The sequence below is a fragment of the Equus quagga genome, chromosome 12 (assembly GCF_021613505.1).
Source record: "Equus quagga isolate Etosha38 chromosome 12, UCLA_HA_Equagga_1.0, whole genome shotgun sequence".
NCBI lineage: Eukaryota > Metazoa > Chordata > Mammalia > Perissodactyla > Equidae > Equus > Equus quagga.
The window spans coordinates 89,101,035-89,242,425 of record NC_060278.1 but is presented as its reverse complement, the minus strand read 5'-3'; the positions used below and the strand labels follow the sequence as shown (position 1 = coordinate 89,242,425).

The 141,391-nt window shown below is 45.8% G+C and overlaps 4 protein-coding genes, 2 long non-coding RNA genes and 1 pseudogene across 14 annotated transcripts in view; 4 read left to right on the top strand and 3 right to left on the bottom strand.

Moving 5' to 3' along the window:
• The window catches only part of NDRG3 (NDRG family member 3), a 73,038-nt gene extending 25,886 nt beyond the window's left edge, over positions 1 to 47,152 (top strand). For 2 of the 5 annotated variants that reach the window (XM_046679458.1, XM_046679459.1), the window contains exons 3-16: positions 625 to 660; positions 10,367 to 10,472; positions 11,521 to 11,641; positions 13,429 to 13,491; positions 14,822 to 14,882; positions 15,952 to 16,038; positions 19,713 to 19,769; positions 33,283 to 33,386; positions 34,404 to 34,469; positions 34,588 to 34,639; positions 39,503 to 39,550; positions 43,046 to 43,081; positions 43,166 to 43,217; positions 45,565 to 47,152. In XM_046679458.1, coding sequence (XP_046535414.1) covers positions 625 to 660; positions 10,367 to 10,472; positions 11,521 to 11,641; positions 13,429 to 13,491; positions 14,822 to 14,882; positions 15,952 to 16,038; positions 19,713 to 19,769; positions 33,283 to 33,386; positions 34,404 to 34,469; positions 34,588 to 34,639; positions 39,503 to 39,550; positions 43,046 to 43,081; positions 43,166 to 43,217; positions 45,565 to 45,746 — 1,071 coding nt within the window. In that variant the 3' untranslated portion in view covers positions 45,747 to 47,152. The other 3 variants (XM_046679462.1, XM_046679460.1, XM_046679461.1) reach the window with 3 other exon arrangements.
• LOC124248881 (60S ribosomal protein L21-like) lies at positions 41,448 to 43,034 on the bottom strand (annotated as a pseudogene).
• A 3,470-nt stretch (positions 47,153 to 50,622) lies between the features above and the next one.
• SLA2 (Src like adaptor 2) lies at positions 50,623 to 72,949 on the top strand. Its single transcript, XM_046679212.1, has 8 exons — positions 50,623 to 50,954; positions 54,166 to 54,299; positions 58,867 to 58,966; positions 59,350 to 59,436; positions 61,457 to 61,560; positions 70,269 to 70,418; positions 71,209 to 71,341; positions 71,786 to 72,949. The coding sequence occupies exons 2-8, from the start codon at positions 54,209 to 54,211 to the stop codon at positions 71,949 to 71,951; spliced, it is 831 nt and encodes a 276-aa protein (XP_046535168.1). The 5' UTR covers positions 50,623 to 50,954; positions 54,166 to 54,208; the 3' UTR covers positions 71,952 to 72,949.
• A 137-nt stretch (positions 72,950 to 73,086) lies between these two features.
• RAB5IF (RAB5 interacting factor) lies at positions 73,087 to 82,625 on the bottom strand. The gene is made up of 4 exons (XM_046679217.1): positions 82,263 to 82,625; positions 80,329 to 80,432; positions 74,932 to 75,061; positions 73,087 to 73,468 (listed from the first exon to the last, which is right to left on the bottom strand). Exons 1-4 carry the CDS (start codon positions 82,374 to 82,376, stop codon positions 73,427 to 73,429), a joined length of 390 nt encoding a protein of 129 aa, XP_046535173.1. The 5' UTR covers positions 82,377 to 82,625; the 3' UTR covers positions 73,087 to 73,426.
• A 101-nt stretch (positions 82,626 to 82,726) lies between these two features.
• On the top strand, positions 82,727 to 113,083 carry LOC124248761 (uncharacterized). 2 transcript variants are annotated; one of them, XR_006891131.1, is made up of 3 exons: positions 82,727 to 82,822; positions 83,885 to 83,976; positions 112,918 to 113,083. It is a non-coding gene; the product is annotated as an uncharacterized LOC124248761 (long non-coding RNA). The 2 variants fall into 2 exon arrangements; XR_006891132.1 differs by having other exon boundaries at positions 82,766 to 82,826.
• On the bottom strand, positions 98,979 to 115,599 carry TGIF2 (TGFB induced factor homeobox 2). 3 transcript variants are annotated; one of them, XM_046679213.1, is made up of 3 exons: positions 115,441 to 115,599; positions 111,073 to 111,297; positions 98,979 to 101,711 (listed from the first exon to the last, which is right to left on the bottom strand). In XM_046679213.1, the coding sequence occupies exons 2-3, from the start codon at positions 111,262 to 111,264 to the stop codon at positions 101,190 to 101,192; spliced, it is 714 nt and encodes a 237-aa protein (XP_046535169.1). In that variant the 5' UTR covers positions 111,265 to 111,297; positions 115,441 to 115,599; the 3' UTR covers positions 98,979 to 101,189. The 3 variants fall into 3 exon arrangements, with proteins under 3 accessions (XP_046535169.1, XP_046535171.1, XP_046535170.1); XM_046679215.1 differs by lacking the exon at positions 115,441 to 115,599 and adding an exon at positions 114,594 to 115,354; XM_046679214.1 differs by lacking the exon at positions 115,441 to 115,599 and adding an exon at positions 114,234 to 114,562.
• Positions 115,600 to 118,006: 2,407 nt separating this feature from the next.
• On the top strand, positions 118,007 to 139,315 carry LOC124248763 (uncharacterized). 2 transcript variants are annotated; one of them, XR_006891134.1, is made up of 3 exons: positions 118,007 to 118,115; positions 118,277 to 118,349; positions 138,600 to 139,315. It is a non-coding gene; the product is annotated as an uncharacterized LOC124248763 (long non-coding RNA). The 2 variants fall into 2 exon arrangements; XR_006891133.1 differs by lacking the exon at positions 118,277 to 118,349.
• Positions 139,316 to 141,391: the final 2,076 nt, after the last annotated feature.

Here is a 141,391-nt window from a genome sequence, read left to right as displayed (position 1 = left end):
CCCTTAGACTCCGATCTGTGTCTCACCCTCTCCCACAGTTCTCACTGCTCTCCTTAGGGAGGCAAGAAGTTATAAGCTTTACTGGGAAACCAGGCTCCTCTCCTTTGTCTTCACAGGAAGCCCGCCAAAGTGTAATCTCACTTCTAAAGACTCACCTTTTACTATCATATGGTTAGGAACCCACCCTGCCTCAGAAGCCTTTCAATAAGAACCATTTTAGTTGTGGGGTTTTGGGGGGTTTTTTTTGGTGAGGAAGATTGGCCCTGAGCTAACTCGTGTTGTCAGTCTTCCTCTGTTCTTTTATTTTTTTTCTCCCCAAAGCTCCAGTACATAGTTGTATATCCTTTGTAAGTCCCTCTAGTCCTGCTCTGTGAGATGCCGCCACAGCATGGCTTGATGAGCAGCGTGTAGGTCCCCGCCCAGGATCTGAACCAGCGAACACCGGGCTGCTGAAGTGGAGCACACGAACTTAACCACTATACCACCGAGCTGGCTGGAGAACCACTTTAGTTTTACGGCAACTGAGAGGCTGCACATGGACTGCCTTCACTGTGAGCTGAGTTTGCTGCGTGTTTGGGGAAGCCACGTGGGAAACTGACTGTGTTTTCTGCCTTCTGTTGACAGAATGGTACACGAAACTTCCAGGACTTTGACTGTCAGGTAAGGACTGTACAGGCCCCGAGGAGGGCTGTGTAAGGGTCTCTGCAGTGCTTCCCTCCCTGTGCTGGTGGTCTTGTAGACGTGGGTCTCTCTTCACAGCTAATCATGACTCCTTCGTGTTCTTATGGTCGTTGGATCAAGTTTATTTAAAATGATTTGTTATCGTGCTTAAAACTGCATGCCAGGTGCCTGCTTTATGGTTGTAAGTTACTGGGTGGAGCTGTCTCTTTGTGATTAAGATCTCCTTTCCTCACATGATATTGGAAACCCCAATCACAGGTGTCAAGTGGAGGGTTGTCACCTCACTGCAGAGAAGGTGGGGGAGGGGCAGTTTGGAGGGGAGACTTATCGACAGCAAAATCTTTAAAAGAAAAAGATAAGTGTTATTAATACAAAATGCATATTTCACTTGGCTTTATGTTTGGAAATGCAAAATTCAGCCTGACTTATTAATATTTTCTTAAATGATACTCCTCCTAGTCTGCTTTTGCCTGTAGCTCTGTTGCCAACTTGAAAGTCAATAAAATGAACTGGGACCTCTCCATCTACCTACTTTATCTATTGACTGGCCCTGAAAGAAACCTGAGGAAGGAACGAGTACATGCAAGTGGGAACCTTGTAAGCCTGTTGCTGCCCAACTCTCCCACCTTGGGGATAGACATCATAGGAGTGGCTGGCAGGAGCAACATGAAGTAGACTCAGAGGGTATTGAGCAGGAAAGGAAGGTGCTGGGAAACCAACTTCCTCCCTTCCAGGATTCAACCAACCTGTATACCCACAGGCAAATAGTTGTTTTCAGATACGCATTTTATGTTAAGTGCAATGGAATCTCCCTATAACATTAGCATGAAAAGGAAGAACTGATGTCTATCTCATAGGCAAACCAGTTACGTCATAATAATTTATTGGATACCTACTATTTATCGTAAACGTGCATCATTTCAAGTCCTTGGAGCAATATCACAAGGGTGGTTTTTATTGTCCCTGTTTTACAGATGAGGAAATTAAGAATCAGGTTTCATAACTTGCCATTGGGTGGAATTAGGGCTGAAAAACCCCATCCTTCCTGAATCCATTGCCTCTTCTTTCCCACCTGGAAATGTCCAGAGCCGAGATGTTGAAAGGAATTGAATTGTACATAAAGCTGAGATTCTTCGACAGGACAGATGAGACTCCCTTTGGAAGGGGAAGGCTCATAGCATTGTTACAGGTTCCCTTTTTTTTTTTTTTAAAGATTGGCACCTGAGCTAACATCTGTTGCCAATCTTTCTTTTCTTTCTTTCTTCTTCTTCTCCCCAAAGCCCCCCAGTACGTAGTTGTATATTCTAGTTGTAGGTCCTTCTGGCTGTGCTATGTGGGATGCCACCTCAGCATGGCCTGATGAGTGGTGCCATGTCTGTGCCCAGGATCTGAACCAGTGAGACCCCAGGCCACCGAAGCAGAGTGCTTGAACTTAACCACTTGGCCACGGGGCTGGCCCCCGTTACACACTTCTGAATCCCAGTGTCAAACATCTCTTGGTGTGACTATTTGGTATTTTATATATATGACATTATCAGCCTAGTGCTGTTAGGGAGTCATTGGCGATCAGTCCTTTACTCAAAAACAAGAAGTTGTATTTTTTGATAAGTGGTGGCAGTCAAGTTTGGGTTTAGTTGTTTTTAATTTGATCTAACTTCAGTTATGGTTTGGATCCTAGGTTGAACCAGTTGAATTTGATTGCTGTTAATATTTGATATAATTTACCTAGAAGGAGATCATTTGAGAGAGGGTGACAGTAAAAGTCAAAGTGAGGAATTCCAGAAATAGTACATGTGTATTCCTGCCTAAAAGTGTGGAAACATTTATTTTCATCAAATTGAGTACCCCCTCCCCAAAAAAGAAAATTGGAATATAAAAAATTACATGTTCATTGTGAAATAGATAAGAAAAAAACAAAAAGTAAATAAACGCAAATCACCTGTTATTTCACCAGTATTAATATTTTGGTATATTTAGGATTTTTTTCACACATCAATAATCTTAGATATAAATGAAATTGAGTTTTAGAAATATAATTATGAATCACTTTTTAATATTAAGGCTTAGACATAGCCTGGCAAAAATTCTTGATACTTTGGGTGAAGCTTTAATATAGTAACATGTTCTGCCCTCATGAAATATAACTTGTAGTTCAGTTCAGATACAAATAGAATGATGGCAAGTGTTTGTCACTGTTTGTTATGTATGTCACTGGTTTTGAATATAAAAGTTCTTTGTGTTCTAAAGAAGAAAAAACCATAGGCCCTGTTTTTCCCCCCTTCCAGCACTCATCAATGCTCTTCTACCACCCTGTTCATCTGTCTCTTTGTTAAAGGCTTGTGTGATGCTCTGGAGACTGGGGGAGGCCAGTGACAGGCTGATAGAAGGCCTGGGACATAGGTACTGCGATGATGTGAGAGGTCTAGAACGGCCTGGTTGGCCTGAAAGCTTCCGAGAAACCATTGGGCTTTAGAGACAAAACAGAGCAAATCTAACACTGACACTGTCACTAAATGGAAAGACATTTAGCTGTGGCATTGGTGTTTTCCGTTAGCATAACTGTGGTGAGAGATTGACTGAAGCCATTTAATCAGGACTTCCTTCTGATCTCTACCTTGCCTCAGAAAAATCTTCAAGAAATCTTTGGTGATATCACAGGAAGTTATCTTAGCATCATCAACCAAGCTTACAACTTTAGTCTGAACAGCCTTTCCCCTCTCTGTATTCTTTACTAATCAACTGTGTGGGGTTTTTTCCCCCATTAATTGAAAGAGTAATTAAAAGGGTACCATTTCTCTTGGTTCCTTGATTGTCCTAAGTGATGTCATTGCTATTTAGTTCCTCTGAGGCAAACAGCGGTTATATTTGGATTTAAGAGTGACAGGGGAAGGTGTGAGTAGAGGTGACATCCTTAGAGTTGAGGAGAAAGGAGCCTATTGCCGGTTGAAACAGTGAATCAGCAAGCTTATTGTCCATTTATCTCCTTCAGTGCTGCTGAATTCTCCTCTCCTTGTGAGACTGTTTAAAAGTTTGGAATTAGAGCTGAGAGAGATGCTGTAGCTTCTCTGTGTATATGATATATTGCTTTTAAAAAATAACACTTATCTTGTGTATATTCAGAAGCAGATTTAGAAAATTCAGAAAAGTATAAAAATAAAGATTACCTATAATCCTGCTATTTAGAGATAACCGTATTTTATTCTATTTCTTTGCAGTTTTTACTTTTATATTCTGGTTATCAAAAGAGTACATGCTCATAGTTGAATATTTGGAAAGCACAGAGAATTATAAAATAGCTAGAGAAAAACTCGTAACCCTGTAACCCGGGGACAAACATGTTAATATGTTTAGTGTTGAGATGTGTGTGTGTGTGATTTTTATACAATAATTTTTTGATTTATATGGTTGGTCACACTGGGTATACAATTCTGTATCCCCTTTTCTGATTTAATATTAGAACACAATCTCATTTCCATGTCGTTTTAAAACTTTCATAAAAATAGTTTTTAGTGGCTGCCTGTTATTTCATTATGTAGCTATACTATAACTTAACTATTCCATTATTTTAGGAGATTAAATTGCCTATATGTTCAGTTCACTGAACATTTTTGTGCATAAATTTTATCTACACTTTGGATTGTTTCCTTAGATGGATTCTTGGAATGAGAGTATTTAAGGCTCTTGGCATATCTTGTCAAATTGTGTTCCACTTCCACCAGCGGAGTACTCAATAAATATTAATGGAGTGAAAAGCTGCTGTCTGCCAGGATATATCATTCCTATAGAAGAGGTTGATAATGGAGTGAACTCACTAGAATGGAGTTCTTGCTCCTAGGATAATCCAGGCATGGCCGAGGGATGAGTGGTTTCATTGCTGGCTGTTTAATGCAGTAGCTCTTTAGAGGACTAATTTATAGAACCATCTGTGAGGGCTGGTTTTTAGTACCACAATTCGAATGTATGTATGTGATTCCTTTTCTAAAGGAGTTTAAAGAGTTTTAAACTCTTGCAGATCACTTGATGAATGGACATTGTTACAAAATAAGAATTAAGTGAAATAAAGATGCTGAAAGTTCCTTTCACAGAAAAGAGGTTTTTGGGGAGAGCTGGGGTTCAGCCACCTGCTGCAGTCTGTGTTAGAGAGCTCGATCAGTTCCACAATCCTCCCCTAGCCTTGAGGAATGTAAATGTGCCTCCAGTCCACCTTTGAGCCTCTGCTTCCCTTTGTATACCCACCCACCCCCAGGAAGATGGAATTATATTGCTGACCGACCAGCACTTCTGCTTTGTGCTCTTCCTTTCTGATGGCTTTTGTTCACAGTTCCTCCCCTTGAGATGCCCCCCACCTTTTGGGTTGACTTTGTTGTTGTTTTGCAGAGGAGTGAAGGGGAGGTTGATATTAAGTTCTAAGGATACAGGTGACTTCATTCTCATTTAGGGGGAAAAATCTTATGGAAAAAGCTACAGTCCTTTTTATCACCACTCCCAATCTCAGTTCCCTTTTCCTTTGTCACTAGAGAGTTTATTTCTCAGACAAGCTCTGTCACATCGTAGGCATGATGGCTGCCAACTGCCCGAAACACGTCCTTCCAGCTTAGCAGCCTTACTGTTAAGAGAAGATCTTTACCTGTAACTCTAGGGAAAAGACCAGGAGAGGACTCTTGTTGGTTCAGCCTTGGTCACCTGTATGGTGGGGGCGGGGGGAGGGGGCTCACTTGCACGTCCCTGGACCACTCACTGTGGCTGGAGAGTGAGGTGTTTGAATTGGCCAGACCTGGACCCCTTCCTATCTGGACTTTCCTAGAGAGTGCATGTTCTGAAGGTGTTCTGGGCTGTTGCTTTGGGTTAGTCATTCACTTTTTCTCATTGTTAACTAAGGCTATATGAGGAAGATATTGGAGTTGGCTTTGAAGGAAGAAAAGATAGATTTTATGTTGACGTATTGCAAAAGAAGCTTTCAAATGAAGAGCATGATTTATGAGAAGGCTGAGAGTTGTGGGTGGTTGTAAAGTAAAAGTAGATGTCTGAAGGGGTGTGAACTAGTGAACTAGGATGACAGATGTAAGAGGTAAGAGGGGAGACAGCTGAGGCTAGAGTCAGGGAAAATGTATTAGAGAACTTTCAAAAGGGAACTGATCTACTGATAGGCAGAAGGCTGACTCATTGTGGAGGCAGATTCTTTTACTACAGGATTAAACGAGGTTATGCAAATGAACTTTTATACCACTACACAGAGGTAAGGTAGCAGGGGCATTACATCAAAAATTCCTGGGGTGCTGGCCCCATGGCTGAGTGGTTGAGTTCGCGCTCTCTGCTTCGGTGGCCTGGGATTTCGCTGGTTCGGATCCTGGGCGCGGAGATGGCACCGCTCATCAGGCCATGCTGAGGCAGTGCCCACATGCCACAACTAGAAGGACCCACAACTAAAAATATGCAACTACGTACCAGGGGCTTTGGGGGGAAAAAGGAAAAATACAATCTTTAAAAAAAAAATTCCTGTATAATAACAAAAACTATACCCAAGGCCTGTATGGTAGTCTGCTTAATTAGAATAAAATTTTATACTAATGCAAATGTTGGCATTTCCAAGAGTGTGTTGTCACAAAGTTTACCTATCTATTCCAGACTGGCCAGGGAAAGGAAGAAGTACTAGCAGGCATGAAGTGATCAAAATTTAACTGAGTTCAGAGACATGTGACAAGTCAGATTGTGCAATTCTGATGACAGCACATTTAGCTGAAGGAAGAAGACTCAGAAAAAAAAGGTGAAAGTTGATTATTATCAACTTAATATCCTAATCAACAAGTAATATCCTAAACTCTTAAATTCTTAAAAAGACTCTTAAAACTACATCTTTGATTAAGAGGGAGAGGCAATCCAGGATGGAGAAGAGTGTCGGGGATCAGTATGATTTCAGATTGTTTAATAAGCTTGGAGAGTAAAGGGATCGTGTTCAAGAAGTACATGGCCTTGGAGATGTTAAATAATCCAAGAGCAGTGGGAAGGATCTGTGACCAGAGCCTATTAGACACTACCTTGGGCTGTGCCCTCATTGTGTCATCACACCCTCTAGAATGCTGGGGTGAAGGGTGGATAACTGGAGAAGCAGGCTGTGAAGCAGATGGTAGTTGACTGAAGCAGAAGGGTGACCATAGCATCACCCCTGCAGTGGCCTGACCAGTGAGTCAGCTCCATAGCCAGGGTCTCTGCACACTCGTCTCCAGATAAAGATCTGTTCAAGCTATTCACACACAGGGTCACCAAGGATATATTTACGAGGCCACATGAAGGTGAGTGTCTCCTTTCTTTTCATATGCTGTACTCTGCTAAGAACATTTGCATTCACATACTTTGAAAATGAAGAGAAACTAGATGAGACACTGACAACCAAGAATTGCTCCAAATAGGGCAGAGGGATTGATGAATAGGGCCTGGGACTGTTGGCCCTTTGATACTTTGGCCATTACACAATTTGGGGGCATGTCATGGGGAAGTCAGGGCTGATTTCTCCCTGAAAAGTTGAAATTTTATGAGCCAATTTTAACTCTGAATTTCGTCCGGCTTATGAAGTGATGACATAGTAGTTACTTTGCCCTATTCTTTCATCTACTTGTACTGTATTCTCTTCTACACCATCTGTTATATCTCTCATTTCATCATCCTTCTCCTGAACTTCCCTCACAGCTCACTGTCCCCCCCCCAACTCCACCCCTCCACACACACACTGTCCCCACCAATTACCTGGCCTTGGGGTTCCTGCTAACCTTAGGGCAAGAGTGTAAACTGGTTTTTCCCTCAGTTCTCAGTAGCACAGCTGAGGCCAAGCTGGAATATTTAAGCAAGACTCTATCAAAGGTTTCGATATGACAAAAGGAAGGCTCCAGAAACTAGATTGTCAAGATGACAAATTATTGCACATTCTCTTCAGTTTGGGTTCTCTTGTAGTGTCACCCATCTGGCAGGGGCTGGCTTCTCCCTCTCTCCGTCTTTATTCTTTCTTTCTCTCAAGAAATAAAACATGAGAGACATCGAAGCCTCCTCAAGTTCCCTTTCTGAATCTGTCACTTCCTAGAAGGAAACAAATCCTCAAGTTAGTGTACCTTCCTTTTCCTCCATGTTGTTACACTTTATATGTGTGTAATGTACACAATCTATGTAGTGTTACTTTTTTACTACTAAAGTGATGAATGTATTATATACATATCCTTCTGCATTTCTACTCAGCGTTGTGTTCTCAAGATTTTCTCTGTGTATTAATGCTTATAGTTCTAGTTCATTTTTATCGGTATTTCATTATATGAACATCATAATTCACTTACCAGTTTATTGGTGAATATTTAAGCTATATCCAGTTTTTTTGACATTATAAATAAGGCTGCAGTGTACCTCTCTGTGCATAACTTTTTTGTGTGTGTGACCATGTTTGAGAATTTCTTTCGATTATACCTAAAAGTAAAATTGTGGAAGGATAGACACCTCTTAACTTTGCTAGAAGTTACCAGATTGTTCTCCAGAGTAGTAATTCCAGTTTGGATGTCTACCAACAGTGCGTGAAAGTTCTTATTTCTCTACATCTTGGCCAACACTGGTGTTATCTGACTTTAAAATTTTTGCCGTTCTAGTGTGTGTAAAGACACACCTCGTTGAATTTTCACATTCCTGACTGCTAATAGAGTTAATTCTTCTTCCTCAATTTTCTATCACAGCATCCTATTTATTTCTTTCATAGCACTTATTACAAGCTAATATTATAGGTTGGTCGATTGGTGTGTTTATTGTCTGCCTTCCTGTCTAGAACATAGTCTGTGTGAGAGCAGGGGTCACATCTCTCTTGTTCATTCTTTTATCCCCAGAGTTCAGTCGAGGGTCTGGTAGTAGGGGTTCGATAAATACTGTGGCGTTTAATGACTGAGCATGGTGGTGGTGGAGGGGGTTCCTCAATAAGTCAGACATTACTACAAGAGAAATGCTCACACAGTAACAGAAATTTGTGTCCTTGTATTCCTCCCACCCAAACCCTATGCTTTATTTCATAGCCGGTTCCCAGTACTTAATTCTCTCCTTCATTTCTTACTTTTTTTCAAGCCTTTGAATAGGCTTGAATAGGAGTTAGCACTAATAGAGAATAGCAGAGTTACTGAGTCACTTGTGGTTTGATTTGATAGAGATGTCTGCTCCAGCCTGGGGCCTATGATTTGAGATAACACTGGTGTTCAGTTAGCCTAAGATTGTTCTGTGTCCCAAATCAGAGAAGAAACCAAAGCTCTGATGAGGTTCATTATTAGATAGGAAATTAAGTTGGAAGCCCTTTGCTTTTGTTAGGGTTCTTTTTTTTTCTTTTAAAGATTGGCACCTGAGCTACAACTGTTGCCAATCTTCTTTTTTTTCTTTCTGCTTTTTCTCCCCAAATCCCCCCAGTACATAGTTCTATATTTTAGTTATGGGTCCTTCTAACTGTGGCACATGGGACGCTGCCTTAGCATGGCCTGACGAGCAGTGCCATGTCTGCACCCAGGATCCGAACTAGCGCGAACTTAACCACTCAGCCACGGCACTGGCCCCTGTTAGGGTTCTTATTGCTAAGAGTTAATCTTGTCTTATCTACTCTAAGGCTTTCTGAGGTAGGTGTGGACTTCGTCTGCAAAAATTCGCTGGGCTAAGCTTGATAATTTTTTATTTTTGAGAAATGTAGACATTGAAGAAGACTAGAATAAATCTGAATTAACTTTTCTACAGTCTCTTTTTTTTCTACCCAACCATTCTTATTGCTGGTCCCAGCAGCTCGAGTTGCATCCTGTTCCAGCTTTATTCAGTTCTTGAGCTCGGCTCTGGCTATAATTTAAAGCTTACTCATTGCCTTGGTTAGGATCCTTTGGGGTGCAGGGAACACACATGCTCAAACTGGTTTAAACCAGAGGCAATCCAGGGATATCTCACAACTTAAGAGCACACACAGCTAGAAGCAGGAATTAGAGCAGTGGAAATGCCTACTGTAAGCTTCCAAGTTTACTTCTCTTTTCAAGAGAGGAACCAAGCCGAGGATAGAATCTTAGTCCCAGTTACAAATTCTCAGGGAGGGCTGCTGACCCAGCATGGACCAGATGCCCACCTGACTCCAGCAAGCCCTGGCCATAAGGTCACAGTCTACAAACATGGCAGCCAAGAGCCGCCCCTGTGATGGATGGTTCACAGAGAAGGTCAGCTCCCAGGAGAGGGGAGAGATTTTAGGCAGATACACCCTTGGTCTACTGAATTTGTCAGTTGCTGAACGTGAGTTTAGAGGCTCCGAAGCCTCTGGCTTTTTACCCAGTAACTTCTTCATATCTTCTGCTTTCTTAACTTTTCTTTCCCCAGGTCTTACCCGGCTCCCTACTCAACTTGCTGATCTTTCCATAGCCGGTTGCAAACATATTCTCAACAGATCCCTGACTTTCCTTAGTTAGGAAAGTGAGCTTTGTGGATAAGAAGGTGTATTTTTCCTTCATTTATTTGTTTGCTTGTTTATCTGGAAGGAATTAGAAAGTAAGAATATTCTGTATAATAGAGCCTCTCTGGTATGCTTAGACTTCAGTGATGTGTTCTGCCCCAGATAGTGGGAAATAGCGGTAAATCAGGTACTATGAAACTTCTGCGACCTGGGAGGTCCATTGTGCCTTTGCTGAGACCTTACGTTCTCTTGTTACAGGAACATGACATAGAAACAACTCATGGTTTGATCCATGTCACTGTAAGAGGCCTACCAAAGGGAAACAGACCAGTTATTCTGACATATCATGACATTGGCCTCAATCGTATGTATTTGATTTTATACCTTCTCTTTTTATTATAATACTTAATATTTGTATGTTTAAAAAAACACCCACACAAGAAATCCTAGTATCTAATAGAGCATAGGTTTTCTCCTTGCCTTCACCTTCTCTCCTCATTGCTGCATATGTTAATGGCATGGTTCAAGTTCCCTGGAGAATGCGTTTTGGGGGGTGCTGGAATCATATCTTGCCTTTGTGTCATATCTGCTAAAGGACTGAAGATTATTTGATGAACTGGTTAGGAAAGTAGAACTGAAATCAGTTTTTTTTTTCAAGTCTACACTTCTTTGGTTTTTCCGTAGTTTAGGTTAGAAAATCCAGAGTTTGCACTTAATTTTGTTGTGAGCCCTTCAGTGAATTCTTGCTATAGCCTGTCATCGGTGACTTTAAGTGGACTTTTCTAGACAGACTTTCTAGATAAGATTCTGGCCCTAGCCACAGGCATACAGAGTCTGTCTACATGTGTTTTCTCCCATGCTCCCCTGGCTTTCAGAGATGGCCTGCATCTGAAGCTACAGACTAGTGCTGGGGCTTTTCTCACCTCCTTAGCATGAGGAGTGACTCATAAGTGGTTATACGAGCAGGGTAGAAAAGGAAGCAGCAGCCCCTCCCTGCACCCCAGCAATTTTGCCAAGAGACAGTCTTCCACGTGGTGAATGTAAGCAGCCCAAGATATTCACTCTAGCCAGGTTCTTGGGATATACTCAGAGTCTGTGTCAGATATGCTAACTAAGTGCGTGAGAAATGACAGCCTTGTGGATGTAAGGTGATTTTGTGCAATACTAGGATTGGTTTCCACTTTGTAGACATTGTGTAGAATTGACGATCGGTTATCATTTGCAAGTCATCGAGATGTCTGGTATTCAGCCTTTAGGGCAGCTTGAATAAGACAGGTTGTTCAGACACCTCCCTTTAGTGGAGCAGTGATTAAAAGGGAGTGAAAGAGGACAAGGATACGCAACTGGTTGAGTAGAGGAAAATTGGGGAGAAATAGAGAGCCTGTAACTTAGGAGTATTTTTACTCTTGCAGATAAATCCTGTTTCAATGCATTCTTTAACTTTGAGGATATGCAGGAGATCACCCAGCACTTTGCTGTCTGTCACGTGGATGCCCCAGGCCAGCAGGAAGGTGCACCCTCTTTCCCGACAGGGTAAGGCCACAAGCAGGATCTTCTGGAAGATATGCACTCAGAAGAGCTCCAGTGGGAGAAGTAGCCTGTGGTTCCCTTCCCACTTGGTTTCAGCACAGCCTACAGGTTATGCTTATCAACCGACCATCCTCGTGTTTTCTCTCCCTGCTATGAGAGGACTGTTAGGTACAGTCTGTTGAGGAAAACTGCATGTTTTCCCATTTCCAGGAATGGCTCTCCTTAGATGGGAGTCTGTTTCCCTGTAATTACAAGGCACATGCCTGGAACACACACTTCTTGCCTTTTCTCTGTCCCCTTCCTCATCTGTTTTAAATCTGTTGTTTTGTGCCCTTTCCTGCATCTCCCGACCACCTAGGTCCAAACTCAGATGCCCCTGAGCTTCCTGGGAGCACGGCCCATCCCTGCCTCCCAGTCTGGTGGCAGGGATTTGAATGTCTGTGTAACCATTTATTCTGAGAAGCTCCCCTGTCAGGTAGAGCTGCATTTTGACCGGACTTGGAGCTCTCGGCTTCATTCTGAGCCTGCTTCGCATGGCGGGTCCACAGTCTCCCTCACTCCTCCCTGGACAGAGTAATGATTGAGGGGACCGTGGGAGGAGGAGTGAAAGCACAAGCTGTGGGATGCTAATGCTTCCCCTGACCTTGACTCATCTCCAGAGGTGCCCTTGCCAGTGATTGCTGTGAAATAGACCTTTGCAGACGAATAATAGCTCACCCTTGTATAGTACTCAAACGGTATTCCAGATACTGCTTTAAATACTCTACATTTATTAACTCATGTAACCCTCACAACCCTATAAGATAGGTTCACTATTATTCCCTTTTTACAAATGAGGAAACTGAGGTCCAGAGATATTAAGTAACTTGGCCAAGGTTACATAACGATTAAGTAGCAGAGCTGAGATTTTAACCCAGACCGTCTAGCTCTAGAGTCCATGTCATTGACTATGTCTGAGCTGGTCTGTCTCTCAAACACAAATTGGCTATCGACCAGTTTATATTCAACAAGATTTAGATCCAGTTCCTTTTTTCTATTTTGTGCACAGATGACTTAAGAGTGCTCTATCGCTTAAAGTGTTTCAAGCAGAGGCAGGCTGACTTGCCTGTCAGATGTAGAACAGATCCTGCCTCATTTATGGGAGGTTGTCCGACGATCCCTTCCATCTTTGACTCTGTAATCTCTGTGGATGCTCCCTACTTTTCTTGGATTCCTAGTCTGAGTCTATTCCTGAGCTTGCTTGACCATCTTAGGAGCCAGAGGTTCATATCATAAACCAAATGCAAAAGCAATAAAGTAACCATGTTATCCTGTGCCTAAATGAAATAAGTCAGCATTCATGATGAGGAGCCTGGGATTTGTGACTCTGTGCTTAGGCCCTGGAAAGCTTTGTTCACTTTTGCATTTAGCTGTCTAAATAGAAGCAGCAGACCAAGAGCCACTTCCTGAGTTGACTCTTACTTCTGGAAGTTTACTGAGCCTGTTCCCCAATTGAAGTGATTGTTAGGAATTGGGAAATACCCTGAGAGCCATATTACCTGTTCTTTTCAAATGGCTTCCTCAATCCCAGAGACTGCTCTTTAGGATATAGAAATATATAGGTTCTTTTACTTTCTTCTTAGCATGGTGGTTGTAGAGAGTCACATAACATGCCACCATCATTTCCAGACACCTTTGAGTCTTTGGTAAAGGGAATGCGTTTGTCTAAGAAGCCTGTGCTTTTCTAGCTGGTCTAGTGATTGGGAAATGTGGGTGCATTCTCATTCAGGAGATATCCTTCTGGATTTCAGGTACCAGTATCCCACAATGGATGAGCTGGCTGAAATGCTGCCTCCTATTCTTACCCACTTAAGGTAGGTTCATTCTGCAGCTCTTTCACACAGTTTTTATTCACTTTCTACTGTGTGTCTGATCTAAGGGGTATGATGGTGAGCAAAACAGAATAGGCACTACCCTCATGGAGCTTACATCTTCTTGGGGGAAATAGTTGACAAGCAAACAAATCATCACAACTAAAGTGCTATAGAAGAAGTCAGCGGGGGTGTTGTGATAGAGAATAAGGCCAGGATCTACACAGATAAGGTTAGTTGGGAAATGCCTCTCTAAGAAGCTGTCGGCTGAGACTTGGATAATTAAAAGGAACTACCTAGACGGAGAGCCAGGGCAAGAGGGTTCCAGACAGAAGGAATAATGTGTCCAAAAGTCCTGGACCAAATGAGCAAGTGGGAGAAGGGCATGTGGTGAAATTAGAGAAATAGACAAAAACTAGGTTTCATAGATCTCACAGATCATGTTAGAATTTGAGATTTTATTCAAATGACAAAGAACAAACATTGAAAGGTTTTAAGCAGGGGAATAGTATTCATTTAGTCATTTACAGTGATCACTGGGGCCAGCCCAGTGGTGCAGCAGTTAAGTGCCCACGTTCCGCTTTGGCAGCTCGGGGTTCACCAGTTCAATCCTGGGTGTGGACATAGCACTGCTTGGCAAGCCATGCTGTGGTAGGCGTCCCACGTATAAAGTAGAGGAAGATGGGCATGGATGTTAGCTCAGGGCCAGTCTTCCTCAGCAAAAAGAGGAGGATTGGCAGCAGATGTTACCTCAGGGCTAATCTTCCTAAAAAAAAAAGTTAAAAATAATGATCACTGTAGCTATGTAAATTGAACATCAATAAAGCTGTTTAAATTTTTTTAAAAAGGATTACTTTAGCTGTGGAGAGAATAGGTTAGAGAGGAGTAAAAGAGGAAAGGCAGGGAGACCAGTTAAACTATGACAACAGGCCAGGCAAGAGATAATGATAGCTTGGTGCTGGGTGCTGTTGGGGGATGGAATGAAGTAGCTGGAGATAGATGGGAGTATTTTGGAAGTAGACTCTGTCAGACCTGCTGATGGGTTGGATGTGGAGGTGATAGGAGAGTGAGCTGTCAAGGACAACTCAGAGGTTTTAGTCATATTTCACTTAACTCTTAAAATCAACTTTTTGATTTTAGTCAAAAATGATAAGTGGTAATATCCTTGTTTTATAGATAGGGAACCAAGGCTCAGAAAGTTAAAGAAACTTGACCCAATTCTATATCCAGTAAGCATCAGAGCCATGATTTGAACCCAGTTGCATTCTTTCCGTTATGCCATGCTACCTCCACATGAGTTAATCCTGTCAGTGTTGGTGTGTCCCATTCACAGTCTGAAAAGCATCGTTGGAATTGGCGTTGGAGCTGGAGCTTACATCCTCAGCAAGTTTGCAGTAAGTACCTGGAGGATTAGTCTCGACACCCTGAGGCACTGCTTGGGTCACAGCTCTTATTGCTGTGTTAAGTGACCAGGTTTTCTTGCGGGTCTCATGTCAGTTTTCCTGTGAGTTCTGTCAGCTCTCTGCATATAGGTTTGTATAAAAGCCTTGCTTTGAATTTATAGTACCTGAAAAATCACAAATGAGGGCAGTACATCATCAGTAAAGAGTAATTGTTAGAGGACACTTATGATGGAATTTTGTACAGCCGTTAAAATTTTGTAAGAAGAGCTTGTAATGATATGCGATTCGCATATCCTATAACGTCAACAACAGAGTTAGAATACAGATTCATGTAGTTTGTCGTAGTGATAGGAAAGGACTGGAAGGAAATACACCAAAGTATTACCGGGGATTGATGTTGTGTGGTAAGATCATAGGAGATTTTACCTTCTGTTTTTTATCACTTCTCCGTTTCTTAGGTTTTCTACAGTGAGCATAATCAGTGTAATCACAGGGGGAAAAGTAAGTTAGAGAGTTTTGAGTTTACATAGAAATGTTCCTGTTGATTTTTCTTTAAGGAACTGTTTTTCAGATGCCTCTAGGTGATAGGATAGTCTTCTGGGGGTGGTATCACCTATTCATATGGTTTCAAAAAAGAACCTTCAGGAGCCCCTATTGGGAACAAAGGTCTATGAGTGTGAAGTAGCCAGTCTAAGCCTCAGCAGCTGCTGATGCCAGGTAGCTCCAAGGGCACCTCCGCAGCAGGGAAGACCCGCCATGAGCTTAACAACTACAGAGACACCAGGTGCCTTCCTCTGCTGTAGAAATGAAAAGCATGTCTCCCTCGTAGATCCTTGTAAGGCAAGATCATTTGATAGCAATTTAAGAAACTGGTTTTCCAGATGCTAAGTCAGATTTAAAGAGCTCTTTCTCCAGATATCCTCCCTAGCACCTCTCTGAAATCTTACTTGCAAATCTGAGGCATTGAGGCATAGTAAGAATTGATGAACCATGCTGCAACATTTTTAGAAGAATACCGGGAGTGGAACTTTCATACTGTTGTCTTTGTCTCGTATTTCAGCTCAATCATCCAGAGCTTGTGGAAGGCCTTGTACTCATTAACATTGACCCGTGTGCTAAAGGCTGGATTGACTGGGCAGCTTCCAAAGTAAGCACCAAATCGTGTCCATTGGCTCATCGCTTGGTCCCTTCTCAGAATGGCTTGTCTGTCTTATTTTTGTTTTTTTCATCAAGGTGTATACAGTTAAGGGCAAGAAGTTTTAAGTATACAGCTTGACGAATGTTTCTGTATGTAATCACCACCCAGTATACAGAATTCAGTATACAGAATATTTCCAGCTCTGAGGATTCCCTGGTGCCTTTCCCTTAATTAATACTTCCTCTCCTTCCGGAAATAATTGTCTGACTCTGACTTCTGTCACCATAGATTGGTTTAATCTATTCTTAAACTTCACATAAATGGAAGAATAGAATATATATTCTTTTGTGTCTAGCTTCTTTTCATTCATCGTCTGTGAGTCTCATTCATATTGTGTGTAGCAGTAGTTCTTTTTAACTGTTTTGTAGCCTATTGTGTGAGTACACACAATGAGTTGTTTGTTTTTCGACTATTATGAATAAAGCTCCTGTGCGCGTCCTTTTACACGTCTTTCAGTAGACACACACATTCGTTTCTCTTGGGCCGGGACCTAGGAGTGGAACTGCTGGGTCAGAGGGCAGTCGTGTGTTTAGCTTTGGTAGAGACCGCCAGTCCTCCGTAGCGCTTGGCCAGTTTGCACACCAGCACTGCATGAAAGTTCCAGTCGTTCCACATCCTCACCGACATTTGATAGTTAGTCCTTTTAATTTTGTAAAAGATGAATAGTTTTATTTGTAATATTAGTTTTTTATATGGAACCCATCACTTAAATAGCTTTAGTTATTAAAAAATGATTTTTAATTGTACTATCTTTTCAATTTTAATCTATGCTTATGGGTAAATAATGTTGGGGTTTAATTTGCATTTCCTTAAGGGCCCATGATGTCCAGCACTTTCTTTAAAACTGGCCATTTGAATATCTTTTTGGAAGTGACTGTTCATGTCTCTTGCCTCCCCCCCCCCCCCCCGCCTTTTTTTAAATTGTGTGTTGGTCTCTTTTTTTAATTGATGTATGAGAGTTCTTTACATGGTCTGCCTAGGAATCCTTTGCTGAGTACATGTAAATACCTTCTCCCAATCTGTGGTTTGCATTTGTACTCTTTTCATGAGTGAAATGAATGAATTAATCACTCTCTTCAGTGAACCCAAATAGTTTATTTGTGCTACTGCTCCCAAAGACACACAGATTATAGATGTTTGCTGTCTGAAAAATGAAGATATTTGCTATCTAGTTGGAACTTGCTATCCGGATGGAATGCTGTCTAAAATCTGTTCAAAGAGATAGGAAACTACAGGGGTGTGCTAATGACTTTACAAATATAAGTAATCCCAGCAACAACCAGAGTGAAAGAGGGAGTAAGGGGAAAAGCATTATATTATATTCTATTTGCATTGAACTCTCCCATGCTAAAAAGTAATTCACTGGGTTTTTTTGTTTGTTTGTTTGTTTTTTGAGGAAGATTAGCCCTGACCTAACTGCTGCCAATCCTCCTCTTTTTGCTGAGGAAGACTTGTCCTGAGCTAACATCCATGCTCATCTTCCTCTACTTTATACGTGGGACACCTGCCATAGCATGGCTTTTGCCAAGCGGTGCCATGTCCGCAGCCAGGATCTGAACCAGCGAACCCCAGGCCACTGAAGCAGAATGTGTGCACTTAACTGCTGCACCACTGGCTGGCCCCTAATTCACTGTTTAAAATTGGGATACAACCATAGAATGGAATACTATGCACCCAAAAAATTATTTGGTTATTTAAGGAAATGAGAAAATTGTCATGTTTAAAAAACAGACATAAAACTTTGTATGTCCCAGTATTGTTAAATACATATATGCGTGAGAAAAGAGAGAAAATAATTTGTTACCAGCAGTTACATCTTTGGCTGGTAGCATTACAAATTATTTTTATTTTCTTTTTCATATTCTGTGTTTTCCTAATTTTCTACAATAAGCATGTATTGCTTTTATGATTATTTTAAAATATTAAAATATTCCATCTACCAGCAGACCAAATTCTAAAAAATTTATTCATCCCTCCCCACATTTAAATTCTGGAGAAACGATGCGCAGGGGAGGAAGAACTTTCCTCTGCCTTCCAGGTCCTTCTGGCTGGTCTGAGAATCAATTGATGTGAGACAGAATAACAACTGAAAATGAAACAAGGTTTGATTTGTTTGTATAACGTGTATTCATGGGAGAAACCCAGGAAAACTGGGAAACTTACCAAAACGACCAAAGCCACCACCTTAAATACCATCTTCAGCTAAAGACAAAGGAGGATGTTTGGGGTCGTGGTCTGGGACTTCAAAGGGGAGGAAGGCAACTTACATGGAGATGAAAAAGCAAATGTTTGGTAAACAAATGTTTGCTGGGCCATCTATAGACAGTGTGACCAGAGAGAGAACTTTGATAAATGTTTAGGGCTTAGCAAGGCTCCTCCCAGCCTACCATACCCAGAGTTATCTATGGTGACGGCCTGTCCTGAAACAGACCTTCTATCTTGAATTCTTTTATTTAGGCAGGGGGCAGGTCAGAGTTTCTTTGGGAGTCTTTTGTTCTTAAAGATAATCAAGGCAAAGAGACACATTTTGGGGTGGGAGACATTCTGATCCCCCACAGTTTCATACCCTAGCTTTGGATGAACTGTGTTAACAATGCTGTTGCCAAATGCTGTGGAAATTCTTTTTTACAACCTGACTTATTTAAAATTTGTTCTAATTCCTATCTAGTATGATAGGAATTAAACCTTACCTGAACACTGTCAGTAACATGTAACAACTTAAAATTCTGATAAAATTTCAGAATGACCTTATGAGTATTAAACACTAAATGAGATTGGTTATTAAATTCTAATTATCTTTATAACTTGGGGATCACTGATAACCCATGTGGAGATTTCTGGACTTCTTTCTGATTAATCTTTCCGAGACTGTGTGATCCTCCTCCACCCCTATCCATGTCTGTCTCTCTCCTCTCCTCCATCCCCACCCCTGACTCAGCACTTCACTCTGTTCTGAGTCAGCAGTAGGAATTGAGCATAAAACCAAGGAAGAAGGCTTAAGGAGAATCAGCAGTGTAATTTGAGTTGGAAATTTTTCTGAAAATAGACGAACAGTCTACAGATCTGTGCAGATTGCTGCATTTATTAGACTGTGAGATGCATCATTTTGAAGTAGGAAAAATTAGGAGAAAAATGTTCAAAACACAAGAACATTCTGTAAACATAGCTATTTCCTCCCACTCCCTGAGCTGAAGATAGCAAAAACTGGAGGAAAGGAAAAAAAATTGTTTTTTTCTCTTAGGTGGCTTGGGAGTGGTTGTAAGTTGATCCTTATTAGCCGTAAATCCAGTGTAAATGCAGAAATACAGCCAGGAATGAAGTGGCTAATAGCCGTGAGTTCTAAGTCACCAGTTTTCAAAGAAGGAATGGCCAGCATTTCTTCCAGCTGCCTTTTTCAAAACAGGCTATATTAACCTGGAAGGGAGACTTTTTGTTTTTTTTCTGACTTGTTTCTTGTTCTCGTGTCTCTTGAAACCACCATCTCAAGAAAATGTGTGACACTGAGTTGTGTTTTTGTTTGTTGAAGGTCAACATATACAATAAAGTACATTAATCTTAAGTGGACAGCTTGATAAATTTTTGTATATGCTTACTCCCTTGACACAGAGTTTTTATCTTTTTAGCTCTCCGGCTTGACAACCAATGTTGTGGACATTATTTTGGCTCATCACTTTGGGCAGGTAAGTGCCTATTACACCTAGGAGAGCTGTGTTTATTGGCTTGCACTGAAAGCCTTGTTTACCTCAGGAAGGAAGAGGTGCCGTAGAATTCACCTGATCCTAGTGGTAACACTTCTAGTGCAGTGCGAGATGCATGTGGCTCAGCAAAGGCCGGTCTTAGGGGAGAGGCATTAACTCAGTGCCACATGGCTCTTAGCATTTGGAGAGATGAGAGGAGGCAGCGCTCAGCCCCCCCCAACCTGTTCCCTGTAAGCAGCATGCCATCTGTTAATGTTTGACAACATCACAAACCTCACCAAACATCTTTAGAGCCATAATGAGGTCTGGGAAAGGCTTCACAGAAACAGAAATTTCAGAGAAAAAAGAAACCATGAAATGTTAGTGCTGAAAGAACCATAGACATTATTTTGTTCAATCCTCATGATTTACTGGTGAGAAAACTGAAGTCTACAGAGGAAATGATGGTTATATGGATAATTATTGGGTGGGAGAGGGGAGCCCAGTTCTCTTTTCAGAGGGAAAAGTGAGTTGGATCATGTGTTTCTGGTGCCAATTACAATGTGTGTTTTTCCCCACACCACTAAGCAAGTCTCAGATACCAGCTGGGTGTCCTACAATTCACCTCAATTCTGACACTGTCTACCTGGTGATAGTGTCAGCTCCCACAGGTTAATGGCTCAGTCCTACAGGACTGACACCCACCCACCTCCCTCCGCCTTCAGATGCCAATCGCAAGTCCATGTTGTCACCCGTGCTTCTGGACTGACCAGCTGTAGATCGGAGGTTCCAACGACCCTCTCGTTAGGTTTGATTGATTTTGCTATAGCGGCTCACAGAACTCAGAGAAACATTTTACTTACTAGATTACCAGTTTGTTATGTATAAAAGGATATAACTCAGAAACAACCAGATGATAGAGATGCATAGGGCAAGGTATGTAGAAAGGGGCCCCGAGCTTCTGTGATCTCTTGGAGCTTGCCAGAACCTCCACGTGTTCACCAACCCGGAAGCTCTCCAAACCCTGTCCTTTTAGGTTTTTATGGAGGCTTCATTGCATAGCCATGGTTGATTAAATCGTTAACCATTGGTGACTGAGCTCAATCTCCAACCCCTCCCCACTCTCCCCAGGTGGGACTGGAAGTTCCAACCCTCTAATCACTTGGTTGGGTTAGGTCCTGACTTACTTAGGTGCTTTCCAAAAGTCCCCTCATTAACATAACAAGACACTTTAAAGGCTCTCATATCTTTGGAAATTCTAAGGGTTTTAGGAGCTCTGTGCCAGGAACTGGGACAAAGACCAAATATGTATTTCTTATTGTAAATCACAGTATCGCAGATGACCTATGAAGGGGTGAGGGAATAAATGAGCAATGAGGCTGTGGGGCTGTGAGGTGTCTGGAGTGGGAAGATGAAAACAATGTAAGTAGGAGTAATGCACATCCAACTTCAGTCTGTGTGATTAATTTTAAATATTATTGGAAGGAAAATGGTAGATGAGAAAACTAGCATTTATTGAGTACTCATGTGTAAAGCACTTTGATAAGTGCTTTAAGGGACAAACTCAGTTATTTTTCACATGGTTTTATTAAACTTATTTTAGGATGGAGAAACTGAGGACCAGAGACGTGCCACTGTTATCCAGAGAGCAAGTGATGGAGCTGACACTTTGTTACAGAACCAAAGTGGGTTAGCTTCCTGGCAAGTTAAAATCAGAGCCTCCGCCAGAAGTAGTTGTCACACAAAGTAGAGTTCATTTGTAGCAAATAGGAGACCACGCAGAATCATTTACAAAGTCATGGCTCTCCCTGAACAAAGGGAAGCAGGTGTCTTTTATTTTGGGTGGGGAGTGAATATTTAAAAGGGAAGTTTTGTCATCATGTGTAGAGACGGGTCTTGGCTGGCGCAGGTGCAGTCTGCAAATCTGTCCTCACGTGGTATTAGTATTAAGGTGGAGTAAAGGGCATCTTTTGGTCATCTCCCGGCCATCTGCGCAAGTGCTGCTCTTGCAGTGGGACTTGATCTGGTTCAGGCTGGTTGATGCTGGTATTTCTTCCCACTGAGGCTCTGAAAACAACCGTGAGGGAGTGCTAAGCACCTTTAAACTTCCTTCAAGCTGCTTAGGGAATGCACTGGTGACAGTTTGAATCCAGGTCAGCTAACTCCAAAGTTCATAGTCTTTCTTTTCTTTTATTTAGGTTATATTTTATCAGGGTTACAAATTCACATGTATTTAGAGTAGAGAAGTTCTGCAGGGCTTGTTACAAAGAATCTGCCACCCACCCATTTCCTGCTTCTTAAAGGTAACCTACTTTAATTCTTTTAGCCAATTCTTTTGGGTTTTGTTTCCATATTGCTCTCTCTTTAATTGGGGGTATAACTTACATAGAGTAAAGGACATCAATCATAAGTGCATCTCAGTGACTTCTTATATACATATACTCTCATATAACCACCACCAAATCAAGATAGAGAACACTGCCATCAAAAGGTTCCCTCCTACCCTTTCCTACTTCTAATCCCCCTCCCCAAACAAAGTATTCAGTGTTCTGTTAGCCCTATAGATTTGTTTGCCTGTCCTTGGCCTTCGTATAAATGCAGTCACACAGTGTCCACTCTTCTGAGTCTGGCTTCTTTTGCTCAACGTATTGTCTTTGAGATTCATCCATGTCATTCTGTGTATCAGTAGTTCATTCTTTTTTGTTACTGTGAGCAGTCCATTGTGTTAATGTACCACAGATTATTTATTCACCTAGGAACATTTGAGTTGTTTCTAGTTTGGGGTTTTTTTGTTTTTGTTTTTTTACTATTATGAATAAAGCTCCTATGAATATTCTCATACATGTCTTTTTGGATGTATGCAGTCAATTCTCTTTGCCTCCATCTCTCTAAATATGCATCTGTTTCCACCTGTTGATTTTTCGGTTGTAGGCATTATCTTTTGGCATTTCATTATGGAAGACGATTTCACTCACTGTCTCTCACACACATACCTGACTCCATGACACACATTTGTATTTTCTACCACTCCACTCCATCCTCCCAATACAGCATAATTTGGATTAGATCAATTTCCAGTTTACACTATCATGCTGTGTAAATGCCATTCAGAGCTGAGCCATGACTACTTTCTTTTTCTGTGTAGCATTTCACCTTTGCCAGCTGACAGTGTTAGAAATTGTAAATAAAGGACACTGGAGGGACACTGCAAGGTGACAGTGGCAGGAGGGCACTTTCTTTCCAGGTTCTGGCTTTTTTTTTTTTTTTAAATAGCACACATCTTAAGTTTTGTTTTATTTTTTTAAGATTGGCTCTGAGCTAACATCTGTTGCCAGTCTTTTTTCTTCTTCTTCTTCTCCCCAAAATCCCCCCCCAGTACATAGTTGTATATTCTAGTTGTAGGTCCTTCTAGTTCTGCCATGTGGGGCCCCGCCTGAGCATGGCTTGATGAGCAGCACTGGGGCCGCAGCAGCGAAACCCCAGGCTGCTGAAGTGGAGCTCACGAACTTAACCCCTCGGCCACAGGGCCGGCCCCTTTTTTTAATTTAGCACAGGAGTCGATCTGAATAGAGAAGACTTGGTGACACTCATCTCAGCAGCCTTCAGGTCACACTTTCTCTGTCCTGTGGGCTGTTTCTGCAGGGTTCAGCCTGGAGACAGAAACCACACAGTTTGAGCACAAAAAATTTAAAATAAAATGTTAACTAGTAAAAGGTACTTTACTTCTCAAAGGGATAAGAGAGGACTCTGAGGGGTCCTAAAGTAGCAGATGGAAAACAGTAGCTACTACTTCTAAGCTGAGGGAGTGTGGACACAAGGAACTAAGTTAAGCCCCCACCACCAAACCAAGAGTTGGCCTCTCTGAAGAAGTCACAGTTTCCACAGAAACAGAACCGGCCGGTAGTGAAGAAACTTGCCAGAGGGTGAGGGCCGGAACTGGCCCATAGAGCCAATCACCAGAGGGAGACATTTGTCTAAAGTAAGGTGTGAGCTGCTGCAGAAGCTGCAGTTGGGTGGGGAAGTGTGGGCCGAGGGTGCGACTGTGGCTTGTCTTCGAGGATTCCTGCACCTTGAGCCATTGGCTTCTGTGCTCAGTTTTTAAAAGGACTGGCAAAGGGACAATGTGTATGCAGTCTAGCTCCAGAATTACAAAGGATGGTGGATCTGAGGCTGAGAAACCAGAAATTGATACCTAGTGCAGGTGCTTTGCCCAAATGGCTGGGGATCCCTGGCTGTCTGTGCATGTGTAATAAGGGAGGATGGCTAAAAGGCCTGTGGGCACCAGGTGACGCTTATCACTGTGGGCCATTTCCTTGGAGAACCGCTGATGTCAACAACTTTAGGTCTTTTCTCTAAGACTAGTCAGATTCCCCAGATAAGCTTTGAGGTTACACACCAGACATGAATGTTAGTATTCTTGGAACCAAGTGCAGCAAAGGATGGAGGGCCTCAGCATTCAGACTTGAAATGCTCACTTAGCCCTCCTCTTTTCAGTATGGTGTATCTACTACCGTCTGGGCTTGTGGTCTCCCAGGTCAAAGACCTTCTATTTTTATCATTTCCAGAGTGTAAACCTTTGGAATTCGCCTGGGGTGGGAAAAGGGAAGTCCCCCAGAATGCAAGGGAGGGATCTGGAGCTCTGACTGCTTTTTGCTTTTTTCTCATTGGACCATAGGTGCAGATAATTCGAATTATCATAGTCCGTGGTTCATGATACACCCTCATCATTGGTTCATGCATAGCCTTCTTTTTTTTTTTTTTATAAGATTGGCACCTGAGCTAACAACTGTTGCCCATCTTCTCTTTTTTTCTTTCTGCTTTTTCTCCCCAAATCCCCCCAATACATAGTTGTATATTTTTAGTTGTGGCTCCTTCTAGATGTGGCACGTGGAACGCCGCCTCAGCGTGGCCTGATGAGTGGTGTCATGTCCGCGCCCAGGATCCGAACCAGCGAGACCCTGGGCTGCCGCAGTGGAGCGCGAGAACTTAACCACTCGGCCACGGGACCGGGCCCCATAGCCTTCTTTTATTTAGTTGGTTAGCTAGTTATTTTTAGTAATATAATAAGTACCCAAGAACCCTGAGAAAACCATCATCTTTTGTCAGTCCTTTGTTTTCCTTTATGACAATCTTACTGCATCTATATGTAGTCTTTAAAATTATATACATATTTATAATTATAAAAGCATTTTATGCTGAAGTAATTTGGGGGACTTTTTTCACTTAAAATTGCTAAGATTCATCCATATTATTGCTGGATGACCATAAACAGTTTTGTACGTGCCCTGTGTTGTACAAAAGTCTCTCTTGGGTCTACAATTAGGAGTGCAACTTCTGGGTCTGAACTGTTCATATATCATAAAATTCATGCTTTTAAAGGGTACAATTCAGTGGTTTTTAGTATATTTACAGAGTTATGCAGCCATCACACTAATGCCAGAACATTTTCATCACCCCAAAAGCAAACCCCATATCCATTAATGGTCACTACCTATTCTCTCCCTCCCCCGCACCTGGCAACCGCTAATGTACTTTCTGTCTCTATGGATTTGCTTATTCTGGACATTTCATATAAATGGAATCATATAATATGTGGCCTTTATGTCTATTTCTTTCTCTCAGCATGTTCTTGAGGTTCATCCGTGTTGTAGCATGTATCAATACTTCATTCCTTTTTATAACTGAATAATATTTCATTGTACGGATATACTACATTTTGTCTATCTGTTCATAAATTGATGGACATTTGGGTGTTTTTCACTTTTTGACTATTATGAAAAATTTGGCTATGAACATTCATATATGGGTTTTGTATGAACATGTGTTTTTAGTTTTCTTGAGTATATACCAAGTAGGACTGGAATTGCTGGGTCACATGGTACTGTTTAACATTTTGAGAAACTGCTGGACTGTTTTCCAAAGTGGCCGCACCATTTACAATAGTACCAGCAATGCGTGACAGTTCCAGTTTCTCCACATTGTTGCCAACATTTGATGTTGTCTGTCTGGATTATAGCCATCCTGGTGGGTGTAATGATGGTCTAGTGGTTAAGATTCCACTGCTGAGGCCCAGGTTTGTTTCTGGTCAGCGAACCACACCACCCGTCTGTCGGTTGTCATAGTGTTGTCAACATGTGTGTTGCTATGATGCTGAAAGCTATGCCATCAGTATTTCAAATACCAGCTGATGTAGCACCAGAAGGTGAGAGGATGGCGTACAAAGACCGGGCGGGGTTCAGCTCTACTGTACATGGGGTCGCTAGGGAGTCAGAGTTAACTTGACGGCACTAACAAGTAGTGGGCGTGAGGTGGTATCTCATTATGGTTTTGATTTGCATTTCCCTAATGACTAACGATGTTACGTATTGGCCATTTGTGTATCTTCTTTGGAGGAATGTCTGTTAAAATCTTTTGCCCACTTTTTAGTTGAGTTATTTATCTTTTTATTATCTAGTTTTTAGTATATTTTATATATATTATCAAGAGTTTTTTATGTATTCTCTTCTCACATATATGATATGCAAAGATTTTCTTCCATTCTGTGGGTTGTCTTTTCACTTTCTTGGTGGTGTCCTTTAAAGCACAAAAGTTTTAGCGGGGGATTTGGGGAAATAAAAGCAGAAAAATAAAAGATTGGCAACAGTTGTTAGTTCAGGTGCCAATCTTAAAAAAAAATAAAGCACAAAAGTTTTTAATTTTGATGAAGTCAAATTTATCTATTTTTTCTTTTGTTGCTTGTGTTTTTAGTGTCATATCTAAGAAACTATTGCTTAATCCAATGTCACGAAGATTTGCTCCTATCCTTTCCTTTCTTTTAAGAATTTTATAGTTTTGGCTCTTACATTTAGGTCTGTGATCCATTTTGAGTTAATTTGTTGTATGTATGTGGTATGAGGTTGGAATCTGATTTCATTCTTTTGCATGTGGAAATCCAGTTGTCCCAGTAGCATTTGTTAAAAAGACTCTTCTGTGCCCATTGAATTTTCTGGGCTCCCTTGTTGAAAATCAGTTGACCATAAATGTAAAGGTATATTTTGGAACACTTTTTTGTTTGGCACCTGAGCTAACAGCTGTTGCCAATCTTTTTTTTTTTCCTTCTCCCCAAAGCTCCCCAGTACTTAGTTGTATATTATAGTTGTAGATCCTTCTGGTTGTGCTATGTGGGATGCTGCCTCAGCATGGCCTGACGAGTGGTGCTAGGTCCGTGCCCAGGATCCAAACCGGCAAAACCCTGGGCCACCGAAGTGGGCACACAAACTTAACCGCTTGGCCACGGGACTGGCCTCTGGAATACTTATTTATATCCTATTGTTATTTGTCTAGCCTTATGCCAGTATCACACTGTCTTGATTACTATATCTTTGTAGTAAGATTCTTAATTGGGAAGTATGAGTCCTCCAACTCTGTTCTTCTTTTTCAAGATTGTTTTGGCTGTTCTAGATTCCTTGCACTTCCATATGAATTTGGATCCAGCTGTCCATATCTGCAAAGAGCTAACTGGGATTTTGATAGTAATTGTGTTGAATCTATAGATCAATTTGGGGAGCATTGCTATCTTAACAATATTATTTCAATCCATGAACATGGAGTGTCTATCCATTTATTTCTCCCTTTAAATTTCTTTCAACAATGTTTTGTAGTAAAGTCTTACTCTTCTTTTTTTATATTTATTCCTAAGTATTTTATTTTGGGGGTACTATTATAAATGGATTGCTTTGTTAATTTCATTTTTAAATTGTTTATTGCTAATGTGTAGAAATACAATTAATCTTTGTATATTGATCTTGTATTCTTCAACCTTACTGAACTAATTTATTAGCTCTAATTGTTTTGTGTGGATTCCTTAGGGTTTTCTGTATACAATGTCATATCACCTGCAAATAAACATAGTTTTACTTCTTCCTTTCCAATCTGAATACCTTTTATTTCTTTTTCCTGCCTAAATAGAACTTTCTAGGCCCTGGCTAGAACCTCTAGTAAGTGTTGAATAGAAGTGATGAGAGTGGATGTCCTTGTCTTGTTTCTGATCTTACTAGGAAGGCTTCAGTCTTTCACCATTGAGTGTGATGTCAGCTGTGGATTTTTCATAGATGCCCTTTATCAGGTCGAGGCAGTTCTCTCCTATTCCTGGTTTGTTGAGTGTTTTTATCATGAAAGCGTGTTGGATTCTGTCAAATGCTTTTTCTCTGTCTCTTGAAAGATATGTGTGACTTTCGTCCTTTATTCTTTTAATGTGGTATATTATATTTATTGATTTTTGTATGTTGAACCAACCTTGCATTCCTAGGATAAATCTCACTTACTCATGGTGTATAAGCCTTTTTATGTGTTGTAGCATTTGGTTTGCTAGTATTTTGTTAAGGATTTTTGTGTCTGTCGTCATAAGGGATATTGGTGTGTAATTTTCTTATGATGTTTTTGTCTGGTTTTGGGATTAAGGTAATATTTAGCCTCATGGAATGAGTTGAGACGTATTCTCTCTTTTATTTTTCATAAGAGTTTAAGAAGAATTACTATTGATTCTTCTTTAAATGTTGGGTAGAATTCACCGTGAAGCCATCTGGGCCAAAGCTTTACTTTGTGGGAAGTTCTTATATTACTAATTTAATCTCTTTACTTGTTATAGGTCTATTCAGGTTTCTCTGTTTCTTCTTGAGACAGTTTAAGTGGTTTGTGTCTTTCTAGGAATTTGTTCATTTCATTTAGGTTATCTAATTTGTTGACATACAATTATTCCTAATATTCCCTTATAATTCTTTTTATTTCTGTAAAGCTGATAGTAATGTCTCATCTTTCATTCCTGTCTTTAGCAATTTGAGTCTTATCTCTCTCTCTCTTTTTTTTTTCGTCAGTCTAGCTGATCAATTTTTGGTTTCATTGATTTTCTCTATTCTTTTTCTATTGTCTATTTCAATTCTAATTTTTATTATTTTTTCCTTCTGCCTGCTTTAAGTTTATTCTTCTTTTTCTAGTTTCTTAAAGTGGAAAGTTCGTATGGATTTGAGATCTTTCTTCTTTTTTTATACGGGCATTTATAGCTGTAAATTTCCAGCTAAACACAGCTGTAGCTACATCCTATAACTTTTGGTATTTTCATTCATCTCAAAGTATTTTCTAATTTCCTTGTGATTTTTTCTTTGACTCATTAGTTCTTTAGGATTATGTTGTTAATTTCCTAAATTTCCTTCTATTATTGATTTCTGATTTCCTTCCAGTATGGTCAGAGGATATTCTTAATATTTCATTCCTTTTCAAATTTATTGAGACTTGTTTTAAAGATTTTATTTTTTCCTTTTTCTCCCCAAAGCCCCCCGGTACATAGTTGTATATTCTTCGTTGTGGGTCCTTCTAGGTGTGGCATGTGGGACGCTGCCTCAGCGTGGTTTGATGAGCAGTGCCATGTCCGCGCCCAGGATTCGAACCAACGAAACACTGGTCCGCCTGCAGCAGAGGGCGTGAACTTAACCACTCGGCCATGGGGCCAGCCCCTGAGACTTGTTTTATATTCTAACATATGGTCTGTCCTAGAGAATGTTCCATGTACACGTGAGAAGAATATGTATTCATTCTGCTCCTAAATGGAGTGTTCTGTAGATATCTGTTAGGTCTGGTGGTTTATAGTGATATTCAGTTCTTTATTTCCTTGTGATCTTCTGCCTGGTTATTCTATCCATTATTGTAGGATTGTATTGAATGTAGGGTATTAAAGTGACCAACTATTATTATTGCACTGTCTACTTCTCCCTTCAATTCTCTTTGATTTGCTTTATGTATTTTAATTGTTACGTCTTCCTGATGTTAGACCTTTATTAGAAATGTCAAAAACCAAACTCTGCATGCTGAATAAAACAAAGCAGAAAGATGAGTTTATTGCAAGGCTTTCACCCTGCAAACCAGGAAACTCAAGGCTATGGGAGCAATGAGTTCCGAGTTGGTCACAGACTAAGGGATTATTATGGGGTAAATGCAGAGGTTATTTGGCTTTTTCAGCAGATTAGTTGCCTAGGGGTTTTCTTTCTTATTTGGATCAGGGTTGCAGAGTCATGGGGACAAGGAAGTCCACAGATAGCGTGAACAGACTTGGCGTTTGGGGATTGGCTGGTGTCCTCTGCAGATTTCTGAGAAGAGCTGTAAATTCCTGTAAGGTTAGGTTAAGTTTCCTTTATGTACCTGCATTGGCCGTTTCCATTTTGTCCCTGACATAAGAGACTCCATTTTAGTTTAGTTCTACAAACAACTTTCAACTGATTCTCATTTGTTAGCCCCATCTTTACTCTCTGCTTGTAGAGAGAACTGGTGCTGACCGACAATTCTTGAGCCTTTCAGGCTCCTTGGTACATGTTCACTGACTTCTTTCACTCTCCCCACTGCCAGCCTAGCAACCTTGTTGAGTCTGCTAAATGAGTGATTACAGTCTTGCTTCTGCATTCCCACTTTCAAAATGTTATTGCTGTTGTCACTTTTCCTGTTGTCTTTGTCCTTATGAGTTTATGACTTAATAAAGAAATATTTTTGCTGTTATTTTTATGATTTTTCTGGAAGGAATAAAGCTATGTTTTGATTCAGCTCTTTCAATTGGACGTCTCAAAGACCATGATCTTTCCACTACATAATGCCGGGTAGAGTGGATGCTTTCCTGAAGATACAGCATGCTTGGTTTGACCTTAAAAACCAGTTCACAAAATTCCATGCTTAGTGCTCTGGGAGAGACAAAGGTAGTAACATATGGCCCTTGTTCTCCAAGAGCTCGCTCTGTGGGGAGATGAGATATACAGACATACTATTATGGCACAGGTAAACAGGGATAAGTAATAAGAGCTACCTTTCATTGAACACCTACAAATTTCAGACAGACATTTTATATGCTTTAATTCAATCTGATATGGTACCTCATAATGGGAATTGTATGATTCCCACTTTACAGGTGAAGAATGAATTGGTTTACACAAGGTCCGCAGCTAGAGACATATGGAGGGAGGAGATTTGAAGCCAGATGTGCCGACCTCTGAAGCTTTCCTCTTTCTGCCTTAGGAGAGGCACCGTGAGGGGCCTGGAGGAATTCAAAGGCAGGAGAGGTTGTCTTCCAAGGTTCCCTTCAGGAAAGGCTTAAAGGTAGAGGAGGAATCCCAGCGGGGCCCTGAAGGTTAGATCAGCTTCCACATTGTAGGTTTGGGGAGGAAGGGGGTCACTCCAGGAAGGGGGAATAGTTTGCTCAAAAGCAAAGAGGAAGGAGTTATAAGGCATATTCATGGGTCTTAAGTGACCTGCGGGGGTCTTGGTGTAGGATGCCTGCAGGAGGGTGATTAGCCAAAGCAGTTACTTCTGCAGCCTTTTCCCAGGGCCTGACGTGGAGGAATGAGGCTTTGAGGTGTTTGCGTTTGAATATGTTAGAAACACTATTTCAAATAGGGGGAAGGTAAGACCAGAATTTTAATGGTTTCTGTAAAGCAAGGACATCCTCAATATACGCACAGTGTGTGTTTAATGAAAAATGTGTGAGGTCACAGACAATGGGTTGTCACAAGGCTGAGGAGTTCATTTAAAATTTAAGCAAGCAAATGCTTGTCTTGCTTTTATTGCCTTGAAATGGACACAAATAAGGTTTTTAAACATGAATCATCTCATCTTCACTGATTAGAGGGAAAAAACACAGTGATATCCTCTTTTTTAATCTATGAAATTATCAAAAATCAAAACAAGTGGCCATTTGTACTAGTAAGGGTGTGGAGAAGCAGGTGGTATAAATGAACGAGACGGCCTCATATGTCCTGATAAGCAGTGATCTCTACCTCTACCATGTCGAGCAGACTGCAATTTGTGTTTGGAAAAAAAGGTGGACGGGGGGTACAATTTATACATAACAGCTTTGCCCAAGATGTTCCATTGGCACTTAAGCCACTTTTACCCCCTTTTATACCAATATCATTTCTTCCCTTTTTTATCTCAAACTTTGCTGCTCAAGTTCCTCTCCAGACCTTCAAGGGGGAGCTGGCTAGATCATTTCATTTCTAATTACTGTGTGCTTCGTTTATCGTTTACTTTTCTTATTGCAGTATCTTTAGCATTTGCCGCGTTTCCTCAGAGTGATTGCAATGCCCTTTAGTTTCCTAGACTCTGATCCATTTGGTTAGTTTCCAACTGTGCTCTTGGCTCGCTTCACCCACGTGGTAGTGAGAATGCAAACAAATGTTTTCCTTGTCTCTGTCTCTCTACAAGGCTTGCGGTGATCTTCACACACTTCCCTGGATTAACTGACTCTCTCACTGTTCCTGATACGTTTCTTTCTTCCAAGGCAAACATTTTCCCTTCAGCTTAAAAGTGCTTACTAGGGTGGCGGGAGAGAGTGTGCGCATATGTACGTATATGCTTATGTACAGGAGAACCTGGCACCTGGTTCTGATGGCCTCTGAGAAGGCCAGCAAGAGAGGGACCATGGGACTGTGGATGCTGGGGAGGGAGACTCATTTTCCACTGTATAGACCATTTTGTTTCTCTTATCCTTTATACCTTTAATAGTATTGGTAATGAGATTAAATAAGTGATAAATTGACTTAATAAGATATCATAAATGGAATATTAATTCCAGAATGTATATTATTAAATGATAGTATATAAATATGTAATACACTGATTACATTGGTGAAGATACAGATAAGTTAATTATACAGATTTGTGGCTGTTAAGAGAAATGTTACTTTCCATTTATTTTATACTTTACAGCTCATATAACTTTTCTTATCTAATCTTTAAAATAGCTCTGTCAGGGAGCTATTCTCTTCATTTTACAGACACTATTCTATTTTTATGAGAAATGGCAGAACATGAAAAAAACGCAAATAAGGAACTAAGGTTCCAAATGGTTAGGTGACCTAAGTCCCACAGCTAGTACCTGAATCTAAGGCTAGTGCAGTTTCCACTGTGCCAAAGGTAAGCATATTCAGAGTGTACCCTGAGTTTTTGTGCTTGACCTGGAGTTGATTACTAGCTTTTTCCATCATGATTCATTTTTTTATGGCCCCCCCCTTTTGTTTTGGTGAAGAAGATTGGCCCTGAGCTAACATCTGTTGCCAATCTTCCTCCTTTTTTTTTTCTCCCCAAAGCCTCAGCACATAGTTGTATATCCTAGTTGTAGGTCATTTTAGTTCTTCTATGTGGGATGCCACCACAGCATAGCTTGATGAAAGGTGTGTAGGTCTGTGCTCAGGATCCGAACTGGCAAACCCTGGGCTGCCGAAGCGGAGCACGTGAACTTAACCACTCAGCCAGAGGGCTAGCCCCCATCATAGATTCTTTGATGCCCTCATCCAACACAGAATATGGCACTGAACCAGTCTGATGCAAATTAAAAAGATTTCGTCCCATCAGTCTACCCTTCCATCAGTAGGCCCCAGGCTGTCCCCTCATGTCCCATCATGGGCAGGGAGCTTTGGCTTTGGGCGTTGAGAATGCAAACCAATCAAAGTAGACTTGTCCTACAGCTCAGAAGTTTACCAGTGTCTTCTTTCAATTGTTCTAGGAAGAGCTGCAGGCCAACCTGGACCTGATTCAAACCTACAGGCTGCATATTGCACAAGATATCAACCAAGAAAACCTACAGCTCTTCCTGGGTTCCTATAATGGGTACAGTTGTTTCCTATTCATTCACTTAAATGCAGGCCAAGTCTAAAAAGATCATGGACATTTAAGGGAGATGGGAAGGGGAAATAAACTACTTCTTCCAGTGTTGTGTGATGTGATTGCTTTCATGCTATTTCACCACAGTAGAAGAGGAAAGGCTTTCACACAGATATTAAACAGCTTTCAAGAAGAATGAATGAATTGAAGGCCAATTTGGGTACCTAAAATATGTACACACACAAAACACACAAGTAATTTGAGGTGGCACAGAAAAATGCATGGAGGGGAGGCAAAGGGTAGAAGGCTCGGGCCTCGATTCACTTTCTCCTCACTGATATCTTGTCATCAGGCAGGAGTAACACATGGACACTAGTAAATTCTCTTTCGTTTGTGTATTCCTAAACCCACTGTCACATCTCCCCCAGTCTCTGAGAGAGCCTGATTCTTATCTTAGGATGAGAGGTAAAAATGTTAGCTCCTTCTAGCTTTCTGGGTCATGGGAAAAGATTGAGGAAATGAGTCAGCTGTAACTTAAGGCAGAGTTACACAGCCAGTAAGGAGCAAAGCCAGGTTTTGAACCTGGTCTCTCGAGTTCCTTCCTCTAAATAACAGAGCCTCCTTATTTTTAGTTGATATCAGAAAGGTTTATTACATACTGCACTAAACTATGTTAGTTACAAGGAAAAAGTTCCCCTTCTCTTAACGAGTTTATTCCTATAAATGAGTTGGCAAATTAAACACTTAGGACTTGAGGATTTCGATAGCGTGGCTGTTGAGTTTTGCAGTTTCTTCCTTTTGGCATTCACAGAGTCCCTCAGAGTTGAGCCTGGAGCCTTGTTCCTGCTCGGTACCACGCAGGAGGCCACTGAAATGGCTACTTGGGAACAAAGCACACAAGGGCCCCTTCCCTCATAAGAGAGTTTTCACATTCCTTGATACGTTGTGGTTTTCACGACCTGGAAATAACCTGTGTTGCCATGATTTTACCTGAAAAGAGCATTGCTTCCTTTGTGTTTCTAGACGCAGAGACCTGGACATTGAAAGACCCTTGCTGGGCCAAAATGATAACAAATCAAAGACATTAAAGTAAGTCCCTCAGTTTCCCCACTAAGTTGCTAAATATCTTTGCCTTTCATGGATGAACACAGTGTTCAGTGGCGTGTGTGCTGTTTGCGAATGTCATCTCTCACTTTGCCTTCCCCAGGTGTTCTGCTCTCTTGGTGGTAGGGGACAGTTCACCGGCAGTGGAAGCTGTGGTGAGTATGCCCTGATGTCACGAAGATGAACGAGATTACAGTCACTAAAATGTGTATGGCACACTGCTGACACGCTTAGAAAACACTTGGTAAACACTGATTATGCGTATCAAAATAATAAAAGGGTTTGCTCTTGGTTATCCAGTTTAGAAAATGAATTCCTCATTAATTGCTAGATTTCATCAGAAAGGATCAGTATTTCTTTGTGTGGTGTAGTTCACTTTGTGGCAAGTAATGCAGCCAGACACCATTGGCTTATTGTCAGGTTCCTGGTAGCCTCAGCCTTCTGCAGCCACCATAAATCTGGAACCATACATATCAGCAGGCGGAAAGGCCGCTGAGAGCCTGCCTGCCTTTCTCTACCTCCTTCTCAAGCACGTAGCACGTTGATAACAAGAATATATGCTGGGGGCTGGCCAGGTGGCACAGTGGTTAAGTTCACACGTTTTGCTTCTCAGCGGCCCGGGGTTCGCTGGTTTGGATCCCGGGTGTGAATATGGCACCACTTGGCAAACACCATGCTGTGGTAGGCGTCCCACATATAAAGTAGAGGAAGATTGGCATGGATGTTAGCTTAGGGCTAGTCTTCCTCAGCGAAAAGAGGAAGATTGGCAGTAGTGAGCTCAGGGCTAATCTTCCTCAAAAAAAAAAAAAAAAAGGGAATATATGCTCATTGTAGGAAGACTGAAAAAATTGGAAAATAGGACAGGAGGAAAAATCATGATCCAGAGACCCAAACTGTTATCTTTTTTTTTTTTAAACAGATTGGATTGTATTAAATATACAGGGTTTGGGGACCTGATTACTCAACACTATTGATAGCATTTTCCCATATTGTAAATCAATATGTCTGTATAGTATTAGTGTCGTAAGTGTACCTTTGTTTATTTTTACCTCATTCTCCTGATTAATTTTGCCCTGTTAATAATGTTGCTGTTGAACAAACATCCTTATAAAATCTTCGCCTGAATTTTTGGTCATTTCCCTGGGATAGATTTCCAGAAGTAGAATTAATGTGTCAAAAATCATAAACCTTTGTAAGATTTTTGATACATTCTGCCAGATTCCTTTCCAGAAAGGACATACGAGTGTGTCACCACCAGCGGTGAGTGAGAGAGAATACCTGTTTGACGACACCCTGTCCAGCATTGGATTTTAGATTCTATTAGCAGTTAATTTGCTGGGTTAAAAAATGGTGTTCCACTGTTTTAATTTGCACTTCTTTGATTACAAATGAGGTTGACATTTTTTGTATGTCTTTTAGCCTTTGTCTGTCTTTCCCAGAGCGTGTGTAACTTAACTAAGTATCTGTGAAATTATCTGGTTTTCTTTGGCAGCCTTAACTTCTGACCTATTTAGAGCAAAATGTTAGAGAGTAAGGCTTTTTGGAAAAGGAGTCTACAGTTCTGATGTGGGAGTTTTTTCCCCACCATTAAGCAGTTAATTCAATTCAGTTCACTTCTGGCACTAATTTACCTTGAGGTACCTTCAGGTCCCACAGGTTAAGGGCTTATCCCACAAGACTGCCCCGCCTTTCAGAACCTTAGTACAGATTGGAGTATCTGACAGCCCCCTCCTTGGATTCAGTTAATTTGCTAGGGGAGCTCCAAGAACTCAGGGAAACATTTTACTTACTAGATTACTGGTTTATTATAAAAGAATGTAACTCAGGAACAGCCAGATGAAAGAGATGCGTAGGGCAAGGCCTGAGGAAGGAGTGCAGGGCTCCCATGCCCTCTCCAGGTGTGCCACTCTCCCGCAATCCCCGTGTGTTCACCATCCCGGAAGCTCTCTGAACTGTGTTCTTTTGTGAGCCAGCCAGGCTCAGTGCCACCTTGCTGGAGTTACCTTTTCAGTTTTTATGAGGCTTTATTCCGTAGGCATGATTGATTAATGATTGACCATTGGTGATTGAACTCAGTCTCCAGCCTCTGCCCCCTCCCCCGAGGTCAGGGGGTGGGACTGAAAGGTCCAACCCTCTACTCACTTGGTTAGTTCTGACATCCAGCTCCCATCCTTAGATGACCAAGGGGCTTTCCAAAAGTCATCCCATTAGCATAACAAAAAGACACCTTTATGACTGCTTGCTTTGGAAATTCCAAGGATTTTAGGAGCTCTGTGCCAGGAACGGTGATGAAGACCAAATATATATTTTTCTTTTTTTTTTTTTTTTTAAAGATTGGCCCTGAGCTAACATCTGTTGCCAATCTTCCTCTTTTTTTCCCTTCTTCCCAAAGCCCCCCAGTACATAGTTGTATATATTCTAGTTGTAATATATAGGTCCTTCTAATTCTGCTATGTGGGACGCCGCCTCAGCATGGCTTGATGAGTGGTGCTAGGTCCGCACCCAGGATCTGAACCAGTGAAACCCTGGGTCACCAAAGCAGATCACTCGAACTTAACCATCCTGCCACGGGGCTGGCCCTATATTTCTTATTATAAATCACTATCACAAAGTCTAATACATAATCAGGTCGAGGCATAGGTGAGAAGGTTTGTGGGGCAGGAGGACTGTTTGTAGGGTGAGATAGGTGTCATACATAGAGTATATCTATATTCTGTCTATATGTCACAGATGGAATATATTCACACCTCCCTGAAGTGCCCTGTAAAACATGCTGTGTCTGGTGTAAAATACATGGCATGGCTTAAGCACAAAGGCAAATAACTTTCAAGTCCAAAAAAAAATCTCCAAAGGTAATCAAATTATAGTGATGATCCCAGTTCATCAAGGAGTTTTGTAAAGGTCAGTCTTTTCTGGCTAATAAGGTAGAGATACATGCTACACAAATATTTGTCAAAAACATTTTTTTTTTCATAAACTTGTGTACTTGAAACAGGAAAATAGTGTTGTTTTTAGAAAGTGCCCTTAATCAGAATTCTGTAGTAATGCTGAGTTGTCTTTTTTTAAATTGCATCGACTTAAAGCAAGATTTCCAGTTATTTTTCACAACTGAATAAGTTAGCCAGTACAGATAAGGCCTCTTTCTGTTTCTGTTTTCCACATCTTCAGCGTTTCTAGAGAAGAACTTCAGGAGGCATGTCTGTACCACGAATTAGATGCTCTTCTCGACACGTTCCAACCCAGCTCCCTGCCAGAGTATTGTACCCTCAAGTTGGTAGGGACTGGGGGCTGTCGTGCATGGAAGAGCAGGAAGAAGCCCCACGAGTTCTTGCTTACTTATCTGTTAAGCATCATTTTTTGAGCATCTCCTGTCTGCTCGATGCTATGGAGAATACAAAAATGAATGAGATGGCGTCTCTGCATTTGTGGAGCTGAGAGAGTAGACATGTCAAAAACCAACCATTGTGAGGCAGGCCCCATGGCTTAGTGGCTAAGTTCGTGCGGTCCACTTCGGCAGTCCGGGTTTCATGGGTTCAGATCCCAGGCGTGGGCCTACATACACTGCTCATCAAGCCACGCTGTGGCAGTGTCCCACATAAAAAATAGAGGAAGACTGGCAGAGATGTTAGCTCAGGGCCAGTCTTCCTCACCAAAACAAACAAACAAACAAAAACCCAACCATTGTGCTTGGCCTACCAGGTATTGAAACTTCTTATAAAGTTATAGAAATTGCAAAGTAGTGAACCAAGGAAAGCATGATTTATTATAAACCCAGACTTGGGAGTTATTCTTCCAGAAAATATTTATTGCGTATTTACTGTCTTCTGAGCACTGTGCCTGGCAGTTAGGAATGCAGTTTTTAAATTCTCCCCTTTAGACTTATTGCATATTAATGTAAAACGGATACGTTTGTTTATCACTGCCTGCATTGTTATTGTATAAAGCAAAAGCTGTGGTTTGGTGATCCTGGCTTTTAGATCATCCCCTGATTGTAGAAGAGTTTCATGTAACCGCCATCAGCAGTCCCCAGAGCAAAGTTCATCTGGATTACTGGTTCTCGACTTGGTAATTTTAATAACTTCCCCAGCTGGCTTGCTGCCTCTGCAATCTGTCGTACAGGCCACTGCTGGTTAGTCTCCTGAAACAACTCAAATCCTGTCACCTCGGAACCCTTCTTCCCTTTCTGTACCTCTAGAAATCCTACTCATCCTTCTGTACTCGGCTCAAGTGTGAAATTTTGAGGTGATCTCATTCTGCCTTATACCATATGTTTTACCCCTCTAGTTTCCACACTCTTAGCACAGAATTTTGTAGGTGTGTGCTTTGCAAGCGTGTGTAAAGGGAGAGATCCAGGTGATCAATTTAGTCATGAAACATCGCTGAACCTAGAGACTACCTCCCCCAAACATTTTCTTGAAGGTCCCTGCCTTCGTGGATACGAGAGTACAAGAGACCAAACATGTAAATCCACAAGGATGTAAATTCTGAATTCTGATGACTGCTGTGTGAGAAGAACCACAGAGGAACTAACTGTAGACGTGGTAGTCAACGACCTTGAGGCAGGAAAGAGTCACGCAAACCCACTACACTCGGGGCACGGGAAAGGGGGGCGAAATGGGCCGGGTTAGTATGCAGGGTCAGGCATTTGGGCCATTTGTGCTAGGAAGCCCTCAGGACCCCAGCAGGAGAGGGCCTGGTCCAGTTCACTTATTAAAGAAGGAGATAACTTGCCCCCATCAGTTGGGAGAATTAGATTCAACACGTAAGTTTTTTAAAGACTCTACTTGTAACAGATTCAGAAAATGAAATTAGCCAGATTTTTAGATCTACTCAGAAACATCAGATATAAAGTGCATCATATAAATATATTTCCTGCTTTGTATTTTTCTACTTTTTTTGGCTCATTCAGTCACCTCCAAACTGAGTTGTTGATCTGGGAAGATCATTCTCATGCCAAGCTATTTTTTATTTTTCTAGCAGTTCATAAAATTTTTTTCTCCTTTTTTCTTTTTTTGAAGGTTGAATGCAATTCTCGCCTGAATCCTATAAATACAACTTTGCTCAAGGTAACGTGTCTTCTTTCCTTATTACCATTTGTGAGTAAGTTGTACATGGTTCAAGTTACTCTGTTTCTGGAATAGTTACCCAGAAAGAAGGAAAGGTTCTCTCTCCCTCTCTCTCTCTCTGATTCTCTCATTCTTTTTTAAAAATATTTTTTCCTGGGGCTGGCCCTGTGGCCGAGTGGTTAAGTTCGCGCGCTCTGCTGCAGGCAGCCGAGTGTTTCGTTGGTTCAAATCCTGGGCGCGGACATGGCACTGCTCATCAAACCACGCTGAGGTGGCGACCCACATGCCACAGCTAGAAGGACCCACAACAAAGAATATACAACTATGTACCAGGGGCTTTGGGGAGAAAAAGGAAAAAATAAAAAATCTTTAAAAAAAAATATTTTTTCCCAAATATGTTCTCAGTTTATAAAATTGGAAAATAAAGGATATAAATATAGAAAGAATAAAATAAATAAAAATTACTCATAATCCTACAACCCAAAGATAACCTTTGGTAAAAATATTGGTGTTTTTTTCCTATATATTTTTATGTTGTTAAGATCATAGGCTATTTATAGCCCTGTATCTGTTTTCCTCAACTTTTTGACATAAGCATCTTCCCATGTCATTAAAAACTTAAGCTTTTTTTTTTTTTTTGTGAGGAAGATTAACCCTGAGCTAACATCTGCTGCCAATCCTCCTCTTTTTGTTGAGGAAGACTGGCCCTGAGCTAAAATCCGTGCCCATCTTCCTCCACTTTATACGTGGGACGCCTGCCACAGCATGGTGTGCCAAGCGGTGCCATGTCCACACCTGGGATCCCAACCGGCGAACCCCGGGCTACCAAAGCAGAATGTGCAAACTTAACCTCTGCGCCACCAGGCCGGCCCTTAAGCATTATTTAATGTTGTGAGAATTAAGATAATGAGTGGAAATTCTTTACATGCTAAATCACATATTGGTAAGGAAGCTTCCAGTAACGCTCTAATGATGAGAAGGGTGCATTTTCTTTCTTTTAGGGCAAATAGAGAGCAGCTCTTGTACTAAAGTTCTAGGGTTAGCATCAGGTATCTCCCCCTTTTAATTGCACCCTAGGCAAGTGTCTCAAGCTCGCTTTTTCTGGAGCCTCTAGTAGAACGTTCAGGGACCTGCCCTCCTGGTTAGATCGATATACTATAGGTTTAAGTGTTGATCTTATGTTGCTTGCTGCTTCTTTCTTACCTTTCTCTTTGAAATGTGCTTGAAAGGAAAGTGCTGTCGCCAGAAGCGGCCCATACTTCCTGGAAATAGAACATGAGGTTAATGCTCTGACGTGACAAAACTCAGTGTTCTGGGGTCCAGGAGATTGATGAACTAGTCTAAAATATGAATGTTTTTTTAAAAGTATGTGGTTTCAAATTAGTTTTTCACTGCAGATTTGAATCAATATTCCAAAAGCACAAAACTGAACTCTACAGTAGCTGTAGACGTGGTTATTTCTGGGCAGAAATGCCCATCCACAATAGCATGATGGAACTGATTCTCCACCTATGTGATAGGTATCAAGCTTGGAAATAGTCTCTCTCTGCGTAAGAGAACTGTTTTAGGATTCTAATCAGATTTTGGTTCCCCAAACTTGATGAAAATACAGGCTGTGCCAGTTAGGTCTATTTTATACTTAAATCAGGTTAAATGTTTTTCCTGATCTTATGCTTAGTATTTTCAGGGGACTGTTCCTCCTTTTTTTTTTTTTAAGATTTTATTTTTCCTTTTTTCTCCCAAAGTCCCCCGGTACAAAGTTGTGTATTTTTAGTTGTGTGTCCTTCTAGTTGTGGCATGTGGGATGCCGCCTCAGCATGGCTTGATGAGTGGTGCCGTGTCCGCGCCCAGGATTTGAACCGGTGAAACCCTGGGCCGTTGAAGCAGAGCGCTCGAACTTAACCACTCAGCCACGCAGCTGGCCCTGGACTGTTCCTTCTTAACCTCAAATTCCTGTGCCTTCTGTAGCATTGTTATCTTCTAAATCACAGTCCTCCCTCAATGAAAGTTTTGTTGTTTTTTTTTTTTTTTTACAGTCCAGAGGTCTTTTATTTTTTTTCACCTATCATGCCATGAATTCGTAGGGAGTGGGTTCCAGCAGCTGAGGCTTCTTTCCATTGGTTCTCACAAAGTGTGCTTCTCTGGGCGGAGCAGGCTGGCACTTCAATTGAACCCAAGTACCTTTCTCTTTGGCTTCCTTCTTTTTCTCATCATTTTCCCTCACACGGTTCAAGGAAGCTATCTCGGCTCTTAGAGTGCTTAATATGCTCAACACATACATTAATTCTTTTGGCAAGAATCTTCCCCTTAACTTGTTTGTTTACAACAATGCCAACAGCATGCTGGGTAACATCGTAGACTCTTTCAGCTTTGCCATGGTAACATTTGTAGGGCATTCCTTTTTGAACAGTGCCCATTCCTTTGATGTCTACAATATCACCTTTCTTGTAGATTCACATGTATGTGGCCAAAGGAACAACTCCATGTTTTCTAAATGGCCTAGAGAACATATAGCAGGTGCCTCTCCTCTTTCTTTTTGTGTTGGTCATTCTGGCGAATTACTGGAAGATGGCGGCGCCAGCCAGAAGGCTCCATGAAAGTTTTTATGCTCGTGAATGGAAGCCATGAGGTTCACTTCTCTTTTTAAAAAAATGGTAGTCAGTCTGAATAGAATACTAGCTGAGTATGGAATGCATAACAGCTAGAAGGAAGGGAGTGGGCTCATGGTTGGCCGTACCGCCCTAGAAGTCTGTTCTCTGCAGACTGGCAGAATTTTCAGCACCTGGGAGCTTGTTAGAAACGTGAATTCTTGAGCCCCACCCCAGGCCAATTAAATCAGAATCTCTAGGGTAGGAACTCTAGAATCTGAGTTTTAACAAGTGCTCGCAGGTAATTCCAATGCATGGTAACAAAACCCTACTCTAGAAATCCATGCACAGGTGAGAATAACCAACTGTAAGGTTTTATGAAGTGAGAGACAGCCTCACCAAATCCAGGTATGAAATGAAAGTGGCTGACCAAGCAAGTTGGCCAAATTTCGCATCAGTGCCTGATCAGAGAAATCCCTGATCATAGAGTGAAGAAAATACAGATTTGAGAGGGAATTTAGAAAGCATGGTACCCTGACAAGTTAGGGTCACACTGAGGACTCTGAAAGTAACGTTCTTCAGGTGGAGGCAGAACCATGGTCGAAGGTAGTGTTGACATGTCTCACGCCTAACGGAAAATTCCCACCATGGGCCGGAAAGCCAGGCCTGCCTTGCATCACTGATGAGTGAGTACTGAATAATCTTTTCAGATGTATAGTCAAGGTGATTGCTAGGATCTGAGTCTTTGTGTAAGAGTGCGTTGAGGAGATGCACACTTGGATGCGCTTAAACATAAAGTTAAGTGACCCTAACTTCGATCCTGTCCTGTGTGAAAGGACTCGTGGGTGTTCAGAGCATTTTCCTTCAGTGTAAGCCCCAGCTGACTTACGTGTTTTTCCTCTTCTAGATGGCAGACTGTGGTGGACTGCCGCAGGTAGTTCAGGTAAGGAGATTGTCTTAAAAGCACCCATTTGATTCTGCCTCTCTGTGTGTGCAAAGAGTAATGCCTTTTCTTTTGCTCCCCTAGCCCGGGAAGCTCACCGAGGCCTTCAAGTACTTTTTGCAGGGAATGGGCTACAGTGAGTAGTACACAACTTTCTGTCTCACAAAGACTTATTGATGATGGGGTCATTTTGACACCTGGGGAGCCCGCAATTCTCAGGACATAACCTCTATGCTAGGCAGCCTGAAGTCAAGTAGAAACCAAAACGTTTATGGAGCGTTCATTTGTGTGTGTACATATAAAGATGAGCTGACACTTATTAAGCGCCTCCCTTGTCCCAGGCATACTATATTCTTATCCTTAAAAGGTAAGTTCTGTCATTAGTCCCATTTTACAGAAGAGGAAGCTGAGGCTCAAAGAGGCTAAGGCCCATTCCCAGCAGACCGTTCAGCTGCAGAGCCATGATTCAAGCATGGACAGTCTGATTCCAGAGCCCATGTTTTCAACCGCTGAAGCTTTGGCTGTCCCAGCTGTGAATCTGAAATCATGATTTGCACTTGAACTCAGCTAATGACTCCTGGGCTAGGCTAGAGAAACAAAATGGAAGCTCCAGAAGAAAAGGGTAGTGTCCTCAGTTAGATCTGCCACAGGAGATGAACTTGCAGAATATTTCAGGGTGAGTCCAAGGATGTGTCCATATCGTATGCCCCTGTCCTGGTCTCTTATATTGTGAGACCCCTGAGCTTTCTCATTTGTCACAGAATAGCCACACTTGCTTCTTTCTTGGAGTTTTAAGAAGAAAAATCCTTCTACCCAGGTACAGAGCTCTTTACCCAGTAGGGTGATTTTTCTCCTGTCTCTGGCATCAGTTTGGGTAATGATCATTGGGCACCCTGCTCTGGGTAGCAGCAGGGCCCCTGGGTACAGCCCTGTACCTGGCAGGCAGACCGTGTATGTCTCGTCTAGAGTGGCTGTGTCATCCCCGTCTGTGAGCCACTACCAACCGAGCCCACACCCTCGTCCCTCTGGCTCACTGGGAGGAGCAGAAGTCCCTCTCCTAACACATTGTCGTCTCTTCCCTAGCAAAGGGCTGATCTGCCAGCCTATTTCTGATCCAAAGTGGGATGGCTGTTTATAGTGGAGGGGAAAACAGTTGCCTTTGACTAGTTGAGAGAAGTAACGTCCGAGATGCTATTGAAGCATCACTCAGTCTCACTCATCATCAGGACCTTAAAATAAAACTTCATCCCTGGCTTAGAGGATTCTGTCAGTGTCTACTGGGCAGCCGAAGTTGCCACTTGGCACTCTCGGGTCACTAACCTGCCTTTTCCTGTGTCCATCCTGCTTCCAGTCCCGTATGTGCAGCTCAGTCACTTGAGCACCGAGCCAGGTACCTTCCTCTGTGCTGGTCCCACCCCCGCCTCCCAGCCACGCTCTCCCGGCTGCATTGGCTGCCTGCAGCATGTCCGCGGTTTTCCTGTGCAGTGAGAGCCCGATAGAACGTGGCTCATTGTGCCCCAAGAGGGTTAGCCTGTAGGTCCAGCCCAGGAGGAAGAAAGGAGCCAGGTTATAATAGCCAGGCTTCCTCTCATCATCCCGAATGCAGGGTCACAGCAGCCCCTGTAACTTTATAGGCAGGGCCCCTCTCCCACCACCACCTAGTGGTCCTTGAGTTAACCTCCAGACACAGGAAGCGAAGGGCAGCCTGGATTCTAAATAGGAGTGTCAGAGCCTGTGTCTGGAGAACTCTGCAGGTGATGGCATCTTTTGACCCCAGCATTGAAATAACAGCTGGAGGAGTGGCTGGCGCCTCAGGAAGGTAGAGAGGGAGGTTATGCCAGGTAAGGCCCTGTCCTGGCCAAGCTGGAAGGACCTCAGAGTCTAAGCAGTGGCAGAACAGGTGTCCGAGTTAAACACCCACCCCCAGAGGTCTTCCTCGCAGGCCGCCTGTACCTCACTGCCTGTGGAGAGGCCGGCTCCAGGCCCACCTGCCCACCTACACACACACCTTCCTACACGTCTCCTCCCCAGGTAGCAAGGGTAGCCTGTGGACGCGGATGGTAGTCTCGTTGTATCGGGCTTGCACTGTGTTTGTGAAACACCTTCATACTTGTGTGGTTTGTGTTTCTTTTGGTTTAGTCTTGCATGCACTTCAGGTTTTGGTTACTTGTTTAGGTTCCCAAAGCCTCCTTTGTAATCACTGTGTGAATGGCGTGAGAGGCTATACTCTGGACTTAGGTTTCCCCTTGTTCTGCTGTGGACTAGAATCAGCGGAGATTCCAACCAGATCCAGAGGATTAAAGCAACCTTGTATATAGCCACTCACCTAGAGCAAATAGTACAAAGTGGGGGTGTCTATATCTTGTCCTGGGTATCACCTTAAATGGGTTGGGAAAGCTAAACATAAAGCCTTTGATGAAACTTCTAGATTAGCAGAGTTTAACCAGGCTCCATCTTCTAGTCCTCTTGGTTCTTTTTTACAGTACCGTCTGCCAGCATGACCCGGCTGGCCCGATCACGAACCCACTCAACCTCAAGTAGCATCGGCTCTGGAGAAAGTGCCTTCAGCCGATCTGTCACCAGCAATCAGTCAGATGGAACTCAAGAATTCTCTGAGTCCCCTGATGCTCTGGACAGACACCATACGATGGAGGTGTCCTGCTAGGCAGATGCCCCTCCGCTGGACCATGCAGGTCCCTCCTCCTTCAGACAGCCACTCCATAAGATAACATTTCATACAGCAAACTGGCATCTGCTATCTTTAACTCCTGCATGGCCACTGACTCTCTCTCTGGTGTCCTGGATTTATCATTCTCTCTGCCTACCCACCCCCTTTTTGTATGTACCAAGAACCACTTCCATGCCATTACTGTAACATTCCAACATCTTTAGCTGATCACTTCTCCATATCTTCTCTTGACAGCTTTTTCCCATGCTTTCCCAGCTATGTATCTGATAAGATTCTTTGATCCTGATGTATGTGTGAGCACGTGTGTCTGTGTTTGTGTGTGCATAGTTCTGTGATTTTAGACATGCCTTCTTGTAGAGCTTATGCAAAAAACAAAAAAGGGACTTTTTTTTTTTGCATTTTCAATGGTGTTTTTAGGGGAAATATGCAGAACAGATTTCTAAGTTGAGTAGGCCACTGCATTCTCTTTTGGTTCCCAATTGGTCAACAAGATTTGCGAAATGACTTCAGGAGAAAGCAGCCATGAGGAATGCAGAAGATCATGACTGCCGAGTGGACTGTTGATTAACTGTGACTGATAAGAGGGAGTCTCTTATGTGGAGAAGCAGGCAGGGTGGCCAGCCACCTCCTTCTGTCCAAATGGATTCACATATAGCATTCTGTAAATAAAAGAAAGGGACATATTCTGTTAAAAACCCATGAAAGATGAGGTTCTGATGTGACATGGACTTTTTCAGAGGGAGCGAGTGTGGCTGAGTTACTGGACTCTCTCAGCACGGGAAGGTGAAAAACAAAATGCCAGGCCTCTGGTCCACCGGAGGAGAGCTGCTGCCCTGCCGTGTCTGATACACGTACCAGACGTCCGCAGGAAATCCCTCACAGGACTGTTACAGAGAGTGCTTCTTAATCCCTCAGTCCCCGAAAAAGGTAGATGGTGAAGAAATGGAAGTAGATCGGGGGAGAGGAACAGACAGTAACACGATATGTTTAATAAGTACAGCCTTGATTTCAGCAGAGTTAAGGGAAGCTAAATGAAATCAAGATCACACCCATTTCTCAAAAAGATTCTTAATCCTGTGAACTCCCTTTTGTAGGAGGGAAGGGAGCAGCCTGTCCAGGTAAAATTGTGTTCAGTCTACTGCTCTGTGAGGGGGTCACAGCCAGAGAGTATGGCTGGGAGGAGGGTGAAACCAGCTGCCACACAGCAAGGACCTCACTCTTGAGGGCATCAAGACGTAAGCTCAGGGTTACACAGTTTTGAATCTTAGGAAGGGGCTTTTCAGACATAATGTTCACTTTCTGCTGAGATAGGGAATGCGTCGCTCTGCCAGAGTACGACTTTTTACAGATTATTAAATAAAGCTGTATATGTCTCATTGTTACCCGATTGCTGGTGCTCTTTCTCTCAAGCCGCTCACTGGGGCTCAGGGAGGGACTGAGTTGCTGGGTGTGGGCTCCATGCTGGGCATTTTCACATACTTGATGATTATCCAACCCAGTGACGCTGTCCATTTACAGTGAGGAAATGAAGACTCGCGATAAATAATTTGCCCAAGGTCGTACCAGGAAGCCCAGCCAGGATTGAACCCCGAGTCCATCTGACACACCTGTATTCTCCTCAAACCAAAAATCATGGAAGCCCGACCATACGATCTTTGATGGAGGAGAAGCTAAGCTGGGATCTTGGAAAAGTGTTCTGAGTCTCAGCCCTGCCACCTGCCACCTGCTGGGTCCCACCCCTCATGTAATAATCTGCAACCACTTGTCTGAGTTCCTCAAACAGACCAGGCTGTACTTCTCCAGAAAGGGTGGTTTTTGTACCCACCAAAAATAGTTTTAGGAGGCCGCCATCTCAGGTCAGTTTTGAATTCTCCAGGGGCTGCTGCTACCATAGGACATCGAGACAGATACGGGTCCCCAAGCTGAGCTCCTGACGATGCATACAGGCCAATACAGTTCCAGAGCTGAAGGGGGTCTGACAGCCACAGTTGCTCTTAAAACCCACGTTGCTCCAGCCTTCTTGGCCACACCCAGCGTGGATGGTTGCTGGCTTTCCCACCTGAGCCTTGTGCCTGGAGTCAGGCCCCAACTGACTACACCTGACTGGTCGTCCTCACACTCAGTCCTCTTCTCATTTTCATTTCCTTTCTTTCTATTCAGTCCAAAAATATTTGGGTGCCTGCTTTCTGAGAGGCAAGGAAGTGGCCAGGTAGGCTCTACAGAGTCTCCACAAGGTGGTTGTGTGAAGTTCTTCCATACAGATCGTCTTGCCCAGTTCTCGTGGTGACTCCACAAAGTAGGCAGTGTGTTTTACAGACTACAGACAAGAAACAGCGGAGGAAAATTAAGTGATTTGGCTAAAGTCACGTAGCTTGGAAAGTTCCCAGTTCTTCCAAAATCAATGTGTTTCCATATTTTATTGAGTCTTTTATTGAGCATCTACTACAGGCCAGGCCCTAAGCACCTTCCTGTATGTTTCCTTCTATTGATGCAGTGAGATACGTGCTAGTCCCATTTGATGGATGAGAAAACAGGCTCGAGGTAAACTAGTTTACAAACGGTCACAAAACTAATAAGCAGCATGGGGCCAGCCCCTTGGCCCAGTGGTTAAGTTTGGCACACTTTGCTTCTGCAGCTCTGGTTCAGTTTCCAGGTGCGGACCTACACCACTCGGCGGCAGCCATGCTGTGGCAGCGACCTACATACAAAATAGAGGAGGATTAGCACAGGTGTTAGCTCAGGGCAAATCTTCTTCAGCAAAAATAGAAACCCCTAATAAGCAGCAGATCTGGGCTTTTATTTATTAAGATTTTTATTTTTCTCCCTAAAGCCCACCAGTACATAGTTGTGTATTTTTAGTTGTGGGTCCTTCCAGTTGTGGCATGTGGGGTGCCGCTTCAGCATGGCTTGATGAGTGGTGCCATGTCCGCGCCCAGGATTTGAACTGGTGAAACCCTAGGCCGCTGAACTGGAATGCACAAACTTAACCACTCGGCCACGGGGCCGACCCCAGATCTGGGCTTTTAAATCCTAATTCTTAGAGGCCCGCCTGAGTGGAAAGGGAGCGTACGTGGTGGGATTTTTTAGAGAGACCAGAGACAGATAGAGACAGACAGACAGACAGACAGATAGATATACACACACAATGCAATACCACTCAGCCATGAAAAAAGGTGATATCGTGCCATTTGCAACAAGATGGATGGACCTTGAAGGTATGCTAAGTGAGATAATTGGGACAGAGAAAGACAATTACTGTATGACTTCACGCGTAAGTGGAAGATAAACACATAGATACCAAGAACAGATTGGTGGTTACCAGAGAGGAAGGAGGTGGGGGGAGGGTGGAAGGGGTAAAGAGGCACATATGTACTGTGACAGATGGAAACTAGACTTTTGGTGGTGAACAGGACTCCGTCTATACAGAGGCCAAAAATGTAATGATGTACACCTGAAATTTAGTGTTGTAAACCAGTGTGACCTCAATAAAGTAAAAATAAATAAACCAAGGAAGAAGCAGTGTTCCAGGGCACTCTTGCTTCCAAATTTAAAAAATAAAAAGGAGACCAGAGACAGTCATTGCCTACTTTCATGGACATCACCTTGAGGCCAGTCTGAAAGTCTGCCTGTCCAATGAGAAGATGGACATCAATCAGAGTGGTGTGCAGGCAGGAGCAGGAGCCTGTGCTCAGTTCCCTCCCTGCCACGAGCTACATCCTTGAGTGGCCGTCACCCATACTAACATCCTAGTTAGAACTTTCATACAGAGCGTACGCCTCCACTTTGGCTCCTTCAGCTCCACACCAACTGCCCTCAGAGTTAAATTTCAAACCATCCTTCCCCAGGAGAAAGGGAGAACCTGAGCTGGAGTGTGCCCTGGCTGGCAAGGCCCCAGAAAAGGCTGCGTAGTCTGAGCTGGAAGAAGGAGCTTATTTCAGTGCGGTGCGCCGTTTCGTGTTAAAGCGCATCTGTCTCCAGGAGTACTAAACCCGCTAAAGGAAAGGCAGCAAGTGAGTGTGGCTATTTAGATTTTAATGAGTTGGGGATTTTATTAAATTTTAATGACTGAAGTTAACACGAATCAAAGGCAATTCCATCAGAGATTCTTTATCCTTGCTGAGTGATTCTCAAGCTTGGGGTGTGCGCCAGAATCACTTGGAGGACTTATGAAAAGACTTGCTGGCCCCACCCACAGAGTTTCTGATTAAGCAGATCTGAGATGAAGCCCGAGAATTTGCATATCTGACAAATTCCCAGATGATGCTGAGGCTGCTGGCCTGGGTACCACACTTGGAGAAGCGCTGTCCGGGTCTTGCTACTCGAAGTGTGCCCGGGCCAGCAACATGGGTATCTCCTGGGATTTGTTAGCAAGGCAGAGCCTTGAACCCCACCCCAGACTCACGGAACAAGAATCTACTGTTCAACAAGATCTCAAGGGGATTCTATACACATTGAAGTTTGGGACACATCACTTCAAGGCAGTGCTTCCCAGACTTCCAGTCAAAGGAATCTCTTGGAGTATTTAAAATTCATATTCCTAGGCTGCTCTGGTGACTTGGATTCAGAAGATGTGGGAGGATCCCAGGAATCTGATCTTAAGTCCTTCAGGTGATTATGATGATCAGGTAAGCATGGGAAACTCCTGCTCATTTGCGTCGCTTCTGTGTTCCTTGGGCAAGACCAAGCCACAAAGCCAGAGAAAAACCTCTCCCTCCAGGATCATGACTAGGCAGCTGCTTCTCCCCCAGAAACAGGAACTTGGGGAAGGTGACTCCTCGATGGTTTATGATGCCGTCAGAGGAAGCGGGTGGTTGTGAGAACCACAGAGTCTGCAGATGTGAGCCAGGAGCCCCAAGGACCCCATCACAGAGCTCAGAGAGCTCTGGGCCTTCTTCCCTGGCCAGGCTGTGCTTGAGAGGGCTGCCCAGTCAGGGGTCCCTAAGGAACACAGAGCTCCCGTCCCAGTGGGTGTACAAACTGCTGACCACAGGCAAATACGGAGCTACCCAAAGCGACACTGAGAGCCTCTCTCTGAAGATTCTCCCAGGCCTGGAGGGTTCTGGGTGTCCTAGGACTAAGTATGTTGGCAGACTTCCAGAAGGGCCCCCCAAAGCCCTAACCTCTCCCGCCAAAGCATGTGTCTAAGCTGAGCCCCCGCCCCAAGCCTCCGATGGCAGGAAACCAGTAAGTATACTTGCTTTTATTTTCCGATGGCCTTGGGACTGTGAGGAAGGATGGTCCCCGCAGACTAGGAGGGGGCTTTACAGGTGGGACACAAAAGGTCAGGGAGAAGGGGAAGTGGTTCTGCTGAGGATGTAAGCGGGGTGGTTTCTGAGGGTCCCCTAAGGGTCCGAGGCCTCCCCCTCCCCCTTTGACTGCCCCCGGAGAATTACCTCATGCCCTTCAGTTTGTCTTCATGCCCCTTCTGGTCCCTTCTTGGTTACCGACTTGTTATGTGACTTTGGGGCCCTCTCTGGGCCATAGCCTCCCAACGTCAGTGAATGAGAGGAGTCTGGGTTATATTCTCTGAAGACACTTTCAGCTCTAGTGTCTCTAGAGTCTACAGTTCCTCTCGAAAGGGTGATATTTCTCAGTAGAAAGAGAGGGAGAGGTCTTTGGCTCAATCCAAATTCATCGCTCCTCCCTCCGCTGCTGAGAAATTATCTTCAGAAGCACAAAAATACAAAGATGTGGATTGTACACCCAGCCCTGCACCAACCAGCTGCGTGACAGTGAGCACAGCTCACCCTCTCTGGGCCCTGCTCATCGTATCTGAATGGGATTCAAGCCTGCTGACTTCTCAAAGGACCAAGTGAGACGGTCAAAAAGCAGTTGAGGGCAGTGTGCTGATCTCAGCTGCCTTTTCCTAACTTTCCTTCCACCCACTCGCCCGGGTCCCCCAGAAAGTGCCTAGCACATACTAAGTTGCTCAAATACTTGTGTAACTAATGATTAGATTCTCTCTTTTAAAAGTTTTACAAGTCTCTCCTTCTCATGAACCTACCCATCCCATGGTCTTCATTTCGCCCCCAGGGAGCTTCCTGGATTTGAGCAGACCAGGTGAAGGGAGCTGGCAGAGCGTTGTAGGGGCTTCCAGCCTGAGTGTGGCTCTCTGCCTCCCTCAGGCCCATCCCCCAGCTCCACCTGCTGTGGGAAAAAAATTCTGGGTTTAGTGCAGTTGGTGATTGTGGGGACTTTGTTTTGCTGACGAGGGGAAAGGAAACTAACCTTTACTGAGCACCCACCCTGGGCCTGTTGCCTCGACTTCTCTTCACAACCCTGTGACGTTGGTATTATGCCTGATTCAAAGATGAGACTCAGAAAGATTACGTGGTTTGCCTGAGGTCACACAGCTCAAGCCTGGTTGGTGAATTAATCACTTGTGCTGCTCGGGACAGCTCTCTCCCTGGGATCTTCTGGACCTGTGTCTGCACGGTTAAGCACAGAGCCTGAACCTCATAGCCAAGGGGAAAGGAAGGGCTAGGGAGCAGCGGGAATGTTGAAATCCTGATGTGGGGGTGCCATCGCAGTGAGGGAACCAGAGAGGTCCTCGGGAGACAAGCAGCAGCACCATCTCTGACTGCTAAGGCTTCAGGATCCCAAAGTCTGATAGGGAGTTGCTGCCAGGAGCCATTTCCTAAAGATGGGCCCGTTTGGTATTAAAGAGCTCCTGTCCCCATGAATACTGGACTCGCCAGGGGAGGCAGCCGCAAACAGTGCCTGTTAGCCCTGTGCCAATGATGCGAGCCTGCAGCACAGAGGGTAACCGCGCACAGGGAGAGGGCTGTTCCATCCCTAAGGCAGGGTCTTTACTCCTCAGACTCCTGGCCCAGGAGCCATGGAAGTCCCTCCATAATAGTGACAGACACCTGTCCGCACCAAGGCACCGTGAAGGGTTCAAAGGGAAGGATGGAGCCGGCTACGTCACCCTGCCTTTCCGTGAGCCCCTCCAGGGAAGGAGCGTGGCTCCGTCCTCCCATGGTGGAGTGCTTGACATGGAGAGGGACTGGATGAGTACCGGAGGAATGGAACCAGACTGGTTAATCGTGCCTTGTCTTTACTGAAAAGGCTGAAGCCACCTTCCCAAAACACTTTCATAGAGTGTTTGGAGAAATCAGCATTACCCTGGAAACCTGGGGATTTAAATTATTCTCAGGATAAGACACCTCTCCAAAGAGATAATAACCATTTTGCCCATTAGTTAACGTGAGTCTAGGGCCTTCTGTGGACCAGGTGCCTCATGAGATGTTGCGGCAACAGGCAAACAAAAAGAGGCTCTCGTCCTCACTGAGCTTTAGAATAATGGCAGATTAAACAGGTAAACAGTCTAATAAATGAGCAAGTAAGACTTGGGGAGGAACACAACAGGGGGCTGAGAGAGAGAATGGGAAGGCTCCCAGGAGCGGCCTCTGGTGAAGGGCCATTCAGGGCCTGTCAAGGAGAAGCGGGCCCTCCCAGGCTTTTCACATGCCGCTCTCGGCCCCTGTGGTGGGTATTGTTATCTCCATTTTTCAGATGAGGAAACAGAGGCAAAGAGAGGGGAAGTGGCTCGACAGCCAATCCTCCAAAGCCTTGCAAGTCATCACTGTGTCATTCAGTCTCCCAGTCATCTTACTTTGCCCTGTGACACCAATAACAGTGTGCTCACTGTCACCTTAGCTTGTTGTGACATCAGTTCCTGGGCCCCCTCGGATCCCCCTTGCCCACCCATGGGTCCCCATGTTTGGAGTAAACTCCATGCTGTCATTGTTCCCTGCCACCCAGTGGCAGAATGTGACTCCCAGTCAGCAAGTAGTTCTGAGTAGCCATAGGAATGGTCAGCGAGGGCTGGGGGATTCAGGGAAAGCTTCGTGGGGAAGGGTGGGATCCAGAGTGGCATGAGGAGAAAAAGAACATTCCAGCCAATGGGAGGGCGCACCGCACACGCAAAGGCCCAGAAATAGAGAATCAAGGGGCTAGCCCCGTGGCCAAGTGGTTAAGTTTGCACGCTCTGCTTCGGCGGCCCAGGGGTTCGCCAGTTCAAATCCTGGGCACGGACATGGCACCGCTCATCAAGCCATGCTGAGGCGGCGTCCCACGTAGCACAACTAGAAGGACCCACAACTGAAAATGCACAACTACGTACCGGGGTGCTTTGGGGAGAAAGAGGAAAAATAAAATCTTTAAAAAAAAAAACAAACATGGCTGCAGCGAAGAAAAAATGGCAGGCAGAGAAAATAGAGTCCAGTTTGCAGAGCCTTCAGAGTCTGGGGGATGGGGCTGGAGGCTGGGCCTGATGGGGGGGAGATCATCCTCTTGTGTCAGCAGGGAGGTGGCAGGGCCTAGCAGGGGAGGGAGGGCTTCTGGGGAGCAGGCTGGAGCCACGGCCCTGTCCAAATCCCAGCATCTCTTTCAGATTTCTCTCGGTGACGTGCTTCTGAGAGTTCCACTGAGGAGCGATGGGAAGTCAGCCCAGCAGAGGGAAAGCCCTGCCAAGCCCAAGCTTGAGCCCCTCCGTCCAAGGCCAGGGCCCTGTGACCGTGCAACCAGGTAGGCCATGGGGCCCGGGGCAGCCAGGCCTTCCCAGGTACCATGAGGCTGTGCAGCCGGATATCGCCACCTCTGCGCATCAGCCTGACCAGCCACTCCAGCACAGCTTCAAGTGTCACTGAGCACCTGCTGTATACCAGGCCCTTCCCAGTGAACCGTCCAGGCAGGGGCTCTGCTCTTGTGGAGCTCACATTTCGGCAGTTGGGCCATTGAACAAGCAGATCAACTAGAAAATATGAGGGGCCAGCCCGGTGGCGCAGCGGTTAAGTTCACACGTTTCGCTTCTCGGCAGCCCGGAGTTCGCTGGTCCGGATCCCGGGTGCAGACATGGCACCACTTGGCAAAAGCCGTGCTATGGCAGGCGTCCCACGTATAAAGTAGAGGAAGCTGGGCACGGATGTTAGCTCAGGGCCAGTCTTCCTCAGCAAAAAGAGGAGAGTTGATGGTAGTTAGCTCAGGGCTAATCTTCCTCAAAAAAAAAAGGGCCGGCCCGGTGGCGCAGCGGTTAAGTTTGCACGGTCCGCTTCTCAGCAGCCAGGGGTTTGCAGGTTCGGATCCCGGGTGTGGACATGACACCGCTTGGCATGCCATGCTGTGGTAGGCATCCCACATATAAAGTAGAGGAAGATGGGCACAGATGTTAGCACAGAGCCAGGCTTCCTCAGCAAAAAAAAAAAAAAGAGGAGGACTGGCAGTAGTTAGTTCAGGGCTAATCTTCCTCAAAAAAAAAACAAAAAAGAAAATGTGAGAGAGTGGCAGGTGCTACCTCCCTTCTCCTCAGCCAGTTTATCCCCAGACTGAGCTCGCAACTCGATGGCCAGACCTGCTTGTGTAGCTCTCCAAAGCTGCACTGTCCCTTACAGTAGCTACTGGCCATATGTGGCTATTTAAATTTAAGCTAATATTAATTAAAATAAAACTTTCAGCTCCTCAGTCACTCTAGCTACATTTCAAGTGTTCAGGAGCCATGTGAAGCTAGTGGCTACCTTACTGGACAGCATAATTACAGAACATTTCCTTCATCACAGAAACAGCTTCCAGACAGCGATGCTCCAAGGTGTCTCCTCTTACCCTGAGAGGAGTCGTGAAAGACTTGAAGCAAAATTGGGGCTTTGGTAATTGGAAAAAATTAGCACCTACAATGCATATGCTGAGCCTATAACCATGACTCTCTAAGGTTGTCCTGACTAAAAATGCCAGTTTTTAGGACAACTGGACCATCAAAACATCATAGAAATTCTAATATTTTGATGTCAAAACTACAGCTCCCAATTTGTTTCTTGTTCTCCCAAACAGTCCACAAATCCTTTCTCAAAGCACATCCTGAGTTGGGGTTTTGATAATATATTCGTCAGGGTTCTCCAGGGAACCAGAACCAATAGAGGGGTGTGGGGGGGTGTGTGTGTGTAGACAGAGAAAGAGAGAGAGATTTAAGAAACGGGCTCACGCAATTGTAGGCCGGCAAGTCTGAAATCTGCAGGGCAGGCCCGCAGGCTGGAGACCCGGGGAACAGCTGATGGGGCCGTCCTGAGTCTGGAGGCAGAATTCCCTCTTCCTCGAAGGACCCGTCTTTTTCTCTTAAGGTCTTCAACTGCCGGGATGAGGCCCACCCACATTATGGAGAGTAACATTTCTTCAAAGTTTATTGATGTAAATGTTAATCTCATCTAAAAAATATCTTTACAGCAACATCTAGACTGGTGTTTGACCAAACATATGGGTGCTGTGGGCAGCCATGCTGACATGAAATTAACCACCACAGATAAGGAGAGCACTTTAAACCGAGCAGCACGTTTAGGAGGAAGGACGTGGACGCACACTTAAACAGAACTAGGAGACCGCAGAGCCAAATTTCTGGATGTCTGTGTCTGGACACAGCTGTCCCCAATCTGAAAACTCCCCTACAGTGGCTGGGGCTTCCTTCCCATCCCTCAGTATTCTCATCTCCCTAATACCAGCCTCCCCCCAAGTCCCCAGGCCTCGGTGCCCTGGGCCCTGCAGGACTGCTGTTGGGGAGGCAGCTGCCTCTTTTTAGCCACTCAATCCCACCAAGAGCCTGGGGCCCGGCAGGTGCCACAGGAAGAGACCTGGAAACCACACAGACCTCTACCTCGTTTCCTCTAAATCTAGCCACAGGCAGCAGCCTGAGGCTGCTCTGAGTCATGCCCAGGGTGCTGAGGGGGACGATCCCCACCCCCCAGTTCTGCCAGCAGGTGTTCTGGGAGCCCTCCCTCCCTGTGGGACGTGAGGGAGACTGCCTTCATCCCTCTGCCCGTGTCTCCAGGGGAAAAAATGGGCCTCTCTCAGTAGGTCTACCCTTGGTCCCAGTGGGAACATGGATTCGGGGCAACTCCTTCCATAAGCCATGTGTTTGTCCACCAACCTTGCATCCATCCAAAATCTACAGAGGCTCTACCATATGCCAGGCCTGTGCCAGGACCAGGGGACACAGCAGTGGACAGTACAGGCACAGTCCCTGCCCTCAGGGATAGTCAAGTACCAGAGACAGGCACTAAACCAATAATCACAGTCAAGTACCAGAGACAGGCACTAAACCAATAATCAATTACAATCGTGTTAGACTTTGGCCAGTGTGATTTAAGGGATTCTGCCCGGGAGGGTGTGCAGAGCGGCTTGTCGGGGAAGGCTCCCCTTGGGCGGGACATTGCACCCAGGGAGTGAAGGAGGAAGGTGAGTCGGCCAGGTGGAGAGGGCCAATTGGAGGGACAGCACAAGAAGCTCAGTGGCTCCTGGGGTGCAAGGCCGGGGCTTCCAGGAGGGGAAGGGGCTCCTCCAGGCCACCTGGTTCCACCCTGTCGGAGGACGCCCTCCACAAGACTTGCTTGCCTCGTTTGTTTGGGCATCAGGCATTTCCCTGTACTGTGGATGGCCAGGCCCTGTGCTGCCAACGGCTCAGAGAAGGAGAGACCCCTGGGCTGCAGTCTGGGGCCACCACGGAGTTCTCTGCATGTGTCTAGGAGGACATGTAGGAACCAGTCCATTTCCAGAATCAGTCTTGTTCTTCACGTGTCTGCCTAGAGCAGAGGCCCTTAGCCGACACAGTGTCCAGCTCTGGTTCTGTTCCACCCATCCCCTGGGTCCTTGTCTGTCCATCTCTTTCCCCCGCCCCCCCGCCACCTCCTGGGTCCCCAACCCTGTCTAGAGGGCCTCTCAGAGCCCTCTCAGGCCTTGGCCCCTTCAGGAGCATCTAGGAGACAGATAAACCTTTCTTGTTGACCTTGACTGCTTTTCATAGCTTGATGCATCGATATGCTCACAAGTCTCTCTCCTTCCCCTTTCTTACAGAGACACCTACTGAAGTAGGATAAAAAGGGAGGAAGGGAGGAACACGGGGGTGCAGGTGAAGTGGTTCTCACCAGCCCATGGAGGGCAGGTTTTTCAGGACAGGAAGGCCCAGACGGGCATCAGGAGGTCTACTTAGACTGGGCAGGCTGCTCCCTGAGGTGGGTGAGGGGATGAGCATCCTGTGCTGAGGGAGCTGCTGGCCGCTGCTCTCCAGCCTCGAAATTGGGCCTCATGGCCACAGTGTCCTCAGGACCAGTCTTAGTGTGGTGGTGTGGGGGAGTGGGGATGGCGGCGGGTCCTCTGGCACTGTGACTCCCTTTCTGAACTTCAGCCTCCCCGGGACTCTGGGCCCTTGCAGAGTGTGCTGCTGCTGTCTAGCCCAGTGCCCTTGCCCTGGGCCTGTGATCAGCCACAATGGTCGCCCGTCCCAACAGTGCCCTATGGGAGGAGGGGGACCAGGGTGGTGTGGCATAGGAGCTGTGCTTTTGCTCCCAGAGGAGGGCCCTGCCGAACCTCGGTTACCTCGCTGTGCAATGAGGCTGACTAGACATGACTACCTCAGGGGCTCGTGAGGGCCAAGAGGAGGCATGCAGGTGTTCAGTGAGAGATGGCAGGTGTGTGACCAGGACACTGGACTGAGCCATATGCACCTGCTGGGCACCTGCTCTGGGCCAGGCCAGGCACAGTGGGCACCGGGACTACCCCTCTTGTTGGGGCAGCACAGACTTACACCGCCGCTCTGGACAAAGGCCACAGGAGAGCCACTCTGCCCACGTGCACAGCACTCTAGAGTTACAGAGCCCATCCACATCTGTGATTTCACGGGGCCCTCCAGGAACCCTCCTCCCATGCCCACCCCTAAGCCCCAGCCCTCGAAGCTGATCCATCCAGTGCCCATCTCATCAGCACCTTCCAGAAGCTGAGCTCAGGGATCGTGCTGATACCTGCTTGGAGCTGTAGGTTTTAAGCAGAATCCCTTTATCAAAATCTGTGAGGGTCTGTATATAAAAGGGGATTGTAGCCAGGAGTCCCACTCCTCTTGCCACACCAGCCTTTTCCCTGAGGTGACCCCAAGAGATGTCTGGGCCCCCCTAGGGCTATGCAGAGCCCTGCTGTTTTGAAAAAGCTTCAGATTGCGGAGCTGCCCTCTTGGGATCTCAGCAGACATGGGAAAGTTGCCGGTGGGAGCCCAGGCTCCACCAAACCTCCCATCTGAAGGAGGGCTGGCTGAGAGGGTGAGCATCTCTGTCTCTCTATCCAGACAGGAGTAGGGCCACAGCTGTGGCCCTGGGCAGTTTCCCGGTAGGTGAGCAGGCAGAGCTGTCGCTGAGACTGGGGGAGCCACTGACCATCATCTCTGAGTAAGTCCTTCCCGGGCACTGGGTGGGGTTCTCTGCTGCCTCCCCTGGAAACCTGAAAGTGCACAATGGGATAAGGGGGCCCTCCCTCCAGGAGGAAAGAGCATGGCCTTTGATGCGAGCTCCCACGGGGCCCTAATGGTGGGATTGCTTGACACACCTGCAGGGAGAAGCAGTGGGTGGGCAGGGCCTTGCAGGGGCCCCTGAATCATGCCATCTGCCATCAGGAGGTGGCGCCTGGACTGGCTGGTACAAGGAAACCTGGGAAACTCAGGTGGGACAGGTAGCCACAGGATCCAGCCTAGAGGGTCCTTGTGAATCCTGAATGAGCAGTTCCCAGAACTTTGGCCCTTCTGAGAGAGGTCCCCTCTCCTTTCTCTCTCCAGGAATGGAGACTGGTGGACGGTGCTGTCAGAGGTCTCAGGCAGAGAGTACAGCATCCCCAGCATCCATGTGGCCAAGATCTCCCATGGGTGAGTTCACACCCCAGGCCCTGCCTTAGGGGAGCTTCCTCTTTCCACAAATGTAGTGCTTTATGGCCAGTGCTGTGCTGAGCAAGGCTGGGGATGGAGGAAGAATCAGGCCCAGGCCCAGGCCCTGCGCTCAAGAGGAGCAGACGGTTAACCCTCTCAGAGCCCGGAGGGGTGGGCTCAGGAAGGCCTCAGTCAGCGGTGGTGGTCTGGGCTCGGAGGGTGCCCCGGAATCTGGTGGTGGAGAACGCTGACAGGGACTTTCAGGAGAGGGGAGCAGCGTGTCCTGAGGCAAGAAAATGGAGGGGCAGCGCCCACAGCGAGGGGAACCTCCTTGGGCTTGCCCTTCCAAGAGGTGCCTCTGCCGGAGGACCGGACGCTGGATGCAGGGTCTCTCACCAAGAGTGAGCTGCGAAAGAAACGGACTCTGGAGCAACTTCTGTGTCAGGAGAGAGAAAGGAAGTGACCTGCCTTTTGGTGGGATCTACCTGAGTCACAGGGTGTCAGGAGGGCATCACTGTGTGTGCTGTGACAGCCTCTCCTCAGTTCTGAGAGAAAGCACGGCTCCGGCCCTCGATGGCCTTCCTTTTCTGAGGCTCATGGCGTGTCTGGCTCTGCTGAAAGTAGCACAGGGACCCAGAGATGTGGGGGCACCCCGTAGAACAGGCTCACATGGAGTGTGTCTGCAGCCCTGTGTTTCCTGCTGGCCAGAGGTTTTCCATCCACAGGGTGGCACTGAGTTTAAGCCAAGGAAACACTGACTACCTCCAAGGGTCCCCTTCCCTTGCCGCTCCTTCATTTCCATCCTCAGTTTGCGTAAGTCCTATGAATGACTTGTTGTACTTACTCCAAAACTAGGCTAAGTTTATTGCTGGCACCAAGAGAGTCGCAGTTTCTCTGATTTATTTACTTGGAGTCAGCTCAACCTTGACTCTGACTTTGTGGAATTTCACAAAATGACAGAGGCAGCAATTTCCATCGAATTGGCTTCTGTAGGCTTTGCCTTGGGCCCCAGGGCATGACTCTGGGCACACCAGAGGCTGATGGACTAATAATAAAAAAAATTCCAGGGGCCGGCCTGGTGGCACACAGTTAAGTGCGCACATTCCACTTTGGTGGCCCGGGGTTCGCCTGTTCGGATCCCAGGTGTGGACATGGCACCACTTGGCAAGCCATGCTGTGGTAGGCGTCCCACATATAAAGTAGAGGAAGATGGGCATGGATGTTAGCTCAGGGCCAGTCTTCCTCAGCACAAAGAGGAGGATTGGCGGCAGATGTTAGCTCAGAGCTAATCTTCCAAAAAAAAATTTCCTGCAAAACTGCCGGAACTTTCCATTGTGGTTAAGTCCTTCATGGACACACACAGGTGAGGGATTAAGTGAAAAGAGGAAGGAAAATGTGGGATCAGAGTAACCAACGATCCCAGCATGGAAAGAGGCCCCAAGGAGTAGGTTGTGTACCATCTGTGCTTTGGAAGGCCTGGATGGTAAGCTACCGGCTGCATGGTTTTTTCCAAAATTTTAGAATGTGTTGAACATTCTAGTTCCAATCTTTCTACCCACAAATAAGCGTCAGTGGGAGTTAGATTTCAGTGATAATAAATGCTCACCTGCATACCTTTTGGCTACAAAGTTAAACTTATGTTCAAACAAAATATTTACTAAAAGCTAAAAAAAAAGAAAACGGGCTGTTCTTAGAAAGGTGAAGGCTTAGAAAGGTGAGTGGATAGCATAGGGGTGCTGGGGCAACTGGGAAGTGATAGGAGAGTCTGGGATCACCCAACCTGCCCCTGGCCACTTGGGAATGAAGTCACCAGGCACAGAAGGCCGGAGGTCACCTCATGAGGTTGTCGTCTGAGGCCCCTGGAGCCAGGACCAGGACAAATCTGGGAGGCCCTCGGAGGCCCCGAGGCCAGCTCTTCATGGTACAGCTCTGAGGCCCAGAGAGGAGCAGGGGTTCCAGTAGAGTCTCGGCCCACCCACCCCCAGGCTGACCTCTGTCCCTCTCTCTGCTTCTTCCCCAGGTGGCTGTATGAGGGCCTGAGCCGGGAGAAAGCTGAGGAACTGCTGCTGCTGCCTGGAAACCCTGGAGGGGCCTTCCTCATCCGGGAGAGCCAGACCAGGAGAGGTGGGTAAGCTCAGCCCCGTCCTGGGCTCGTCCCTTGAATCCTAAGAGCCAAGTATGATGTGACTTGGGAGTGGAGGTAGGAGGCCAACTGCAAAGGGTTGGAATGCCTGGCCTGGAGTCGGGCAGCCTGTCTGACTGAGCGCCATGCTGCTGCCATGAGAGTCCATCAGCAACGAAGCAACCTGCATTTCTAGAAGTGGGTGTGAATGGCCCATAGTAGGGATCCAGGCTCAGCCAACACTTTGGCAACTGGTACTTGCAGTAGAGTACAGTCACAGGATTTCCCTGCCCTGACCAGTACTAATTCTCCTTCCCCAAGACTCAGTATAATCCTCATCTCTTGGCAAGAAGTTGACAGGTTGACAAGGTCTCTGTGCTTTGGGTCACCAGTGAGTCAGAGCCAGAAAATCTGTTAGAAGTCACCTCATGATCTCCCTCTCTCCACTGTACAGATGGGGAAACAGAGGCCTGGAGAGGGGTAGGGAGGTGTCACATTGCAGGTTCATATGGGACTTCTCCTACCCCGGGTGCAAACAAAACAGGAAGTTGATAAAGGCTATCGCTGATGCCCCTGCCTCCCTCTGAGCTGCCGCCCTGAGTCCCTCACTGCAGGGGCAGAGAGGGACGTAGACCGAGTGGCAGCGCCTATGTTTATGTTAGGCCCTTTAAGTGCCTTCAAAGAGCCCTGTGGGGATTGCACTTCCATTGTCCCCATTTTACAGATGAGGAAACTGAGGCTTAGAGCAGAGAAACGATTTGCTGGGGAAATACAGCTAGTAAGTGCGGAGCTGGGATTCAAACCCAGCTGAGGTTCGTCTCACTTCAGAACCCAATGGGAGGAGATACTCAGGAGTGAGGTCCGGCCTCCTGTGCTTGCCCTAACTGGAACCGACTGTGATGGGTGGTCAGGGTCCTTTACACTCTACTCAGTCTCCCTCTGGACCCCCTCCAACGCATCTTTGCCTCTCCTCCCCTTCCTTTCGGAGCTCCCTGGCTTGATGTCTCCCCCAGCCCCTCCAGCTGTTTTCCAGGCAGCATCAGCATCCACCCTCACACATACCCATAGGCTGGCTGGGGTGGGGGGCTGGCCCGAGCACCGTAGCTGCGAACAGGAAACCGCAGCGGTGATGCTGATAGGGGCAGGGGTGCTGCAGACCGGGCCTCAGGAGCCTGAGAAGCCACAGGAAGTGCTCCGTGCTCAGCTGCCCCACCCCCACCCACTCTGGCCTGGTTTCAGCTGCAAGAGCATAGTGACCAGCACTTACTGCCACTCTGCCCCTTTCCCAAGAAGGTACATGTACAAGAGGAACCGACTGAGAAATAAAAGAGAAAACAGATAAGGACCCACATAGACTGGGATCAAGGTTAGATTTGACTCTGAGGTTCCCCATAGCTTCCCATCAGAATCCAGCTCTCATTATCAAAAAAGGAAGAGACTTGCCACTTCTGCAGGAAAGGCAATGACTTCCCTGGTACTAATTTCTAATCTCTCGTCTGGGCCTTCCTTTAGGACAGTGTCAAGCTGCCGGTCATGACCCATTTGTGAGCTGAGAAATCAGTTTAGTTTGGTAGTTATAGACCCGTGGGTCTCAAACCTGGGTGGGCATCAGAATCAGCTGGAGGGCTTGTTAAAACAGAGCTGGCCCCACACCCCGCTGGCATTGCTGATTTGGCAGGTCTGGGGCAGGGCCTGAGGCTGTGCCTCTCCAGCACATTCGCAGGTGCTGCTGCTGCTAGCCTGGGGGCCACACTTGACAAAGCGCTGATCCAGCCCTTGGCTGCATGTTGGAGTCATCTAGGGGAGCTTTACAGATTACTGATGCCTGCACCCCACCCCCGGAGTTTCTGATTTAATTGGTCAGGGGTGTGGCCTGGACCCGGGAAGCTGTCAAAGCCCCCCAGGGGATTCTGATGTGCAGCTAAGGTCCAGGAGTCTCTGGACCAGTGAGTGAGTGAAATACAGCAGGAGACATCAGGGTACATCACTGGGGGTTGGGGAAACATGGCTTCATCAGACTTTTGTTTTAGATAATTTTGTTTGTCCTGGGTCACAGTGTAAAATTTCATACTGTGGTTTGTGGTCAAAAAAGCTTTGACACCGCAGCTCCAGGGGCCCGAGGGACGTCATAGAACGGTGGTTCTGAGACCCGAGTACAGAGGAACTGTCAGGGGAACTTCTGACGGTGCAGACTGTGGGCCCCACTGCAGACCTACTGAATCAGGCTGCTGGGAGTAGAGGTCAGAAATCTTCCTTCACAAGTTCTCCAGATGGTTGTTATGTTCTTTAAGTTTGAAAACACAGTTCCAATCTAGGGAAGCCAGAATTCAGTCATAAGAGACGATGTTTTTTCCATTTATATGACGAATTTGTCATATATAACGGTAATTAACTGTTGACCGAGGGAGTGCTATCAGGATCAGCTTTTCTTTGGCCCAAGGTCCAGACACCTCTGAGAAGGAAATTCTGCAGAGATTTTGAGCCTGTGTATGGACTAAGGAAGAAGGTCTGGGGCCTATGAGCTCCCAAGAACCTCTGCTCAGAGCTAGAGTGGGGACGGGAAGGCTCCCCCATCTTCCCCAGAGTCCCTCTGGCATACCTGGTTGTGTTCTAGGCCTTGGGGCAGCCATGGCAGGGCTCAAGTCAGGTCACATACCTTGGTCTGTGAAGGGGCACTGAAGATTTTGTGGAGGTTGCAGGACTGCTCCAGAGGTCAGTGGCAGGGCCAGGCCCCAACAACATCGCCTCTTCTTCACCTTCCTGCTGTCCTGTTGTGTGTCTGTTCTGCGTTGGGCACTGTAAGGGACACTGATGAGCAAGACATGCTTCCTGCCACTGAGCGGCTCGCCCATGTCCGTTCTGTCAGTGGGGAGACACTTCCTGAGCATCTCCTCCAAGTCAGGCCTGCTAAGTCTTGCTTCCTGTCCTCAGGCTTCAGACAGTGGAGGCTCCAAGGCACAGCATCCCCGAGGCTCGCAGCTTCTCCGAGAGCTCCGCAGAGGAAGTTCAGGAGGGTCCTGCTAGGTCCACCCCCCCTACACAGCTCCTAATCTGATCCTTCACACCACTGTGGACCCCACCCTTCCTCTTGACATCATCCTCAGAACACCTGGGAAAACATGGGGCCTGACTCCAGACGTCCCTGCAGGCCAGGATGTGACATTGGCTAAACCTGGTAGAGCTTCCCGGAACCCAGGACCTTGTACCCTCTTTGCCTTTTTCCCAGTGGGTCTCCCTCCAGTCCCTGCACCCAGCCCTGGCTCCCACCATTCCTTGCCACGTCCTGCCTTCCGGCCCACTGCCCACCAGAACACTCAGTGCATGAACACACCTTGTTCTTTCCACTGTGGCATCCTTTCACACAATCCTCCCTCAGCCGGGAAGGCCCTGTCCTCCGTTCCTCCACTGCACAAACTCACACTCATCCTTCACGACCCTTTTCAATATCGTTTCCCCAGGCTGTTTGTCACTCTTTGCTCTCAAGTCCCATAGCATCTTGAAAAGACCTCTTCTGTAGCTGCAATAAACTTATTTCTTAAAATCAGGGTATGTGGTCTAAGAGCATGGGAACTAAATACTTGAAATGAAGACCATAAAGGAAAATTCCGGCTGTGCGATGTGCCAGAGGGACAGCACTTCTGTCCCCAGGGTATGAAGATCAGATTACCTGTGCCTGGGCCTGGTACAGTGGCAGCACGTACGAAGTGCTCAGATGTTTACCGAATGAATGAGTGAGGGAATGAGTGCCTGTGTGTACACTGAGGGGCGGGAAGAGGATGAAGTGCCGAGGTGGGGTAGACTGCCACCCAACACCATCTGTGTCCACAGACAGCGGTAGGAGTGCAAAGGGTGACAGGGACTCCTCAGAACTGCCTGTAATCACAGCTCTGTCCAGCGTTTATCACAGAGATTCATTCATTCATTCAACAAATAGCTATTGCGTGGCGACTCTGTGCCAGCCACTGTTTTAAGTGCCAGAGACTCAACAGTGTAAAAAGTAAAATCCCTGCCCACAATCTAGTTGGCAAGGTGGACAGTGAACAAATGACTAATAAAGTGTCCGGTGGTGGTAAGTGCTGCAAAGAAGCAGTACATGAGCCTAAGAGGAACAGAGTCATGGGATGCGTGTGCGTGTGCAAAGGCCTCCCAGTAGATGTGTCCTCAGCAGGAGGCAGGTGTGCCCGGAGCAGACCCAAGGTCCTTGGGGGCCATGCGGGGCCTTTCCAGGGTGAGGATTTATTTTAGGTGTGACAGGGAGGGTTCTGAGTGGGAGCGTGGCCTGGCCTGATCCTGTGACTGCTGTGAAGAGAGGACTTGGCAGGGTACAGTAAGGCGGAAGTGGGAAGCCACGTGGGAAGCCACATGGGAAGTTGTTGCAGGCTCCGTCAGGGTGAGAAGTGGTCGGATTCGGGTATGTTCTGAACGTAGCCAGTAGAGCTTTCTGTTGGGTGGGATGTGAGGTGTGAGAGAAGGGAAGAGTCAGGGATGACTCCGGAGTTAGGAGCTTAGTAATGGATGAATAGCACTGCTGTTTTCTGAGATGGGAAGATGGTGGGAGGATAAGTTGGAACCATCCCTTGGGAGGCTCGTGGTTGGCTGTGTGTATGGCGGAAGGGGTGAGAGGTCGGCTTGAGGGACAGACGGTGGCAGAGTAGGATGCTTGGTGCCACAAAAGCACTCATGCCTGGGCAAACCTAGGGCGGGGGTTCTCCCAGACAGGGAAGGTGTTCCAGGGACTTGTTGTTTGAGCAGAACTGAGTTTAAAAGGAAGGCTGGGGGTTATCAGATGGAAGAGTGTTCCATATAAAAGGAACAGCATGAGCAAAGGGCCAGAGGCCTGATAAAGGTTATTGGGTGCTTGTTACACTCCACACACTGCTAAATGCTTTACCTGCTTCACCATCTGAATCCTCGTGGTGATCTGTAGAGATTGGGACACTTACTTTCCCCCTTTGCAGGTGAAGAAGCAGATCTGAGAGGTCAAATAATGTGCCTTAGAGACACAGCTAGTGAGCAGGGGGCAGCAGGGGTGTTACAGTACAGGACTCTATGTGGGATTTGAGCTCAGAGAGTCTGAGTTTAAAGGGAGATGTCCTGGAACTGGGAGGGAGCGGTAGGTGTTTGGGACTGGCTGGAGCATGCAGTGAGAAGGAAAAGGAGGATACCAGGCACATAAGCCAGTCACAGGCCTTGGTAGGTGACCTGTCCCCACCGTGGGGTTGATAGAGCTTGCTTATTATCCCTGCGCCTACGAGCCCGATCCTCAGTGTAGCTACCCTTCCTGGTTCTGGTAACTGTGGTGACAGTGGCCAGGGTAGGGTGGCTGGAGAACCATGCAGAGGATGTGGGGACTTGGTCAGCTGGTTTGGTTGGGTTCTGGGGCCTATTTTCAGATATTTAGCCCTTTCCCAACCACAGAGCCTTTTCAGGGTCACAGCACAGCTCCAGAAGAGACTCTTCTTAAAGGTGCAGAGGTCAAGGGGCCTCCAGAGTCAGGTAGAGAACAAGGAAAAAGCAGCAGGGACCCTGCTCCACATTTATTAAATTCACTTATTAGTTGTAGTAGCTTTTCTGTAGCTTCCTTAGGATTTGTATGTATGTGATCACATTGTCTATAAACACAGTTTAAGTACTTACATTCCAATCCATATAGCTTTTGTCTGTTTTTCTTGACTTACTGCCCTGGCTGGGACCTCTAGTACAATGAGTGAATTGGTGAGAACATTCTTGCTTTGTTCCCAATTTTAGAAATTAAAATTCAGGGGCCGGCCCTGTGGCCAAGCCGTTAAGTTCGCGTGCTCTGCTTCGGTGGCCCAGGGTTTCGCTGGTTCGGATCCTGGGCGTGGACATGGCGCTGCTCATCAGGCCGTGCTGAGGCGGCGTCCCACATGCCACAACTAGAAGGACCCACAACTAAAAATACACAACTATGTGCCGGGGGGCTTTGGGAGAAAAAGGAAAAATAAAATCTTTAAAAAAATAATGAAGTTCATAATATGCCTTTCTTGTCCTTTTAATGTGGTAGGAGCTATAGTGATGTTTCCTCTTCGCTCCCGATATTTGTAGTTTGTGCGTTCTTTTCTTTCTTCATCATTCTAGTTTGGAGTTTATCAATTTTATCAGTCTTTTCAAAGAATCAGCATTTAGTTTAATTGATTTTACTCTGTTTTCTATTTCATTTATTTTTGCTTTATTTCCTTCCTTCTACCTAAATTTAGTCCTTTTCTACTTCAAGGTAGAAGATTATTTTATCTTTTCTTCGACTGTAAGCATTTGAAGCTACAACATGTACCTTTAAGTACTGATTTAGCTGAGCTCACAAATATTTGTGTTTTTATTATTTAGTTAAATATATTTTCTAATTTTGCTTGTGATTTCTTCTTCAGTCGCTGGGTTATTGCCAGGTATTGGGGGATTTTCCAGATTTTTTTTTGTTATTAATTTCTCATTTAATTCTGTGTGGTCAGAGAACATACCTTTAATAATCTCAATCCTTTTAAGTTAGTTTTTATGGACCAGTCTGTGCTCTGTCTTGAATATTCTATGTGCACTTGACAGAAAACGTGTCTTGTTGCTGAGCACGGTGTTCCTTGTTAATTAAGTCAAACTGATTGATTGTATTGTTTGAATCTTCTATATCCATATCGATTTTCTCTCAAATACCGAGGGAGGAGTGTTGAAATCTCCAATTATAATTATAGATGTCCATCTCTTCTGTTAATTCTGTCAGTTTTGCTTTACGTATTTTGAAGCTCTGTAATTGGGTGCATACAAATTCAGGATGTTGATGTCTTCTTGATATGTCCCTCTTATCTCTGGTAATACCCTTGCTCTTAAATTCCACTTTGTCTGATATTAATATGACCACTCCAGCTTTCCCATGATTGATGTTTGCATGATACATCTGTTTCTTTTTAGGTTTAGCCTGTGTTTTAATAGTCTGAGTGTGTTTATCAAATAGCTGGGTCTTGCTTCTTTAAATCCAGTTTGAAAAACTGCTTTTGAATTGGAGTGTTTAGACCACTTCTTCAAAGTAAATGCTTCCTAAAACTGAGCAGTGCCTGTGGTTTGGGAAATTCACTCTACTATGTGCTTTATATGGATTATCTCATCTAATTCTCATAACTACTGTATGAGATAGGTACAATTTCCCTACCACAGACGAGAAAAGTATGGCACAGAGAACCTGGAAGAGGCAGTGACCCTGTCACCAAACTTTGGGAAATTCACTCCTGCCTTTTGTTGGCATTCTACAGGGTGAGTTTGGTGGGGGTCACTGCCTCTTCTTCCAGGTTCTGTGCCATAGTTCTCTCATCTGTGGTAGGGAAATGGTAGCTACCTCATGGAGCGGTTGTGAGAATTAGATGAGATAATCCATACAAAGCACGTAGTGGGCACTCAATAAATGGAAGCTACAGATAGCTTTAGATCACTAGATGATAGGAATAATACATTATTAGTATTATTTCACTAAGTGCCCTCTTCCCACTTGGCTTTGATGAAGTGTTGACTTAAGAAATGAATCCCACTTTACAGTTATAAAGTGCTTTCATATGCATCCTCATCTGCTGAGCACTACTGGAGGCCTGTGGATTATAATGATTTTAGTCTTTTTTTCTCTCTTCATTTTTCGATCATGTGTTTTCCTCTTCTAGCCAATTCTTTTTTTAAAAAAATTAAAATTTTTGTTGAACCCATCAAACTGTATACTTTAAACATGTGCATTTTATTATATGTAAATTATACCTCCATAGAGCTGATTTTAAAAACTGAAAAAGCAAAACTGGAAAAATTCTGTCACATACATCAGTGTATATAATACATATGTAAGGGTTAAGGACTAATAATAAAACCAACATCCATGTGCCCACCTACCAGCTGAAGAAATTGTACAATGACAATCCCTTTGAAGCCCCTTGCATGCCTCCCTGTTAATCATTGTTATTTTCTTCATAGCTTCGCCATACAGGTGTCCCTATGCAAGATAGTCTTCACTGCCAGTGACTTTTATTTAAATAGAATCATACTGACTGTGTGCTTCTGTGACTTACTGCTTCTGCTCATTATCTTTAAGGTTTATCTATGCTTAGATGTGTAGTGGTTATTAACTTTTGCTGCTATATGGTGTTACATTCTATAATCCACCATCTTAGCGAGTGTAAATGGGCTGCTTGCAATTTTGGGCTTTTCCAAACAATGCAGCTGTGAATATTCTTGTTGATGCATTTCTAAGGTAACGTGCTGGGATGGAACTCTGCTGGGTTGTGAGGTATGTGCATGTTCAACTCGACTAGTTAATGCCGACTGTTTCCAAAGTGGCTTGTACTAATTTATCTTTCCGCCAGCGGGGTAAGAAAGTTCCTTTCTCCACGTCCTTGCTGACATCTACTGACACATTTTCACATTCTAATACTTCTGCCTACTTGAGTCTTTATAACAACAGCCAACACTTAATGTTCACTTAAACTGTGCCAGGCCCTGCACTGAGGGCTCTGTGTGTCTGATCTCATTTCATCCTCACAAGAGCCCTATTATGAATATATTGTCATTTATGACAAAGCGAGCAAGTCTTTGTCCTTCCTCTGTCCACTTCCCTTCTGTTTGGGCCCTGTGGGCATTCTCTGAGGTCACCTCATCTCTTCCTTTTCCCAATCTGGGTGGGGCTGGGTCCCAGCGGGGCCTCAAGTCTCACCTTGGACCCTTTCCTCAGGCTGTTACACCCTGTCAGTCCGCCTCAGCCGCCCTTCATCCTGGGACCGGATCAGACACTACAGGATCCACCGTCTTGACAACGGCTGGCTGTACATCTCACCACGTCTTACCTTCCCCTCACTCCAGGCCCTGGTGGACCATTACTCTGGTATGGCCTTTCCCTGCCTCCGTGAGAGTAGACTGGGATGTGGGGTCTAGGGGGCAGACAGTATGCCTTTAGGCACTTTCCCTGCTGAAGAATATCCAGACAGAAAAGGGGCCTCCCCTATCTTCATGCCTGTCCCGGTGCCAAGAAACACAGGCTGGGGGCCCTGTCTTCATCCTATGCTCTGACAGAGCCACAGACCTCCCGTGTGAGTGCACGCCAGTACCTTGCCCACCACTGTGGTTCTGAGTCAGAGTCCCCAGTGGCAGGCACAGTTCTCTCCATAGGAGCTAGGCCCACAGCTGTTGCTGTTGTGGACTTCACTTGATTGTTAGCATTTTCTAATGCCTGTCCAGGCACTAGAGGAGGTAGTCACTAGGGCACAGTGTCAAAGGGGCAGAAGAGGAAAGGCTACCCCTGGGAAAACTGATGAGGGGTTTTCTGGAGAGGTGTTCCATGCAATGGATACTGATGGTACACATGGAGATTAAGCGTCCCTTAGCTTTCTTCTTCCTACAGCACTTTCTTAGCCAGAACCCGGGGCTTGAAGCAGTCCATCAACTTACCCCAAATCACACAGTAAATTAAGTCTCCCAAAACCTAGCCCAGAATGACATTTGACTGCATCTCAGCTTCTAGGAGACCAACAGCTTGGGGATCGTGCCCTGTCACACTTTTTTGACCATGCCCCCACCTGCCAAGTGTGGGAAGCTGTCAGGGTGAGGATGGGGGTTGTGGGGGAGGAAAGCAGGGCTGGAGTCAGCCATGTCAAGGGTCTAGGTCTCTTCCTCAGAGCTGGCGGATGACATCTGCTGCCTCCTCAAGGAGCCCTGTGCCCTGCGGAGGGCTGGCCCACTCCCTGGCAAGGCCATACCCCTACCTGTGACTGTACAGACAACGCCACTCAACTGGAAAGAACTGGACAGGTGAGTGAGGGGACCCCTGGAACACGCAGGTGGAAGAAAAAAGAGTTATAGAACGACTTGCCCCTGGGAACCCACAACCCAGAATGAGCTTGTCACCTTCAGAGACACGATGGGGGAAGTGAGCACTGACTGACTGAGCTTGCAGAGGCCAGCCCAGGCTCAGCGGGTCTGTAGGGAGGACTGGCAGGGAGGAAAAAGTGGGCATGGACATAGAGCATGCCTGTATGCCAAGATGGCCAGGAGGGAAGGAAGGTCAGAGAAGATGGGGTAGCAAAGAGAGCACCAGTGAGTGGAGAAGTCAAGCTGGGGTTTGATCTGATAGGGAACACGAAGCCACCGTCTTTCAGCAGGAGTGACTTGAAGAAAGGTTTTGAGAAAAGTGAACTGTGTGGTGAGTGAGGAAGGAAGAGGCTCCTTGACCCAGCTCTTTTCCCCTCTCCACAGCTCCCTCCTGTTCTCTGAAGCATCTGCCACAGGGGAGGCATCTGTCCTCAGCGAGGGGCTCCGGGAGGCCCTCAGCTCCTACATCAGCCTGACCGATGACATCTCCTTGGATGATGCCAAGGCCCAAAGCAGAGGCCGAAAGGGGACCCAAGGCTGTAGCACCTAGAACCCTAACTAGCTCATCCTGAGCACCCCAGAGGCAAGTCTGTACACTGAAGGGAGGGCTGGGACACAGAGGCACATCCAGGGTCCCACCTGCATCCTCTGCTCCTTCCTCTCTCAGCCCTAAGTCACTTAACTTCCTCCCAGTGCCATGACCCTGCCTGCAAACTCCAGTTCAAATCTACACTAGTTGAGAGCAGGGCCAGGACACCAAAGAGACTGAAGCTCCCTCTGGGGTCTGAGGCAGTCAGTTCCCAAGTTTCGGATTTCCAGAACCATCTTCCTCCCCTACCTGTTGAGTCCCAGTCTACACCCCCACTGCTAACCAGCTCCACCCACAGGCAGAAACAACCACTAGCATCAAGGAGAAAAAAAAATCATTTACAGAAAATGTACAAATCTCATTCAGAATACTACCCTACCTCAGAATGTGGGGCTGGCCTGGAAAGGACAGGAAAGCAGAGGGGATGGACGGCTTACCACAGCGGCAGAACCTGGGTTCTCCAGTCGCCACCTGACTCCCAAAGAGAAGAACCTCTGATAGTCCAGGTCCTCAAATGTCCCTGTCAAGCCCCTTCTCTGGACAGTCCTTGCTCTCAGATCTCTATTTCATTTTGTGGCTTACCATCTGAACCTGGCCAAGTTTTTCTGCCTACAATGGCCTTGCCATCTTGTGGCCAAATGCAAAATGACACCTCCTGACCCCAGCACATTGCAGCGAGGTCAGTCACAGCTCTTGGTGCGGGACAGGGGCATCAGGGCATGAGAAGGTGGTAAGCCCTCTCTCACAAAGCAAGGCCACAGCCTAAACCAACTCCAGCCCTTGATTTCCCTGCGGCCCATAAAGGGGAAGCGGCCTGGCTGGAGCTGCCAAGGGAGCAAGGAGGGGAAGAAGAGGGATGGGAAGGCACCGCCTCTACGGGGTCCTGAGGCTCGAGGTGAGGTGGGAGAGGCTTTAGCAGGTATCATCAGCAGGTTGTCAATTAAAGATTTGATTTATTCAAGTATCTGAAAACATTCTACAAAGGAAACTGTTATTAGATGCTGCTTGTACTGTGCTGTGGACCACATACATATTGCCATACTGTTTTCAGAAGACTTGAAATGCCACTGATAGTTTAAAAACTGTACACCTGACGGAAAAGTGAGGAAGACAATTTAATGTTTCATCCGGATCCAGAGGTGCATCAAATTAAACGACAGCTCCAATCAGCAAACAGGTGTTTCATGATGGTATCCAAGAAGAAATGGTTGGTGATGAACAATCAGAAATGTTTCCCCAAAAGATGATGGTTTTTTAAAAAGTTTCAGGTCACAATCCTTGCAGAAAACACTGACACCCAACACACTGATTCTCAGTCCAGGAAACATGGGTCTTCCAGGTTCCATGCAGCTGGCGTGCCCCTACAATCATGTTTCTGTGCTGTAAGTAAGAGGGTCCTTTGGACTGGACAGGGAGCAGGTGGGGCCTGTACACCATCAGTCATAGTGGATGGCAGTATAAAAGATGATCCAGATGACCTAGAGAGGAGACAAGCAATGTTCATAGGCCACCAGGGTCGACATAGGCCTCTATTCCACAAAACAAAAATGTCAGATAAGAATCTGTGTACACTGGGCTTCCTAGGGGCTACCCAATGCATAATTGGGGGGGGGGTCCTAAATTTCACTGAAGCTATCGCTAACAGAGCGCAGGACACTCACCTGTGCTCTCAAAGGGACCTGTGACAATCCTCTCCCCTGGCCAAGCACCAGGAGTGGAGTTATAGCCATGACCAACACAGCTAAAGCAGACTGTACTGCTGGGAGGTTTTAGGATTAACCACCAAGGTGAAAACAAAACCACCATCACACCCTGTCAGCTCCATAGCAAATAAAGCAGAGGTTCTCAAAACTGGCTGTCCACTGCAATCTCCTGGGACCTTTAAAAATATATAGAGATGCCCAGGCATCACCTTCCAGAGAGTTTGATTTATTTAAAAAACCAAACCACACACTGAAATATAATTAATATTCTATCAAGTTCAACCTTTTAAAGTATACAATTCACAGGTTTTTAGTATATTCACAGAGTTGTGCAAACATTACCACTAACTGATTCTGGGACATTTTAATCACCCTCAAAAATCTGTTCCCATTATCAGTTTTTTCCCATTTCCCCTCCCCTTCTAGCCACTGGCAACCTCTAATCTTTTGTCAGTGTGAATTTGCCTATTCTGGACACTTTACATAAATCGACTCATACAATATGTGATCTTTTGTGTCTGGATTCTTTCATTTAGCATGTTTTCAAGGTTCACCCATGCTGTAGCACCTATCAGTAGCCAAATAATATTTTTGGCCAAACAATATTCTACTGCATGGGGGCCGGCCTGGTGGTGCAGGGGTTAAGTGCACATGTTCCACTTCAGCGGGCCAGGGTTCACCAGTTCGGATCCCAGGTGCGGACATGGCACCGCTTGGCACACCATGCTGTGGTAGGCATCCCACATATAAAGTAAAGGAAGATGGGCATGGATGTTCGCTCAGGGCCAGTCTTCCTCAGAAAAAAGAGGAGGATTGGCAGCAGTTAGCTCAGGGCTAATATTCCTCAAAAAAAAAAAAAAATTCTACAGCATGGATATACAATTTTTTATTTATACATTCATCAGGTGATGGTTGTTTGCACTTTTTGGCTATTATGAATAAAGTGCTATGAATATATTTTTAAATGTTTCCCAGTTGTTTCTATTATACAGCCAGAGTTGAGAATCAGATGTAGAAGCTGAAGATGGGCCCCAAATCAGTATACCATAGGGGGACTATACCGTGTACCACACCACGTCTTTTGGGACAACATGACTTGAGAGGACATGCCCTCCAGCCTTAGCAGCCTTTTGAAAAATGGTCCCCCAATCACACAGTGTAACTCAATCACTAGGCTCCCCCTGAGTGACACCTCATGAAATGATAGTACTTGCTGTAAAGTTATCAGCTACACATACCATGAACAAGGCAAAAGATGTCATAAACCCTTCTTTTGTGAGCTCCCACGTGCCACCATACTCTTCCTCATCTATCTGTAGGTAGTTGCTGAAGTAGAGGTACAGGACTCCTGCATTGATCAGGCAGAATCTGGAGTGAGAAAGGACAAGCACCAAACACAAACCGTAAGCTCAGGAGACTCAGAACGCCCTCCACCACAGTCCACCTGTCAGGACACTCAATGTTGCAGTTAACTGTTTGTATTATGGGGGCAAGTGAAGTAATACATGAAAACACCTAGGCCCTCAATGGGGCTGCCCACTTGGCTGAGCTAGAGACTGAAAGAAGAAACTCTTTAGCCAAAGCAACAAAATTAAATAAAAAAGGACCAGTACCAACATGGGCCTCCAGGTAGCTCCAGCTGGGTTGGGGGCTGGCCACGGGACAAACACATATTAAGCTGCTGCTTCATGGCCTAGTTGAGCAAGCAAGGGCATGCTAAAACAGCCCCTGCATAATTCCCAATGGGAGACAATTTCCAGATGTCCACTACTTGCTACCGCACTTGATGCAGAGGTGAACAAGACACTTCCTGTCCTCAGCTCACCATCTAGTCGTGTGTCATTTAACAAAGGGGATGCATTCTGAGAAATGCGTTGTTAGGTGATTTCATTGCACACCTAAGCTATATGGTACTAATCTTATGGGACCACCATTGTACATGCGGTCCGTCGTTATGTGGCACATGACTCTACTGGGGGCTAACAACAGCAGTGAAGGTGGAATTGAAACCAGAGGTTTGTGAGCACCTCCAGGAAGGTCTCTGACCCCCATTATGTATTATTTAATGGATGCAGGAATTTGAATGTAGTGAGCGGTAACATCACCATGCTCTACTGTACAATCATCATGTAAAAATCATTTTCATAACGCGATCAAGACTTTATGATCTTTCCAGGTACAGCATCTCATCTAATGGGGGACTGTATGTCGTGGCCATGTCTCTTCTGAAGGCTAAGGTGAAAAAATGCAAAGAGAATGGTTTCCTCCTAATGGATAAAGTGTGGGCTGGTGTAGGGCAGGGCAGCACGATGATTCTGAGGAGTGTAAATCAGTATACAAAGGGTCCGGAGTAGACCATGAGGCTGTCTGAGCAAGGTGGGGATGAGGCAGGGTGTGCATGTTTCAGGAATTCCAGTTTGTAAGCAGTGAGAGTACCGGCTTTCTCATGGGTGGAAGGAACAGGAACTGGGAGACTGGTTTAGATCTGTACCATGTTTCAGGACATGAGTGCTAATAAAGTTTGAGGACAGGGACTGGGAAAATGGCAGAATGGGGAGTCAAGAGGTCCCAAAGGTTTCAAGCCTAAGGGCCTGGGAGTACAATGGTTCCAGTAACAGAAGCAGGCAGTCAGGAAGAACAGAAGGTTTTTCTTGGCTTTCACACAAAATACAGTCCTTGGCTTGGCCATGTTGTGGCCACATCCTTATCTTCTGCCAGAAATCTTGGGACCCAGCCAGTCTGGCCACCTCCCTGACAGGAGTTGATTTTTGACAGGCTGAGTTAGTGGCTCTAGACAGAGACTACTAATGGGCCTTAGCAATGTCACTCGGGGCTCAGCTGGAGAATGATGAGATTCACCGGGAGTCTCCAGCTGTAAAAGTGGATACTTAGTGAGATGAGAGATGAAAAATAAGGGAAAGAGGAGATAAGGGACGACAGGAAGAGGAAAGGGCTGGCACAGGCCCTGCTTTCCAAGGGTTACACATTAAGCAGAAAGTGAAGTCACAGAAACAAAGGCATTTAAATGTTTGGTGGTCAGGGAAAGGGGTCAGGAAAGGACTGGAAGGGCTCAAACTGAGCTTTAAGGGTGGGCCTAATTTCTATATTACAAACAAGGGAGAGAACTACACAGCAAATGTGTAGCCAAGGAAAGGAACATGCTGGGTTGGGGGTTAGAAAACAATATTAAAAAAACTGACTCTCAAATGGGTTTTTAAAAATTCTATCCTAAAAACTCCAGTCAGAATTTTAACAAAATAATGAATGTCTAACAAATAACTCTGACTTCAGGGCTGGAAGGCTGCCTGACTACAGTGATCTATGGCCCTGTTTCAAGGGTCAACGGTAATTCATTTCAGTGTAAAAAAAATTTCAACAAGCACTTACTGAGTACCTATTAATCATGTGCCAAGCTCTATGAGAGAGAGAGAGGCTGGAAGGATAGACAGTGCCCCTCACTAATAATGCAAAACCTCAGCAGACAGCGCAGAACCATCACTCAGTTCTCAGGCAAACTGTAAATAATAAGACCTGAGGAAATGGTTTTACCTTAACAGGCCCCAACTGGTGGCCACACCAGAAATGCAAAGAAGCCTAGTGTGGTCGAGACAGAGGGCAGTTAAGAGAAGTGGGGAAGAGGAGGGTCACCAGAACTGAGCACCAGGAGGGTCCTGCCTAAGCCCAGACAGCTGGGTCAGACAGATGGAGGACAGGAGATATATGTGAAAAAAATCACTGTCCTTGGGCCCTTTCTAAGAGCAGAGGAAAAGGTGCCAACCAAAGGAGAGAAGGGATTCGTCTGGAGTGAGAGAGGACAGTGAGGGTCTGAACCCCAGAAAACAGGCAGTCCTGAGAAAGTGGCACTGTGCCCTATGGGTGAGCCACTCCAAGGTGAATTCACTCCCAAACACCTCATTTCCCATTTTCTCAACAGCCATATTTAGCACTCTTCATAAAGCTAATCATATAATCATTGCAGTGAACCATTTATGGAGTGCCTATGATGTATTAAAGCACTACATTTAGCAATTCACTTGCATTATCTCATTTAATTCATACATCAATCTTATGAGGAAGACATTTTGATTGTCCCCATTTTAATGATGAGGAAACTGAGTCTCAGAGGGGTGAGCCAAAATTATATAGCTTGAAAGTGGCAGACGGGCTGGCCCTGTGGCTGAGTGGTTATGTTCACACGCTCAGCTTCGGCGGGCCAGGGTTTTGCTGGTTCAGATCCTGGGCATGGACATGGCACCACTCATCAGGCCACAGTGAGGTGGTGTCCCACATGCCACAACTAGAAGGACCCACAACTAAAGTATACAACTATGTACTGGGGGATTGGGGAGAAAAAGGAAAAAATAAAATCTTTAAAAAAAAGAAAGCAGCAGAGCTGAAACTTGAATCCAGACCTTTCTATAAAGTTTTCTTTAAAAAGAAAGTTCCGCTTGGGCAGCCTCACTCGTCTGCCACAGTGGGAAGGGTACTAGACTAGCTCTCTCGCCCTTGCTCTACTATTCCCAGATTGGACGACTTCAGACAGATCCCCGAGGAATCCTGCAAGACAACAGAGCTGCAGGAGCTCTGAACTAGTGCTGTCCTCTTCTACACAAGTGGCCTTGGGAAGGTGAGAAACTCCTTCTTGCCTTTAGATTGCCTTCCCCCTTTCTCTGGCATTTTCTTCTTGTCTGCCTTTTCTCTCATGGAAAGCTCATGCGGGGTGACCAACATTCTAAAAATGTATCTATCTACCACCTGCAACCTGGGAAGACCTCTATGAATCCCAGGTCCTGTGTCTCAATCTCAATCAGTCCTCATCAAGTGTCCACCCTGTCAAAGTCGGGCAATGCATCAACTCTTACTGGTTTCCTTGTACAAATGCTTTGCTCAGTATCACAAATCAAAAACCTTTTTACTTAGGAGGGGTACACCCCTTTTGGGTTATCTTCTGAGAAAACAGGCAACTCAAATGAGTTTGCTATTTTACCCTTTCTACCCTAGAGTAAAGGAATAATAAGAGAAGTGATCAATGTGATTTTCCATGCGTAAGGGCGACAGTTTGTATTCGTGTGGGAAAAGAGAAAAGGTCAAGGGCCTGCCTATCCATTTCCACCACAGCTTGCCCATAATTCCTGTCTGAAGACAACTGCCAAACATCCTTTTAATTCAATCTGGTGGGCGTGTGGACTCACTTTCAGTGGTTTTTTTTTTTTTTTAAGGAAGATTAGCCCTGAGCTAACATCTGCTGCCAATCCTCTTCTTTTTGCTGAGGAAGACTGGCCCTGGGCTCACATCCGTGCCCATCCTCCTCTATTTTATATGTGGGACACCTGCCACAGCATGGCTTGCCAAGCGGTGCCATACCCGCACCCAGGATCTGCACCAGTGAACCCCAGGCCACCGAAGCAGAATGTGCGCACTTAACTGCTATGCCACTGGGCTGGCCCCATGTAGCTTTTTTTTAAAGATTGGCATCCGAGCTAACATCTGTTGCCAATCCTTTTTTTTTTTTTTCCTTTTCTTCTTCTCCTCCCCAAAGCCCCCCAATACATAGTTGTATATTGTAGTTGTGGTCCTTCTGGTTGTGATATGTGGGACACCACTTCAGCATGGCCTGATGAGCGGTGCCATGTCTGCGCCCAGGATCTGAACCGGTGAAATCCCAGGCCACCAAAGCAGAGCGCGCGAACTTAACCATTCGGCCACCGGGTCAAACCCTCAGTGGCTCTTTAACCTGAGCCACAACCACGGGCTGGTGTCAACTGTGCTGCCACTGGCCACAGGAGCACCGTAAAAGATGGAGGGCCCAAAGTCCTACTTTTTCACTGCCTTTATTTTATATATCTATTTATTTATTTATTAAAGAACAGAAGCAAGCATTTATTGAGCAACTTCTTTTTTCTGTTTGTTTTTAAAGATTGGCTCTGAGCTGACATCTGTTGCCAATCTTTCTTTTTTTCCTTCTTTTCCCCAAAGCCCCCAGTACATAGTTGTTTTGTAGTTGTAGGTCCTTTTAGTCCTACCACATGGGACGCTGCCTCAGCATGGCTTGATGAGCAGTGGTAGGTCCGCACCCAGGATCCGAACCAGCAAAACCCTGGGCCCCGGAAGCAGAGCACTCGAACTTAACCACTTGGTCACGGGGCTGGCCCCTTCACTGACTTTAAAACGTAGAGACCCGAAACAACTTCTGCTGAAGCCAAGATTTAGCATCTCCAGCATGATGCTAGGCACAGGGGAGTAGGTATCAAGTACAGGAAAGCTCCTCTACTTTACAAACTTCCATAGGTACAAACAAAGGTCACGCGAGAACTAGAGTGCCTGCCACCAACAGGCAATGTGGTACCCTGTTATATGAGGTGACTTTGGACCCATGAATAAATGGACTGGCTCAGCCTTCAGGAAGGTAACATCTTGACCTAAGATGCTCCTGGGCTTGTTGAACTGAGGAGTGCTGCACCAGACCCAGGAGTGCCATCACGGGGCCGCTTTTTGCTTTAGTCATTACACATACACACACACAGTCATTAAAAAAAAAAAACCCTCCAAAATAGCAATGCCGTTCCATAAAAGGAAAACAAAATCTCTACTTGAAAAGAAATGATACCATGAAAATGCAGCTACCTAAGACTTACCCTGCTATTCCCAAGAAACCTCGTAATGGTAACACTCCCCAAATGACACCTAGGACCACAGCAATGATCTGTCGGAACCAGTAGATCACATCTAAAAATTCATCCTGTAGAAAGGAGAGAGCATGCATGCATTATCCAGAGTGGGTGCCACAGGAGAGCCTTTTATTTATTTATTTATTTATTTATTTATTTTAAAGACTGGCACCTGAGCTGACATCTGGTGCCAACACTCTTTTTTGTTTTCTTCTTCTTCTCCCCAAAGCCCCCTGGTACACAGTTGTATATTCTAGTTGTGAGTGCCTCTGGTTGTGGCATGTGGGACGCCGCCTCAGCATGGCCTGATGAGCAGTGCCATGTCCGCACCCAGGATCTGAACCAGCAAAACCCTGGGCCGCCAAAGTGGGGCTCACGAACTTAACCACTTGGCCACGGGCCGGCCCCAGAGGAGCCTTTTCTAATAGGTGAGGAACAGAAAAACTTTCTGCTAAACACATCTTCCAGCAAATTTTCCCCCAAAAGCAATGGTATGTGGTTCTTGCATCTCCACCTCTTCTTACACTAAAATGTGGTAAAAGACAATATATTTAGTTATCTTAAGTGATGTCTTTCAGGGCCTGTGCTCTAAAATTTTAGAAAAATCATTTACCTTTTTTTAGAAGTTGCAAAAATGAAATGGCTTGTGATGAAATGGCTGTGACAGTAATTGTGCTACTGGCCAATGATAACTCTTATCTGACCTGGAGAGAGCTAGACAGACTATCTACAGGCAAAAGGGCTGACTGCTAACTTACTCAGCACCATCTTCCAGCACACTGGATTCTGAGTAAGCCACAAAGGAGAGAAAGAATTAGAAACAAAAGTGCTAGAGGAAGGTACCAGCTTATCTAAATTTCATATGAGGATAGGAAGACTCAGGTTTCTCACCTGCCCTAGATTGCAGAAACCAGTCCTTATAGCAGAAGGAAAGAAATGACACAGCAGATCAGAAAGGTTTTACAAGAGCCGGGCAGGGGCAGGGCTGGGGGCAGGACAAAGGCACTTTCAGGAAGTGCCACCCATTCCTCCCCTTACTGGAACTCCAGGAAGGAAAACCCACTTCACCAGGCCCCAAAAACAAAGGAAAGATAGCAAATATAACATTCTTTTCAGGCTAATCAGAATCAAGCTGTTTGTGATGGTCCCTTCCAGACGATGCAGCAGTTAGACAGTGCCTGCACTCAGATCTGAATGCATGTGACCGGTAAGGAAATCCTGAAGCCCGAACCACACGTCACACGTTTGGTGGTTTCTTCCTCTCTCCCTCACACACACTCACCCCTGCAAGGTGGTCTCAGTCTCCCCTGTCATTTAAAGTATTGTCTTTCTCATCCAACAATAAAGCACTGGCAGCTCGCCTTTAGTGCATTTGTAGACCAGCAGCGAGCGAAATGCTTTAAGGCACCACGGTACCCCACTTCAGAGGTGTTCTGAGCATTAGGCGAGACAATGCGTGGAGAGCACCTGACATCTAGGAAGTATTCAGTAGCTGTCCCTTACCGTTACAGATCGCGCTCCCAACTGCGTTAAGTAGTTAACTCGGGAAAAATAAACCACTTACTCGAGATCCTATCAGGAGTAAAAGGCGGAGTCGAATCGAATTCAGCTCACTCTCGCCGTTCGGGCACACGCCCTGCCCGCAGGTGACAACTCCTCCGCGCCCTCCTCGCTGCTTCCCGCGTGACCCAGGTGGCTTCCCCCTTGGGCCACTCCGCGGTGAGCCCCCAGCCCGGGAGCCGGGCCCGCCACGTTCGTCCTAGCCCCTAGGGCCACCCGCCCCACCACCCCAAACACTCGGCCGCGCCCGGACGGGGGCAGAAGCAGGCTGGGGCCTGCCCATCCGTCCCCGAGTCCCAGCCGGCTCCTCGAACCTGAGCCCTCGCCAGGTCCCACCGCACCTTGTCCTCCCAGGCCGCGTCGCTCCGCAGCACCTTGCTCCAGACAGAGACTTTGAGGGCCCCGTTGGCCAGCTGCGGCTGAGGCGGCTCCTCCTTCCGCCGCCCGCCGCTCATCCTCCCGTCGCGCCGCCCGGGCCAGGCCTGGGGCGCGCGGGCCGAGCCAAAGGGAGTCGGGGTCTGGGGTCGCGGGTCACGGCGCGGAGGGCGGCGGCAGCGACAGGCTCAGCGGTCGGGCTCGGCGGCGCGCTGCAACTGCCGTTACTTGACGCAACCGCCCCGGTCTGTTTGCTCGGCCGAGACCAGGCGTCCAGGAGGGAGGAGCAAGGCAGGGCCGCGCGTCCCCCGCCGACGGGCCCTCGTAGCCAATCGGCGGCCGCGCAGCCGCTCGAGGGAAAGAGCGGCCGCCGCCTAGGCGCAAGCGCTCCACGCGTGACGGAAGTGACGGCAACTTCCGCCAGGCGCGCGGTAGGGTGAGAGGGAAGGGACAATCTTGGTGAGGACGGCGACGCCAGCGCGAGGAGGCGCTGTGGAGGCTGAAGAACGGCGTCTGAGGCGAAAGCGTAGGTTGGACTTGAGCGTCGCCCCGTCCGCCACAGCTTGTCCCCTTGAGCGGTGGGGCAGAACGTGACCCTTTCCTTTTCCAAACCTTGCTCCCCGGGAGCCCCAGACTGCTCCTCAGGGTTTAGCTCCTGCTCTTTCTCCCCTAACCCTACAGGATCTTGTCCAGGATATTAACTCTTTTTCTGTAATAACTTAGTGTCTCGTCTTGCCCAGCACCTTCTTTTAGTAAATGTGAAACCCTGAGACCCAAAGACTGGGAATGATTTTCTAGGGCTATATAGCGGGTTGGGACCAGCTGAGGACTCCTTAGGGGGGAAAGGGGAGAAGGCACTTCATTAGGGATCAGAACATCGGAGTATTCGTCTCTTGTGTCTTCCCTCTGTGCTAGGGCTGTAGTTTACAGGGTGCGTTTCTAGACCAGCCGCAGCCGCATCATCTGAGACCTTGAGTAGAGATGCAAATGTTAGGGCCCCATCGGAGACCTACTGAATCAGAAATTCTGGGGGTGGGGCCCATAATCGGCCTTTTAATAATCCCTCCAGGCGATGCCATGCGCAGTAAGTTGAGACCGAGGCACATCACTTCTTTGGGTTTGTAGAGGGAAAGAAACTTCCTCAGAATCGCTCTGCTAGTGCTTGAGTCTCTATGACTCCAAGATCTATACTGTTAACCTTAAGCTTTAAGGCTTAAAGAATATCAATAAGGTCAGAACATCCTTTGCATACCTGTCAACATTCACCTGTAGTTCTCTGCCTTAGCTGAGCAACGGAATCTCCTAGGGAGCTTTTTCAAAATACCAGAGCTGTTTTCCACAAGTCAGTCTCGAGATCCTGTTTCAGTAGGTTGAGTGGGGATATGCACTGCAACAGACATTCCTCTGTCTGGGTCTGGTGGGAGGGCACACTTTTAGTCCTAACTTTCACACGGTTCTTATGGATCTTGTTCTTTTCAACCCTGCCACTTTTCTCAACCAATTTCCCTCCCTCGTGCAAACTCTGGGAAAGCCTGACCAGCTCACTCCAGTCGGGAAGTGTACCGTTGGTATGCACCCTCTTTTGCAGACTCCCTGGTGACTTGCGGCTCTGGAGACAAGCTGATCACTCTAGCATAGAATGTTGGAAGAATACCTGGCCCACAGTCAAAGATGAAAAAGGTAAGTTTTCGGTCTGCTGGGTCTGGCAGTCAAGGTTTATAACGGGGAATATGATCTGAGGAGTTAGGGAAGACTGAGCTCTGAAGGAAGAGTAGGAATTAAGGGGAAGAGGGGGGGAAGGGGAGAGAAAATGCCAGGAGATGAAACCACGCCAGCTAATGGTAAGGAATAAAGCCACAATTTGGTGAAGGAGGGAGAGGATCATGCTGAAGAACTTGTTTTTGTCCCAAGGATGGAGGAAGCCACAGAAAGGATTTGAGCAGGGGACACTTTTCAGGTTTGCATCTTAGCAACATCACTCCCTTTGGTGCTATTTGGAGGACTAGGTCAGAGTGGGAGACTAGTTTAAAGACTGTTAAAGTTAATCAAGTGAGATTTGATGGGGGTACTGAAGATGGAGAAAATTGGAATAAAATTGAGTTGATTATTTTTTAAAACTTAAAGAAATTTTTAAGTTGCTGTAAATATACGTAACAAAATTTACCATTTTTAAGTGTGTAGTTCAGTGGCACAGTGTTGTGCATTAGCTTCGTTGTGTAGCTATCACCACCATCCATTTTCAGAACCCTTCATCTTGCAAAACTGAAACACTCTACCCATTAAACTATTAATTCCCCATTCTCCGCTCCCCCCAGCTGCTGGCAACTGCCATTCTACTTTCAGTCTCTGAATTTGACCAAGTACCTCATGAAAATGGAATCACACAGTATTTTTTTGTTTTCTGATTGGCTTATTTCACTTAGCATACCATCTTCAAGATTTCATTCATGTTGTAGCACGTGTCAGAATTTCCTTCCTTTTTAAGGCTGAATAATAAGTTCATTAAATGTCCATTGTATACATAAACTGCATTTTGTGTACCCATTCCTCTACTGAGGGACACTTGGGCTGCTTCCACCATTTTGCTGTTGTGAATAATGCTACTATGAACATGGGTGTACAATTATCTGTTCGTGTCCCTGCTTTCAGTTCGTTTGGGTATATACTCAGAGTGGAATTGCTGAATCATATGCTAATTCTATTTTTAATTTTTTGAGGAACCTCTGTACTGAGGAACAGCCATAGCAGCTGCGCCGTTTTGCATCCCTACTAACAGTACACAAGAGTTTCAGATTCTCCACATCCTTCTCAACAGTTGTTTTCTGTTTTTTTGATAAAAGCCAACCTAATGGGTGTAAAATGGTATCTTACTGTGGTTTTGATTTGCATTTCCCTAGTGATTAGTAGTGTTTAGCTTCTTCTCATGTGCTTGTTGGCCATTTGTATATCTTCTTTGGAGAAATGTCTATTTCAGACCTTTACCCATTTTTGAGTCTGGTCATTTAGTTTTCTTTTTCTTCTTCTCCCGAAAGCCCCCCAGTACATAGTTGTATATTCTAGTTGTGGGTTCTTCTAGTTCTGCCATGTGGGACACCGCCTCAGCCTGGCTTGGTGAGTGGTGCTAGGTCTGTGCCCAGGATCCAAACCAGTGAAACCCTGGGCCACCAAAGCTGAGCGTGCAAACTTAACCACTCGGCCATGGGGCCATCCCTTGGTCATTTAGTTTTTGTTGTTGAGTTTTAGGAGCTCTGTATGTATTCTGGATATTAACCCCTTGTCATATATGTAATTTGCACATATTTTCTCCCATTCTGTGAGTTGTCTTTTTATTCTGTTGATAGTGTCCTGTAATACACAAAAGTTTTAAAATTTTGATGAAGTCCAGTTTGTTTAATTTTTTGTTGTTGTTGCATGTGCCTTTGGTGTCATATCCAAGAAATCATTGCCAAATCTAATGTCATCAAGCTTTTCCCCTGTTTTCTTTTAAGAGTTTTATAGTTTTAACTCTTATGTTTAGGTCTTTGATCCATTTTGAGTTAATTTTTTTATATGGTGTTAGGTAAGGGTCCAACTTCATTCTTTTACATGTGGATATCCAGTTTTCCCAGCACCATTTGTTAAGACAACTGTCCTTTTGCCATTGAATAGTCTTGGCACCCTTCTTGAAAATCATTTGGCCATGTATGCAAGGGTTTATTTCAGGGCTGTCTATTCTATTCCATTGGTCTATTTATCTGTCTTTATGCCAATACCACAGTGTTTTGGTTATTAGCTTTCTAGTAAGGTTGTTTTTTTTTTTTTTTTAGGAAGATCAGTCCTGAGCTAACATCTGCTGCCAATCCTCCTCTTTTTGCTGAGGAAGACTGGCCCTGAGCTAACATCCGTGCCCATCTTCCTCTACTTTATATGTGGGACGCCTGTCACAGCATGGCCTGATGGGCGGTGCTGTGTCCACACCCGGGATCCAAACTGGTGGACCCCAGGCCACCAAAGCAGAACGTGCGCACTTAACTGCTGCGCCACTGGGCCAGCCCCTGTAGTAAGTTTTGGAATCAGGAAAAGTGAGTCTTTCAGCTTTGTTCTTCTTTTACAAGATTGTTTTGTTTATTGGGGGGTCCCTTAAGATTCCATATTGTTGCTGGCATGTTAAGTTTTTATTGTCCCCCAAGATGGAAATCAAAAGAGACAATAAACAGGAGTAGAAAACTAAAAGTTTATTAGCTTGTGCACAGGAGAGGCACAAGGAAGCCTGTGTGGAAAGGAAGAGGGCAGGTGACTGGCTCTTTAAGGAACAGGATTGTGGAGCTTTTGTTAGGCAAAGGCTGGGAAGGAGTGCCTTGTCAGGGCATGTAGAGGTGGGGTTGTGCTTGCGCTTGCGCTGTTGTTCAACATGCCACCACATGCATTGCATGTATCATTAGCATGCTAGCTCTCCACCCCTGGGTGTGATTTTTAGTATGACAATGGGGCTAAGGTCACCTTCAGTGGACTCCTGGGTGCTAGGGTGCATGCATAAGCGAAGGAGAGTCCAGAGGCTGTGAAATGTGGAACTTAGTGGTCTCTATCTGATTCTCCTAGCTTGCAGATTGTTTAGGGGCCTTACCTTGTTAGGCCAGGGGCCTTGCAGATGGCCCTGTCTCATTAGGCTGGTTCCTGTCTCATTCCCTCCTGAGAGATTTTATCCTCCTTAACCTTAAGGATCACAGATAAAGGTGTCTTCTTCTGAAGCTACTTCCTGCTGAAAGAGAGTGTTGAGAAGGGGGTCCTATATCCAGGAGGAGTAAAAGTCTTTTTCAGCTTGTTGTAGGGTTCAGTAGGAATGAGAATGAGAACCAAGTGGGTCAGCCATTGGAAATGGCTGGAATCCTTACATGACCATCATTTTAATGTGGAATTGTTGGAGCCTAGAGGACACACACTAGACAAGAAGGTTAAAAAGACAGGGGCCAAAAATTAATAGGAGTAGGGTGATTACCCAGGGGTCCCAAAAAGAGAGGGAACCTGGTGAGGGATGAGATGGCACCCTTGATCAGTGACCATGCCCAATTGGGGTCTGTTCCTTGGTTATACCGGTGAAGCCAGGATGCCTTGTTCATAGATTTCCTGGATGTTGGTCTCGACCTTTCATGAGTTATTAACATAAGTCATTTTTAGAGAGACAAAAAGAAAAACAAGGTTAATGGTGGGAGAAAATTATAAACCAGTTTCTGAGCCCAGGGAGCAGCCAGCCAAAAAGATTTTTAGGTGTCAGAGTCAAAGCTTCTTTTGCAGTTTAAAATGCCTCTGGTGATGTCATTGGGTGTTCATCTATCTTTCTGAGTGGCTTACACAGCAACAGACATGAATCTCCCTTAAGTTTATATCAAGTTGTCAAACTTTAGTCTGCAGGACTTCAGGAAAAGAGCAGGTTCAGTTCTCAATGATTCCAAATGAAAATGATGGGGAAAAAAGTGGAAAACATTAGTTTGGAGATTTGTAGCCAGATATTTCAGGAGACTAGAAGAATTCAGGATCTGGTCCAGTTTACAGACAGAAAACGAAAATCTCAAAGATAATTATCAGAACTAGAACTTAATATTCATGAATATGTACTATAGTTTCTATTGAAGCATAATTTTTCTCTCTAAAGTCACCCTCATTTTTACCAAAGATAGCCAATTAAGACTCAGTGGAGGGGCTGGCCCAGTGGTGCAACGGTTAAGTTCACACGTTCCACTTCTCGGTGGCCTGGGGTTCACGGTTCAGATCCTGGGTGCAGACATGGCATTGCTTGGCACGCCATGCTGGGGTAGGTGTCCCACATATAAAGTGGAGGAAGATGGGCATGGATGTTAGCTCAGGGCCAGGCTTCCTCAGCAAAAAGAGGAGGACTGGCAGTAGTTAGCTCAGGGCTAATCTTCCTCAAAAAAAAAAAAAAAAGACTCAGTGGTTTGTAAAATGTCTAGTTTCAATAAACTTGGCCCAATTATCTGCGTAAGTACAACAAGAACAGAAGTTGATTATATAGGTGGTTTCAAATCTGCTTTGCTGGAACTTTTTATAAGAAATCTCAGATTGAACTTTATTTTTTATTTTATTTATTTATTTTTTGAGGAAGATTAGCCCTGAGCTAACATCTGCTGCCAATTCCCCTCTTTTTGCTTAGGAAGACTGGCCCTGAGCTCACATCCATGCCCATCTTCCTCCACTTTATATGTGGGACGACTGCCACAGCATGGCTTGCCAAGTGGCGCCATGTCTGCACCCGCAATCCGAACTGGTGAACCCCGGGCCACTGAAGCGGAATGTGTGCACTTAACCGCTGTGCCACCAGGCTGGCCCCTCAGATTGAACTTTAAAGACCTCTTGAGGCCAGGAAAGCCAAGCCAAGGACTTGTCATCAGATTTCACCTCTAATACCTACAGATTTGGGTGGATTCCTCTCTTCTTGAGGTCCCCCAAAATATTTCGAGGTTCCAGGCACCTGCCAGGTAAGTGACCTTCATTACTTACCCAGTAAGGTTGCTGGGAACTCTTTATTTGTTTATTTATTTTTTTGTTTTAAGATTTTTCAATTTTTTATTTATTTATTTTTTCCTTTTTCTCCCCAAAGCCCCCCAGTACATAGTTGTATATTCTTCGTTGTGGGTCCTTCTAGTTGTGCCATGTGGGATGCTGCCTCAGCGTGGTTTGATGAGCGGTGCCATGTCCGCGCCCAGGATTCGAACCAATGAAACACTGGGCTGCCTGCAGCAGAACACGCGAACTTTAACCACTCAGCCACGGGGCCAGCCCCTGGGAACTCTTTAAACATGGTACCAGGCCAATATTTTGAAGAGGCTTTATTCCAGAAAGTCAACCTTTATTTGTCAAAAGCTGTCTTGTCATAGCTGAGTCTGCATGTTTCTCTCAAATATAATGTTCCAGTCAAAGCCTTGGTAATATAGCCAGTGTTTCCAATTGTGTTCGTTATAAGGAGAACAGATTCTTATTGAACTTATGTAAATAACAATATTGCCATGAAAATAATACTCACTCACTAAGAATTTCAAAATTCTGGAGGGATCAGGTAGGGAGAAAAAGATAAATGTTTCAATTCTGCTTGCAAAAGTATAATTGAACAAATTGCTGTAAGTCATAGTTAGCATGAGAGAAAAGAGAAAAAGATTTCCTTAAATCTGGAAACAAAACAAAAAATCAAAAAAAATATCAGCAGAGGCCAGCCCCATGGCCGAGTGGTTAAGTTCGTGCACTCCGCTTCGGCAGTCCAGGGTTTTGCTGCTTCGGATCCTGGGTCTGGACATGGCACCACTTCTCAAGCCATGCTGAGGCAGCATCCCACATGCCACAACTAGAAGGACCCACAACTAAAAAAATATATAACTATGTACTGGGGGGATTTGGGGAGAAAAAAAGCAGAAAAAAAAAAGAAGATTGGTAACAGTTATTAGCTCAGGTGCCAATCTTTAAAAAAAAATCAGCAATATTGCAAACAAGAAGTCATATAAGGGCCAGCCTGGTGGCACAGCAGTAAGTGTGCGTGTTCCGCTTCAGTGACCCAGGGTTCGCTGGTTCGGATCCCAGGTGCGGACATGGCACTGCTTGGCAAGCCGTGCTGTGGTAGGCATCCCACATATAAAGTAGAGGAAGATGGGCACGGATGTTGGCTCAGGGCCAGCCTTCCTCAGCAAAAAGAGGAGGATTGGCAGCAGTTGGCTCAGGGCTAATCTTCCTCAAAAAAAAAAAAGAAAAGAAAAAAAAGTCATATAAATTAACATCATCCTCATCAGTTCATTCAGTCCTGTGTAATCGATTCTTGACCTTAGTCTTTTGTTAGCAGTTTCATGAAGTCATCACTTTCTCTGTTAGAATTCTGTAATTTCTTACCCAGTTCAGTTTTATGATCTGAAAGTTTATCATAAATCTGTATTCTACAGTATCAGAGTCCTTTCTATGAGTCTCTCTGAAGATGAAACATGTTTGTAAAAGGAAAAAGCATCAAAGTAAAACAGCAACTATCTGCAAATGACAAAAGACTCACAAGGGCAATTGACAAAGAAACTTGGCTACTTCTGTGACATACAACACTTCACGATAATCACTAGAATTATGGCTGACCACCAGGACAGATCAGAATTTTAGGAATGTTATATAATTTGCAAACATTTATATCAATGAAATTTATCCATATAATACCACCTAAGAAGGTTTATCATCACTTATTTGACAATGCTTCCCATATAATTTAACATACCCAATAAACCTAATAATTTTAGTATCTTCCCCCTTGTAGAAAGAGACAGCAAATTTCTTTGAGAAGTCTCAGGCACCCTTTGAAAATCCTCAGAGAAATTCTCTTCCTTCTTCCAGGTCAAAAGAAAGACTTTATTCAGGATTTGAATATTTTTTTTGAGAGAGAAGCTTGTCAAAAATATCCAAAGATTTTAAAACACTTGGTCAAATAGGAAACAGTGCTCACTGTAAAACAATGTTTAGTTACCCCTTCAATCAAAGTGACAACAGAAATAGTCAAGGGCAAACAGAGCATTGAAAACAGTCAAAAAACCTTAATAGAGAGACCTCCGTCTTTTGGAACATACGAAATTATCTTAACAAAACAGGTCTCTGTCTTTTAGGTAGACTTACTCAGAATAAATAAAAACCTTCCATAACCTTTTTATCAAGAGCAGACTAAGAGTTTAAGAAAATTATCGCTTTTAAGAGAAAGAAAACCAAATTTTAATTTTTACAACAGCTTACTTTTTATGTTAAAATTTATTTACTTATATTAAATAGAATTTTTAATCTTTACAGACTTTGGTGAAAACTGAAAACTAAGCAATTATGAACTGTCTTTTACATTAGCATTCTGTGGCTTAGCAAATTTATACTTTTTACAATTTCTAGAAACATGCTGTTTCATAGTACAATCTTAATAAAAATACAAGACATGTTTACTTATAGACCCAAACATCTTTTAGTTTCTCTGTAATAAGCCAAAAGTAGATAAACTCGGACTTGTTTAACAATAATCTTTCAGTGACCTAGCTACTTAGTGAATTTTTATAATTTAATTTCTCCTAACAAAATTTCAAAGTTTCAAGTTACCAGAAAGATTTTGGAAGTTATCTTAAATATATATGCCATAACATGTAATTATTTTCAAAAGTTCACCCAACACTTTTATCTTTTTACATCTATTTAGTTTACTCGTTCCCAATAATTATTTAGACTGCCTACAAAACCTCATGAGACATTAGACAAAATCAGTTATCATTCTGAGCTATTATTTTGCTGACAAGTTTGTAATAGGGATAACAAGGGCTTATCTGACCAGTAAACCTAGGCTGTATGTCTGCATCATATGCAGTGCTGATAACTCTGAAAACATGTCCATTTTAATTAAAACAGCAAACTTAAATAAGCTTTCAGTTACCCAGGATTAATTTATATCATGTTAACTTAAAAGCTATTTGGGTAAATTTCTATTACATTTAGAATTTATGTTAGCACTTACTTTTAGCCAATTGAATAGAGCTCTTTAGAAATTATACCATCCAGAGGTAAAATATCACACATATGTAACATACATGTAGATACACATAGAGTCCCCACATCTTTTGTTTTAAAATTACTGCCGTGAATCAGGCACAGTAATAACATTAGTTATGAATCCAAATTTTGTTTTGAGCCTTTTTACTAATATTTGTGGAGAAGACACTCAAGATGGTATTTGGCGAGGGACTCTTATGGTTTTTTTCCTTTTTGCTTTTTTTTTCTTTCAGTCTTAGGAATTAGTGATGGTCTAGATAACAGTTCCTGGAGAGGGGAGATGATAATCCTTTTTGAGATAAAGGAACTAGGTGGAATCTGAACTGCCTCTAGAGCTGCTTTTCCAGTCTCACGAGGAATTTTTTAAGGACAGTTACTTTTGATTTCTCAGAAATTGGGTTGTAACTCAAATGACATTATAGGTTGATCTACCTGTCCAACCACATCATAAAGACGGCAGAGAAGCCACTCAAGTTTTCTCCAAGATGGAGTTTCTGGGGCATAACCTCTCCAATTGAAAGTGTTTCCAGTTAGTTAAAATGTACCTGAGGGGTGACTCTCAGGGGATGCCTGGGGCATTCCCCATGGTGGTAAAGCACCGTCAGTGTCCAGCTGACAGTGGGCCAGAGAAGAGTGCAGAACCTGACTGCGGGTGTCAACATAGTTATAAGATTTAGTCAAGTCCCACTCAGCCCAGGCACTTAGTCCCTGAGCCAGCACAAGGCAAGCCAGGGAGGCAAGAGGCAAAGCCCTGGAGTGGGCCAGGGGCCAGGGCTCCTAACCCCAGAGTTGAGAGTTAAGTCCCTGGCAGAAAGTTTTTTCAAGTTTTTGATTTTACAGAAGGTCCAGGTTCTGCTCAGGTCCAGCTTGAACTTAACCTCGACTTGGTGACAGCAGAGGAGGTGATGAACAAAACAGACAAAGAAGGGAAAGAGGTGGTCAGGCCTTGCCCTCATGGCCTCTTCCCAAGGGTTATCAAGAAAAGGGTCACACAAACAACAGTTCCCATGCAGGACAGTTTAGAGAATAACTTACAGATCTCCTGTCCCCATAGCTGACTCAGTAGGTGCCTAAAATACTCAACAGGTTTTTGACAGGAGACAAAACAGGGTTCCAAAGAGCTCCCAGGGGTGGGACACAGACTCTCTGAAACGAGCCAGAGGAGAGCTCCCTGGAACTCGGACTCTCTGAGGCCAGAGGCTGTAGCCTTGTCAGTCAAATGGCTGACCCAGAGGGCAACCTGGAATCACTCAGGTGCCCAAAGAGATTAACAGAAACCAGAAACCAGGACTGCCAAGAGAGGGCAGCTCAACTCACTTGGGGTTGCCAGGGTGATCAGGCCCGGAACTAGAGGAGAGCTCCCAGGGGTGGAATGTGGGCTCTGAAACCAGCCAAAGGAGAGCTCCCTGGGATGGAACACGCACTCTCTGAGGCCAAAAAAACAGATTGTCAGGCTAGTGACTGACCCAGGGGCTCATGGTGCCCCTGAAACCAGAAGAGAGAAGATTCTCCTGAAGAGGATGAGAGAGAGAGAGATTAGGAAAAGAGGGAGACTTTAAGAAAGTTGGTTGGACTGGAGGGTGTCGGCTCCCAGGCCTTGACCTGACTTAGCGAACGCTGGAGTCCAAAGTGGTTCGACTGCGGCCACTTATATCCACATCCAGGCAGCTAGGCCCGTCTGGCGCTGGCCTGTCCAATCTTTAACCAAGACTCAAGAAAGTCCCATCCTGTCCCTTTGGGGTTGCCAGAATGTTACTGGCACTTTGGGTTCTTATTGTCCCCTAGGATGGAAATCAAGAGACAACAAACGGGAATAGGAAAGTAAAAGTTTATTAGCTTGTGCACAGGAGAGGCACAAGGGAGCCTGTGTGGAAAGGAAGGGGGCAGGTGAATGGCTCGTTGGGGAGCAGGATTGTGGAGCTTTTGTTAGGCAAAGGCTGGGGAGGAGTGCCTTGTCAGGGCATGTAGAGGTGAGGTTGTGCTTGCGCTTGCGCTGTTGTTCAACATGCCACCACATGCATTGCATGTATCAGTAGTATGCTAGCTCTCCACCCCTGGTTGTGATTTTTTTTTTTGAGGAAGATTAGCCCTGAGCTAACTACTGTTAGTCCTCCTCTTTGCTGAGGAAGCCTGGTCCTGAGCTAACATTGTGCCCATCTTCCTCTACTTTATATGTGGGACGCCTACCACAGCATGGCATGCCAAGCGGTGCCATGTCCACACCTGGGATCTGAACCGGCGAACCCCGGGCCGCCGAGAAGTTGAACGTGCGAACTTAATCGCCGCGCCCCCGGGCTGGCCCCTGGGTGTGATTTTTAGTACAGTAGTGGGGCTAGGGTCACCTTCAGTGGACTCCTGGGTGCTAGGGTGGCTGTGTAAGCCAAGGAGAGTCCAGAGGCTGTGGAATGTGGAACTTAGTGGTCTCTATCTGATTCTCCTAGCTTGCGGATTGGTTAGGGGCCTTACCTTGTTAGGCCAGGGGCCTTGTAGATGGCCCTGTCTTGTTAGGCTGGTTCTTGTCTCAATGTGAATTTTAGGTGGAATTTTTCTATTCTGAAAAAAAAAGTCATTGGGATTTTGATAGAGCAGATTGCTTCGGTAGTACTGATATCTTAATAATATAAAGTCTTCCAGGCCCTGAACGTGAGATGTCTTTTGGTTTATTTGTATCTTTAATTTCATTCAGCGATATTTTGTGGTTTTCAGTGTATAAGTCTTTCACCTCCTTGGTTGTTAATTCGTAAGTATTTTATCCTTTTTGATGCTATTGTAAATGGAATTGTTTTCTCAATTTCCTTTTCGGATTGTTCATTGTTAGTGCATAGAAACACAACTGATTTTTATGTACTGATTTTGTATCCTGAAACTTTGCTGAATCCTTTTGTTAGTTCAACATTTCTTTTGTGGAATCTTTAGGGCTTTCTATATATACAATCATATCATCCGCAAACAGAGATAACTTTATTTCTTCCAAAAAAGGTTAATTCTTTTTTTGTACTATATTGTGTCATATTGTATTGTATTGTAAAGCTCTGATCTTAACTCTGAGATTCATTAAGTTTGTGTTTACATGGGAGGAGAGGAGGGTGTCACAGAAAGTTATAATTGAAGGGTCCTCAGATTCTGCAGTCCAGCACAAGCTCACACAGCAAGTTAGAGGTTCAATAGGCGTTTGAAACCTGATCTGTGTTCCTCCTCTTAGCTTCTTTGAGCAGACAAAGCCAAGCTGGGAGCCAGGGTGGAGAGCCTTTGCCTAGAAGCTATTTATGGGACTGCGACTGGTTCCCTTTCTGCTTTCACCCAAGGCTTTCCTTATCTTAGAAGTGGGGAATCTGGCTGAATCCCAGTGCATCCATCTGGTTAAAATAAACATCCCGGGTGGTCTAAGATGGAAAAGAACTTGATGAAGAGTCAGATTTGGAAGTGAGAAACAGATTTGGAAGTAGGACACAGTTTGCCTTTGTGAGGCTGGGGCTTTTTAGCACCAGTTAAACACATGATCTCAGCCTTGGGGCTGGGTGTGCCCTCCCAGCGGAGTCCTGTCTGCCACTGCCGGTTGCTTGTAGTAGGGTTTGGAGAGGAAGGTGTGCACTGAGGGGTAAGATTGCGGCCCCAGACATAGATGGACTCACAGAAATCAGGAGGCCTGGGGAGAAAAGCCGTGAACTGTGGAAGGAGCACCTGCTGTGAAGTGGAGGTCTGGGTTTGTCTCCTAGGTCGTCTTTTCTTTTTGCCTACAGTAACTGTTTTACTAGCACTTATTGAGACCTTACTAGCTGCCAACTTTGCTGACTGTTTTACACACATTTGTTTTCCTCCAAAAGCTGACGGGGCTCTTAACCACTATACGGAACTCCTCTCTTTTTATCTTTATTTTAAAGTTTTCTACAGTGAATGTGGATTACTTATGTATTTAAATGACAATCTCAGAAAGGCTACACTTGACTTTCAGGCCACCATAGACTCCTGGGAGGCAGTGGGAAGTCAAATGGTTCAGGGCAGACTACTTGGTGGTACCCTTCTTCCTCTCATCTTGTAACCTTTTTTTTTTTTTTTGAGGAAGATTAGCCCTGAGCTAACTACTGCCAGTCCTCCTCTTTTTGCTGAGGAAGTCTGGCCCTGAGCTAACATCCATGCCCATCTTCCTCTACTTTATATGTGGGACACCTGCCACAGCGTGGCGTGCCAAGCAGTGCCACGTCCGCACCCGGGATCCAAACCAGCGAACCGCGGGCCGCTGAGAAGTGGAACGTGCGAACTTAACCACTGTTAACCGGGCTGGCCCCTCATCTTGTAACTTTGAAAGATGATGTGCTGTCTTCACCACTCAGCAGTTTCCTGGAGATAAGTCAGTGTCCTGAATATAAATGATCAGGTCCCTGGAGCAATAGCATGAGAATCTCCTGTGGCAACAGTAAAGAGTGCAGATTTGTGGACTGTCTTGGGGTGAGGTCTGCGAATTTGCATATTTGTAAGCTCTCATAATGATCTTGATGCATATTAAGTCTTGAGAACTATTTCTCTGGGTAGTTAGTCCCAGTTCTGCCACTTAAAAGCTGTGTGGTATGGGGCAAGTTATTTCAACAGTTCTGTTTTAATCTCAGCCCTGGGTGAGAGGCCAGATAACAACAATAGATAATAACAGTAACATATGGATTATCCCTTTATTTATTTATTTATTTTTGCTGAGGAAGATTCACCCTAACATCTATGCCAGTCTTCCTGTTTTGTTTATGGGTTGTTGCCACAGCATGGCCACCGCCATGAACCCCGGGCAGCTGAAGTGAAGTGCACCAAACTTAACCACTAGGCCACAGGGCTAACCCCATGGATTATCCTTTTTCATTCTTGTAAGAGGTGAATATTGGGGCTGGCCCCATGGCGTAGTGGTTAAGTTCCACATGCTTTGTTTTGGTGGCCTAGGTTCACAGGTTTGGATCCCTGGCATGGACCTACACCACTCATCAGCCATGCTGTGGCAGCATCCCACATACAAAACAGAGGAAGATTGGCACAGATGTTAGCTCAGGGCGAATCTTCCTCAACAACAACAAAAATAAAATAAAATAAATGAAAACATTCTAAAAAAAAGGTGAATATTACTATTCCCATTTTACTGATGAGGAAACTGAGTGGTGAATTGACTTGTCAATGGTAATTGACAGCTAATTAAGTGACAGCCAGAATTTGAACCCAGGCTTAGCTCCTAGAGAAGTGCTTTGGAAACTAGTGACATTGGGAGCAGTGATGATGATTATTTCCACACCCCCTGAGTTCTAGAACTTAATCACTACAGCTCTAGTGGCTAATATAGCAAGGTCACAGCCATAGTGAGGTCACAGCCACACTGAGGCAGACTTGGCTCCTGCCCTCTGGGAGCTTTCACATGAGCAGCTTCCAATCTAGAGTGTACTTTTTAAATCCAGAGTTCTGAGTAACCCCCCTAGAGATTTTTATTAATGGGGTCAAGTTGGGGAAAAGTTTCCCAGTGGGGTCTGTGAGGCTTGGGGTCCATGGAGAAATGACCACACTTTGAAACACAGTAGAAAGGATCCTTTGATCACCAGTCTAAAGGCATACCCACCCCCATCAGAACTTTTTTTTTTTCCTTTTTTACTACTTGATACAGGGTCTAAGTTTACATCGATCCCAAGGACTTGAAGCATCATCATGATCCCCTTAAGAATAGAGGTGTAAAGAGGGGGTCAGGTAATCCGTAGCCAACCCAACAGCAGGTACTCAAGACCAGGGAGCAGAAATGCAGTTAAAAGCTATTTCCTAAATGAGACCCTTCCAGGAAAGGTAGATGTCCTTAGGTAACATTCCTAGCTTAGAGAAGGGCCCTAGCCACACTATCCCTGTCAGCTTTTATTAGTTAGAGTGCTTGCTCACTCCAGGGATCATTAGTTTGAAGCTTGATGAAGACACTTTTAGTTTCAGTTCTTTGAAAAGTATTTGTAAGAAGCCATCTCTCCTGAGGCAGTCAAACCATCCAAATCACTTCCCCGTTTAGGGGAATATTCATATTCATTTTCCCGATGTAAAGTATTATTTTGAAGAGCCCTTCCAGCATGTTCTTGTTCTGTCAAGTCCCAGGACCAAGTGTCCAGTTTGAGGGATACTGACAGAGGGAAGTGGGGAAACCAGGAGCTTGGATTTGGGGCTCTTTAATCTGGATAGCTCGATTGGGGAGACTCCGTCTCCAATTCCTAAAGGAGGGTGTCCCGTGGGAGAGATTCTGTATCCGCCATCCAGGTATATTGGGGAGAAATCAGGAGGAAGCCAGTTTGGTTTAGTAGACGAAACTTCTCATGCTTAGCCTAAGCCATGTGAGACAGCTGGATGCCAATAGGTGGTGAACTGCCCATCACTAGTTCGAATAAGGGCTGGGTAGACCTCAGGGTGACCTTCAAGCAAGACGGACTTGAATTCATTTCCTAGCTCCAGTGGCTGTGTAAGTTCAGGCAAGTAACTTAAATCTCCAGCTTCTTTACCTATGAGAAGGGCATCGCACTTCTTTTATGAGTGTGAGCGTGTGCGTGTGTATGTACGAAAATTAAAGGATAATGAACATTGCGTCGGCCCAGGCACATAGCAAGACTCCCTGTTTACTGTTGCAGACCTTGATTTTGCATTGTTTGGCCTGCAATTACAAGGTATACTCATTTCATTATGACAGAAATGCAACCCACAGCTAGCAAAAAGGGGAATTTACTAGCTTACATAATAGGAAGTCCAGAAGTGATACTGGTTTCACACATGACTAGAGCATCCATCTCATCTCTGCTTCTTTCTGTGCTGGCTTCATATTGCAGTCATGTTCTTTCTTCATTAGGAGATGGGGAGGACAAAGTGGCCAGCTCCCTTAAGTTCCCTCACCACTTAGCAACCCCAAAACTTGACTGTTGCTCCCAGGGGAGATTGGTCCAGCTTGGGATGCATATGTCCCCTGCACAGTGATGAATGGGTTATGGAACCGGGTTGAGGCCAAGGAAATAAGGATGCAGGGCACACAGCTCTTACAGGTGGCTACTAGAGGGAAAGTGAAAAAGGTAAGGCAGAGTAAGAACTCAGCAATTGCCCTGTCTCCAGATTGGGCCCAGGGTCACAGTGGATCAGTCTGGTTCTGCTTTAAAACAAAACAAAACAAAAACCAAAAACAACTTTATTTGACAAAAGACAAAAACAAGTTATTTACAGTAGTTTTTTGCTCAAAGAATTCAACGGGGTAACTGTGCTTCTCCTCCAGGTTCGCCTCACAACTAAACCAAGTAGAGGCTGCCCCACCCCCAGCCTCCCCATCTTGCACAAGGGGGGAATGCCAACCAGAATTCAGCAGCATGGCTCTCTCACCCCTCACCACCTCCACTGCTTAGTGCACTGTGGGAAGGAAAAGTCCCACCCCAGCCCAATACACTTCCAGAATCCCCTGCTACAAGCATCTTGCAACAGTCACACCAGACCTGGGCTCAGACATGGGTTGGGTGGAAGAAGCTGGGCAAATAGCAGCTTCAACTAACCTTGAAGCTGCCATGTTTATTCTTCCCCAGCTGGGCCTCAGGAGGGTGAGGATCCCTGATCCCCCTGGGGCATGCAAGGAGCAGGCAGGAGAGGCAGAAGAGGGAGCCTAGGAAACTTGCTTACTCACAGAAAACAAAGCTCCCTCTCCTTAAATAACCAATCCCTGCTCCCACAGCAATGGATGGGCCAAGCCACTCAGAAGTGGGGGAGCCTCCCTGAAGGCTGCAGGGATCATTCCAGAAAGGACAGAGCATATGTTGCTGCCTTTCTCCTGGCCAGGCCCACCCAAGTCAGCCAACACCCAGGAACTCTCCCCCATGTGCCTGACTTGGCAACTTCAGGAAACTACAGGCTGGGGCTCCTGACCTATCTTTTGGCCCAGTAACAATCTTATTCAGAACAAAAATATTTCAGCTAATAATAACCTAGGATTAGTGTTTCTTAGGATATATAAAGATGGGGTATATTGCTGTCGAATGCTGTCAGCAATGAAACAGCAAAATAAAAAATGGGGAGGAGGGAGGAGAATAAGATCAACTGTGATCTTTTCACTGTGAAGTTCAGGGCAGGAGCCTTTGCAACTCATTTAAAGAAAGGTGCAACACAAAGGCACTCACTGCGACCCCAGCCTCCTCTGAAGGCAGTTCCTCAGGCAGCTGGGGCTTCTATTCCCTGCTTCCTCCAGGAATAGTTTCCTGCCACCATCGTGGGAAAAGCTGCCTGTCTGAGTCAGCTAAAAGGGCTTCCTGACCAGTAGATGGCTCACTTCTCTCCAAGTAGGAGTTTCTGGGAGCTTCTGACATTCTGGCCCCACTGATCCAAGTTCCTAAAGGAATTCAAAACTCAGGCTGCAGGGCAAAGCTTTCAAGGATAAAGAGGGGGGAAATATTAAAGAGAAATAAAAAACCCCACTGCCTCAGTCTAGCTTACATCCCCCACCCCCCCAAAATACAGTAAAAACAAAAATAAAAACAAACACCTCTCTGGTTTTATCATCCTTCTCTGCTCTGCGCCTAGAAGGTTTGGTCAGATTCTCTGTTGGACCCTCACTCTGGTTGTGGCTTTATCCCCTTCTGTGCCTGATGCAGAAAAGTCAAAGCCCATAAAAGTTTTTTTCTGCTTTTTTTTTTGTAAACCAAACCAAGAATAAAACAACCATTTGGAATTTTGCAGATTTTGCTGGTCCCCAAAATAAAAATATTCCTTCCTTGTCAAACAGTCACCAATTGCAGTGGCGGATCATTCCCAGTTCATGACACTCCAGCACGCAGCACACTCTGATTCCCCACACCTCGGCTAACTACTCCCATTAATGTAGACCACAGCAAAAAGGGAAAAATAAACACAAAGTTCAGTGAAAACCTAAACATTCAACTGGAGTCGGTTCTGTTACATCTGCTGGATTCTTTTCTTTTGTTCACACTTATGAACTTGGAATGTCCACACCTGGCTTAACAAAAAGAGGCCCAGCTCAGGGGCAACTTGGACCCAGCATAGGTCTGAACTTGGCAGGTTTCCTGCGCCCAGCCCAGGAAAACGGGCTGGAACAAAGGGGTCCTGGGGATTCTCTGGAGAAGCAGCAGCAGCAGCACCATGCCTGTCTCCGAAATCTCTTGGTCTCATCACTGAGGACGCCTGGAGAAACGGCAGAGTCAGCAGAGGAGAGGTCCCCATCACAGTGCAGTGACACCAGCTGGCGTCTTCCTGCTGAAGACCTCTGAACAGAGGAGATGATCCTGATGTTTGGCAGTGATCCAAAGAAAACCCTCTGTATGAAGGGGAACCAAAACGGAAACCCAGGACAGCTGGCTCGAGCCTCGAGCACCCCTGTTGGCAGATGCCTACTTGGGGTTTTCAGAGACTAAGGGGATGGGAGTGTGCAGTAATGGGGGCGACGGGTCCTGCTGCTTCTGAAGCTCCATCTCAGCAGCCCTTTGTAGCGCCACCTCCACCAGCAGCTGGAAGCTGCTGAAGTCCTCCTTGTCCTGCTCTGGGGGTGTGGGCGGTGGCGTGTTGAAGAGTCCACCTGTGGGGCTTCCAGCTTCAGCCCTGGTCAGCAGGGTGAGTGTGCTGCCAGGGGTAACCAGGGGCTTGGAGGGCTCCAGCTCCCCTTGTGGGAAGGGGGCTGCTGGCTTTTCCCCTTGGCCTGAGTGGAGTGGCACGGAGCACACAGACAAGGAGAGCACATTGGTGGGGGCTGGTACAGACACAGCCAGCACCGAGGGGCTGCTGCCACGGGGGAGGGCCACATCTGAGGCCTTACCCCCGCGGCGGGAAATGGTGAATTGGTTGGGGTCTTTGCCATCCTTCCGAAGCATGTCTGGGAGAAGCCGCCGCCGGGCGTTGATGAACCAGTTACATATCTGGAATGAATATGAGAGACTGGTCAGTTCACGCAATCAAAACCAGCTATGAAGTGCCTATGTTTCAGGCTCCAGGAACACAGCAGCAAATGCCACAGACACAATCCCCGCCCTCAGGTTCATGTTGGGAAGAGAGGGTTAAAGAAGAAATCATACAAATGAATATAAAATTGCAACTGTGATTCAGCCAGTGAAGGGAAGGTACAGTGGTGCTGTTGGAGACCATAATGGGAAGAGCTAATCTAGCCTCTGTGGACTGAGAGTAGTAGTCTCTGAGGAAATGGCTGGTAAGTTGTGATCTGAAGGATAAGCGGTAGTACAGGTGGGAGGCGGGAAGGGAGAACTGGATTTAGAGGGATGAACTTCTGAAAAGACCCTGTGTCGGGTGGCAGCAGAGTGCCTATGAGGAACTCAGAGAAGACAGGCCTGTATGGCTGGTGCTCAGAGTGGTAACTAGAGGTTACCTCTTATGGTGGGGATTTGGTTCTTTATTCTAAGGGCAACAGGGAGCCATAGGAGGGTTTTAAGCAAAAGAGGGTTGCTATGTGGAGAACAGAGTAGAAGCAGGGAGAAAGGTTAGTAGTTCAAATTACGTTAAGGGAAGTGATGAGAAGATGACGAATGTTCGATCTATTTGGGAAACTGGAAATGACAGGACCTGGTGTCCAACTGGATATGGGTGAATGAAAGAGGAGGGGATACTGCCAAGGATGATTCACTCCTAAGTGTCTAAAGCAGAGTCTTGCTGTGGACCAGAGAAAGAGCCACAAAGACACCAAGTTACTGTCAGAAGAAAAAATTCTTTCCAAGCAAAACCACAACCAGTGGCTCCAGCTGAATGTGCATTCAATCAACATCCTTAAGTCCCCCCCCCCCCCCCGCCACATGCTGCTGAGAAAGCTACCATTAACCTTAACCCCATTCTTGTCTAGCTGATTGTTTAAATCAATTTTTTTAGACCTATGCGTGAGGCACAAAATTTCTCACTGTTAAGTGGTATGCTGCAAAGCCAAGACATATCTAGCACCCTGTCCCGTATCTGTCTGGACTCTCTTTAACAGTCTCCAGTTTCATGGCCCTCCAATCCAGCCTCTTCACTGGTTGTCACTTCTCTTTCTAAAATGCAGCGACTGTTACTCCTGTTCTAGGAACCTGCCATTTGACTCCTACTGCCTTCAGGATCCAGTCCAGACTCCTGAGCCTGGGTGCTAAAAAACCCTCGCGTATCTTTCCAGCCCTTTTATTCTTCAGCATGTGAAATTGCTCAGTAGCCCTCATTCAGGCCCTATTCTTTTTTCCCCCCCAATAGCTCCATGCCTTTTATACATCACATTCCTTCTTTCTGGAATGCTCTCTTCTCCATCTGGAGAATGCCTACTCCTCTAAGTCTTGGCTGACCAAAGATATTAGAGAGAGGGCCAGAGCAGAGGAATGGATTCAAAACGTATCTCTATTCAACTACGGCTGGCGTAGGGCCTAGCAGTTTCTTTTCATACGTGCATGAATGACACCATCAGGGTCGATAACTGTTCAGGAAGAGTGTGAATAGTTTCTGCACACCTGAGAGCAGCAGGCACCTAATCGTGGCATCATTCTTGACTATCTAAAAGATCAACCAGTTATACCCTCTTTCCTCTCATTTACTCCTAAGATGTGGAGTAGACCAGGAGATGTGGCAAGATGGAACCTATAGTAGCTCACCTGGGCATTACTTAAATATAGTTATGGATTAGACTAGAAAACAGTTTGTTAGCTGCATGGCTGGTGTAAACTCATAAATACAAAACGTGTTTTAAAAATTGTCTTAAACAGGCAAATATAACCCCCTAGCATTTTTTCCAAGTCCTTCTCCCTCTTGCCCTCCACTGGAGGGGCCACCATAAGGGAAAAGCTGCCTAATCACTTTCTTGCCAACTCAGAAGAAGCAGAAAAGATACATTAGAAACTGTGGGTGTGTGGGGGGTGTGGCCTAGTAGATAGCCACACATCTAGGCATCTTTTTGGGAGCTTTCACTGAGAAGAGCTTACCAATAGCTGCTATTTACTGAGCAATGTACATCTACACAATTTTCTTCTAATAGTTACCTCAGCCTTAAGAGTTTGATCAATTCCCATTTTACTAAAGAACGTACTTAAAGCTCAGTCTGGAGAAGTCAGGCAGGATTCCACCTCCAGCCAGGGATGCCCAAGCCTGGGCCTTTGGATCTGGAGGAGAGTCCCTTCTCTCTGAATCTTTCTCTCAGGCTGTCACAGGGCCCCAGAGCCCAGCTTATTTTATTCACTAGAACAGTCAAGTTAGAACTTCTCACTTTCCTGTTGATCTCCCTTTCAAAGATTCAGGAGCTCACTCAAATAATATTTATTGAGCGCTTACTATGTGCCAGGCCCAGTTCTTGGTGTTGGGGATGCCTCTGTGAAGTAAACAGACATACACTCTGCCCTGTGGAGCTTACAGTCCATCTAGCTGTGGAGACTGGCAATGAAGAAATACGGTGCCTAGCCACCAGTACGTGCCAGGAAGGAAACAGACAGGAATAAAAGGGTAGCAAATAAAGGTAAGATAGTCTTCCGTAGATAAGGGGTCTGGGAAGGGTGAAAACTAAAGGATAAGAAAGAGCCAGTGATACAGAAAGCTGAGGGAAGAATGTTCTAGACAGAGGCAACAGTGAATACCAAGGTCCTGAGGCAGGACAGGGTTTGGTTTAAGGAAGTGACAGAAGCAGGCAGGACTGATCCCACTAGGCTAGAACACCAGGGTAAACCACTAAAGGGCCTAAATAGGCCCTTTGACCTAAATTTCACACTCTAGGTCCTGCTAGTCCTATCTCTTCTCTCCTTAGTTTATCAACAGGTACTTACGGAGCATGTGTCAGCTGCTGTAGCTGGAAGAAAAAACAGGAACTCCCTCCCTATCCCCTCTCGTGTGCTGGGATGTTAGGAACTGAGTGGGCTGCAGCAATGCCTAACATTCCTCTAATGTTTGCTGGATGGATCAAAGGCCTGGCTCTCCTTAGGGCTCCCCGTACCAGTTTCTTCCCCTACCCATTATCTTTCTTGACTCATATGCAGGCAAGCCCTTGGGTACCATCTTCCCGTGGACTTTGTCTGTCTGCCTCTACCCAGCCAAAGGGATAGCCACCTATGACAGGAGCTGGCCTGGCTCCTGACCCAGCAGGCTGCAAATGTACTCACTCCATAGGTGACCTGAGGACAACACTAGACCCTTGGCCCTGTCAGGCTGGGAAAACTCCTGGGCAGGGCAGAGCCACAGCTTTTTTGTGATCCTCTCCCTCTCTATTCCAGCCTGAAAGGACCCTGCCCCTGGGTTCTCATTGGCCCCTCTTTACCTATATGGTCCTCCTAGTGCAACTGAGCGCACACACAAAAGCCCGCATCAACAGACACTGGCTGAGCTGAAGCCTGGCTAGAGCTGCAGGGAGGCCCCAAGGAGAGGTAAGGCTGAACAGCTTGGGTGAAACGAATGAAGGGAGCTAATTTAGCATCTCTGATACCAGGTATCATGCCGGCTATCTCACCTGCATTATGTTTAATCTGCATACAAGCCTAGAAGGTAGTGAGCAGTGTCCCCAAAGTACTAAAGAGGGGACAGGAACTCGAAGAGATGAAAGAACCTCCCCAGAGTAACACAGCTACCAAGTGCAGAGCTGGGACTCAAACCCATGTCTCCTGGCTCCAGGGCCCCTACTGCTGTTCTTACTCTGCTTTGCTCTGTCTTACCAAACAGAGGAACAGAACGGGGAGCTGAATCATCATCATCATAATCCTAAAAGCAAACACTTGTTAAACACAAAACATAGCAGGTGCTGTTCTAAACATTTCCCATCTAATTACTCATTTAGTCTTCAACAGCCTATCAGACGGGTTCTGTGATGCTCTCCATTTTATCCGTTGAACTGCTGAAGAAACAGAGGCCCTGAGCAGAGGGGTTCCGTAGCTTGCTCAAGGCCACAAGTGCAAAGGCGGGGCTCTGATCCAGATAGCCTGGTTCTAGGCAACCACCACTGCCAGGTGAAAAGACTGAAGAGTCAGCCTGAGGCCTTTTCTCCTTGCTCAGATGCTTCCATCTCCACAGTTGCCTCCTCAGCCACCTGTGCTGCAGGAGAGCACTGCACCTCTCTACCTCACCCCTGCATGCAGAGGAAATGGTCGGGTCACAGTAACCTGGGGCAAGCGAAGTAGGGACAAGTGTTTTGTTGAGAAAGCAGTCTCTGGGACTGAGCCTGGGCATTTTCTAGCAGCTGTGTGGGCATTCAGCCCCTCACTGCACCTCCCATTTTGGCTTATAATTCAGAGAAGAGAACAGGAGAAAAACACCCCCCCCCCCCGCCACAAGCATACTCCCTCACATGCTCACCCTGGTCCACAGAAAACTTGGCAGCCTGTCTATTTTGTCTTCTCATCCGATAGAAATGCACAGCTGAGGGGGTCAGGCAAAGGCAGGAGGCCTGAATGCACCGCCAGTGCCAGCTGTGACAACGGGCTATCGGGATTTTCTGTAGCTCCTTCCAGCTGTCCGACCCATGCCTAAGTCAGAAAAAGAGCACGTGACGTGCCCCCACTCAAGGTCCTTGGGGAGGTGGTAGGGAAAATGCCAAGGTGAATTCTGTGATTGATATGGCAAAACACAGGCTGGATGCCTGAAAGCCTGTCTCTACTATAAAACTGGGCCCTATCTGAAAGGCTGCTGTCCTGCCAGTATTTTTTTATCAGTAGCTGAGATGAAGGACAAGGGAGGAATCAAATGGGAGTGGGAGGGGCACCAGGAAGCTGAGGAAGGCCACGAGGGTGGAGCATCTCAAGAAGGCGACAAGTGCTTTAATTTTCATGTCTTTTCAGCTGTGAGAGACAGAAGCAAAAGAGGGGAGAGAAGTGAAGATGTGGAGAGACCTTTCCCAAACATCATGGTACCTCCATTTGTGTTGTGACCACCCATATCCAGGTGCTCTTAAAGGCAGCTGGCTGTATTAGAATCACCTTGAGGGTAATTTTAAAACATATCTTTTTCTTCAGCTTTTCTAGATCCGATGAGGACGGGGGACAGGGTCAGGAATGTGTTTTTGAACAAGCTCCCCAGAGTTCTGCTGCCCAGGCTTAGGAACCAATGTTTTAACCTGCTGGTTTGACTTGTCCTGGTAGGTCGAACCCTTTATTTAAGCAAAAAAACTTACACAGAAGCTCAAAAAATATATACACACAGATGAAGGTGGGGAGACAGAGGTTGCCAGTGCAAAGAAGTGGGAGGCAGCTAGCTTTGAAGCCACAGTAAGGAGAGCAGCTTCCATCGATAAAGCATCACTGAGGACTAGGCCAGCCCACGCCACACAGCAGGCCACAACTTCTGCACCAGGCTCCTTTCCTGCCTTATGCTCCACACCAGAGGGACTGCTGCCCCTCACCTCCACACTCCTTCGAGTCCGTCAGGACTCCATTCAAATACAGCTTCCCCAGAGAAGCCTTTCCTAACCACCAGGGCAGCTCAGCTGACACCACACTGGTAATGAATTACGTTGAATTCTTAGACCTTTAAATAATGTCTCCCCTCCCCCTGGGGGCTACCCGAAAGCAGGGACAGTGCCTGTTTGACAGCTGTGTTTCCAGCACACAGCAGTGGGCCTGGCATAAGTGTACCCCCAATCGCTAATACAGAGTCAGGAATGAGGCCTGAACCTCCCTGCCACGCTCACCTTCCCTCCCCAAGAGGCAGCCCCTTAGGACAGTCAGAAACCACAGCAATAACTGGGCTTAAAGGGTGTCACAGGAACCTGTGAAAATCCTTCACAAAGGACTTTTTTTTTTTTGGTCTGACCCTCCCAACTGCCTAGCCCCGGGCAAGTACCAGCAAACCAGTTAGTTAAATGACTCATTGACTTGCTAATGAGATCGCTCCGGGGCGGGTTAAAGGAGACAAAAAGAGAGATGTCTCCAAGGAGAGAAAAAACAAGCTTGGCAAAAGTTGATGCTTGTCAAGCCAGGTGATTGGTACAGGGGTGCATTATAATATGCTCTTTTGTGGATATTTGCAAATTTCTTAATAAACAGTGAAATTTTAAAAATTAGATATGGGAAAAAGAAGTGCCTCAAGGGACTTAAGCCAACTTTTCCAGATTGAGGAGCCACTACATTTCCTTACTTCTGAATTCCTGACTGTTGACATTTCCAAGTTTATCTTCGTATCCTGTCACTTTGACGACAATTATTTTCTGAGCACCTACCAGATACAAGGCACTGAGCTAAACATGTAGGATATAGTGATAAATAAGACCAGGCCTCTGGAGCTTAGTGTGTCCTAAAAAGCAATTCTAGGCAAGTGTCCAAAGGCTGGCCCAGTCCAGGTGCTGTGGAGCACACAGCTCCTCTAAGGGTTGGGAGTCTCCCTGGTCAGGGGTGGGAGCAAAGTAGTCTGGGGTAAACATCAGTGTGGCAGCAATGGGGGGGCCAGGGATGAGGCCCACTATGCAGATAGGGACAGGTGATGTTGTTGGGTTGGCAGGAGCCATCAAAGGGTTTTCAGTAGGGCAGTGACAAGTGATCAATGATAGGTTGGACTGTGGTAGGAAAGAAGCCATATTCCAGAAATACTTAAGGAGTAAATGTATAGGAATTGCTGACTGACCAAACGAGCTGAGAAAGGCTTATCTAGGGGAAACTCCCAGAAAGGGAAGGAGCCAGCTTGGCAAAGTTATCACTTATCAATAAGGAAATCTGAGGTGCCTGTGAGACCTCCAAACAGAGGTGTATGGCTGGGACCGTTTGAGGTTCGTGGTACAGTTTCCATCAAGGAGTGCCAGATGGTCCCCACTGCTCCTTAACTCTCAGCATGACTCTAGAGCAGGGTAGCCACCGCTGGAATCCCACTCACCAGGAGATGCTGGGATCCAGCAGCTAAGCCTCACCCCAGACCTATATTTCTCTAAGTGGGAGCTGGGGATATGTCGTCCTAGGGGTCCACTAGTTCTCCACAAGAATGTTTTGGCTTTGTGTTTCTATTTTGATGGGGAGTAGGAGTACCGTGGCCTTTGGAAACCCAGACCTGCTCAACTCTGGAGTCAGTGCCTCTGTCAGCTTACTTGCCACAGCTCTGTCAGCAGACACCATCCACTTTATATTAATGTGGTTATATGGAATCTCATTGGTTTTACATTTATTTAACTTTGGAAAGCTGCTTGGTTATTTTATAGTTGTGTATAAGAGCAAAAGCAAGAAGTTTTAAACCCAGTTTTCTGGTTGTACGTGCTTAAGTGATGTGATAATAAAAATGACTCAAGTCAACATGTTGGGGGGGGGTCCATGAAAAATGTTTTCTTTAAAAGGAGTTGGTACATTACTCAGATTTGAGAAACTGTGCCCCTGACAAAAAAGCAATTTCAATACAGTGTGACAAGTGATTTGACACACTTGTATGAGCACAGGTATGAGGCATACTGGGAATACATAGCAGTGGCCTCAAACCTAGGCAGGAAGAGCCAGAGAATGCTTTCATGAGAAAATGCTTAAACAGACTGAGCCAGGTTCAGAAAGGTCAGAAGAAGCCAAAGGAGAAGGCCTGGAGGCCTAAGAGTTCAAGGGCTCCAGGGACAGGAACAACTGAGAGATGAGTAAGCTCCTAAGAGTGTGGACTCTATCCTGAGGACAGTGGGGTCTGTGGAGTGTGTGACACAATCAGATTTGCACTTTTGTGTCCAAGAGAATGTACTGAAGGAACAAGGCTGGAGGCAGGAAGATCAGCAAAGCAGCTAAGTAATCCTGACTTTCAGGCTCCAGCCTCTGGCCTGTGTTCTACATCCTTTGAGTTCAAGTCCACCTCTTCTGGGAGGCCTTTTGAGGCTCCAGGCTGGCTCAGAAGCCCTGCCCTGGTTTTCTGCTGACTTCTGTCCCAGCTGTGATCATTTTTTGCAAACATCAGTGGCCAGGTCTTCCCTTGCTCCCCATCCCAGACTATATACTCCTTGAGGGTAGGAATGTGTCTAGTTCCTCTCTGAGATCCCAACTCTGTCCAGCATAGAGCTGGGCATAGTAGGGTATTTGGCAGTACACTGTGAGATGACAGGCACTGCTAGACACTTGGGCTCAGTCCAAGACCTATGATGTGGAAGAGATGAGGGTGAAAAGGAGAGGAGAAGCACAAACTCTGTGCCGAACACCTCACAGTGAGCCTTGAATTCTTCTTCTCAGTTCCTCCTCCTTACAAGCTATGAAAGTGGTACAACCATATCCGTTTTCCAGATGAAGACACATGAGGCTCAGAGAGGAGGCAGTGACTGGCCAAGGTCCAGGCTTCCTCTTGTGGAGAAGATGGGATCTGAGTCAGGGTCTGTAACTCTAGAGCCTTTGTCGTAGACAGACTCCGATTAACCACTGCCCAGTGAGTATAAAGTCAGGTGACAGGAGTTCTGAGGGCTGAATACTCACCATGAGGCTTCACAGGAGGGACGAGAGCTGGGAAGATGTGGGAGGCTCCAAGTGAGGTCAGGGAAGGAGGGAAGGACAGTACCACGGATTCAAGTAACGGGCTAGAAAACTACAGAGGTGGAAAGGGAGCAGTGGGGGCCATTGGGGTGGGAGGTGGGTCTTTGCTAGGCTGAGGGCCTGCTCTGTGTCTCCCAGGTAGGTGCAGCCAAACTGGAGGCAAGGCAGTGGAAGTCCAGGGTGTCCTGCCTCAGCACCATGAAAGCAGAACCAGAACAGCTGCAGGTGGGCAGTCGGGCAATTCAGAGGAGATAATAACCTTGCACTCTGACACAAAGTGGCTCACACGATCTTCTGAGTGTGCTCATGTGCATGGTTTACAAAGCACCTTCATACCCAGTTCTGAATCTGTTCCTCACAACGGTTCAGTCACACAGGGGAGATTCTAACCCCCACTTTACAGATGGGGAAATCAAGATGTGGTCCCCAGCTGCTATGTGGCAGAACTGGGTTTTGAACCCAGAACTCTGACTTTTGCCTTTTGCTTGACTGTGACTCTGACTCATTTTTTAACCATGCTGCAGATCACCAGCTGCCCCCTGCAACCAAGTCACTATCCAAGCACTGCTCTGGGTCTGGGGGCCAATTCCCAGACACCCAATGCCTTCTCACCTTCCCACTGCCTCCAATGTTAATGATGGCACCTGGACATTACTAACAATTCTTTGCCTCTTCAGAATGCTCCAAAATCTGAAATCTAGCTGCAATGATTTCACACCACTGTCTTCCCTGGAGGCAGGGAGAGTAGATGTTCTCATCTGACCCAAGAAGAAACTGAGACGCAGAGAGAACTGACTGCCCAAGGCCACACAGTGAGTCAGTGCCAGGGCTGGGATAGGACTGGAACCCAGGCCTCCTGCTACCCGCTCCTTACCTGCAGCACTGACAGGTTGGTCTGTCCAGAAAGGCTCAGCTTCTCCTGCTCTGAGGGGTAGGCGTTGTAGCGGTGCAAGTAGAGCCAGTCCCGGAGGATCTTCACTGACTCCTTGGGCAGGTTCCCTCTTCGCTTCCTCTTGCCTGCCAGAGAGAGGAGGCCTTCATCCTCGCCCAGATCGCTGTCTGACATGGTGTCTAGGGGCTAGGCTGGATCTTGGCAAGCCTGGAACAAGTGGCAGAGGGGATGGGGACATTATTACCATGCACTGCCTCTCACCCTTTTTCTAGTCTCCAAACACACCATCACTAGAGCCTGGGATGCCAGAAATGGGGGAATCGCAATTCAGAGTCTCAGGCCACACAGCCTAAGCAAGCAAGAAGGGATGAGTCCAAAATGCCTCCATTTCATGGGGCCGGTAGATGACTACTGAAATAAATGGCAGCTCATTAATAAGCTGTACCAGACTAGAAATAATTACAGCTACCACTGATGTCTCTTTTCCCTGCTCTGTATTGAGCACTTTACATTTAATATCTCATTCAATCCTCACAAATCCCTTTAAGAGAGACACTACTATTATCATCATTTTATAGATGAGAAAACCAAGGCCCAGGGAGATCAGGAAAGCCGCCCAAGATACTGTGACTGTTAAACAGAGTTACCATGTGACCCAGTAATTTCACTCCTAGGTATATCTACCCAAGACAAATGAAAACCTATGTCCACACAAAACCTTGTACACAAATGTTTATAGCAACATCATTCATAGCAGCCAAAAGGTGGAAATAACCCAAGCCTCTATCAACAGATGTATGGATAAACAAAATGTGCAGTATTATTTGGCCACAAAAAGGAATGAAGTCCTGGGCTGGCCCAGTGGCATAGTGGTTAAGTTCACACACTCCGCTTCAGTGGCCCGGGATTTGTGGGTTTGGATCCCGGGCGTGGACCTCATCAAGCCATGCTCAGGCGGCATCCTACATACAAAATAGAGGAAGTTGGCACAGATGTAAGCTCAGGGCCAATCTTCCTCACCAAAAGAAAGAAAGAAAAAAAAAGGACCGAAGGCCTGTATGCTACAATGTGTATGAACCTTGAAAATATTACACTAAGTGAAAGAAGCACGTCACAAAAATCACATATGATTCCATTTTTTATGAAATGTCCAGAATGGGCTAGAGGGGGATAGAAGGGTGATACCTAAAGGGTATGGAGTTTCTTTTTGAGGTGATAAAAATGTCCTGTAGGGCCAGGCCCGATGGCCTAGTGGTTAAGTTCTGTATGCTCCGCTTTGGCGGCCCAGGTTTAGTTCCGCAGCGTGGACCTATACCACTCTATTAGTGGCCATGCTGTGCTGGTGGCTCATATCCTAAAAATAGAGTAAGATTAGTGTGGATGTTGGCTCAGGGTGAATCTTCTTTAGCAAAAAAAAAAAAAGTCCTATAATTGACTGTGCTGATAGTCAATTGTGATAGTCGATAGCATAGCTGTGAATAAACTAAAATCCACTGATTTGTTTGCTTTAAATGGGTAAGATGTATGGTATGTGATTTATATCTCAATAAAGCTGTTATGGAAAAAAAAAAACCTCACCTCCGGGATATGGTATAGACGAAGCCTTTGGACCAAGGTAATGTGCTCCCCCCAACCCCTGCCCCCGATTTGATACCATCTTTCTCCCAGGTCTCCCAAGACCCAGTGAGAAGTCTGGAAAATCTGTCAATCACCATGGTCCTACAGTAATCCACGTAATATTTACTGTGTACCTAGTGTGTGCCCTACAGAGAGAGTGTTGAGTCATCCCTACTGGTTGTATCTCAGACATTCTTCTTTGTCATCTAGCCCCTGGCCTGGTCCCAGAATCAACTCCTCAAAAACCCAGATAACGGGGCTGGCCCCGTGGCCAAGTGGTTAAGTTCGTGCGCTCTGCTGCAGGCGGCCCAGTGTTTCGTTGGTTCGAATCCTGGGCGCGACATGGCACTGCTCATCAAACCACGCTGAGGCAGCGTCTCACATGCCACAACTAGAAGGACTCACAACGAAGAATATACAACTATGTACCGGGGGGCTTTGGGGAGAAAAAGGAAAAAATAAAATCTTTAAAAAAAAAACAAAAGAAAGAAAGTGGAAGAAGATTGTATTTGATGGCAAGGCAGAAAAGCCTTGTTTAAAAAAAAAAACAAAAACCCAGATAAATGAACAAGCCTGGGCTCTGGGCCCTCCAATTTGGCTGTGTGACCATGGACAAGTGTCCTTCCCTCTCTGGATTTGAGCCCCCTCTTCACCTGTCAAATGAAGGAAGGTTGTCCCTAGACAACCCAACTCAGTTGCTCATCCCCCTGACAAACTTCTTGTTCACACATGCCTAAGAGATTTACATTTTAAACCCAAAAGTTCTAGGCCAAGCTGATGCCAGGATCTCAAGGCTCCTCCCTCCTCAGCCTTTTAACAGCTCCCCAGCAGGCTGGGCCAACAGACTCTGGCATCTCCCAGGTTTTGTTTCCTCGACTTGGGCCAGAGCCCAGATATCTGGCTGGCTAGGCCAGGCTTTCGAGGGAAGGGTCTACCCTCCCAGCCAGGCCACCTGGAGGTGAGAGAGGCATTGGTTAGAGGTGCCACTCAGCACCAAGAGCTGTTTTCTGAGGTCAGGCTTCTGAGGTTTCACTGGCCCGGACAGTGGGGAGCTGGGCTCAGGGATGCAGCCCTGGCAGGCTGTGAGTTTACTCAAGGTTATCTGTACAAATTCCACCCTGGCCACCAGCCAAGGCCTAGTCTGCAGAGTTACAGGGGTGGCCCGTGGAGATGACTCCTCAGTCTATACAGGCTTCTCTCTCCACCATGGTGTCCTACCGCAGTCCGCTACAAACCCCGGAGGTTTCCCACATACACACCCCACACTCACACCTGGCAACTTTCTAACAGCACTCAGATAACTGGTACGAACCCATCGCTCCGCCCTTGGAACTCCCAAGATTTTCACCGACAGATACAGCGCACACAGTTTACAAAGCCCACGTCTAGCACCAACAACTGGTACCCACGCAACCGGCCCAATTCCTGGATATATGCCCACCCACGAACTCCAACCGACCCGCCCACCCGCGACCTCTCACACTGGGAAAACTCCAGACGTCATCACCCCAGCGATGAGTTCTCACCCTAACTGGCCTGTGGCAGCACCCTCTCGACACAACACCCGGTGTACCCTCCTACACACTCCACGACGCCGACCTGCAGCCACTCCAGCACGAACTTTCTGACAACTCCCCCAGCTCGGCCCGACACTCCCCCGGGCGGCGCACTCGCGCTGCATTCCCAACAGTTCACACAAAGCGCGCAGCCTCCCCCGCGGCCCAGACCGAGTCGGAGCACATGGCTCCCGGGGCGGCAGGGAGTCGGCCTGCGCTCGGGGCGCCTGCACCCCTCAGCCCCTCACCCCGCGTTAGACTCGGCGCTCCAGCTCCCCCGCGGGCCCGCAATCCCGGGGAGGCGGGGGCTCTGGAAGAAAGAAGACTCACGTGTCTGTCCCGGGGCAGGAAAAAGTTTAGTTCCCACCCCCTTCCCCCGCCGCTCGGCGCTGGCTGACTCTTCGGGGCGCGGGGCAGGCCGAGCCTGCGCGCTCGGCTTTGTGCTCCGAACTCGGCCCGGAGGGGGAGGGGAGGGGGCTGGGCTCCCACCTCCGCACCGCCCCCCCACCCCCAGCCCAGCGCCCAGACTCCATGTTGGCCGCCCCCTGCCCCAGAGACTGCGCGCTGCCTCCGCCGGAGGCCCGGCTCAGCTCGGCCCGCCCGAGGGTCCCGGCGCGCACAAACTTTCTTCGGGTCGCCGGCCCCACGCGCCCCGCTTCCTTGGCCCGCCTGGGAGTGACAGATGCCTCAGAGACAGACTTTCCTTTGTTCCAAAGGAAAGGGGAACTCGCGCGGGCTCCCCAGCCCTGGGCTCTTCCCGCTGCCCCCACTCGCAGCTGTCACTCTCAGCGGTCCCCCTCCCCGGCTCGGCCGCGGCGGGGGCGGGGGGGCTGCCGGCGGTTAGCAACCTGCACTTTTGAAACCAAACAAACCCACCCCTCGCGCGCTCAACCCAGCCGGGGGCAGGGGCGGCCCTCTCCCGGGGTGGGATCCTGGAGAGCTGAGCCCCCCAAAAGGGCCCCGAGCGAGCTTCCTCTCGGGAGGTGGGACAGCCCCCTCAGCCCGCCCCCCCAGCACACGGGAGTCGGGACTCACAAACACAATCGAGCTCACTACACCCACAATCGCACGCGCCAGGACGACGCCCCCTCCCCCGCCCGGCCAAGGAAAAGAAACTTTCCAAGTTGTCCGCGCGCCCCCCGCCCCCATCTGTCCCCCGCCTGCGCCCCGCACTGACTTTTCCGAGCGACTTTTCCGTCCACGCGGCCTCGGGCTCGGTCCGGGGCGTCCTGGCAGGGGGCGGGGGGCGCCGGGGGAGTGCGCCGCGTACCTGCCGGGCCTGACACTCGGCCTGACAGCTCGCGGCTGGAAAGCACCTCGCGGCCTGACGTCAGATCCCCTCTCCTCCCCCCGCGCTCCTCGCCCTCCCCCACCCGCCCGGAGGGAGAAAACAAACTTTGTGCGGAGCGCGGCGAGCTACGCCCACCCCCCGCGGGGCGGGCCGACGGCGGCGAGGGGCTTCGCCCCGCCCACCGCGCCCGGAGGGGGCGGGGTCGGGAGGGCACCTTCTTCCTGCGCCCACCCCCACCCTCAGGAATGCCACATGGCCTCGGAGAGGAGCGGTGGGGACCCCGGCTCGGGAGAGTCGGCTCGGGGGCAGGAAGTGGTCCGCGCGTCCTTTCGGAGAGCGCTTCCGGAGCGCCTACTGTGTGCTCCACGCTGGGGGTGGGGGCCGTGACCCTGAGGAGAAGTAATGCAAATCCTGACGTCCGTAAGTCCCCTCCCTGTGCCGGGTCTCCCGCCCGCGCTGTGATTGTTCCCATTGCCCCGAGAGGAAACTGAGGCCCCGGGGTTCACGCCCCGCTGGCCGGGACCGGGCTCTGAAGGGGACTCCTGTTCTGCCCTCCAGGCCTTTCGAGTCGGGTGGCGAGCTGCCTGGGACAGAACCCCGAAGCACCAGGCTCCAGGGTCTAGCACACGAGTGGCGGCCAGAGGTGCAAACGGCCGGCGTTCGGGAGTGTCTTTAACACGAGGGCGCTGAGCACACTTGTGTGTCGTCCGCCCCGTCCTTAGGTTGTGGAGTGGTGCTGTTGTATCTCAGTCCCTGGTTACCCGTGAGCTGCAGAGGCTCTTCGCTTGCTTTTTGTCACACGGACGACCAGCGTCCTTCAGCTAGGTGGGTCCCACAGGAGAGCCTGAGCCCTTACGGTGCCCACTGGCGCCCACTGAGACAGGTGCCTGAAGGAGGCAGAGCACCCGGCCGGGCCCCGGCGCTCCTGGATGGTTCCTTTTCCTCTGCCCACCACGCCCAGCTGCGCTCCAGGACGTGTCCCTTGGTCTTCCCCGACCCTGCCGGCGCTCTCCTCCCTGCCCTTGGCTCTCTACCACATCCTGTGAAGTACCTGCTGACCGACCCCGCAGGGCCTTCGGGGGAGGCTTCGTGCCCCTCGGAGCCCAGCACAGAGGCAGCCCAACTAAAACTGGGCAAGGCCTTTTCTGGGCCTCTGGTTTCCCCTCTGGTTCCACATGTCTAGGACCCTTGAGCTTGGAAATCAGCGACCTTAAAATGGCTTTTGGTCTTAATTGTACTTTAGCAGTAGAGAACTCTGGTTAACAAAAATCGAATTTTTTCCAAACAGGCTCTAAGCCAATCAGAATCCTGATTAAATGGCTGTTAAGAGGCAGCTGGACTCCCCATCGAAGCCAGGCTTCCCTGCAAACGCGCTTAGAACCTAGTTGGCCTCACTGCGTTCCTCACAGCAACACCCCAAGTGTCAGTGCCACTTGCCCAACGCTCTCGTTTCACAGATAGGGAAACCGAGGTCCAGAGTGGAGGCCCCAAACAATTTCTTGGGGAAGTGGTGCTCTGTCCACAGCCTTCTGAGAGAAAAAGGGAGGCTTGGGAGTCTTAGATAAGAAAGGTAAAACCACTGGGCCCTGGCCACTAGGCTCACAGAGCATGTGTGGGGCAGGCACCTTCAAAAGGGGGGCCTGGGGGAGAAAATGGGTGCAGCCAGGTGAGCCTGGAGATGTGACTGTCCCCAGCACTCAGTGCCAGGCACCAGGCATTGTGCTCAAGTGCATGATAGCCAGACTCTGCCCTTTTTTTTTTTTTTTGAGGTAGCTTATCCCTGAGCTAACATCTGCTGCCAATCCTCCTCTTTTTGCTGAGGAAGACTGGCCCTGAGCTAACATCCATGCCCATCTTCCTCTAATTTTTTTTATATGTGGGACGCCTGCCATAGCATGGCTTCCCAAGCGGTGCCATGTCCACACCCAGGATCCGAACCGGTGAACCCCAGGCCACCAAAGTGGAACGTGCGCACTTAACTGCTGCGCGACCAGGCAGGCCCCAGACTCCACCCATTTTGGGGAAGCCACTAGGGATGTGGCCTGGAGCCCAGAGACCTCCCCACAGATTCAGCCAGCAGCAGCCCCAAGGCCAGTGCTTCCCAAGTCTTGTGCTAGATGAGGTGCACTGGGGCAAATGAAAGGGAGCCGCTGCTTCTTCCCCTTAGCCTGCCGCAGAGCCACCTGGGAGCTGGGTAACAAAGCAGGAGGAGGAGGGTTGGGAGAGGGGTCGAGGGAGACTGGTGGTGTCAGGATTGTGCATTGTCAACAAATTTCCCAGGTAAAGCCTAGATACAAGTAGTTTGAGAATTACCATGTAAAGTTTCTCCATTAGTAAGTATCAGAATTTAAAATGTGTGCATCCTCTAAGCCAGTGACTCCACTGCTAGGAATCTATCATGAGAAAGAATCACAGAACAAAGATAAATGCTTATACAAGATTGTCCTTCGCTGCACTGTTCATTCTGGTGGAAACTTGCAAACAACGACATGCCCCTCACTGGGAGCTGACTGGGACCTGAGCAGCTCTGGGACCTCGGCACAGTGGGGTGTTGTAATGGGGTAAGTCTGTGTGCACCTGCCTGGGGGTTGGCCAGGGTATATTTATTTTAGTTTGCAGTGTCCCAGCTAGAAGGGGCTTTCGATATATTTGATGAGAACTCTCATGGGAAAACCTTTTCTAACTGGGAAGTTATTTTTGTTATTATTTTTCTCTCCTCCAGTTCTGTCACCCGCTCCCGCTTTTTCACATATGAAAAAACTGGGTCCCTGAGAGAAGAAGGGACTTGCCTGATGGTAAACCTGGGTTCCTGACTCCTGGGACAGATCTGGGGTGGGCCTAGGAGGGGAAGGAGAGATGGGCATGGCATCAGAGCCCAGCCCAACCTGGTTGCCCCTTGGGGGCCATTTTGGGAAGAGTCCCAGGAACTCAAGGCCCCTCAGGCCAGAAAATGGACTGGATAGGCGGCTAAGGCGATTCCCCGCCTCCATTGTGGAAAACCCCAATTAGAGGTTCCTGCTGGTGTGCTCCGTGCTGACTGTGCCTGTTTCTAGTGAACTTGGTGATCACGTAGGTTCAAACGAATGTCATATAAACCGCTTTCATTTAAAAAGAAAAAAAGCTAGTCACTGCCATTTTTACCTAGGGTTCATGGAAGTGAGGTAGGGGACCATGTTCCCTGGGAACCAACATGAGCCAAGGCTAGATCTGGCAGTATAAAAGCGATGAGAGTCTGTGGAGTGGAGGGGAAGAGTCCAGCAAAGGCCAAGGGCAGTGAGTAATGCAGGAAATAGCTGGAATCTGCTGGTAGGGCCTTGAAGGCCAAGGTGAAGAATTGGGATTTGCCAGTGTCAGCACTAGGGAGTGTCTGCAGGTTCCTGAGACAGTGGCTGAGGAGAGGTGGGAAGAGATTGGAGGCAGGGTGATCAGGTGAGGCAGGTCTGGGTAAAGTTCAGGCCAAACGGATAGAGACCTGTCTCTGGAGTGTGGAAGATTTGTGGCTGTCTTATGTGAGGTTCTGCGTTTTCATCTAATGTGGATTTCAGCTTATCAGCATCTTTCTTCTTAAAAGCTTTGTAGTATCTTGTTGCTCAAGCACCATTTGCTCGGCCTTCCCCTAGTTGTTGGGTATTCGCTCATTCAGCTAGTGTTTGAGTGCCTAGCACATGTCAGGCAGTGTGACTGAAGCTGGGGAACCCGCCGCCTAGGTTGTCATGAAGGGTTTGGGTAGCAGTGCTTGGCGGTGGGAAGGGTATGGGATTTGGGATTTGGAACTACTACCCAGGTGATGTAGGCAAATCATCCAAACTCTTCGAGCCTCAGTTTTCTTATCTGTGGAAACATCCAGCTTTGGTGAAGGTCAAAGAAAATGATGGCTGTGAAAGCACTTTGTGAATGATGTAAGTGCTTATAGGAGAGCAGATAGCATTATCAGGGTGTCTTAGCTCTGCCGCTAATAGTTGTTTGCCATTTGACAAGTGAACTCATCTGAGTCCCAGTTTCTTTTTCTTTAGGAAATGAGAGAGTTGGACATGATAATCCTAAAGATCTCTTCCTTCTTGGCATTCTATTGTCTAAGGCTTAACGTTTTGTTTTGTTTTGTTTTGAGGTAGATTAGCCCTGAGCTAACATCGGCTGCCAGTCCTTCTCTTTTAGCTGAGGAAGACTGTTCCTGAGCTAACATCCATGCCCATCTTCCTCTGTTTTGTGTGCGACGCCTGCCACAGCATGGCTTGCCAGCTGGTGCCTAGGCCTGCACCCGGGATCTGAACCAGCCAACTCCAGGCTGCCAAAGCGGAACATGTGAACTTAACTGCTGCCTGGCTGGCCTGGCTTAAATGTTTTTGAAAGCAACATATATATATAAATGCCTGTTTGCCCACAGCTTAGGCAACACTGGGATTTATCTTTTTTATTTTGTCTTTGCTCGTTTAAGTGGTGAGGAGTATTAGCTAAAAGTTGGTATATGTCTGCATGACTTTCTTAAATAGCCAGGCTAAGCTTTGTTCTAGTTATGCTTGATTATCTGATTTTCTTCCTGTGCAAACAGTTTGCATCAAAGGGATATTTCAGACGGGCCCGAGTTACAGCATTTTGCCTCTGGCGGGGTATCAGTGAAACAGGGATGGTAGTAACCTGCAGGCAGGGAATGCCAGAGTCTCTTCTCTTCACGCCCTCGGCTTCTAGGCATAGGTTAAGTAGTGAGAGTTATGCTTTTAATTTGGGGATTTAAAAAATCCCTGTTGATTTTCTGGTAGTCTTCTCTCCTACATAAGCCACTGGGTAGTGGCACCTCCAGTCCCAGCTATAGAAATCAGCCGGTCAGAGTTGGCTAATGTGGGGCCTCGGAGACTTAATGACTGTATTTTTCTTTATTCTTTTTTAAATTTTGTTATTTTTGTTTTTTAAAATTTTTTTGCAGGGAAAGATTTGCCCTAAGGTAACATCTGTTGCCAATCTTCTCCTTTTTTCTTCCTTTCCCCCAACCCCAAAGCCCCAGTACATAGTTGTGCATAGTTGTGAGTTCTTCTGCTTCTGCTGTGTGAGCCACCACCACAGCATGGCTACTGGCAGACAAATGGTGTAGTTTCACGCCCGGGAACTGGGCCCAGGCTGCTGAAGCTGAGGGCCCCGAACCTTAACCATTCTGTCATCAGGGCTGGCTGGTCTTTATTCTTTTTATGAGGGTTTGGGTGATAGGATAGATGGGGATGAGACTCCATTTGGCAAATTTTCATCTTTTTTATACGTGGGAATTTTCTTACCTCCTGGACTGCTTTTTAATTACAAAAGCAAATACTCTAGGTTAATTATGGCAAGTGAAACAGTACAGAAGCATATAAGGAAAAGGTGAATAACCTCCCCCTCATTCCTGCCTTCCCACATTAGCTGTGATAACAGGTGTCTCTTCTTCCTCACCTTTCTCCACGTGCACATAAACACATGCAAATATATATACACATCCTGAGAGGTGTTTCTTTCCTCCCTCTTATTTACATTTTTTTCCCCAGTTTTCAACAGGGCTGCAATTAACGTTTTCTACATAATTATCTTTGTAATTCTGAGAATTTCCTGAAATAGATTCTATGAAGTGGAATTACTGGGACAAAGTGTAAGAATGAATATTTTTAAGGCATGTTACTGAAGTGCTCTCTGTGTCAGCACGTACAGTGTTTGGGTGTTTATCGCACCCAGGCCTTAGCCTCATCAATGTGAGCAATTTTGTGTTGAATTTTGCTCTTTTGATGGCTGAAGAATAGCCTTTGGTTCTTTTAATCTGTATTTTTTATTAGTGAGATTGACTATCTTAAAATTTCAAAATACATTTGTCACCTGTGAACTATCTCCACGTCTTCTGAGGTCTTCATGAGTTTCTTTCTGACCTGCAAGTTCTTTTTTGTAGTGAGGATGCTCTGCCCTTATTTGTCCTTTTTGTTGCAGGTTGTTTTTCCCCAAGTTTATTGTTGGCCTTACATTTTTCAGAGCTGTTTGTTTGCTTTTTTTATGTTTAAACTTTTCACTTGGTCAAATGTCAGCCTTTGTGATGTCGTTCATTGCTTTTAGGCTGAGAAAGAATACGCTAACCAGTGATTAAAGTAGTCACCTATGTTTTCTTTTTAATTTTGTTTCTTTCTTTTTTCTTTTTTCAAAAAAGCTTTCATTTAATAAGTTCCACCACTACTTAGTTTCCTTTTTTAAAATAAATTAATTTATTTTTATTGGGATGTAATCGCCATATAACATTGTATATGTATATGTGTATGACATGACTTGATATTTGTATGTATTGCAAAATGATCACCACAGTAAGTCTCGTTAACATCCATCACCACACGTAGTTACAGCTTTCCTTTTTCTTTCTTGTGATGAGAACCTTTGAGATCTACTCTCCTAGCAACTTTCAATTTGATTTTGTTAGTTTCTTTTTTTTTTTTTTTAAAGATTTTATTTTTCCTTTTTATCCCAAAGCCCCCCGGAAAAAAGTTGTGTGTTTTTAGTTGTGTGTCCTTCTAGTTGTGGCCTGTGGGATGCCGCCTCAGCATGGCTTGATGAGCAGTGCCGTGTCCCCGCACAGGATTCAAACCGGTGAAACCCTGGGCCACCGAAGCAGAGTGCGCGAACTTAACCATTCGGCCACGAGGCTGGCCCTGATTTTGTTTCTTAATGGCTGAATTTTTAACGTTTAACCCTTTACTGCGTCTGGAATTTATCTTGATTTACAGTGTGACGTAAGAATCTCAATAAACTTTTTTTCTGAATTGCATACCATTTCTTACCATCTTTCCATTCTTCATGGATGTGTGATGGCACCTCTTCCAAGGCAGTGAGTCCTTACGCTATCTTGCCTGTCGTACTCCCAAGGAGAGGGTCTCTTGAGACTACTACTGTAGGGGATGAAAAGACAGATTTTTGGCCAGGGAGGGAAAGCCTTTGAATTTCTGTAGTGGAGACATTCTCCTGGAAGCTCTTGACACTGGCGCTGTAAGCACCCTTACTTGCTCCTCGCTCTTCCAAGGCCCTGGGAGGGGTCATGTGTTTTATAAAATTTACAAAATTAAGAAATTTTCATTGTAGTCAGTTAAGACCCCTGTCTTATTCCACTGTGACTTCCTCCTCACTGTTCCCCTCCTGTCAAGTGGCCTTGTGTTGGCCCCAGACATTTTTTTGGATCTGGCTAAAGGTCGAGTTCTTCACTTTGCCTTTTTCACTTACCAGTGTATCTTAGAGACCCTTCTCTCTTCACGCGTGAAGAGCCTCCTTGTTCTTTTCAGCAGTTACCTCTTATTCCCTCGTAGGGATGTCCTGCGTTTATCAGACTGCTGTCCTGTGGATTGTACTTGGCTTGATTCCAGTATTGCTGTCACAAACAGGGCTGCAGTGACTTACCCTATACATGTGTCATTTCACACGAGCACAGTCGTGGGATAAATTCTCCAGATTTGCACTCTAGTGAGCATATAAGAAAAGCTTAGTTTGGAAATAATTTTTCTTCATACTTTTTTTATCTTGGAAAAATATAAATAACGTAGAATTTACCATTTTCACCATTTTTAGGTGTATAGTTCAGTGGTATTAAGTACATTCACATTGTTGTACAACCATCACCACCATCCATCTCCAGAACTTCATCTTCTCAGACTGAAACCCTGTACCCCTTAGACAGTAACTCCCCGTTCCCCTCTCTCCTCAGCCCTTGGCCACCACCATTTTACTTTTTGTATCTATAAATTTGACTACTCTATAGATAGCTCATATAAGTGGAATCATACAATATCTGTCTTTTGAGTCTGGCTTATTTCACTTAACATAATGTCTTCGAGGTTCACCCATGTCGTAGCATGTGTCAGAATGTCCTTCCTTTTTAAGGCTGAGTAATATTTCCGTCGCATGTATATACCACAGTTTGTTTATCTATTCACCCATCAATAGACTCTTGGGTTGTTTCTACCTTTTTGCTATTGTGAATAATGCTGCTATGAACATGAGTCTGCAAATATCCATTCGAGTCCCTGTTTTCAATTCTTTTGGGTATATTATACCCAGAAGTTCCACCAGATTTTGAAGACATTACTCTGTTGTCTTATAGCTTTCAGTATTGCAGCTGGGAAGTCCCAAGTCACTCTGAATACTGGTACTTTGTATATGACCTACTTTTTCTTCTCTAGAAATTTCTAGAATCTCTTCTCATCCTTAGCTAACGGGAACTTCTTTTCTTTTCTTTCTTTTTTTTTTTTTTAAGATTGGCCCTGAGCTAAAATCTCTTGCCAGTCTTTTTCTTTTCTTCTTCTCCTGAAAGCTCCCCAGTACACATAGTTGTATATTCTAGTTGTAGGTCCTTCTGGCTCTGCCATGTGGGATGCCGCCTCAGCATGGCCTGATGAGCGGTGCTAGGTCTGCACCCAGGATCCAAATCGCCGAACCCCTGGGCTGCCGAAGCAGAGCACACGAACTTAACCACTGAGCAACAGGGCCGGCCCCTGGAATTTCTTGATGATATTCTCTGATAGGAGTCTATTTTTCCCATTGTGATGGGAGTTCTGGGAGTTGAGTCGGACATGAAAGTCTGGAAGGAGTCCTCACCATTTAGTATTATGAGCTGTCTGCCTCACTGGCAGTGTTCCCAGCGTTGAGTGGAGGAAGAGGGCTGCAGGTCTGGACATCTTCAACAGTTACTACATGAACTTTCATGTAATCCCTCTGTGGTTGGTATCTTCTGTGACTCCTGTGCCTAGTGTCCACCTGTCCAGGGACCCTCTTCTGTCCACTCGTAAAAATAAATTTCTGATCTGCCAGGGTCTGAGTTGTAGCCATGGGGGGTGGGAGATAGCATAGGGAAGAGATCTAGTAGTCTACTCTTTTTATTTTTTAAGCTGATTTTTAAACCCTCTTCCCCCAATATAGCAGCCTTCCTTCCTATGGCAGCCCCTGATCCAACCTCACCTTCATGCCCCCTTCTAGACATACCACTTATTTCTTGCAAGGAAGAAATTATTATTATTGTTATTTTTTATTTTTGAGGAAGATTAGCCCTGAGCTAACTACTGCCAAGCCTCCTCTTTTTGCTGAGGAAGACTGGCCCTGAGCTAACATCCATGCCCATCTTCTTCTACTTTTATATGTGGGACGCCTACCACAGCATGGCTTTTTGCCAAGCAGTGCCGTGTCCACACCTGGGATCTGAACCAGCGAACCCCGGGCTGCCGAGAAGCAGAACGTGCGAACCTGACCACTGCGCCACCAGGCTAGCCCAGAAGAAATTATTTTTGCCGAGGAAGATTCCTCTGAGCTAACATCTGTTGCCAGTCTTTTTCTTTTCTTTTCTTTTCTTTTTTGAGGAAGATTAGCCCTGAGCTAACTATTGCTGATCCTCCATTTTTTGCTGAGGAAGACTGGCCCTGAGCTCACATCCATGCCCATCTTCCTCTACTTTATATGTAGGACGCCTACCACAGCATGGCTTTTGCCAAGCGGTGCCATGTCCACACCTAGGATCTGAACTGGCAAACCCTGGGCCGCTGAGAAGTGGAACGTGTGAACTTAACTGCTGCGCCACCGGGCTGGCCCCCAATCTTTTTCCTTTTGTATATGAGCAGCCGCAACAGCATGGCCACCGACGAGTGGTGTAGGTCTGTGCCTGGGAACTGAATCCAGGCTGCCAAAGCGGAGTGCACCAAACTTAACCACTAGGCCACTGGGGCTGGCCCAAAGTACCACTAATTTTTGAGCCTTTTAAGGATTTTGTGGTGTAAATCAGGTTAACTTTTCACTTTTTCTTTTTGCCTGCTTGATTTTGCTGTCTGATAGTACTTGTTGATTTACTTTCTACCCTCAAACATTTTGTTATGGTCCCCTGTCCTATTCTCCTCTTTCTTGTAGGTTTATGCATTTTGAATATGGAGTTTGAAGAGGGAGATGAATTACATACCTGTGATAAATCTGTTGTCTTCAACTTAATTTCTTTTCCACATGGCTTCCCAGTGGTCACAACACCCTGTGTTGACTAGTCTACCTTTCTCCCTCTGGTTTGAGATGCCACCTGTATGCTACACCAAATACAAAGTTCCATTTGTCTGTAAGTCCTATTACTGAACTCTCTCTTCTGTTTCTACAGGTATTTATTGAGCACATTCTATGCAGCAGGCCCTATGGAGCACTGGAGTTAAAAGCAGTATATAAAGCAAAGCCTCCACCCTGGGGCCCGCCCCATGGCCGAGTGGTTAAATTCACATGCTCCACTTCAGTGGCTCAGGGTTTCGCTGGTTCGGATCCTGGGTGCAGACATGGCACCGCTCATCAGGCTATGCTGAGGCGACGTCCCACATGCCACAACTAGAAGGACCCACAGCTAAAATATACAACTATGTACTGGCGGGATTTGGGGAGAAAAAGCAGAAAAAAACAAGATTGGCAACAGTTGTTAGCTTAGGTGCCAATCTTAAAAAAAAATAAAAAAAGGCCCCACTTCATGGAGATTATAATCTAGTGAAAAGAGAGACAGGCCATAAGCAGATAATGTCAGGTAGTGATTAATTCTAGGAAGAAAAATAAAGCAGAGTAGCGGCATAGAGAGTGAGAGGTTGAGCCACTGTAGGTAAGTTGGTCGGAGGAGGGCCACTGAGTAGAATCTTTAATGAATTGGAAACTCCAGCCATGCATGGATCTTTAGAGGGGGGTGTTTCGGGCAGAGGAAATACCAAGAGCAAAGACCCTGGGACAGAAATGAGGTCTGCGAGTTTGAAGAATAGCAAGAACAGGTTGGCTGGAGCCCCGCAGGCAAAGGGGAGAGTGGGACATGGGGACAGATTGTGCAGGGCCTGGTAGGCCGTGGAAAAGGGTGTGTATTTTATTCCACACGTTGTGGGAAGTCATTGGAGAGTTGAGGGCAGGAGAATGGAGACAAGCATAGTTAGGTTTTAAAAGCACGGCTGTGGTTGTGTAGAGGAGAGACTACGGAAGGAGGCAGGAGCAGCGGCAATCAGGAGGCTGCGGCCCTACCCCAGGGGGAGAGGATGGTAACACGAGCTAACTAGGGGCCAGATGGATGAGGCAAGAAGCAGTTGGTTCTGGAGTATATTTTGAAGGTAGAGCCAACAAAATAGATGGGCTGAAGGATTGGATGTGGAGGGAGAGAAGAGTGAAGTTAAGCAAATGAGGGAGCAGCAATGATTAATTGAGCTTGACGAGGTACTTGAATAAATCCTTTTGTTTATTCTTCCTAACCCTTTGAGAAAAAGGAGATCTTTTTGAACAGTAGAGGAAATGGAGGCACAGAGAGGTTAAGTAACCTGCCTGTGATTACACACTGGTCACTGGAGGTGGTAGGACTTTGTTTCTGTGAAGTCAGTACTAATGTCCCCTCTTCTGTTTCTGATTCTAGTAATTTTGGGTCTTCTCCGTTTTAGTCTTGGTCCATCTAGCTAAAGGTTTGTCAATTTTTTTTTTATCTTTTCAGAGAACCAACTTTTGGTTTTGTTAATTTTCTCTATTGTTTTTTTATTCTCTATTTCATTAATTTCTGCTCTAACCTTTGTTATTTTTTTCCTCCTTCTTGATTTAGGGTTAGTTTGCTCCTCTTTTTGTCTCTTCCAGTGTCTTAAGGTGGAAGCTTAGGTTTTTGATTTGAAATCTTTCTCCTTTTTTAAACAATAAGCATCTACAGTTATGAATTTCCCTTCAAGCACTGCGGTAGCTATATCCCATATGGTTTGGTATTTTCTCGTTTCCTTTGTGGTTTCTTCTTTGCATCCGTCATTGGTTATTTAGGACTGTGTTGTTTAATTTCCACGTATTTGTGAGTTTCCCAAATTTCTTTCTGTTATTGTTTTCTAATTTCATTCCATTATGCTCAGAGAACATACTTTGTATTATTTCATTCCTTTTAAATCTCTTGGGGTTTGTCTTATGCGTGGTCTAGCCTGGTGAATGTTCCACGTGCACTTGAGAAGCCTGTGTGTTGGGATTGCTGGGTGGCGCATTCTATAGATGTCTGTTGGGTCGAGCTGGTTTATAGTGTTGTTCAAGTCTTCTGTTTCCTTCTTGATCTTCTGCCTAGTTAAGCTATCCGTTATTGAAAGTGGCGTATTGAGTGTCCAACTATTATTGTGGAATTGTCTACTTCTCCTTTCATTTCTTCAGTTTTTACTTCATATATTTTGGTGTGCTGTTGTCAGGTACATATATGTTTAAAATTTTTATACCTTCCTGATAGATTGACCCTTTTTTTTAGATTCTATTTTTTTTCCTTTTTCTCCCCAAAGCCCCCCAGTACATAGTTGTGTATTTTTTAGTTGTGGGTCCTTCCAGTTGTGGCATGTGGGACGCTGCCCCAGCATGGCCGGGTGAGCAGTGTCATGTCTGTGCCCAGGACTCAAACCGGCGAAACTGGGCTGCTGAAGCGGAGTGTGTGAACTCAACCACTCAGCCATGGGGCTGGCCCCAGATTGACCTTTTTATCATTATAAAATGTTCCTCTTTATCTCTAGTAGGGGATAGTATTTTAAACCCAGACAGTCTGACTCCCAAGCCCATGTTCCTGACCCCCCACCAACTGCCCTGCCTCTGAAGGTGTGTCTTCAGGTGTTCCTTCAGCGCCTGTGTTCTCAGGCATTACAGACTCACCCAGGTGTCCTGTGTCAGCTGGATCTTCCTTCCTTGGGTCTTAGCAAGACCAGCTGAAATTCCATTCTGTCCTCTGAGTAAGTCCCAGGCCCTTCGCAAGATGCCTGCAGATTGCTAGACATTCTCACTCTCCATCATCTTGGGCCCTGGAGCCTGCTTGCCCACGAGCATGCCCTGTTTCTGTATGGTCTTGGTGTTTCAATCTCTTTCCCCTTTACCTCTCCCAGAGTCTCCCCATCCCTCACCAAACCTTGCTAACACAAGTGAGGTAAGCCATTTACCACAGGATGGTGAGAGGAGGGGCATACTTGACAGAAGCACAGAGGGCTTCAATTCCACGTTCTGTATCCATGGGCAATCTCTGGTGCCCCAGCTGCAGGAGGATTTGTCATGGCCCAACAGTACTCAGCCTTCTGTCACCTGCTGCTGGCTCTGGTCTCCTCTCTCCTGCATTTTGAGGCCCCCCTTCCCTCTCCCCTCACCCCCATCCTCTCTGGAGCAAAAACCAGTCTCCCCCTCTGCTTTCTGCAGAGCCATTTAATGTCTGCTTTTGTTGTCTTTGTTTCTTTGGCTTCTCAAGGGTCAGGCTCTAACTATTTTGGTCAAGCGCCTCACGGTATTTCCCTAAACCCAGACTGACTGAAGAGTGGTGTGGGGCCAGCAGTTAGATGAGAAAACTTCCCACCTAGCTCTGCATGCCGGGTTTATTGTCCTGCCTTTCTGCTGTGGTTAGGTGAAATGTTGGCATTTCCTGGACATTTCAGTTATTTGTGGGAGCAGAATATTTGAAGTCAGGACTTTCCAGAAGAGTCTCAGAAATCTCTGATGCTGCGTGAATCATCAGACTGAGGCCCAGGGGCTGGCCCGGTGGCGCAGGGGTTAAGTGTACACCCTCTGCTTTGGCAGCCTGGGGTTCACCGGTTTGGATCCTGGGTGTGGACCTACACAGCGCTCATCAAGCCATGCTGTGGCAGGCATCCCACATATAAAGTACAGGAAGATGGGCACAGATGTTAGCTCAGGGCCAGTCTTCCTCAGCAGAAAGAGGAGGATTGGTGGCAGATGTTAGCTCAGGGCTAATCTTTCTCAAAAAAACGAAAACAAAAACAAAACAAAACTGAAGCCCACTGAGAGCCTACAGCAAGTTAGTGGTAGAACCAGTCCTCAAGCCCTGGCCCTGGGATGAGCTTTGACCCTGGTGGACCCTGATGCTGGATGTACCTTGGGTCATTCCCTTCCGCTCCTGAGCCCAACTTTCCATATGGGAAATGGGAAAACAACACTATCTCCTCCCAAGGCTGTTATGAAAGAGAAGTGACAAAATGCTTATGCTATGCTTTGCCTAATGCTTGACAAATAGTAAGGGAAAGCTGCACGAAAAAATCTTCACTAGTTACATTTTATGACTTAATGATTTTCTAATCTGTGTTTCACAAATCATTGTGTGTGTGTGTGTGTGTGTGTTTCATACGAGACAGGCTTCTGTAGTAAGTCTAATCGATAGCAAGAGAGTACTTGCTTTTGCATGGAATAGCAGGAAGCACCCCAGAGGAATATGTTGTTTTTGGTAGAGAACAAAGTATATATCCACACGAAAACTTGTGCATGAATGTTCATAGCAGCATTATTCATAACAGCCCAAAACTGTAAGCAAGCCAAATATTCATCAGCTGGTGAAAGGAAAAATAGTGTTGTATCCTTACAGTGGAGTACTACTGAGCAGTGAAATGGAACTGCAGATACGTGCAGTAGCATACGAGTCTCAAAATATGCCAGGTTAAAGAAGCCAGACACAAAAGAGTAAATGTTGTATGACGTATTCATATACAATTCTAGAAAAAGAGAAAGGAATCTATAAAAAGTAGATTGGTGGTTGCCTGGACTGAGAAGTGTGGAGAAGGACTCGACCAAAAAGAGGAATAAGTGAACATTTGCCAAAATTAATTTCATTTTGCACTTCGAGTAGGTAAATTTTATTAAAAAACAACAACAACAACTATGGGACACAGACAAAGCAGTAATAAAGAGAAACAAATGCAGCAACAGCAAATGGTTAAATTTGAGTTGACTCACGTACACAAACCATGCTTTTTGTTCACTGGGTTGCAAATTTACTTTCTCATCATCCCAGATGGAGGCATTTTACAACGCAGCATCTGGATAAACAAAATTCTTTAAGGTCCAAGTACCTCGTGCCTAACAGTTTTCCTTTAACTGAACTGAATTCCTTTCTTAAAGGCGGATTTATATCTGACTTGATATTTTCCTTTCTCAAAGGTGAGGAGTGCTTCCATTCTGTTTCTGTAGGTCTCTATCCTTAGAGCAGGAGCAGCCGCGTGAGGTTTTGGCCTGGTTTTGGGCAGGACGGTGACACGGCCAGAGATACTTGGAAAGAGCAACCTGGAACTGGCCTGTGGAGGAGGCATGAGAGGCCGCTTGGGGGAGAGTCAGGAAGGCCAGTTAAGGGGCTGGTGTAGTTTGTGGAGCTGCACGCTTAAAATGTATGCATTTTTCTATATATAAGTTTACTTCAGCTTTTAAAAATGAGAACAAAAGACTATCACAGTAGTCCGCATGAAGTCCAGAGGCCAGAGAAAGAAGCTCCAGGCCAGGTTGGGAGCAGTGGGACGAGTCTAGGGACTTGAGTGGGATTCTGGTTGTAGAACTGACAGGGTCTGCAGAAAGACCGGGAAACTGAGAGGGGAGGCACTGGGGCAGGGATGGGGGCCAGGACAGGGAGAAGACCAGGTCATACTTGAGCACTGAAGAGGCACATTTCTGAGTGGGGCTCAGGGGCCCTGGCTGAGTGGATAAATTTGCTTTGTAGCTCGGGCATTCTGCTTGGCTAGGAGCCAAGAAAAGGCCTGGACCCCATCCTCAGGGGTCATGGCTCACTGGGGACAGAGGACAGCCTTCTTGAGCAAGTTGGGGAAGGCGTGGAGGGACTTTGGGGGAGGAAGTAGCCATCCCTTCAGGTCCCTCCTGCATACACTTTCCTTACCTATTTGTCTCTTCTCCCAACCTGTCTGAGGCCGGGCCATTAGTAACCAGGTGACAAGGATCTGACCCACCTGCGTGTGAATTCTGGTTCTGAAGTTCCCCAGTAGTGTGACCCTGGACAGGTTGTTAACCTTTTTGAGCCTCAAGTCCCTCACCTGTAGAATGAGGATAATAACCTATTTGCTGGCATATGACTTTTACCCCTTTTCCCTCTTCCTAAAAAATGCATTCTGTGATTTCCCTGCCGTCTTGTCATGTGTCCATATTGTGGGTGAAAGGGGAGGGAGCTAGGTGTGGCTCTTGGGCACCCCGGGCTGAAGAATCCCTTTATTTAAGCTCTTGAGGGCTCCATGAGCCTGGGGCCACTGGTCCATTGAGCATCTTAGAATGGCAGGCACCTTGCAGGTCCTAAAGGCAGCTGGCATCCGGGAAAGCAGACCTGACTGGGAGTTGAAAGCTCTGTCCCAAATTCTCTGAGTGACCTTGGGCGACCCCTTGTGGGGAAGTGTGACAACACACAGCATCCCTGGATGGGTTTTGTACCAGATTTTGCTGATATATTTACTTTTGCTGCAGGGACCAGGTAGACATTCCTTCAGTTATTTGCCTTGCATTTTTGCACTGTGGCTTGCTTTTTATTTCCTTTGATGCAGCGCTGCTATTTTCTTTCACACCACTGTGTGTATGGAGTGGGTCTTCATTTACCAGCAAATCCAGAATAGCTTGTTACTTATGATGTATCATTATTCACTGATGTCATTTTTTCTTAGGTTTTGGGATTTTTGTGTTTTCCAGAGCTTGTGAATTCCTACTAGAATCCTCCGAACCGTATTTACATAACCAAGTGTTTTCTCCTATAAAACCACTTTAAGATAATTTTCAATACATGTATTTTAAAATTCATTTTGTGTAATAGCTTTTAAAAAAAATAGTACTGCGGCTGGCCTGGTTCCATAGTGCTTAAGTTCACGTGCTCCACTTTAGCAGCCTGGGGTTTGTAGGTTCGGATGCCAGGCGTGGATCTACACAGTGCTCATCAAGCCATTCTGTGCAGCATCCCACATACAAAATAAGAGGAAGATTGGCATAGATGTTAGCTCAGCAACAATCTTCCTCAAGCAAAAAGAGGAAGATTGGCAACAAATGTTAGCTCAGGGCCAATCTTCCTCAAAAAAAAAAAGCACTTTCTATGTACCAAGCACTGTTCTATGTATTTTATAACTATAAACTTATTTAATCCTCATAACAACTCTATGAGGTGGATGTTATTATCCCCATTTTATAGATGAGAAACTGAGCCTCAGAGAGGTTAAATAACATACTCAAGTTCATGCACCAGGATTGCAACCTAATTTTTTTTTTTAAAGATTTTATTTTTTTCCTTTTTCTCCCCAAAGCCCCCCAGTACATAGCTATATATTCTTAGTTGTGGGTCCTTCTAGTTGTGGCATGTGGGACACCGCCTCAGCATGGCCTGATGAGCAGTGCCATGTCCGCGTCCAGGACTTGAACCGACGAAACACTGGGCCGCTGCAGCGGAGCGCACGAACTTAACCACTCAGCCATGGGGCTGGCCCCTGTTCTTTTTTTTTTTTAACTCCATTATATTACCTTTGACCTCAAAATTATTTTCCCAAAACTTTCCATATAAAATTGGAATGCATCTTACGTACTTGTGTATCTTATAGGCCAATAAATATGGTCCTAATAGCTGAACTTAACCCAACTTAACCTCGATCTGGAGCCCTAGTTTCTCTTCAGGGCGACCGCGAGCCCTCAAGCCTCATCTGTAAAATGGGGGCTTGCGAAGAATTACGCGAGTTGTTGGAAGGTTTGATTTATTTACATTTCTTTCTTTGGATTTATTTTAACGCACAAGGAAGGTCCTGGCATAGAGCCCCCCAAGCCTAGCACAGGCTTTTACACTCAGTGGGCCTTCCGTAAATGTCCTGGGGGTTAGGAGGAGACCAGCCCTAGGGAACGGCCACCCTGCCTCTTCTGGGAAGTTAATTTCTAGCCCGGGGAGAGGTGCTGGTAATTTCTGTGGGTTTACTAGAGTTAAATACCACGTTAAGTGATTATGTAAAATAACTCCCAACTTCACAATGACAGATGAAGCTGGTTCTCTTATTTTCCTTTATTTGGCAGAGGTGGGGGAGATGGAGGTCAGTGGTTTGCCCAGGGTGACTCAGTGGATGCTCGAGGGGATCAGACAGGGGTATGAATGGGCAGTGCAGTAGTCCCTGTGATGTCTTTCCTGGTTGCTGTGTAGTCATTGCCTGTGGTCAGTGCTACCTACCCTGAGTCCTAGCTTTGAAGAAAGGGACTATTCAGCCTGGGTGCCCAAGAGCCAGTCAGAGCTCTTGAAGCCTCCAGGGGCCTGGGCAACTGGCCCCTTGAGGTGGGATCCTAACATCTTAGAACTGGAGGAACCTTGGAGGTCCTCAAGAGGCATCTGGCATCAGGAAAGCAAACTAGGCTGGGAATTCCAAGTTCTTTGTCCCAAATTGGTTGGGCAACCTTGTGCTTGTTGCTGCCCCTCTGGGCCACAGCTGGGATACTGAAAGCCCTTTTAGCTGTTGTGTTCCGTGATACAAGTCCAACCTTTCCATTTTATGTGTGAGGACACTGAGACCCAGAAAGGGACGGGGATTTGCCCATATAATTTTACAGCCAGAGGAATTCTTAAAAAGATCCCTTTCCTGGTCAGTGACATGGAAAGTACAGGGTCCCTGGAATCAGACTGCCTCGCATATAGTAATTGCTCATTAAGTGTGGGCCATTATTTTATTAAGCAACGTCCTATGCAGTGACTGACTGTGGGTCTTACTCTTACTAGTTGTGTGACCTTGACTTGAGTAGGTCATTTAACCTTTTCCCGCCTCAGTTTCCTCAGGTGTGATTTGGGTTAATAACAGCTCTTTATGGTGGAATTGTACAGAATAAAATGTGATTCTCCATGTAAAATGTAGAGCTTGGCACATGGCCCATAGTAAATGCCCAATAAAAATGAAAGTCTGTCCCTGCTTGAAACCTTCCAGTGGTTCCCCTGGCATTTATAGTTCTATCCAAACTCCCACGGTGTCTGAGAAGGCTCTGAACTTGTCACTTGGTCCCTGCCTACTTCTTATTTCACACCAGTCTCAGCCTCACTCACTCTACTTCATGCCAAGTTCGTGTCCACTCAGTGGTTTTTTTGTTTTTAACCCTTCTTGTTTCCCTTGATTTTAGCTCAAATATCACCTCCTCAGGAAGGCTGTCCCTGACCACTGAGGACAAGTTTCCCATCCCCTCTCCACAGTATTAAACTGTTTTCTCCGTCATACTTAACCTAGTTTGCAATGGTTGGTTTTGTTGTTTATTGTCTCTCTCTCCTCTGGTAAACTGTTTCATTCACTGTGGAATCCCCTACCTCTGAATAACAGGCTCTGAACACATGCTCATCAGTACCCAGTGGTACGCAGTGTCCAGTCAAGTCCCCTCACCTACATCCACATTGCTCTCTCTTGGGAAAATCTGATCAGGCTCTGTCCTGCTTCAAACTCTTCAAAGACTCCTTGGTGCTCTGGGGTCCAGGAGGAGGAAAAACCAAACGCTTTCACCTGGCGTTCAAGGCTCTTCAGATCTGTCTCTGCATCCTTCTCCCCTCCCTGCCCTGCCCTGCCCTGCCCTGCCCTCCAGCAGTGAGACTGTGGGCAAAAGCCCCTCACCTGTTTGGCTTTCTTTTCTTATCAGTTGAGGTGACCAGGGTTCCTTCCGAGCGTCAGATAAACCTGAATCATTTATTATGCCCCTGTCACCGACGGACTGCCCCGGGTAACTCAAAGGAGGTTTCGGAAGCACTAAACTGTTTCTTCAGTTAGGTTAGGAGATGCAGTTACCAGCTGCCCTGAACCAGTCCAGACCCCACTGCAAGAGCGACACTCGCAGACAAGTGTCTAAGAGTCAGCTTTGCTTCACTTTTTTTTTTAAAGATTTTATTTTTCCTTGTACATGGTTACGTAGTTGTGTATTTTTAGTTGTGGGTCCTTCTACTTGTGGCGTGTGGGATGCCGCCTCAGCGTGGCTTGATGATTGGTGCCATGTCCGTGCCCAGGATTCGAACTGGTGAAACCCTGGGCCGCCGAAGTGGAGCTCAGGAACTTAACCAGTCGACCACGGGGCCGGCCCCTGCTTCACTTTAGTGTTCAGATCTCTGCCCAAGGAGGAGCTTAAGCCTTATTAGCATAACATGATATGTGTGAAACCATATTTTCAAACTATGCCTGCAGGAGCTTATGCCCACATCTACATGTAACGACAGAACTTCCCTTTTGAATATCCATCCCCATCTGAAATAAAAGGTACCTGTTTCCCCTTGCTTGGGAGCCGTGGCTTTGGAAGTGATCCCCGTGATTTCCTGTATTTGCCGCAAAGAAATTTTACTTTGTGTGACAACTACTTCTGTGAAGGCTTTGATTTCAGCTTGCCAAGAAGCGAACCCACTTTGTTTTGGCAATGCACACACTCACCGTGTGCCTGTCCTTGTGGAGATTTATCCATCAGGCAGCACCTGTTAATTTTGGGCACTCTCTTCCCAATCCAGGTGGCCCCTACCACTTCCTTTTTTTCCCTGTCTTCGTCATGACACCAGTCATCCTGACACACTGCTATCATCTGTGTCTTTCCAGTCCCCACTCCATTGCCCCTCCGCCACCCTGTAAATTCACTCTACAATGTTTTCTTTGGATCCTTGGATAATATATGAACAATATCTTGAACAATCTTTTGCTGACTTTAAAATCCTATGTATGTTTTAAAATTACATTTAAGTTATTGAGCAATAGCTCTCGTTCTGTTTCTCCCCGCTGCACACACACTTTGTTTTTAACATCTATCCATGTGGCTGCGTGGACGTTTAGTTCACTGCTTCAGAGTGTCGCATGGTACCCACAGCATGCAGCCATCACATTTCACTTACCCATTCTATGTGTGACAGACACGTAGGTTCCCCCCAGTGCCCTGCTATCATCAGTGCTGCCCCAGGGAACGTGTTGTCCGGTCCCTTCTGGGCCTATGCACAGTTTCTCTGGGAGATGTTTCCCGTAGAGTTGCTGAGCCATAAGGGGTTTACCTGTTCACAGGTACTGTCAGGTGCTCTCCTGCATGGGTGCACCCCATCTGGTCTGTCCCCCATCACCCAGTCTATGAGGATCCCCTCTCTCTCCATCTTTGCCAGTGTTTGGTATTATCCATCTCTTTAATGTTTGGCAATCTGATGAGTATAAAGTGGTCTCTTGTTTCTAATTTGTTTTCTGAACAGCAGAGAGGTTGATATACTTGTTAGTTGAAATTTCCCTTTTGTGAATCTCCTGTTTATGTGCTTTGCCCATTAGATTCTCCAGCTTTTTATTATATTTTAGATATTGATTCTTTGTTTCATCTTAATATAGCAAAAATTCACCCTTTTTAAAAAATGAGTTTTAACAAATATATAATCACCACCATAATCAAGATACAGAACAGTCCCATCGCCCCCCAGAACTCCTCAGGTCCCTTTTACAGTCAGGCTCTCTTCCCATCCCTAGCCCCTGGCAATTACTAACCTGTTTTCTGTCCTACAGTTTTGCCATATCCAGACGGTCATATAAATGGGATCATGTAGCATATAGCCTTTTGAACCTGCGTCTTTCTTTTAGCATAATGCATTTGAGATTCAGCCATATCGTGTACATAGCAGTAGGCAGTTGGTTCCTTTTTATGGATGAATAGCATTTCATTGGATGAATGTACAATATTTTGTTTATCCATTTACCATTGGAAGGATATGTGGATTGTTTCCAAATTTGTCAATTTGTTTTTGATGACCTTACAGTTTTGAGGAGTATTGGTCAGGTATTTTGTAGAATGCCCAAGAGTACCATCTAACTTCTTGAATATTACGCTTTGAGTTTTGGAGGGCGTCCGACTGTGGATGCTTAGTGGACCTACCTGCTAGAGCCAGTTAAGCTGTTGTCTCTGAAGAGGGTCTCATAGCTTGTTTCTGGCTCACCTTTTTCTGGCCCCTGGAGTGCATTTTAAGCATCAGTAAAACTTCACCTTCACTGACTCTCTGTTTCTTCCCCCATACCATCTCTCTGTCTTTCTTTTCTTTGTTGTTTGTTTTCTTACTCTGTGTTTGGTTTTAGTTCTTGGCCAAGCTATTTCCCATTGCTGGCAGCAGTGATTGACACTTGGTTTTATGGTCTATTTGCTGATCTGTATCAGGACAGTGGGAGTCTGTTCTCGATCCAGTTCCAGGAGATGAGGGAGAATCTGTTTTGTTAGGCTCCTTTTGATAGTTTGCTTAGCTATTTGTGAGCTCAAATCAATTAAGAAAATATTGAGAGAAGTAGAATTAAGACGGCATTGAAAGGAGAACAGCCCTTTGCGGTACTGGCCAGTGGGTTTTCTGTTCCTTGGTTTACTTGGCGCATGGCTGAGGCTATAGAACTGGAGCTGGAAGGTTTCAGTGTGTGGATAAGAGTCTGAAATATTTTCCTACCTCCATAGTGTGTTAATTCATAAGTTAAATTGTAACATCTCTTAAATGAAAGAGGTTTCTTTTGATTGGTTTACTGGAGCTAATGGGGCTTACGTAATAAATATAAGGAAATATAAAATGTTCCAAAAAATAAAGAAATGGAAGTTCTAATAGTTTAAATGTGCTAACCTTTGAAGAGAAAAAACCCAAACCTTAGAAAAATGTTAGCTTAGGAGGGTTTTTATTTTTGACTAATTACTATTTAACAAATTTGTTAATATATAACTTACATACCATAAAATTCACCCATTTGAAGTGTGCAATTCAATTAATTTAAGTATATTTAAAGAGTTATGCATCCATCAGCATAATCTAATTTTACTCCCCATCTGCACCCTCCATACCCCAGCCATAGGCCAATGCTAATCCACCTTATTCTCTATAGATTTGCCTATTTTGGACATTTCATATAATTGGAATCATACAGTATGTGGTCTTTTGTTACGGACTTCTTTCACTTAGCATAATATTTTTAAGGTGTGTCCATCTTGCAGCATGAATCAGTATTTCATTCTTTTTGTTGCTGAATAATATTCCAGTGCGTGGATATACCACATTTACTTAGCCATTCATCAGTTGATGGACATCTGGATTTTTCCTATTTTTTGGCTATTTTGAATAATGCTGCTATGAACATTTGTGTAAACGTTTTTGTGTGGTTGTATGTTTTCATTTTCTTGGGTATATACCTAGGAGTAGGTTTGCTGGCTCATATGGTAACTCTCTGTTTAATCTTTTGAGGAACTGCCAGCCTGTTTCCAAAGCAGCTGCACCAGTTTACCTTTCCTCTAGCAGTGGGTGAGGGTTCTAATTTCTCCACGTCCTCCCTAACACTTGTTATTTTCTCTTTTTTTTTTCATTACAGTCATCCCTTGGTGTCTTCAGGGGGCTTGGTTCCAGGACCTCCGTGGATATCAAAACCCGCAGATGCTCAAGTCCCTTTTATAAAACGGTGTAATATTTGTATGTAACCTACCCACATCCTCCTCTATGCTTTAAATCTTCTCTGGATTACTTATAACACCTAATACAATGTAAATGCTATGTAAATGGTTGTTATAGTGTATTGTTTAAGGAATATGACAAGAAAAAAAAAGTCTGTACATGTTCAGTAGAGGCAGGCATCCAGGCCTTTTGATCCGTGGTTGGCTGAATCTGTGGATGTGGATCCCTCGGATACTGAGGGCCGACTGTATGGCCGTCCGTTTCCCTGATGCCTAATGATATTGAGCACCTTTGCACTGCTTATTGGCTGTTTGCATATCTTCTTTGGAGAAATGCCTGTTCGTATCCTTTGCCCATTTCTAAATTAGATTATTTATCTTTTTATTATTGAGTTGTGAGACTTAGTTGTATACAAGTCTCTTATCAGATATATGATTTGCAAATATTTTCCCGGTTTTCACTTACTTGATGTGAGTCATTCTATTCAGATTTTCTGTTGTTTGTTGTACTTCCCCAGAAAAAAATTCCACCCATGTTTTTGGATTTCTTGATTTCTCTTTTTACCCTTTCATTTACTTAATTAACCTTTATATCTAGCTGACAATTATTTATATTAAATAATCTCTGTTGAAATAACCAGTGTGGTTCTGTCCCCTGATTGAATCCTGGCTGATACAAGTGTGTCCTGTTTTGCATCTGGGTTTTTTGCTTGACATCGTGTTTGTGAGATTTATCCACGTTGATGTGTGTAGCTGTAGTTCACTGTCATTTCTTTGTCCATTCTCGTGGTGGGCGGATTGGATTGTTTCCAGTTTGAGGCTATGACGGAGGTGCTGCTCTGAGCAGTCTTGCATCTGTGAACGTGTCCACATTTCTGTTGGGTGTATACAGACCCAGGAGTGGAAATGCTGCGTCGTGGGGTAGATGTACGTTACTACATTCAGCTTTAGTAGATACTGCCAAACAGTTTTCCAAAGTGGTTGTACCTGTCTACACTCCCCCTGTAGTGTGTGAGGGTTCTCGGTGCCCCCCATTCTCACCCTCACAATACTTGGTATGAGATGTTTTTCATTGTAATTTCATTGGTGGGTGTCAGCTCCATTTATTGAGTCTCTCCCTTCCCCACTAATCTGATGTACCACCTTTGTCATATAACAAGTTCCATCAATGCGTAGGTCTGTTCCAGACTGCATTTTATTCCAGTGATCAATTTGTCTGTCTTTCCATCAGTATCACCATCGTGTTTACTATGGCTTCACAGTAGGCCTTGAAATCTAGAAGGCGCATCTTCCTTTCCTCTGCTGCTTTTTCATAATTACCTGGCAACCATGACCCTTTACTCTTCCATATAAATTTTAGAATCATCTTAACAAAGTTTCGTGAAAAACATTCTTGGAACTTTGAACAGAATTTCACTGAATCTGTAAATCACTTCAGAGGAAATTGACATCTTTGATATCTGTAGATACTTATTTTCACCATTTAGGTCTTTAATTTCACATAATAAAACTTTATAATTTTACTTTCGGTCTTGTACAGGTCTTTCACAGATCATATACATCTTTTGTTCAATTTATTCCTAGATGCTTAATATTTTCTTATACTATTTTCAGTGTTTTACCTTTTCCTTTTAAATTAGGTTTCCTAGTTGTTTGCTGCTGGCACATAGGAATGCAGTTGACTTTTATCTATTAATCTTATATCCATCCACTTGACAGAATTCTCCTATTATTTCTAATTATTTGTAGATTCCTTGTAAACAGTCATATCTGCGAATATTGACAGTTTTGTTTCTTCCTTTCCAATCCTTAGGCTTCTAATTTTTTTTCTTGTCTCTTTGAAGTATCTGGGACGTCCAATACAATGTAGAATGAAAGTGGTGATAGTGGGCACCTTTGTCTCATTATAAAGCGTATGCCTTTACTTTTTGCCTCTTTAGGATGCTATTTGATCCAGACATTTTTTCCTTAGATATTCCTAATCTGGTTAAGGATGTTCCGCTCTGTTCCAATTTACTAAGAATTTTTATCATGAATAGTAGTTGATTTTTTAAGAAGTTGATCTTTTTGCATCTTCTGATATAAGCATGTGTGTTTTTATTGTCTTCTAATCTGTTAATGCGATAAATTACATTCATGACTTTTCTAACATTAAACCATCCTTGAATACCTGGGATAAATCCAGCTAGGTCATTATTTATTATCGTTTTTTAATACAGTTAGATTTGGTTTGTTAATATTTTGTATAAGAGTTTTGCATCTATAGTAATGAATGAGACTGACCTATTATTTTCTTGTCTGATAATATTTTTGTCTGCTTTTGGTATCATAGTTATGCTAGAATAGCCTATATAAAATCAGGATGATCTGTTCCTTGAAAGTTTGATGGAACATACCTGTAAAATTATCTGGGCCAAGTGTTGTCTTTGTGGGAAGATTTTTGACCACTGCCTTAATTTCATCAACACTTAGAAGAAAACTCAGGCTTTCCTTTCCTATCTTTAAATGTTTTATTATCCCTTTCATGTCTTTCTGATCCACTTCTTTTTTTTCTTCATCTCCCCAAAGCCCCCCGGTTCATAGTTGTATTTTCTAGTTGTAGATCTTTCTAGCTCTGCTATGTGGAACGCTGCCGCAGCATGGCCTGATGAGCAATGCTAGGTCTGCGTCCAGGATCTGAACCAGTGAAACCCTGGGCTGCTGAAGCATAGAG

Coding starts and splice junctions, on each gene's coding strand:
- SLA2 (XM_046679212.1), top strand. CDS start 54,209: ATGGGAAGTCAGCCCAGCAGAGGGAAAGCCCTGCCAAGCCCAAGCTTG. Junction 61,561..70,268: donor GGAGAGCCAGACCAGGAGAG/GTGGGTAAGCTC, acceptor CCCTTTCCTCAG/GCTGTTACACCCTGTCAGTC. Junction 70,419..71,208: donor CCTGGTGGACCATTACTCTG/GTATGGCCTTTC, acceptor TCTCTTCCTCAG/AGCTGGCGGATGACATCTGC.
- TGIF2 (XM_046679213.1), bottom strand. CDS start 111,264: ATGTCAGACAGCGATCTGGGCGAGGATGAAGGCCTCCTCTCTCTGGCA. Junction 101,712..111,072: donor CCAACCTGTCAGTGCTGCAG/GTAAGGAGCGGG, acceptor TATTCATTCCAG/ATATGTAACTGGTTCATCAA.
- RAB5IF (XM_046679217.1), bottom strand. CDS start 82,376: ATGAGCGGCGGGCGGCGGAAGGAGGAGCCGCCTCAGCCGCAGCTGGCC. Junction 80,433..82,262: donor ACGCGGCCTGGGAGGACAAG/GTGCGGTGGGAC, acceptor TCCTTTCTACAG/GATGAATTTTTAGATGTGAT. Junction 73,469..74,931: donor CATCTTTTGCCTTGTTCATG/GTATGTGTAGCT, acceptor TCTCCTCTCTAG/GTCATCTGGATCATCTTTTA.